The sequence below is a fragment of the Eptatretus burgeri genome, chromosome 1 (assembly GCF_056783735.1).
Source record: "Eptatretus burgeri isolate ZD-2024b chromosome 1, Ebu_testis_v1, whole genome shotgun sequence".
NCBI classification, from domain to species: domain Eukaryota; kingdom Metazoa; phylum Chordata; class Myxini; order Myxiniformes; family Myxinidae; genus Eptatretus; species Eptatretus burgeri.
The window spans coordinates 15,190,536-15,334,714 of NC_140961.1; the positions used below are offsets into that span (position 1 = coordinate 15,190,536).

General features: G+C 44.3%; 1 protein-coding gene across 10 annotated transcripts; it reads left to right on the top strand.

Annotated features, from left to right (window-relative positions):
• The first annotated feature begins 39,241 nt into the window (after window positions 1-39,241).
• LOC147033919 (monocarboxylate transporter 12-like) lies at window positions 39,242-103,930 on the top strand. 10 transcript variants are annotated; one of them, XM_085873035.1, is made up of 8 exons: window positions 66,816-67,108; window positions 67,785-67,958; window positions 70,965-71,028; window positions 71,187-71,290; window positions 86,620-86,763; window positions 95,764-96,316; window positions 96,494-96,756; window positions 103,439-103,930. In XM_085873035.1, exons 3-8 carry the CDS (start codon window positions 70,994-70,996, stop codon window positions 103,603-103,605), a joined length of 1,266 nt encoding a protein of 421 aa, XP_085729161.1. In that variant the 5' UTR covers window positions 66,816-67,108; window positions 67,785-67,958; window positions 70,965-70,993; the 3' UTR covers window positions 103,606-103,930. The 10 variants fall into 10 exon arrangements, with proteins under 10 accessions (XP_085729125.1, XP_085729151.1, XP_085729161.1 ...); XM_085873072.1 differs by lacking the exon at window positions 70,965-71,028 and adding an exon at window positions 82,206-82,250 and having other exon boundaries at window positions 71,174-71,290; XM_085873063.1 differs by lacking the exon at window positions 70,965-71,028 and adding an exon at window positions 82,206-82,250.
• The last annotated feature ends 40,249 nt before the right edge of the window (window positions 103,931-144,179 follow it).

Here is a 144,179-nt window from a genome sequence, read left to right on the forward strand (position 1 = left end):
GATGATGATGATGATGATGATGATGAAGATGAGGTATGCCAGGTGTAATAAGTCTTGAAAATTGATATTACCCCCTGGTCGAGCAGCTGGATGAGCGAGGTGGTATTCGGTGGCAGGAACGAGACCTCAACGTTGGGGTGAGCGCCATTCAGGTCCGTAGGGAGGCCATGAGCATTGTCAAGCAGCAAGAGTACCTTGAAAGAATGGTTCTTTCCTGCCAGGTAACTCTCGACCTGAAGAGTGAAACAGTTATGGATCCAGTCCATAAAAACTTCAGACGTCACCCACACCTTCCTGTTCGCCCACCAGTACACGGTCAGCAGCTGCTTGGTTTTGTTCTTCAGTGCACGAGGGTTCAGGGAATGTTAGAGCATCATGTACTTTCCCATGAAGTCCCCTTCAGTGTTTGCACAGAGGAGAAGGGATACCAGGTCCTTTGTGACCTTGAAGCCGGCTGCTGTGTTCTCGCACTGTGAGATTAACATTCTGTTTGGCATCTTTTTCCAAAACAAGCCGGTCTCATCAACATTAAAGACCTGCTCTGGTAGTTACCCCTTTTCCTCAATGAGGCTTGCGAGTTCTGCAGGGAATTCCTTGGCCGCATCGTGGTCTGCGGAGGCACACTCCCCTATGAGCTTAACGTTGTGCAAATTATATCGTGCCTTGAAGTGATGGAACCACCCCCTGCTTGCTGAAAAGGGGCTGGAGGTGCCACTTGTACCCTCCGTGCTCGACCTACTCCGGCAGTTACCCCTTTTCCTCAATGAGGCTTGCGAGTTCTGCAGGGAATTCCTTGGCCGCGTCGTGGTCCGCAGAGGCACGCTCCCCTATGAGCTTAACGTTGTGCAAATTATATCGTGCCTTGAAGTGATGAAACCACCCCCTGCTTGCTGTAAAGGGGCTGGAGGTGCCACTTGTACCTTCTGCGCTCGTACTTGCAGTAACTTCGCCTTCTCCCGTATCAGTGGTCTGCTTCAAAGCATACTCTTCTGAGTGTTATCCTCAATCCTTGGTAGCCCTTTTCGCAGAGTGAAAGACAATACACAGGTCAGAACAATGGGATGAGAATGATGGTGATCCAGGACGTGTTGAGTAGTCTGCACATTGTGTGTAGGGGATTTTACGGGTGATGCTGTATTCAGCAGCTGATAATGGATGTGGTGAGTGATGTCATTGTGTAATTAGTCCGTATGTACTGCAGCCTGCCGCTAATTACACTTATAAATATGCTGAACGTTTCCATTCTTTAACTCATAGGACATGACATCTTTCCTATGTACAGTTAGTTTATGTTGAGCGTTTTTAAAATGTAACAGCTCAGATGGTGCTGTTTCTCGCAAGATGGTGATTCACACTAAGATGCGCTGAATGTTTCCATTGTGTAATGTCCATATGTAGCGACCTGGTAATTCCTGAATACATCAAGAGATGCTGTTAGTGTTTTCATTCTGCAAGTAACTCACGAGGGATGGCGTCGTGGGGAATGATGTATTACACTGGTGAGACATCCCGCGAAACGACACTACATGGCCAAAAGTATGGGACACCCCTTCTAATTAATGGATTCATCAATTTCAGCCACACCCATTGCTGACAGGTAAATAAAATTGTGCACACAGCCATGCAATCTCCATTGGCAAACATTACCAGTAGAATGGGCCATACTGAAGAGCTCAATAACTTTCAACATGGCACCGTCATCGGATGCCACCTTTCCACCAAGTCAGTTCGTCAAATTTCTGCACTGCTTGAGCTGCCCTGGTCAACTCTAAGGGCTGTTATTGTGAAGTGGAAATGTCTAGAAGCAACAACAGCTCAGCAGCAAAGTGGAAGGTCACACCAGCCCACCGAATGGGACCACCGAGTGCTGAAGCGTGTAGCACAGAAAAATCGTCTGTCGTTGGTTACAACACTCACTATGGAGTTCCAAACTGACTCTGGAAGCAACGTCAATACAAGCACTGTTCGTCGAGAGCTTCGCGAAATGGGTTTCCACGGACAAGCAGCCGCACACAAGCCTAATATCACCATGCGCAATGCCAAGCATCGACTGGAGTGGTGTAAAGCTCACCACCATTGGACTCTGAAGCAGTGGAAATGCATTCACTGGAGTGATGAATTATGCTTCACCATCTGGCAGTCCAACAGACGAATCTGGGTTTGGCGGATGCCAGCAGAATGCGACCTGCCCGAATCCATAGTGCCAACTGTAAAGTTTGGTGGAGGCGGAATAATGGTCTGGGGCTGTTTTTCATGGTTCAGGCTTGGTCCTTTAATTCCAGTGAAGGAATATCTTAACGCTACATTATACAATGACATTCTAGATGATTCTGTGCTTCCAACTTTGTGGCAACAGTTTGGGGAAGGCCCTTTCCTGTTTTAGCATGACAATGCCGCAGTGCACAGTGATGTCCATACAGAAATGGTTTTTCGAGATCGGTATGGAAGAACTTGACTGGCCTGCACAAAGCCCTGACCTCAACCCCATCGAACACCTTTGGGATGAATTGGAACGCCGACTGTGAGCTTGACCTAATCGCCAAATATCAGTTCCAACCTCAGTAATGCTCTTGTGGCTGAATGGAAGCAAATATCCGCAGCAATGTTCCAACATCTAGTGGAAAGCCTTCCCAGAATAGTGGAGGCTGTTATAGTTGCAAAGGGTGGACCAACTCCATATTCATGCCCATCATTTTGGAATGAGATGTTGGACAAGCAGGTGTCCACATACTTTTGGCCATGTAGTGTATGCTTATGCCGCGAAGCTAAAATACAGTACATACACTACCGTATGTTTAAAGTGCACATGGTAAGATGTCTGGTGAAACTACGCTTACCCATGAAGCTACAATACATGCACAGGAAGCAGGTTATGTTCGTGGCTTGTGGAAGATATGTTTTTTTGCATGCTTTTTGCATGGCTCGTGGAAGATTTGTTTTCGAACCATGTTGTGCTCGTGGCTCGTAGGAAAAAAATCGCTGCGAAAACCGCGAATACGCGGAGCAATTTCCTGCGAATGTAGGAGCATGTCACAAATTATCAAGCGCGAATACGCGGAACCCACGAATGTTGGAACTGTGAATGTTGGGGTTCGGGTGTGTGTGTGTGTGTGTGTGTGTGTGTGTGTGTGTGTGTGTGTGTGTGTGTGTGTGTGTGTGTGTGTGTGTGTGTGTGTGTGTGTGTGTGTGTGTGTGTGTGTGTGTGTGTGTGTATATATATATATATATATATATATATATATATATATATATATATATATATATATATATATATATATATATATATATATATATATATATATATATATATTGTTACGGATTTCAGAATCCGGTGATGAATGCATCCACACATCCAGGTCCTCAGACAGTTATTTCCTTATTTCCTTAAATGCATGTTCAGATTAGCCCCATCCCCATGTCTAATGGGATCTTAAATGTGATGCGTTGAGAAGGGTAAAGGACAGATCCCCTCTCTTATGGGAAGCTTTTTTCTTTACGACAGACACGTTTACACACATTTCTTTCATGAGCTCTGAAGGCCGTCCCCATTCTTCCTCAGTAACAATCTTTCGAGAGCTCTAATGCCCGCCTTTTTGATAGTGCATGGGTCGTCAAGGTAACCATGCACAAGTAGGGTGGGGTGAGCTTGGGGCGGACTGCACCGGCGGAGACAGCCCGGAGATTTAAAACGAATGGGAGGTACGTTCTGTCAGGAAAAAAAAGCGAAAGAGGAGAAAAGCGGAACAGGAGAAAAAGTGAAATAGGAAAAAAGTGGGAGAGGAGAAAAAGCGAGAGGAGAAAAGCGGGAGAGGAGAAAAAGCGAAAGAAAAAAAAGCGAAAGGGAAAAAAAAGAAAAAGCGAAACTAGAGAGGAAAAAGCAAAGGGCGAGAAAGGCGAGAAGAAAGCGGGGTGAAAGAAAGCCAGGGAGGGAGAAGAGAACGATAAGTGCTTGGGCAAGCGAGCATGTGGTGCGCGTGTGGGTGCCTGACCAGCGCCACCAACGAGACAATTTGTCCTTCCCAGTGCTTGGGCAAGCGAGCGTGTGGTACGCGTGTGGGTGTGAGCAGCACCGTCAACAAGTGAGGCACGGGTTGGTCACCAACAACACCAGGGTCTAAACCCACGACAGACGATCCCGGTGCCCTCCAGACTTCAACTGGCATTCAAGACTGTTCGCGGGACGGTGCATGGCAAAGCTGGGTGCTGGCGACGGACGTGACACGCACGCACGCATTTCAGGACGTTTTCGCTTCACGGATGGCTTTCTGGTGAGCGAGATGATTCTCTCCCTCCCCCTGAAAGATCTGTTGGGTACCCATGTCTGTGTTTTGCTGTAAGTAAGTCAACCCCGGATAAGCATCTGCTCTTTGTCTCTTTCCTGGCATTTTGATTGATTTTGCTTTGAAATTTATTCTTTATTTACCTGAGCAAATAAAAAGTTCTTTCCATTTATTAATTTTTTTATTATTAAATCATTTGTCGATTTCCAACCTGTCTGTGTTTGTCCTTTCCTTCCATTGGTCTAGCATTGTCCGAACCGAGATGGACTGGGAGGTAATTACAACAGATTTGACCAAAAAATCGTCGGCACGCACCAGCGGTTAAAACGCTCGGCCGCCCTAATTAAAATCTAATCGAAATAACATTGGTGCTTTGCGGAGGGCGCGCTCCCCGCTCAGATAACCACGTGACCTCTAGTTAAATGGAATAATTAGACGGTGGACACTGGAACTCATGGTTGACTGGGTGGCGTTCGTGGTTTTAAAACAATCCACCGTACTATCACGTTAATTGTGAGCGGTGGCCCCAGGTCCGGCTCTACCGAGGACAACCGGGGATTAATCCCCCTGAGTGACAAGCTGGTGTCTCGGTACCTGTGGCCGCAACAATATATATATATATATATATATATATATATATATATATATATATATATATATATATATATATATATGTATTTCCCATGTTTTGTATTGCATCATTGGAACAATATTTCCTTTAAGAATAGAGTTTCAACAAGTACATTTGCCACCAATTTTAATATTGCTCTCACTGAAATGCACCAAAAAGTTCCCTCGTTCATGCAGTCTCAAAGCAATATATTGGAGTACATAAACACGTAAAAGTGTTAACTATATCAACATCTTTACTGAAGTCTCACATTTACTTGACTGATTTCAGCAGGATAATATTCATATTTGCCCATATGTATTTCCTGTTTCTGGATTATTTTTGTTGATGCTTCTTCTTGAAAGCTATTGTTGGCCCATCTTATAAATCTGTGCTTGTTTCTGCACCTGCTCTGGATTTGCCAATTGAGTATTACATATTCTGCATAATTTGAGTCTTCCTATATTTTGTTGCATACATTTTCATGCAATTAAATTTTCCCACCATAATAAATTATTCAGGAAAGTTATGGTTAAAACAATTCGCAAAAGGATGGCTAAACAGTCAGCCAAAATCGGGGCTCTGAGATTTCGCCTTAAAAAAGGTCACACATGCTCCAAAGGGTCACCAGTTTCTATGGCAATAGCAAGGAAAGCTTGGAGGCAGTGTGAGGAAAACAGCAGGGGTTTGGTTATGGTTTCAGCTGAAGCTGAGGACTGCTCAACCAAAACTTTGTTTATAACTTTAAAATGAATGGATCTGTAAATGTGAATTTGACTGTGAAGGAAGCACAAGTTTTCACTTAATTTTTTTCAATGCCATGTATTATTTTGTGGTCATCCAATATGATTGCCTATAAATGTTTAATGATGAACTTCACGTTAGAAAAGAGTTATTTTCTAATTTTTACTTGCAGGAATTGTTATATTGTCATATTGATTTAATGTTTCCATGTGAAACAGAATATTACAATTTTTATCAGTCAATCAATTACATTAAATAAATAGCACTCATCGTTTCAAACAAAATACTAAAGTGATTTACAAAATAGCTAAGGGTGAGAAAAATAGAGGATATATATATATATATATATATATATATATATATATATATATATATATATATATATATATACAATAATAATAATAATACGAGTTCCTTTATAAGGAATCTTAATGCAGGAGGAGGCTATTCAGCCCTTTGGTCGATTGTAATTTGTTTGAAAACAAACAACAATAAATGTCTAATCATGGACGTGGAGGAGAGGAGACGTTAAAATATCGAATTTTAAGAGAGATAAAACCGTAATCAATAAGGTTGTGCAAATTTTAAAAAGTAGCAAGTTCCGCCCGTAAAAAGGCACCAGAAGATTCCAGGTGTTTCATCGCAGATTTTATGCAGGAAGATGTGGACAATTTTGTTGGCGATGTAGGTAGGAGTCAATTGCCAATTCAAAAGTTATTGATATTTTAAAATCTAAATGTTTGCATATAAAAGACAACCATTGAAGTGTCTTGGGGATTGCATTAATGTGATTAAATTTTCGAGGTTTTAAAATGAGTCTGGCTGTTATATTCTGAATGAGTTACAAGGTTTGAAGAATAAGATAAGCTTGTTACCAATGACGAGAGGTAATTTAACTTTGACGTTATGCCAAAATTTATCCATGTTTGAATTGCAGAGAGACAAGAATTGAGTCACTTAAAGGAGCACATCAGGTGCAACGAGCAAGTAGTTCTGAGTATCAGTATAATAATGAAAGCTCATATTAAAATACGTAAAGTTGCATGCACCAAGTGTATGCGGATAAAAAGAAAACGAGGGGTTAACAATACCGATCCCAGGAGGAAATTGACAAACGTGTGAAATGGGTCTCAGAAATAATCTGCATGAAGTTAATCAAAGTGTCATCTGTACATAGATACTTCCAGAAGCAATATTTGTTTAAAGGTCTCATTAATCCACCAATACATTTTGCGAATTAATTGGACACTGTTTCAGAAACAAATTTTGAAAAATAGGAGCAATACCCCTGGGCGCTCACCTGGTAGAATAATGACACTGATGAGGAAGACAATATGGGACAGAATCAGCAAAGTGTATTGATGAACCAATGTTTGGGACGGATTTGTATTTTTTTTTTTTTTTAATAGTATTTATTTTTATTTTGTCATGAACAAACTTTGGTACATCACGGATGATGAAAGTTGTGGTCAAGTTTCATCAAAATTGTCTGCCGTTTGGAGAAGAAAACAAATACATATTTTGGGGGACAACCACCAAAGCCCCCCCCCCCCCGGAGACTCCCTGAGACCCTGATATTTTAAATGCTGCAAGCAAACTTTTGTTAGATACTGGGTGATGAAGGTTGTGGTCAAGTTTCATCGAAATTGTGTGTGTAGTTTCAGAGAAGAAGTTGCAAGTGTTTGTGGACAGATGGATGAATGGACGGACGGATTGGCGGATGGACTACACCCCCACCCCATAAGCTCCCCAGAACCTACGTTCCAGGTGAGCTAAGAATGAAATTTTCATCTGGTGCCTGCTTTTGATAGAAGACCTCCGTTTCTGAAGGAAAAAGACAGCATTTCTGAAATGTTCCTCAATCAAATCTCCAAATATGGCATTTGCGAATATCACATTGTGATGTTGCAAATAAAATGACTTTTTGGTTCGAAATGAATATGATTTAATTGAGCAATTTTGATGTCAGTATGTATGCCTGCTATTGGCTTAATGGTTAGGGTGGTGGGCTTGGGATCCTAGGGTCCTGAGTTAAAATCCTGAGGTGGGATTGACTGAACCTGCCATCCTTCTGAGGAGGGCAAAGTGAGTACCAGCTTGCTGGGATAATTGAGCCATTTGAGTATCCTGTATGGGAGTGATGACCAGTCCAGGATTGTGCCCAATAATCCAGGAGACTGCTTTGGCAGCACCAATGCTCTGTTACAGAGGATGGTTCTGATGGATGGATTTTGATGTCAATAAATTTAGCAGCAGCATTTTCTCAGTGCAAATTGAAGATGATGATTTGGAAAGCAAATCTGACAGCACAAGTGACATTTGTGATGAATGGGTAATCCAACAATACCACTTAAAACCAGATGCCAGTGAGGATGGGGAAGGATACAGTGATTCTTTTAGTGATTGAGAACTCTCATAGCAACAATCTGGATGATTCTTACATGCTAATGAATATGATCAATGGTAAATAGGCCACACATTTTCATATAAGCAAATCACAGAACAGTACATTTTTTGCTTTCCACATGCTCAACATGTGGGTTCTGTGCTTGTGCTGTGTGGACATTCCACTTCGCCTTTGTCAGCATTCTGCGTTGCCGAGTTAAAACAATAGCATTGGAAATAGTGGTCTAATCCTCAATTAAAAAACCTTTTTTTTCTCATGTGCTGCTGGTGTAAACACAAAAATAAAAGAAAGATGTGGTGTATAGCATGATTTATTTATTTATTTATTTATTATTATTTTTTTTTTTTATATGATACTTGCAGAATCCAAATAAACAATAATTGCCATGGAAACATTAATTTGGTAATTTTGAAAGTTTTACATGATGGAATGTTTTCCTTTTTGTCACTATATTCCTGGACTCTTGTTTTTTACACAAGATTTGCTGCTATTTCTTCACTGTTTTTCAATACAGTTTTTTTTTCACACCAAAGTGGTTGCCCCTATTTGTTTTGGTCAAAACTGTCTATTTAAAATATATTTTTCTCCGATTTATTTCCTTTTTTATTTCGTTCGAAACGAGCTATTTAAAATATATTTTTCACCTATTTTTATATTTATTTTTGTTCCAAAACTGGCTATTTAAAAAATATATTTTCTCCAATTTTTTCCCCTTTTTTTTGTTCCAAAACTTGGTATTTAAAATTTTTTCTCCTATTTTTTTTCCTTTTTTTCTTACAAAACTCACGATTTAAAAATATATTTTTTCATATGGAAAAAAGGGAAAGAAAAGAATATTTTTGTATATTTTTTTTCCTATTTTTTTTTTTTGACTAGGGAAGTGCTGTTAAGGCCTCAGTCACATTTGCTCTACGGCGAGGATAAGGCGGCCGTACGCCCTCTGAATTGACAGAAACGTGCGGCGGCCGCAGAGAAACTGAGGTGGCCTCAAGGAGGCCCTACGTGTTTGGCTATATTTTACAGGCCATAGGGTCGCGGTGGAATGAAATCGCGGAGTTGTAACTTCTTTTCATTTCTACGCTCGCCGTAGCAATTAGACAAGCCAAGATATGACGTAGATGTGTTCCACGACGACCGTACATAGGGCGTGCGGTGGGCTTGCGTTTTCCTTGCGCTGCCGTAAGCTCTTCTCAATGAAAAATGAATTTTCCCAACACCCGAAAAATTACGGCGGCCCCACTATTTACACGGTGGCCTTGCGGCCTGTGTGACTACCTGTGGGCAACGCAAGGTCGACGCATGGTTCCCCTACGCCCGCCATGCACCTACGTACGGCCTCCGTGGCAGTCTGCGTCGACCATGCGTCCACCGTGCGCTACCGCTAGAGATCGGAGTATAGTTGTTTGCCGATACATAGTGGTGCCCCCAGAATCCGAATTTAATTCGTTCCAGGAGGCTGTTCGGATTCAAAAAATATTTTCCCAATAAGAAATAATGGAAAGTGAATTAATCCGTTCGTGGACCCAAAGAAAACCCACTTTCAAGACACTTTAAACTGAAATTCCCCATGTTTAAGTTAAAATAAGATGAGTAAATGACCTTCGGTGGCGGTGTATTGTATGTAAACTGGTACAATCACCAATCCAAAGGTTCACACAGGCTCGTGTTCCAGCCTGGGTTCCGATCACTCGCGCACTCTGCGAGAGCGCTGCCCCCAGGGCACCTCATCAAACATGATGCCCCCAGAACCACAATCACTTTCATCAGACGCATTGGGCTAACGTAATCATGGATATTAAAAATTACAACCGGTTTTGCTGTGAAATTCAATCCTTGCCCGACAGTCCGTCACACCACGTGATCGGATTGCTTTTTTTGTTAATAATTAAAACACAAGATGATTAAAAAAAAAATGAAGGCGAAAACACGAGGTAAGTCCGAAGTCACATTTGGCTCGGCGCCCGGAGGGTTTACAAAATGTACGGACACTCGCAATTATAAAGCGGCCGCAGTATTTCCACGGTCACACAATGTAGCAGTCACACATGTTTTTATTTTTCGGGTAGCCACACGGCGTGTTTATAAATTGTGGAGACCAAAAACGTGGGGGTGCCGTAATTTTTTGGGGGTTGGGAAAATTCATTTTTCATTAAGAAGAGCTTACGGCAGCCGCACGGAAAACGCAAGCCCACCGTACGCCCTACGTACGGTCGACGTGGAACACATGTACGTCATAGCTTGGCTTTGTCGAATTGCTAAGGCGAGCGTAGAAATGAAAAAAAGTTATAACTCCGCAGTTATAATTCCACGGCGCCCCTACGGCCTGTAAAATATAGCCAAATGGCGTAGGGCCTCCCTAAGGCCACCTCAGTTTCTCTGCGGCCGCCGCACGTTTCTGTCAATTCAGAGGGCGTACGGCCGCCTTATCCTCGCCGTAGAGAAAATGTGACTGAGTACTTCCACCGACGAACTGAATGAACAAAGCGCGAAGATGCGGGTCGAACAGGTGGGGGAGACGCGTGAACAAACATGAACGCTACATTTTGTTCGGTTTTTTTAAATGTATTGGGATTTTAGGGCCAAACTTTCTCAAAAAAATTGTTCTGATTCAAATTTGTTCAAACAGCTTGGCCGTTCGGATTCTGGGGGACCACGGTATATTGTAGTTTTAGTATATTCAGTTATATATACTGGTATATTTTTATTTCAGTAAAAAAAAGGACTGGTATATATACCCACTCGTTACCGTCCGTCTGGCCGCACGTTCGCCTTTGGCCCCCTTGAGGTCTCCTTGCGTCTGCCTTGAAAATTCTATGGCCGCCGAAGGAACGCCCTAAGGTCACCATGCGACATCAAATCAAAGACCGTACGGCACCCCCACGTTTTCCGTCTCCACAATTTATAAATACGCCATGCGGCTCCCCGAAAAATAAAAACATATGTGACTACTACATTGTGTGACCATGGAAATACTGTGGCCGCCGTAGAATTGCTAGTGGCCGCAGATTTTGGAGACCCCACGGCCGCCATTGAAAATGTGACCGAGGCCTAAGCAAAACAAGATGTGAATCACCATTAAAACATCATTCCAACAGCTGCTGCACTGACATAACTATTAGCATGGCAAAACATGAAAAGAAAAGTTTGATCGCTATGAAAACGAATGTCGTCAGTAACCATTACATAACTCTCCAAAATTAATCTAATTTTCCCGAACAAAGAGGTGTGAACCAGCTCAGCTAATCAAGCATTTTCTAACAAAATAACTAACTTCTGAATTGGTCAATCCAGATATGGGACTGCCTACCCTTCGCGTCGAAACGAGAAGTGCCTACTGCAAGCGTGGCTTTATGGGCATAGCCGTCTTCATCTCGGGATGCCTCTTGGACACAAGCGAGTTGCCACCAATTATGCAGGACATCTTTATCCTTGAGTAAGACCAACTCATCAACTTGAAAATTTCTTCTTGGGAGATTCCATTTCTGCATTGGTTGCAGTGATTGCAAGTACTCTCGTCGCCAGCATGACCAAAACGTATTTTACAACTGCTGCACCCTGTACCATCTTTTATGGGATACAAATCTGCTCGTTGAAAGGCAGAATTATTGGGGATTTCATGGTCAACAAGTGATTTGGTGTCAACGGCTCCAGTGACATGGGATCATTCAAGTTGTCTGTGGTCAATAGGTGACTGTTCACTGTTGCAGCTGCTTCTGTCATCAATGTACGCAGACATTCATCATCAAACTGGTGTCCCACTTGGTCTAAAAGCACTCATCAAAACATGACAAATGATCCTTATTTGGTGCTCCTACACACCTCCCATATAACTTGCTTTCAGGACATTTCTGCGAAATTCAAAGGAGTCACACGATTCCTTCAACAATAACTCTCCAACTTGAGATTGATGTATCTCTTTGAATGCTTCCTTGAGGTCTTTCTCAGATCCTACGAAGTTTGTTCCACAATCAGACTGTAACTAACAAATTTGACCTTGCAAACCGATGAAGTGGTGAAGGGCATCGATAAACGATGCATTGTCCAACGAGTTCACTATTTTCATGTGAATTGCCCTCAACACCATACAGGAGAATGATGTACCATAGTGTTTCATTTCCTTTCATCCTTCTTTCATGTAGAATGACCAAAACAGGTCTACCCCACAGTGCATAAATGGAGATGCTGGCTCCACTCTGTCCTTTGATAAATCAGCCATCTTTTGCTCTTGACAACTTACGTTTCTGACAACTTACCCATTTGGAGATCATTTTTGCTACGACAAAGCTACAGCCAACAATCCAAAACACTCCTGCTCGAATTACATTGATTGTCATGCCTCGACCTTGATGCTCAATTTCTCATGGAAGTACCATTTCACCTTTGTGCTGACATGATGATGTCTCGGTAAAATTGCAGGACGTTTGGCGTTGCGTGGTAGGCTGGACCTTTTCAGGCAACACCAACCTTGAGGATCGAATCGCAATCGAGAAAGGGTTCCAACTTGTATAATGGGCTGGTTTGCTTCAGGGCAGACCTTCTCGCATAAGCTGTTTCGTTGCTCAATGTGGTCTCACTAATATGTATTCAATTTAACACTTTCATCTCTGATTTGAAGGACTGATTCTGGACAAATATTAGGATCTCCATTTCAGCTTGCTCAAGATCCTCTACATTGGTATGTCCATGGAGAGGGTTACCATGCTCAATCCCTCATCCTCATTTTTGTTCAATACTCATTCTTGCAGAAGAGCCTTTAATTTCAAGCAGTCAGCAATGGTTCTTTTCATACTAACCCAATCAGAGAAGTATTCCAGTCTCTGTGGCTCAAATATCTCAGGCACTGGCCTATCATGGGTAGCTTTCACCTTGACTTTTCTAACCTCTGCGTCTTCAGGGTTCAGAGGATATAGCTCATTAACAGACTATTTCAGGGCTCCATAGAAATTAAGGTCCATTTATCCAAATTCACTCTTGCAAGTTTTCAACATCATTCCCTCTCGATCCGTGCTTCTCAACCGGTGGGCCGCGAGGTCGGCAAAAAGAAAAGAAAAGAAGAAGTATATAAAAAAAGGGTCTGATCTTACAGTGTAAGACTTGCACGACACAGCTGGAATTCAGCTAGGTCTGTTTTTACTTCCGTCTTTCCGAAACCGTCTAGCGAGTGCGCGCGCGAGAGAGATAGATTGAGTAATTTTGTGCTGATGTACGTCATATTTATGCAGTGGTGGTTTCCGCACGTTCGATCTACATGTAACTGTGATGTGAACGTACTATATCCGTGTGTACGTGTGTATTGTGCACGTGCACATATATGCGATGTGTGTATGCATGTACGTGCCTTGTACTTAGTTCATGCGTTCACGAACTTGAAATTTTTGTAAACTTTTCAACTTTCGCGAATAATTTCTTGAACCGAAAATGCATCGATTTTTGAAACAAAAGTGTGATGGAGAAGACAAATCTGCTACGGAAAAATCTCGAAAGGTTGTGGTGAGGAAATATGACCCCGATTACATTAAATATGTATTCACGATGGCAGGCAGTGATGTTGAGCCAAAAGCACAGTGTGTTGAATGTGCTGAAATCCTGTCAAACGAGGCGCTTAAACCGTCAAAGCTTCAGAGACCTTAAACACAAGACACCTGAATAGTGCAGGTAAGCCAAATGAATATTTTGAGAGGAAAGGGGCTGGACTTCAGGCATGGCAGAAAGTGATTACAACATTTACAACTCAGTCAAAATCAGCATTGAAAGCCAGCCACATGGTTGCTGCTCGTGTTGCTCGTAGCAATAAAAGCTTTCACAATCGCGGAGGAGCTTATTTTACCCAGTGCTGTTGATGTGTCGAGAAATTATTGGAGAGGCAGCTGCAACGAAACTTCAATCCGTATCACTCTCTAATGATACTGTGATGAGAAGTATTGTTGAAATGAGTGATGACATTGAATGCCAACTGGTGGAAAAAATAAAGGCCAGTCTGTATTTTTCCATTCAGTTGGATGAATCTACTGACATTAGCAATAATGCTTTATTGCTAGTTTTCGTGAGGTACGGCGGGGACAGTGATGTTCATGAGGATCTACTGTTTTGCAAAGACCTTCCCACAAAAACAGCTGCAGATGATGTAATGCTCTGCCTTTACAAATACTTCACTGACAAGAGTATTGATTGCAAGAACTGCGTAGGTGTGTGCACAGATGGTGCTGCATCAATGACACGAGTCCATCGTGGTGTTGTAAAACAGATCCAACAGAGGGCGCCAGATGCCAAGAAGACCCACTGCTTCTTACATAGAGAAAATCTGGCAACAAAGCAGATGTCACCAGAACTGAATGGTCATTAATGTAGCTGTTAAAACTGTGAACTTCATCAAGAAGAGTGCACTCAACTCAAGGTGTTTTGCTGCACTGTGTCAAAGACTTGATTCTCATCACTTGCAGCTTCTGTACCACAGTGAGGTGGGTGGCTTTCAAGAGGACGTATGCTTAATCGCCTCTTTGAACTGAGACATGAAGTCCACATGTTCCTTGAAGAGAAACACTCACCACTTGCTGATCATTACAGTAATGATAACGTTTGTGCCAAATTGGCTTACCTGTCAGATGTGTTTGACCAGTTAAATCAGCTCAACATATCAATGCAAGGTAGGAACAGTTCAGTGTTCTTGGTTGCTGACAAAATTGAAGGCTTCAAGAAAAAGCTTGTTCTTTGGAACAGAAAAGTGAAGGATGGACGACTTGAGATGTTTCCACTTCTGAGTGAAACTTTGGAATCCACTCCTCATACAGACATATCTGGGCTCAGAATCCAGCATTTGACCGAGTTATCACAAAAGTTTGCAGACTACTTTCCAGAGGACCCAAGGCAAGGAAACCTTTGGATTTTGAACCCTTTCTCAGTGGATCCTGCTTCAGAAGATGTGGCCTTGTCCGTTGTACTTGAAAATGACCTGATGGAACTTTCTGCAGACAGAAGTCTGAAGCTTCAGCATGCACAAGTAGACCTTCCTTCATTCTGGATATTGGCAAGCAGTGAATACACTTCTATGTCAAAGCGTGCCATCAGATTTCTTTTACCATTCACCACAAGCTATCTCTGTGAATTGTGCTTCTCGACTGTAACTGTGACAAAATCAAAAGCACGAAATAGTCTAAAAACAGACACTCTGAATGCCACTTTGCGTGTGAACCTGTCCCCCATCAAACCATGACTTGACCATCTTATTTCCAAGAAGCCAGCTCAAGTGTCTCATTAAAGGTAAGCATAATGATTTGTTTTGGCATTAAGTTTTATTGCCATTTTTCTCATTACGATTCTATATGATAGGCCTCGAAAATTTCCTCAGAGCCAGAGTGGGCCTCGAGTTGAAAAAGGTTGAGAAGCACTGCTCGAGATGACACATCAGCTGGGTTATCTTTAGGAGAAACATACCTCCACTGAGATGATTCAGTTTAATCCTTGATTCGCTGGACTCTTTTAGCTATGAACACCTGGAACTGACTATCCTCATTGGTGACGTAGCCAAAGACCACTTTACACTCTCTCCAGAATACATGGCTTACACTCTTCAGTCTGAGCTCATGTTTCAAGAACTCACTTACCTGGACAGAAACAACTGCAGTGGTCAGCTTGAGACGTAGTATGGTTATTGGTCGGAGCAGAGTCACTCTGGACTTTCCCATGACAAGGGCACAATGTACCTCTCCTTTGCTGTTTACTTGCTGTCGGTCAGAGCTTTGACCATAGCCAGCCATGCTAGCATCCGAAAAGTGATGCAGTTCTTGAGTTATTAAATTTCCAAACTCCGCAGGTTTAAGACATTGTTGGATCTTAATATCCTGAAACAAAAACAGACTCTTTTGCCATTGCTCCTAAGCAGCTCATCGTTCCTCAGGCAAAGGACTGTCCCAGTCAGTGTTGTCTTTGCACATCTGCTGTAAAAGCTGTTTACCAGTCAATATCACTGGCACAAGGAATCCAAGGGAGTAAAATATAGAGCTTATCCTTGACGATATCCCACATCAAGTGAATGGCTGATTTTTGAGAGTGATGTGAAACTGAAATGTGTCTGAAGAGATGCACCAATTAATTCTGAGTGCTCTCTGCAAGCAGAGTGTCAAATGTGAGGTCAAGGTTGTTCAGTCCTTTGGCTTGATCCCCATCTGGCATGGTCAATATCACTTCTTTTGAATTGGAAATAAATTTGTGTATCCTCAAGCCACCATTGCCCCATATTTTCTTACTTTGCTCAATCAGTGTGGTGGCATATTTAACTGAGGGGACAGACTTTAAACCATCGTCCACACAGAAATATTGACGCACAAAGTCCACTGCTTCCTTTTCACACTTGCCTGCATTGTCTTTAGCAGTTTGCTTCAGACCGGAGTTTGCGCATCCAGGTCAAGAAGCTGCTCCAAACAGGTGCACTACCATGCGATTGTGGACTGGTCTCGATCTCAATTCGGCTACCACAAAAATCTCAAGAAGTCCCTGTGCTGCTCTGGATTCGCTTTAAATTGGTAAAATGTTTGTTCAATATTGCACAAAAGGTGATTTATTCCAGGTGGAATCTACAAAGAACTCCAACAAGAGCATTCGTCAAGTTGCAAGAGAGCGTCGTTCAAGGTTCTTCCGCCGTACTTCACACTACAGTCAAATACCATCTGGATTTCACCACTATTTTTTGGAGTGGTCGATACCATGATGTGGTATGTACATGATCTTTCCCTCTTTCTTGTGTAGGCTGGTTTCAGGTACCCCTTCAGCATAGCCGGAGTTTATTACGCTGTTCATAAAATCAACATAATCATTATGATATTGTGGATTTTTCACCAGCCTTCCCTTGAGCTGCTTCAAATGATGAGTTGCTACTGTCTCATTGTTTGGTAGTCAGGATAAACTTCTAAAAGGGAGTGGCATCTCATAATGTCCATCTTCCAAAAGGTGAATGCCCTCTGTGACCTTAGTTAAGAACAAATGGTCTTCTTGAGAAAGTGTTCCATCACATGACTGCTGTTCATAAAAATCCAACTCCATCATTCTGACGACAGTCGCTGGATTAATCATTTCCTTTTCTGTTGTCTTGACGGAGAAAATGCTCTGTCCGATGCAGCCGGAGGTTTTTTCTGCAGCCAAGATTCGATGGCTTGTGCCGATTGGGTCATCAACATTTTTTGTTTCATTTGGGTCGATGATTCCTACTATTCCCCAACCAAGGCCTGTTCATTGTCCGTAAGGTTCATGACTGCATGGTGGTATTGCACCGTGTGGTGCGAGTGCTTGGGGACAGTTGTGTCCTATTAACAGGCTTACTTCTACTTTTAGCAATGGGGTAAGTTGATGGGATATCCATTCCCGATGCAGCCACAGTCGAGCCATGTTGGGGGTTGGTATGTGTGAACTGTTGGCAGGCATGATTCACCTAGCATATGCACCCAATAGAGGAATTTTCAGGTCACTTTTGTAGCCACACTCACCAAGACCATTGATGCGACAACTTTCAACAACTTGATCTTTGGACAGCATTGTAGAGAGGGATAACTTTACAGGTTGCCCACTCAGATAAAGCTTATCACAAATTTATTGGAGGATGAATGTTGTGTCCCGTTGAGGGTCCAAATGGCGAAGACAAGTCTCTCATTGTTGGGCATTTCCTGGTGTGGCATCCAGACGGGAACGATCATTGAACATTTACTGCTGTTCTCTGTTATGTTTTTAGGTCAGCTTGCTGACCTAATATAACCGTTCGATGTCCTCAGATCCGTCCGTCCGTCTGTCCGTCCGTCCATCTGTCAACTATTTTTATTTTTCTATCTCCTCCGAGACGTCTCGGCCGATTGAGTTCGAACTTGACACGATGATAATACTAGTTGCTCCCTATAGATCGTCTGAGCCCTTTTTCGTATTTTCATCTCGGGGTCAAGGCTACAGGGTCATCAAGTGCAAAATGACCGATTGGTCGAATGGCCTATAAGGAACCATCGGACGGCTATAATGTATAATGGGTTTCATAGGGATTATTAAGAAGATTTAATTCGACTAACTAGTTTCTCGTTACCTGTGTCGTCTGGCCCTGTTTATCGGGCAACACGAGGTTTCAGTCTGCTGATTTCAACACGGATTCACACGGAAATTTTAAGTTCAATTTAAATTCTGTTTTCACTTTTCAGAGTCCCTAAGGTTGAGTAACACTCGGTTGCATCAAGTTTTGTGAAAATTGAATGTTTATATCCTCGGTCTGTGTGGAATGCATCACAACGAGGGGAAGCTTCCATGGCCTTCCATCCGTTTCCATGCCATATAACGAGGCTGTCTTAAGTTCTAGTTGATTTATGTTTTCACTTTGGGACCTTCTGGTGAAGCTACAGGTTTAATGAAGATAATTTTCGTGCAAATCCACTTAGAAACACACTTTTCATGAGGAAAATATATTCAATTCAAATAACCGTGACACTCTGGAAGGGACACCACATGCTTTGTGTTCACTGCTTCACCTCGTAACCTGTCCTCCTGAGGGACTGCTTATTCATAGCATCTGTGAGAGTAATGTTTATATTTTAGATGTGGGGATGTGCTCTACAAGTACCTGAAAGAATTCCGGTGAAAAACGGACGTTTTAAGATTTTGTTAGGGCATTTCATCGGACGGTGCGCTGGCAGGTCACGTGACGGATAAAAGGATGGGATAAAAAGAGAGAGGGCTTGGGGTCGGGTAGTTTACAGAGATAATATGTTATGCTTTGTGAACAACAACAACAACACACACACACACACACACACACACACACACACACACACACACACACACACACACACACACACACACACACACACTAGTGCTTTGCCGATATAGGCAACTTTTTGGGAATCGGCAGGTTGGAGTCAGTGTGATTACCAACTACAGTACATACTGTCTACAACCCCAAAAAACCTTGAGTATTTTTCACCTAAAAACAACGTTGCATTTATATAGAAGTTTCAGGGAAACATTCACAAACATAGGTCTTTATAAACAGCTGTAGGTGATGAGTGGAAAAAAAATTTTAGCTCGCTAATTTAGAAAACATGTTGATACGGTGTTATTTCTGGTGTTATTTCACAACTCGTTCAGGATTACGGTGCACGAACCACTTGCTCAGAATAACGGAGCATGGACCATTTTCTCAGGATGACAGAGCACAAACCACTCACTCAAGATGACGGAACACAAACCACTCACTGAGGATGATGGAGCATGAACCACTCATTCTGAATGACATGGCGTGGTTAAAAGCATCCTCAGTGAGTGAACAATTAGCTCGGAATGACATAGTGCAGTGCCGCTATAGACTATAAAGCGCCTGGCAAGTGCTTAAGCACTCAAGCAAGCACTCCAATGAAATGATTGATCAGGAACGGCGAGCCAGGCTGTGGCTACATTCCTTATAGGATCTCTTTAACTTTAAATATAATCGCATAATGCATGAAATTGTTCCAAGTGCACGTAGCAGTTAATGAAACAAATTGAATTCGTTCAAATAATGACTTCATCTACAAAAGAGTTGCTGCTGAATGCAGGACAACCTTGGAGACATTGTAAAGTTCCATTGCCCATGAAATATATATTGCAGATAACCCACAATGTTGTCTGCTCATCTCTGCATGCATCACGTGGTACATCGTTCGTGGTCCGCACAAACGTTATAACTTTATTTTAAAACGGCCGTTTTTCACCAGATTTGCTTTGATTCCCTGCAAAGCACCTCGTGAAACCTCTGAAAATATCGACACAGTCTGGCAGATGCTATGGATAAGCAGTCCCTCTGGGGGACAGGGCGTGAGGTCAAGCAGTGAATGCATTGTCATACAGCTCAATGAAGCTGGTTAATTTTGGCACATTCTTAAATCTTTTGTTCACTCAATATGATTCTTCAAACAGTGGAAAAAATTAAGTATAATGCTTTGAAAATTTCACATTTTCGTGTGTATGTATGGAGAAGGAGGGAAAATAGCCTTGCTTGCTGAAAGTACATAGGTATATCGGCTTAGTTATGTGACTTGTTATTGCTTTAAATTATCAGATTAAACTCCAGCTTTCCACACCTATTTAGTCTGGATGAAATCTGATCCTCAAAACTGAAATAATGTTTCGATGATATACTTTAATTAGTCCATGAGAGTCGATCATGGAAAATTGTATTATATGATGCATGAAATCGCTCCAAGCTCCTAATTAGAAAGTTATCACACTTACAGGAGCGATGTACACCGATTCATGGCTGTGATGAACAGGCATTCAATAATATGAGTGAGGAAAGTGGAAAAAAAAAACTTTATTGCAAAGAAACCATTGCAGGCTGTTCCAACTCAAGGCATTGTTGAGCAGGCCAAAAAAACATGGTGGCTTCAAACCCTGGCGAGGTTACTTAGGATATGCCTTAAGACCCCATCGAGAGCGGTGACTGAGGATGCGCCTGATAAGGGATATAATTAAATAAGGCCGATAATTATCTTCAAAAGGTGTGTTTTAATGAACCCAAACAAGCGATTTTCACTAATGCACTTCCTTGGAGTTTTCTTAGTATGCATGAAAAGTTTCAAGCTGCTGGGTTTTATGGTTTTGGAGTTATGGACGACACACACACACACACACACACACACACACACACACACACACACACACACACACACACACACACACACACACACACACACACACACACACACACACACACACACACTTATTGGTATAGACGATTATTTTCTCTGTTATCGAGTAAAGTTTTAGCAGCTTCCACAAATGACACCGAAATACGCTGTCAAACGCTTTCTCAAAAACGATGAAATAAAAAACGGTTTATGAAAATATTAACTTTGTTCCTTTAATGTTCTCAAAACAAAAATGCGGTAACTGCAAGATCGTTCGTTCCTTAATCCAGCTTCTTCACATCTCAGTCTCTTATCCAAATCTTCTTTAAATAATTCTTGTTGCGATGCATCTTGTAAAAAAAATTTGAAACAATTGATAGGAAAGTTATACCCCTCAAACTTTTACACTCTCCAAAATTTCCTTTCTTCACAAGATTTATCAAAACTAGCATAACCCGCGCTCTGCGTGACATGTTGGGGTGGGTGTGTTTGAGAAAGGAACTGATGCAGAGTATCAGTAGTAATTTTACTTTAATGCAGTAAGTGGAATATGATTTCACCGTTTCAGAACCATTTTATTTACTTTATTTTGTACCATGCACCTCATATGATCTTTGAGATAATGTAAGCCGAATATCACGTTACTCGAGCGCAGAAAAGTCGAAGATAGTGCGACACGAAACCACAAACTCGGAAATCATATATAAGATGATGGAAATACTTCTTTATCCCATATCTTTTTGAACAACTTCTCCCACGCTTCTACCATCTCTTCTGGCAATGTCTTCAGCATCTCTCCACAACTATTTCATCCTCTCCCGCTGCCAATTGTTTTTCAGGCTCATTATGGCTTGTTTTATCATCTTTGTTAAATATTGTTGCGAATTTGCGCCCGCCGGCGTGCGAGCGGCCACGTAACTCGAATCGCGGCACGTCGCCCACCAGACGGACAATTCCGTCGTGACACTCTCGGACTAACGCCGGGAACTAGTCACGGGTGGGCCTTTCGGCCTCACCACGATCGTGCCAATCGGCCCCCCGCGTGGGATAGGGTTGTTCGCCAAATTCGACCTACCTAAGTACCCACACGGAGGGTAGGCCGGGCGATCGCACCTCGCCGCAGGTCGACTTCGGACACGGGCCACTTTAAGCGACCCGTTCCGTACTATCGGGATAACCGAGCAGTGTTATCGTCAACCTCGACGGTTCCGATTAATTATCGGGCGTATTTAGCCCACTACCAACCCTTTACGTGAAGTAAGATGGAGATTCAATCAAAGAAAAGACGAAGCGAAACGGGAAAAACAGTTCAACATGATGCACATTTATTCCGCGGCAAACGGAAAACACACATATACAATTACAACAATTATGCACCAAAAGCAAATGTAAAAGAAACACAACAATTATGCACCAAAAGCAATTGCAACAAAAGAAACACAATGCAGATCTACTACCGACTACGTGAGCACACGGCAACACTTACACAGTTTTACTTTACAGACGGCGCCGACAACACATATACTCCAAAGCAAAAGAAAAGGGGCCACCCTCTACGACAAGGGGGCAGACGAGCCTGGGGCCGAAACCGCGTGGAGCCTACCCGTCTTGTGATGAGCCGCAAAATGGCGGCGGTGCCACGACTCCACGCTCCTCCGCGGGTTTCGTTGGCACTGCTAGGAATGGGGTGGGAACGGGGCCCCCTTTTCACACTATCTCAGCGCGGGGGGGGGGAAACAGGGGGGGTTGTTGATGCTCTGGGAAAAGAGGATAGCTGGCTTGCTTGGGTCCCGCGACGAGCGACTCCACTGCACCCTCGACCGCGTTCCCGGCTTCCCCTCTCTGCAGCTCCCCAACAGACTCCGAACCCCGACAGACCGACTCTGCTCCAGACCCGTCTTGACTGCTGCTGCCACACTTCGCCGCCGCCACACCTCTCCAACTCGCCCGAGCCCGAAACAGAAAACTCACTGAATTCGCCCCGAGCTTGGCGCTTTATAGTACGGCAGGAGAAACCATATGCAAATTTCCGGATCAGGATGAGCTCGGGGGCGGAGCCACGCTCGCCCATTGGACGGAGGAAAAGTGGGCGTGAACCTCCCCTGATCCTCGAATTTGCATATATCGATTCTACTCCGACGCGCCTGGAGGCGGGGCCAAATCGCCCCGCGCTTAATGATTGGAGGGATCGGAAGTGGGCGTGTATCATTCCTGATCCGACCTCTCCTCGGAAAGGCCGCTTTTTGCACCCGAGGCTCGGCGCGCGTCCCGCACGAGGCCAGGATAGCCTGAAGCTCGGCGTTCACAAGTGGTGCAGGAATGGCCGCAGAAGGAGAGGCGAAGGTGGTGGAGGGTCTAAAGTGGCGGTCCCTGGCCACGGTGACGCTTGGAATGGCGGTGATGCGATGGTTGCGAGAGCGAGTTGTCAAGGTGAAGGTCGTGGCTGTTGGCGTTGTTGTTGTTGTGAAGCGGCGTTGCGGTTGGTGGTTGTTGTGTGATGGAGGTTGAGACGTGGTTGGTTCAAAATAAAGATAGAACAGAAAAACGGCTATCTTAAAGGGTCGCAGCCTGAATGAATCACATTTATTCCCTCTAAACAATGGGTTTGGGCTAACTACACATATACTTACAGAGATATCTCACCTACGGGACCTGAATGGTGGTTTGCGAATTTCCTCAACCACAACAATATCATGTGATTATCGGGAGTACTAATGTGTTCTCATCTATATCTGGTGTATTGTATGGCTCTTCTCTTCTCCAAATCTCAACAAAATATGCTGTCCATCACTGCAATTGATCCTCTTTGAACTTTGCTTTGAAAAATATTTCCATCTTTGCTCTTTACTAAAATTACTGCGTTTTGAAAATCTCTCCTGGCAGTACTTTGGTAATCTGATACAAGATTCGACTATTGTTGTTCCTCACTGCTTCCTCTGCTTCTTTCACTCTTTTTTATTAAAAAAATTGCTCTTATCTTTTGTTGTACATCGCTCTTTTTTCTTCTTCTTTTTTTACTTCGGACACGTTTTTTTTTTGTTTTTGTTTTTATTGTCCTTTCTATACGTTGTGTTCTTTTCCCGAAATTATTTTGTTTTCAAGCTATTTTCTTTCCTTAATCACCCTCCATGATTTCTCATAGATTTATTCTTCTTTATTGTGTCTCCTAAGATTTCTTTGCTCGATTCCACTGTTGCATTTTTCAATCCTTACCAGTACTCTTCAATGTCCATATCTCCTCATTCTTTTTCTTTGTCCATCAATGCTTAAAATCTATTATCGACTCCCACATTATATTCTTCTATATTGCCTTTCAGTTTCTTTAAGTCTGTCCTCTTTGTATCTACTCTCGTATATTTTTCAAGCTTTGTTTTCCCTTATTAGGAAGTACTAGTTGGTCACCACTACCTGCGTCAACTACAGTACTCTCCTTGATCTGACATCAATCAAAGACCTTTTCAATTTCCTATTTACAGCTGCATAGTCGATCCGATTTTTTTTGCACCAGCAATTAAATAAACTCACCAATTTCAACCTCAGATATCGATATTCTACCCATTCAAAAATAAACATTGAACAATATACAAAAACTATAACAATTTCCATGAGGGGATAAGAAAGTGTCTGAAGTTAGTTTTAATGAAAGAAGCAGCGTCCATGTTTTTGCTTTACAAGAAAATGGAAGAGTAATTAAATATAGTTTCGAGCAATTATGGGCTGGCAGGGTAGCTGATAGGGATGTGTATTAGTCTCTGAGTTAGAATCTTGACCCAGCCATAAACTGCCACACTGATATTTTGCAGGCAGGGCAGGGGTGATACATCAATGTTTGGCCAGTCTCTCAATTGGATGTTTAACTCGATGTCCCATCTGCTATCATAAGTCAAGGTGGATGCGAAAGATCTCATGGACTCTTTCATGAAGAGTGGGTGAATTATTATCAGGACCCTGGCTAAATTCCAAATTATTGACCTGATGCCTTGATTTGGGCATCACATCCCTGCCCAAAGAGTTTTCCTCTGAGCTGATCATGTCCAAGGCATTGCGAGAGTGGGGACTCGAAGGAGACACACTCCCATTGAACGAACGGGACAGCCTCAGATAGAGCAACATGACTGTGCAAACGCCGCTTCCCGTGGAAAATGAGCAGGATGACCTTGGGCAGAGCAACATGGCCACATGAATTCCGCTCCCTTCGGCGAATGAGTGGGACAGCCTTGAGCAGAGCAATATTGCTGTTCAAACTCTGCTCCCTGTGATGCATGAGCGGGACGGAAACCACCACGTTGCTGATATGATGACTATGTCCAAGCAAGTGTGTGGTGGTGGAGCAAGCTGCTGGAACTCAGCCCCTTCTGTGGCCAATGATCAGTCACAGTTTGCCAATTACCGGATCTTCAAGATGATCAGGGAGGGTAACTTTGACAAAACAAAGCTCGCCAGACACACTGTGACCAAAGGGAAGGTTGCTCTTAAAATAATTGACAAAATATGGTTGAATCCTTCAAATTTGTAAAAGGTGTGCTGAAACAAGGTTGTCCTGTGGAAGCACTGTAGCCCAATTGTCATACGAAAGTGCACAGCAGCTGCAATGCTATGTGGTGCAGAGCCCAACACAAAATTTAGTGGAGTCCGGTGTTCAGCAGTCACTGTTAGTGGGGCCAGCGTCGGTAAAAACAACCCACATTCGGCGGCTACTGGCAGTGCTGCTGATGTCAGTGTCGACAATGATAAGTGGTCGACAGTCACTAGCGGTGTGGCTTGCGATGATGACGATAATTGGCCGCTCCAGCAGTTCTCTTGGAGCATTCTGTCTTCTGTCAATTTATTTCCAACCGGATCGGCTGTGGGCGCTGACGGGCTTAGACTGGGCCACCTTCAGGCTGTTCTGGGCAAGGAATCTGCCGAAGCCAGTGATGGCCGACTTACTTCTCTCACCCTGTTCATTAACATGGTCTGGCAGGGGGAGGTTTGGGAAGCTGTGCGTCTGATTTTTTTGTTTTTTGGTGCGAACCTATTTGCATTAACCAAGAAGGATGGTGGTGTTTGTCCGAATGCGGTGGGCAACATGTACTGCCGAATCATGAACAAAGCCGGAGGTTGATCATTTACCAACGAACTTGGGGCTGAACTATGCCCTGTCGTGTTGTGCTATTCGACCAAAGGTGTGTGTGTGTGTGTGTGTGTGTGTGTGTGTGTGTGTGTGTGTGTGTGTGTGTGTGTGTGTGTGTGTGTGTGTGTGTGTGTGTGTGAAGCAACCTGCTCATGCTGCCTGACACTATTTGTCAAATCCACCTCCAAACCGCATCTTTCTTAGGATCGACATGTGAAACGCGTTCAACTGCTTGAGGCATGATTTTTTTTTTGTCTACCCCCAGCCTCTATCCATTAATCTGGCAGGGATACGCTAAGCCTTCAGTCCTATTCTATGGTGAGGAGGCCATTCGTTCAGCAACGGGCATCCAACAGGGGGACCCTTTTGGGCCCAGCCTTTTTTGGGCATTGACCCAACAGTTAGGTGGGTTCAGTCGGAGCTTAATATATGGTACCTCGATGATGCTTAATTTGGTGACAAGCCCATGAAAGTTCTGGCCAGCCTGCAGACTATCATTGCTCAACTGACCAGCATTGGACTTGAGATCAACGTGCAAGCTAACTATTCAAAGCCATACATTAACAGATGATTGTCAACTTATCGATGCCATATTCAAGGTAATCCTCCCCAATATCAAGATTTCTCCGACCAATGACTGCACCCTTCTAGGTGCTCCGATCTTTGAGGCCATCTCCCAAAGCCATTACTGAGAAGTATGACAATTTGATTTGAATGGCAGGCCACCTTGAGCTAATTGATATTCACGAAGCATTTTTTTGCTCAAAAATTGCTTCTCCCTGCCCAAGTTCCTGTATATCTTGTGTTTTCCCCCCTCCTACTTGAATAACATGAAGCTAGGAGCTTATGACTGCACCATCCACAAAACTGTTAGCAAAATCTCCAATGTCGCTTTTGATTACATTGCTTGGACGCAAGCTGTGCTTCCAGTTAAGCAGGGTGGTCTGGGTTTCCGGAAGGCTACCGCCATTGCCCTCCTTGACTTCATCTCCTCATTGCTTGCTGTTTGCCCCTTAATTGATGCCATTCTGTCCCACATAAGCAGTTTGGCACAAATGGGGGAGTTGGCAGTGGCTGCATCGACATGGAGCTTGGTTTATGCATTTTTTAGGCCTATGAACCTAAAGGTCTGTCTTGGCTCAGCCCAAAAGCTTGGGAGATCGAGGTGGCAAGAGTGTCATTTGCCATTCTGATGAATGGGGTGGATCAGGCCACCAGAGCCCGTTTTTTGCCCACAGCAATGAATGAGAGCAGGATGTGGCTCTATACAGTCCCTGCTCCCTCTTTGGAAACTCAGCTTGACCCCGAGTCCCTGAGAGTTGCATTCGCCCTGTGAGTTAGAGCGATGGTCTCTCAGCATCATAAGTGTCGATGCAGTAGAATGATGGATATGCTCGGCCATCATGGTCTATCATTCCGTTTTAGTGCAATTCGTTCACAAAGACACTGCCCTGAACGATACGGTCAAACATGCCCTTCACGGGTCAGGGGTACCATCTGTTTTGGAACTCCTTGGTTTCGACCATGGTGAAAGTATACGCCCTGATGGCTTGAGTGTTGTCCCCTACAAGAACAGGAGAAGTATAACTTGGGTCTGCATCTGTGTTGACGCATTTTCCGAATCCCACGTCAATAACACAGCTATTATGGCCGGAGAGGTGGCTACTGATATGGAAAACATGAAGTGCCAAAATACGCCGACCTGAGTCAGTCCTACATGTTTGAGCCTATCACTATCGAAACAACAGGGGTCTGCAGCCAATTAACGTCCCACATCATCAATGACATTGGTGGAAGGCTCGCAGCAACTGCTGGTGATAGTAGACAACTGGCATGGCTCAAACAATGGCTGTGCGTTGCTGTCAAGCATGGAAATGCCATTAGCATTTTGGCTTCAGCAGGGGAAAAACAAGTCCTGGATATTTATCTTTTGACTTTTTTTATTTTACTTTTTACAATCAAATACTTTCAAAAACTTCACGAAATGTAAAACTTTTTTTTATCTTTCTTATTAATGGACATAAAAGAACAAAAAATAGTCCTTCATTAGAAAAATTAATACATTGACACGTGTAAATCAGTTAGATTTTGATTTTTAATAAAATGTGAAATTCTTAGTGCCGTTTTCAATTTATATGAGTCAGTTTGGAATGCAGCAAAGCCACATCCAAAAACATCTGACCATCATTTGGTTGATTCAGCTGTTCTTAGCTTTGGGCAAAACACCAGTGAGAAGCCAGCAGCCGGCCTGATGATGTCTTGGTCCCATCTGGAAACTCATCCAGCTTTGAAAGCAATTCCAACAATAATCCAAGGCACAGAATAATTCATTTTGCCAAAACAAGATTTTCCTCATCATGTCAGTTTAAGCTTTCATTAATTGCCCCACGCCACACAAATAACCAAATTGCTCTATTGCTTTTGAAGAATTTGCCCACTGTAATAAAAAAATATACCTATTTACTCTGCTCTTACAAAATAATGTTGAACCACATTAATAAAGACAATATGTCAATAATTTCACATGGTCAGATTCAGAAAAATATCTTGGCTAACCAGAAAAAGAGGCCAACGTCCACATTCAGACATTGAACCTCATTGTTACTTGTTGTTTTATGTACATATTTGTATCTGGGGTTATATAGTCGGTTTGTCAGATCATTTGTTATCGTTGTATAGGAAGGTAGGTTTCTTATGTCTACCAGAAATTGGCATTTACATGATATCTGCATCCATATCAGATGAACACGGAGCAAAGTGACTGTTAGGATAGCCAAGAAGTATACACACTCGTCTCTGAGCTGTCGAGCCTGGGTTTGAATTTTGACTCGGCTTTAAGCTGCCATCCTGGTGTTTTGCATGTAGAGCGAGGCATCAATGTGTGTGCTGTCCTTCAGATGGATGTTAAACTGGGTGTCCCATCTGACAGCATTAGTTGGTGGATGTATGAAGACCACACGGTATCCTTTGTGAAGAGTAGGGGAGTTGTTGCTAGCAGTGTGGCCAAATGCCTGCTCTAACTGACAGAGGGCATTGCATCACTGGCAGAGCCGTGTCCCCACCCTCTTCCCCAATATGATGCTACTCGCAGCCATATGCTGCATACGAAAGAACAGTGTTTGGCTGAATATTTGATGATGCATTGATTCGGTCTTTTTGGTGGGTGGGGGTTGTATACATGATAGAGGCTCATCGAAGAGAATAATATTGAAAGGGCAAACACCAACAGCAGAGTAGAAGTGAGAGTGAGATCAAGAGGAAGGGGATAAGTACACTGAGGGGTGAAGAAGCTGCACAAAGCACACAAAGCAAGAAGGGGAAGGGGGCAGACAGGGATTAAAACAGAAAAAGAACAAACCAACTAACAACCAAAAATAGGTGAGAGAGGGGGAAAGAAATCACAATAATCTGGAAAAAAGGAGTGCTCGAGAATGTGGTAATTTGGGGTAGAATAGATCGAGTGTATGGATGGGGGATGGCTTGAGGTAGTGGTGAATAACTGATTTGAAGCCGAGAAGAGAAGAATGGAACTGAACAGATTGGGTAAGTTAGGTCTACAGGTGAGAGAAAAGAGGAACACATGAGTAGAGGTGAGCAATGAGCCTGGATTTTTGGAGTTTAACAAGAAGAGGGTTACTGACAGACTGTGTGTGTGCCCTGCAAAAAGCTGAGAGGGACAGAGCAAAAAGAGCAGATGCACCATGAGCCAGACCCAGTAATTTTTGGCCACCGGTACCATCCAAGAGGAATAATGCTCATCATAATTTTTGGCAGGGTATACATCTCTACAGTCAGGACCAATGTGATAGCATTGCATTTGTGGTAGCCTTTTGTGTGTTATTGGCCGTTTCGTAACCCATCCCAAAATAAACTTTTCTGAAACCGGCGTAAGACAGAAGAAGACATTCTATTTAAAACTTATGGTTCTCTCTTATTGTAGGCTATATCTTCTTGAAAATTGTTTGGCACGTAGCTCATGTTATTTGCTTTTCAAAACAGTTGTTAAAACTAGCCTAGCATTTAGTGTTTGCAATTACAGGCACTGATAGTCCAGTGCTGATACATTGCAGAACATATGATTTTGTTTTCATAAAAAGTGGTACGGAAGTTTTTTGCCCATACCCTAATTCATGGATACCATGTTTAAATACAGGGGAAGGTTCTACATGCAACTGTGAATGACAATGTTACAGAATCACATCTCAGGACAGTGAGGAGGTGCCAGCTCTTCAGTGCCAACAGGAAGAAGCAGATGGGTGCCTACTTCTCCATGCTGCTCATGCAGCAAGAGAGGGCTATCAGGCTGGAGTGATCTTCTCAGAGCACACAGATGTCTTCATAATGTCCTTGGCATTTCATGACAACATTGCAGTCCCACTGTTCCAGAAATGTGAAACTAGAACCCAGACGAGGCTCGTTGACATCATGAAGGTTGCTCTGTAGGTGTCTGTAGGGCTCTCATTGGGATGCATGCATATACAGGATGTGACACTGTCAGTGCGTTTGCAGGCAAAAGGAAGACAATGACCTTAAAACTCTTGACCAGCAAAAGGGAAACCCTGGACACATTCCTAGTTAGGTCATATATGGGACCTCTCCCGAGAATTGAAGGACAAACTAGAGGCATTTACTTGCTTCCTCTATGCACCAAAGGCATCATCCACTAAGGTCAATGATCTCAGGTATGACCTATTTTGTGCTAAGAAAGGTGAGATAGAGAGCCACCAGCTTCTACCATGCAGGGACTGCTTAGTGAAACACGCACAAAGAGCCAACTACCAGGCTGCAATATGGAGACAATGTCTTGAACAGGACCCGAAAGTACCAAGTCCTGTTGGCCGAAGATGGAAGATGGAGAAGGAAGCAGTTGAACAGTTGGTGGTGCACTGGATGGATGGTCAGCCAGAACCTGAGGCGGTCCTTGATTTATTGACCTGCAATTGTAAAAGGAAGTGTTCACTACCAAAATGTGTGTGTTTGTCAAACAGACTGAAATGCACTGATATGTGCAGATTGCCAAACTGTGAGAACCAGGCATCCATCTTTGAGTCAGACGATGGGGAAAGTTTTGATGAGAATATTGAAGAACTGGATAATGATTATGATTTTTAAGTTCATCTTGAACTTTTATATCACTTAGAATCGGTGCATATAATCAGAGATGTCTTGGAAACTATAAAGGACCCGTCTTTGGTTCATTTGGCCTTGTTAGTGTGAAACACCACATTTGTGTTTCTATTCTGTAATTTTATGCCCGTCAACAGAAGATTGTGTTTCATTTTCGCCTTTGACTCGTTCATCAGATTGCACATGATTAACCATCTTGCTACTGTCTTATTGGTTTATATTTTGTAATACAGGTGTTTGATACCTTCATATGTGCATTATTGAGTATCTAAATCCCTGAAATTCTGTATTTTTTGAGAAATTACAGGGAAAAACATTAATCTTGTTCATGAAAATGCTATCATTTACCTTTGTTTGATTCTTGGAAAGTATTCTTCAATAACAACAGGGAAAATATCATGGCTTGGACCAAACTACATAAATTCGTCCAAATTAGGTATTTTTTCATTTGGGGGTGGGGTAACATTGTCTGCTATACTGATCTTAATATACAACATACAAAAAAGAAATCTAGATTTTTGGATTTCTTAATAAATTTGCTAAACACCCATGAAATTATATTGTTCCAGAACTTTTATTTACTTTCCACAGTAAATGATAGGCAAATACTTTTCTAAAGCCGCTGTCACACCTTGATGATTTAGCCAGTGTATGCCGATTTATGAAAAATTTGTCTAAAACGCTGGCACACGTCGAATACGTTATGGGTATGTTTTGTATACGTTAAGAGCATGCTGAAGCACGCTGCCATACGTCGTAGTACGCTGGCTTTAAACGTTGTACTTTTGGGTTGTCCTCAATTTTTTGCATGCTTGAAATTTTACGACGTATGCCGGCGTATGACTCACACGTTCCGCTACTCTGGCCATAAGTTGTAGGCATGTTATGCGATCGTTGACACACGTCGACACACGTTACTTGTAAGTTACTCATAAGTCGAAACACGTCGAGGTAATGTTGAGCGTACCCGAAACTTATTTCTAACCTTTGAGTATCGTTTTGTAAGCACGCAACACGATCGTTGTTCACACTTCGCAACATGTTACTTGAAAGTTCCTCATACGTCGAAACACGTCAAAGTAATGTTTAGGGTACCCGTGACTTATTTATAACCTATGAGTAATGTGCTTGGGAATTATTTGTAAAGCATGTCCTACGCACAAATACGTATGTATATGTATTTGACGTCTTCTGGACGACCACAGAACTTACTGAACGCGTTTCTAACTTACAGATACCGTATAATGGCGTATTGGCAGCGATTAGGGGAATTGGTATATAAAAAGGGGCTTCGCAGGAGGAACCCGTCTTTTTTTAGACTTCGTGGTGAGTACTAAGTCACCATGTCATTCCGAGAGATGGAGGATACGGTAAGGCTGAGACGACAAGACCTCATCGAGTTGACACTGCACAAATTGAGTGCCAATAGAGCCGGGAGAAGAAGACGTGAACGGAGGAGAAGGAACTGGGTCAGACCATGGATCAGGAGGCGACGCCATTACGGCATATATGGCCAGCTCATGGTGGAACTCCGGAACGAGGACCATGCATCCTTCATCAACTTCCTGCGAATGTCCCCAGTGATGTTCGACGAGCTGCTGGCCAGAGTGGGTCCAAGGATAACCAAGCAGTACACCTTCTACAGGGATCCGCTTGAGCCTGGCATGAGGCTGGCACTGAGCCTGCTGCTGTTGGTGCCGTGACTGCAGTGCTGTGGAAGCGATTTAACTCATTCAATGAAAACGATTTCAATTGCCGAGCACCAGCGTCCAAAAACAATAGGCGAGTGACAGCCATTTATTTAAATCGTTCAGTGTAAATCATTTCAATAGTCGAGTGGAAGCGATTTAACTCGTTCAATGGAAACGATTTCAATTGCCGAGCACCAGCGTCCAAAAACAATAGGCGAGTGACAGGCATTTCTTAAAAGTGAAGTTGCAGCCTATTAATAGAAAACCTCACGTAATCGTCGACGATGCGCTGCCACACTATGCATACGTTAGACTATCGTTGGGCATAGGTTGTGGACGCCTAAAACACGCTAATCAATCGTTGGTATAACTTATCTATAAGTTATCGAAGCATTCTGTGTTCATTACTAGTACATTATGCATTTGTCCAAGTCGTTTTGAATACTTTAAAAACTGAAACAAAAAAATAGTTCATCGTGGGAATGAGAAAAAAAAAATTAGCCGAAAAAAACATCGAACAATGGTGCAAAGTAGTCTCCTATTCGTGGACGCAACGAGGATCCATCATCACCCACACCCTCCCCATCACGCTCACCTACTACTACTGACATGGACTTACTACTACTACCAATACTACTACTACTACTGACATGCTCACCTAATACTACTACTACTGATACTACTGACATTGACATCTACTCAACATGGAGTCTGGAACACTGACGGGTTCCTCTTGTGAAGCCCATTTGTACATACCAATTCCCCTAAACGCTGCCAATACGCCATTATACGGTAGATGTAAGTTAGAAATACGTTCAGTAAGTTCTGTGGTCGTCCGGAAGACGTCAATCAAATTCGTCTACATACGACAATGTGCGTTTGAGATACATTACACAAAGGTTCAAAGCACGCTACTCATAGGTTCAAAGCACGCTACTCATAGGTTCAAAGCATGTTACTCATAGGTTAAATATTAAGTTTCGGGTATGCTAAACATTACCTCGACGTGTTTCAACTTATGAGTAACTTACAAGTAACGGTTGTCCGACGTGTGTCAACAATCGCGGAGCATGCCGAGAACTTATGCCAGCGTATGCGGAACTTGTGAGCCATATGTCGAGTACGTCGTAAAATTTTCAGCATGCTTGAAATTTCACGACGTACTAGACGTACCACGGAATATGACAGCGTACTTCATTGTTTTTCAGCGTGCTCCTAACGTATACACAACTTAGCCATACCGTATTCAGCTGTTCCTGAATTTTAGGATCATTATCAGCTGTTCCTGAATGTTCCTGTTCCTGAACGTTTTAGCCATTGCTGGCTAAAACGTCAAGGTGTGACAGCGCCATAAAGGCGGTATGATTTATCACACAGGAAATAGACACTGATATATAAGTGTCACCAATGACGTACCTTTCCACCTCGGCATGTTTCGCACTTTTTGTTGAGAAGCAAATGATCTTAGCAAAAGGTGAGATAACTTTCAATGTTAATGTTTGACTGATAAAAAAAAAGATGTTGGTAAGTTGAAGTAGGATGTCACCTTGTACTGGCCATTTTGCACAAAAGCTTATTTAAGGGTAGGCATATAAACAGGGTGATAACACACAAAAAGCTACCACCGATGCAATGCTATCACATATTTTCTAACTCTTGGCTTACATACCTTGCCAAAAATCACTATGAGAATTATTCCCCCCAGATGGTGCCGAACAACCCAACTGGCTCATGGACTAAGAGGGTGCAAGACCAAAAGGAGGTGGTAGAATACAGAGAAGCCAACGACCTGCCTGAAATGTCAGAGTAACAGGCCGAGACAATGAGCTCGTCACGGGGGTTCCTATCGATTTTGAGGGGCTTGCTTTCCACGGCATCAAGAGGGCTATTTGAATCCTTGGCTTGGCCTGTTTAGTATTCTCCTGTGAACTGATGGCTCATGATGCTTGCGAATCTCCGTTCAAATCCCATATGCAAGTATCCATCATCTTATAATATCCTTGTAATTGATCTTAAAGTATACTGAGGTCAACGAACATTTCTGTCCTGCATGCAATTCATGTTCAAACTGTTTCCATGAGCCTTCAATCAATATAAACAAAATTCAATTTTATTACAACTCTGGAAGAACAATTTCACGACAAATATCCAACCATTTTGCACTTTACTCTGAAAGTAATGTTCATTTTATGGTTTTAATGTAACTAAATACTCTGTATATTAAAACTTATTTGAGGTAAAGAAGTACAAAAATTGTTGAGCTCATTAAATGCATATTAAATCAAACTGATTGAAGATATCACCAAGTGAGGATACCGGCAATAGAAGTTTCGACATTCATGCATACATGAACAGAGTCCCTCCAAGTGCTGCAAAATGCTAACAAGTTCACTGAGATAACAAAAGAAAAGAGGAAAGATAGAGGGTTACGTGAGAGACACAACTGACATTGGATTTGAAGACAATTGGAAGTCATGATCAAGAAAACACTGTGTGGCTCTGTGCTCTCATTAATAGTGAGATAATGCACATACTATAAGCTATTCACCGCCACCTCATCAATATTTAACATGCTTTTCATTACTGACCGAGCAATAGATTAAATCAATTAGCCCACAGGGAAAAGGAAAAAATAAAAAAAAAACACATGAATGATGCCCAAAAATGCGCTGACTGCTGCGAATCAAAAATTTATTTTTGTTCACTATTTTATTATTGTGTTGCCACTTGCAGACCCTACCGAAGGCAAGGTCAGGTCAGGAGTAGGAGCATGCGTCAGAGCAGCGCGTCGCTGCATCCACTTTCCACCAGTACTCCAGGGGACTCCATCTGGCCATCCCCCAGGCAGATGCCTGGCCCATCCCCATCACCTTGAGATGCTGATTAAGCTGCTGCAACCACGAGGAACATGGTCTACGTATTAGCATCCTCCACTCACGAGGCTCCGTCACTGTGAGAATCTGGTGAGCAGGGTCAGCATCAGGAAAATGAGCCACATGTCCATACAGCTGCAGCTGACGCTCACGGACGATGCAGGTTACAAATCTCATTTGAGTCTCTCTCAGCAACTGCTCGTAGGACACAAAGTCCGACCAGCAATAGGCAAGGATTCTCTGAAGAGACCTGGGACCAAAGGAATTAAGTTTCTGTTTCAAATCCCTGGTCAGAGTCCAGGTCTCACATCCATAGAGCAAGACTGGAAGCAGCAAAGACCTGAAGACTCGGACTTTCGTCCTCCCTCACAGGTCCTGGCAGCGCCACACCCCATGATCTAGTGAATCCATGACTCCCCAGGACTGACCAAGACGTCTGTTGACCTCTGTCTCACAGCCAGCAGAGAAATGAATATCACTGCCAAGGTAAGTGAATCTCTCCGTGATCTCAACATCCTCGCCACAAACAGGTACAGATAGGACAGCAGCATCCAAGATGTTATTGAAAGCCTGGATCTTAGTTTTAACCCAGAAAATCCGTAATCCCAGCGGCTCCGACTCCTCATTCAGCACCTCGGTGGCTCCCAAAAGGAGATCTAGAATCTCCGCAAAGATGAACGCATCATCTGTGAAATCAAGGTCAGAGATCTTGACATTCCCAAACGATGCACCACAGTTTTATCTCTCCGACATCCTCCCTGAATCCAGTCCATACAAGTGCTGAAAAGGGATGGGGGCCAGAACACACCCCTGCCGAACTCCAGTAACAACTGGAAATAAGTCAGAGATGGTATCACCACATCTCACAGCACTGTCACTACCAGAGTATAGTTCATACATCAGATCGATCAGTTTTGGTGGCGCCCCACGAAGACAAGGAGTCCTACAGAGGGCATCCCGATTCACTGAATCAAATGCTTTGCAGAGATCAACATAGGCAACAAGCATCCCCTGCCAAAAGTCTTGTCTGCATTCAGTGAGGACCCGAAGAGCAAGGATACGGTCAATCATTGACCTCTTTGATGTAAAGCCTGACTGCTCTGTCTGCTGGTGCTCAAGCAGATGGTAACAAACTTTGTCAAGAATTATCCAAGCAAAGACCTTGCCTGACACTGAAAGCAGCGTTACCTCTCGGTACTTGTTGCAGTCTTGGTGATCACCCTTCCCTTTCCAGAGAGGGACAACAAGGCCCCTCTTCCAGTCAGTTGGGATGATGCCTGTGTTCCTGGCAGCCAGAGAACTGCATGCAATGACATGAGTACAGCATTTCCACCAGCCTTGAGAAGTTCAGTATGGATGCCACAGATCCCACGAGCTATACCCCATTTCAACTGGTTCACTGCAGCCTGTGCTTCCACAAACAAAGGTGGACCACAGTTGATTGGAGGGTTAGCAAGAAGGATTGTAACACCCCTGACATCCAACTCGACAGCTGTTGGATCAGCCTGGTACAGCCGATCAAAGGAACTGGCCCAGCGGGCCTAAACTTCGGACTCCTCTGTCAAGAGCCAACCACCCTCTGCTCTAAGTGTTCCTACTTCAACTTCAACTTCAACAACCCAGCAAGTCCACCACGACCCAGCAGGTCCGACACCACTCAGCATGTCCGACACCACTCAGCATGTCCGACACGACCCAGCATGTCCGACACGAGCCAGCATGTCCGACACGACCCAGCATGTCCGACACCACCCAGCATGTGCAACACCATCCAGCATGTGCAACACCACACAGCATGACCAACACCACACAGCATGACCAACACCACCCAGTATGTCCAACAGCACCCAGCTTGCACAACACCACCCAGCAAGTTCGACACGCCCCAGGAAGTCAAACACCACACAGCATTTGCAACACCACCCAGCATTTGCAACACCACCCAGCATGTCCAGCACCACACAGCAAGTCCAGCACAACTCAGGAAGTCCAACACCACCCAGCATGTGCAACATCACCCAGCACGTCCAGGACAACTCAGGAAGTCCAACACCACCCAGCATGTGCAACATCACACAGCAAGTCCAGCACAACTCAGGAAGTCCAACACCACCCAGCATGTGCAACATCACCCAGCACGTGCAACACAACCCAGCATGTGCAACACTACCCAGCACGTCCAGCACAACTCAGGAAGTCCAACACCACCCAGCATGTGCAACATCACCCAGCACGTCTAGCACAACTCAGGAAGTCCAACACCACCCAGCATGTGCAACATCACCGAGCACGTGCAACACAACCCAGCATGTCCGACACCACCTCGCATGTGCAACACCACCCAGCATGTCCGACACCACCTAGCATGATCAACACCACCCAGCATGTCCAACACCACCCAGCATGTCCGACACCACCCATCATGTCCGACACCACCCAGCATGTCCGGCACCACCCACCATGTCCGGCACCACCCAGCATGGCCAACTCCACCCAGGATGTCCAACACCACCCAGCATGTCCGACACCACCCAGCATGTCCGACACCACCCAGCATGTCCGACACCACCCAGCATGTCCGACACAACCCAGCATGGCCAACTCCACCTCGCATGGCCGACACCACCTCGCATGAACGTCAGTTGTGCACGTACTTCTATTAATTACATGCTATTGGAACATACAGTACCTTTTAAAGCTTTTGAATCTTTGTACTGCTGAGACTCCTTACATTCTTTTGAATAATTATTTTATAATATTGCAGAATTTGTGCAATGTGTTCTTTTTAAACCATCCATCAAACAGGACTGACAGTTTATGCTGCACTCACGATGAATGACTGAATTTACACGCAAAACTGGAATTACTTTAAAATAGTGCCGAGTTTGTGGAGAGGTTAAAAGATGATAAAACCCAGACTGTGAGTTATTGGTCTTGCCTGGTTTCAAATCCAGACCCAGTTATAAACTGTAATCGTGGTGTTTCACAGGCAGCATGATTCATCAATGTGTGTCGACCTAGAATGGACGTTGAATGGACGTCCCGTCTCCTGGCATTAGTTGATGGACGTTAAAGATCCCATGGCACCCTGAACATGTTACAAATTCGTGCCTTAACCAGCAGAGGGCACGACATCAGCAGCACAGCCACCTTCAGCCTTCAGCCAATGATGCTACCCTGCAGCCTTGTGGTGCATATGAATGAAGAATCATCACAAATTATCGTTCAGAACATTCCAATGATTGTGAAAAGGCTTGCCCGAACAACGAATTCACACCTTGGTAAATAATGTCAACAAACGACTAGAATGTGTCTGGAGAGCACCACCTTTATGTATCACACTGTTGCAACCAGCTTGCTAGCTCAGTCGACCTGCATGCACTACCCTGAGAACCCAAGAAAGTGGGGAAGGTGCACCTAAGCAGGAAAAGTTTGTATGTAACATGAGATCACACCAATTTTAAACCAACGATGATGAGGGCCTGGCATTGTCCTGAAACTTTTCAAAATTCTGTGCATTGGCACATGGATGGAAATGAGTGACGAATTTGATATAAAATGGGCCGTACCACCTGCTGGAACTGGAATGTTGGCTTGAGTTTGTTGATCATGTATGATACAGCACGTTCACAGTTGTGGATAGGTCTGCTCTTTCCGATTTGGTTCAAAATTGTTTGTTGTTCTTTCACATGGAGCCCAAGGCTACATGGTAGCATCATTGGCTGAGGGCGTAGCTGTGCCCTTTGTAAAATATTGCAGGAATTTGTAAAGCAGGTATACTGCCGACGACTGCTCGCAAACGAGTACTCTTCCATGTAATGGTATCTTTAACGTTCACCAACTAATGCCAGCAGACAGGATGCCCAATTTAACATCCATCAAAGAGACAGCACTCATATTGATGAATTACTCAACCTGTGTGTGAAGCAGTGGGATGACAGTTTATACTGGGATGACACTCGGCCTGTGAAGCCATCTTATCGGACCATCGTTTGATTTGTGGTGAGTGCTATTTTTCTTTTCTTTTTTGCACCTTTTTCTTGAACAGTGGAACATACCAACTGTCTAAACCGAATTTCGTGTGCGCCATCCATCATGGCAAGTCTTTCTTTGGTAAATCCTTCCTCAAAAATTTAAGGCCTTTGTCTGTAGCTTCATGGAGTAATGCGCTTGCTTATGAGCAGGTACCCCTCCTACAAACCTATCTCTTCGCTATGCTGTTGAAGCTAAAGCTCTCAAAATCATTGGCATCTTTCACAATTAAACGGAAGCACATGGTCCACAGCTATCTCATCAATGACAGGTCAGTGGCCTCTGTTTTCCACCATCTCGCTTCTGGTTTTAATCCGTTTGCTCCTTCCAATCAAGGGAAACTTCTGCCCTGAGACAGCCCCTCCAGGATGCATGCTTTCTTCCAATAACCCCCTCTTTGTTCATCCTCCAAAATCTAGGATTATTATCTTCACTTCCTTTCGTTTTCTTGTGGAACTCAAGTTATGAGTTACATTAATCCAATTATCCCCTCCAGGGCTTTAAGTCATCAATACACCACCATGTCATGTCATGTCATCATCCATCCTTGTTCAAAATCTTTCCTACCCCCATTACCCCACCCCACTTATTTGTAGGTTTCTTTATTTCTTTCCCTCTTTTCTCTCCTCTCACGATGATTATTATTTTTTACCATCCCTTGTTTGTTGTGTCTACCTGTTATCCCATTGTCAGTTTATTTATTTCACCTAGTGTCACCACTCTCTTCCAAGAACCTAGATTTTGTATACGAGTGCACCCACTCCATACAGGAGCAGCAGGGAGCGTCATGATATTATCCTTTCTGGGGTATGTAATAGATTAGGCCAAGTAAAAATATATATACCAGTTGATCGTCCGGATCTGTTTTTTAAAGGAAGGAGGTGGCGCTTTTTATTTGTTAAGAGCAAATACCACCCATCGCTTCACTGACAGGAACACTGAGATGGGAGGGGGGAGAGGGGGGAGAGAGAGAGAGGAGTGAGGGGAGAGCGAGGAGATAGAGGGGGAAAGAGAGAGCAGGGAGGAGGAAAGAGAGGAGGGAGTGGGAAAGAGAGAGGAAGGAGGGGGAAAGAGAGACGAGGGAGGGGGAAAAAGAGAGGATGGAGGGGGGAAGAGAGACGAGGGAGGGGGAAAAAGAGAGGAGGGAGGGGGAGTGAGGAGGGGGAGGGAGGAGGGGTGGGGAGAGAGAGGAAAGGGGAGGGTGGGGGGAAGGGAAGACAGCGAGAAGTGAGAGGATGGGAAGGCAGACGTGTGGTGGAGCATCAATTACAATTCATACCGTCTCATCAAAATGACTGCATCGAGTAACAGTGAAGAAGGAAACAAAATAATGTCAGAAATCTATTTTCTACCACTCACACTATAAATACCACCCAGAGACAAACACCGCCCAGACATATACGGAGATAAACACAGTCCAGAAACAAACACTGCCTGGACGCATCCGGAGCCAAGCTGTCCAGACACAGACACCGCTCGGACACGTCCAGAGAAAACTCCTATCCAGACATAAACAACACCCAGACACAAACTTCTGTCTGGACATAAACACTGCCCAGACATGTCTGGAGACAAACCCCATCTGGACATAACCAAGGTTCAGACACATATGGAAATATGTGTCTGAAGACAAACTTCCGTCCAGACATAAACACCGCCTGGACATAAACACTGCCCAGACACGTCCGAAGACAAACTCCCATCAGGACATAAACGTCGCCCGGACATGTCCGTAGACAAACTCCTGTCTGGACATAAACACCTCCCAGACACAAACTCCCATCCGGCCATTAACACCACCTGCACACAAACTCCCGTCCAGATATAAACACCACCCGGAAATGTCCGGAGACAAACTCCAATTCAGACACATCCGTAGACAAACTTCCATCTGGACATGACCGGGGATTACCATGCAGACACGTCTGGAGACAAACCCCACCTGCACATGAGCACCGTCCAGACACATGTGGAGATAACCACCATCCAGACATAACGACCTTCCAGAAACAGAGAGAGATAGAGAGAGAGAGAGAGAGAGAGAGAGAGAGAGAGAGAGAGAGAGAGAGAGAGAGAGAGAGAGAGAGAGAGAGAGAGAGAGAGAGAGAGAGAGAGAGAGAGAGAGAGAGAGAGAGAGACTTTTGATACAAAAAAAGTATAAAGGGTAAGAATTCAATACAACAAAGCAAAGGATTATATACAAGAGTGGAAAAAAAGAAGAGAAGAAACCAATTCAATTTTCAAGTAATCGATAAAGCATTGATCACAATTTATACACAAGGAACACCCCCAAAAAAATACATTAGAGAGAGGAGAAGAAGATGATAAGAAGAGAGAAAGCAACACAGGCTCCACACTTACCGCCAGAGACTGAGCAACAGCCCTTTGCGTTTGCACGTGCGTGCCGAGAGAGAGAGAGAGAGAGAGAGAGAGAGAGAGAGAGAGAGAGAGAGAGAGAGAGAGAGAGAGAGAGAGAGAGAGAGAGAGAGAGAGAGAGAGAGAGAGAGAGAGAGAGAGAGAGAGAGAGAGAGAGAGAGAGAGAGAGAGAGAGAGAGAGAGAGAGAGAGAGAGAGAGAGAGAGAGAGAGAGAGAGAGAGAGAGAGAGAGAGAGAGAGAGAGAGAGAGAGAGAGAGAGAGAGAGAGAGAGAGAGAGAGAGAGAGAGAGAGAGAGAGAGAGAGAGAGAGAGAGAGAGAGAGAGAGAGAGAGAGAGAGAGAGAGAGAGAGAGAGAGAGAGAGAGAGAGAGAGAGAGAGAGAGAGAGAGAGAGAGAGAGAGAGAGAGAGAGAGAGAGAGAGAGAGAGAGTGAGAGGCTTTTGATACAAAAAAGTATAAAGGGTAAAAATTCAATACAACAAAGCAAAGGATTATATACAAGAGTGGAAAAAAAGAAGAGAAGACACCAATTAAATTTTCAAGTAATCGATAAAGCATTGATCACAATTTATACACAAGGAACACCCCCAAAAAAATACATTAGAGAGAGGAGAAGAAGATGATAAGAAGAGAGAAAGCAACACAGGCTCCACACTTACCGCCAGAGACTGAGCAACAGCCCTTTGCGGTTGCAGGTGCGTGCCAAGCGAGAGAGAGAGAGAGAGAGAGAGAGAGAGAGAGAGAGAGAGAGAGAGAGAGAGAGAGAGAGAGAGAGAGAGAGAGAGAGAGAGAGAGAGAGAGAGAGAGAGAGAGAGAGAGAGAGAGAGAGAGAGAGAGAGAGAGAGAGAGAGAGAGAGAGAGAGAGAGAGAGAGAGAGAGAGAGAGAGAGAGAGAGAGAGAGAGAGAGAGAGAGAGAGAGAGAGAGAGAGAGAGAGAGAGAGAGAGAGAGAGAGAGAGAGAGAGAGAGAGAGAGAGAGAGAGAGAGAGAGAGAGAGAGAGAGAGAGAGAGAGAGAGAGAGAGAGAGAGAGAGAGAGAGAGAGAGAGAGAGAGAGAGAGAGAGAGAGAGAGAGAGAGAGAGAGAGAGAGAGAGAGAGAGAGAGAGAGAGAGAGAGAGAGAGAGAGAGAGAGAGAGAGAGAGAGAGAGAGAGAGAGAGAGAGAGAGAGAGAGAGAGAGAGAGAGAGAGAGAGAGAGAGAGAGAGAGAGAGAGAGAGAGAGAGAGAGAGAGAGAGAGAGAGAGAGAGAGAGAGAGAGAGAGAGAGAGAGAGAGAGAGAGAGAGAGAGAGAGAGAGAGAGAGAGAGAGAGAGAGAGAGAGAGAGAGAGAGAGAGAGAGAGAGAGAGAGAGAGAGAGAGAGAGAGAGAGAGAGAGAGAGAGAGAGAGAGAGAGAGAGAGAGAGAGAGAGAGAGAGAGAGAGAGAGAGAGAGAGAGAACTGAGACTGAGACTGAGACTGAGACTGAGACTGAGACTGAGACTGAGACTGAGACTGAGACTTGACTCCTTTTATTATAAAAAATACAAAAAACCAAAGGAGTAAACCAAAAACAGGTTTCAAAGATAAATCAACAAAGTCGTAGAAACACCAAAAAAGGCAATTCGAATCAAGAAAATTTCAGACACAAGGAAAAAAAAACCACGTACATTTCTAATACATTTTAATTTATGTTGCACATCTTGCCAACACACCAAGTTTCAACAAAAGTACTAATATTTGTATTATTTCTGTAATAATTAAATTCTAGTTTCAAACGAGTTGAAACCAGGGATCGGAAATGCAAAATCACATTACATTGCCCAAAGGGTTTGCCTTTCATTTTGGCTTTTCTCGACAAGTCGATCGCTAATTTTGCCTCTGATAGGAAATAGTTCAAAAACATTAACAATTTTTCATTACCTGAATTGACTCTGAGGCCAAAAAGAAAAAACCCGAGTGAAAAGGGGGACATTTACCCGATGAAATATATTGTTCAATAAAATAAAAAGGGGGCACAATCGTACACAATCAATATATCCATGGAACAAATCTTCAGTGATGTTACAAAAAGGACAGAGTGCTGATACAGCAACATCATTTCGGTTGACAAAAGTGTTTGTTGGTAGTGACCAGTGAGCAAGTCTCCATTGCAAGTCACCTGACCTTTTTGTTATTGGTGTGCAATACATCGATTCCCATGCAGGTTCAGAAGGGGTGGCATACGGCAAAAGCGTTTTCCATCTCAGTACTCCTACTGCGGAGGTATTTATATTAATAACAGAAAGACAGAAACGATAAATATATTTACTGTCAAGATTACTAAATAAACAAGAGCCAATACTGACTGGAGATGGAGTAAAACTAGTGAATTGGACAAGTAAGCTCGGAAGTGAAGGCTTATGGGGTGTCCATTTGACCTCAGTACTCCACTGCAACCCAAGTTTAAAGGATGTACAGATGACATCGACAAGTACTTTACCTACAGCTCTTAATAACCTGGTGCCAGTGATTTCAGCAATTTATTTAACAGATTTCCAGCAACAATTGGATGTGTCACGAAGATGCCAAACATTTTTGATACCAGTTACTTTGAGCGGTTGTACCAGGCTGATCCCCCAACTGTCGAGTTGGACGTCAAGGGTGTTACAATCCCTGTTGCTGACACTCGAATCAACTGTGGTCCACCTACGCTTGTGGAAACACGGGCTGCGGTGAACCAGTTGAAACGGGGCAAAGCTCCAGGGATCTGTGGCATCCATGCCGAACTTCTCAAGGCTGGTGGTAATGCTGCACTCGTGTCATTGCATGCAGTTTTGTACTCTGCCTGGAACACAGGCATCATCCCAACTGACTGGAAGAGGGGCCTTGTTGTCCCTCTCTGGAAAGGGAAGGGTGATCGCCAAGACTGCAACAACTACCGAGGGGTGACGCTGCTCTCAGTGCCGGGCAAGGTCTTTGCTCGGATAATTCTCGATAGGGTTCGCTACCATCTGCTTGAGCACCAGCGTCCAGAGCAGTCAGGCTTTACACCAAAGAGGTCAACGATTGACCGTATCCTTGCACTTCGTGTCCTCACCGAACGCAGGCGAGAGTTTCGGCAGGGGATGCTTGCAGCCTATGTTGATCTCTGTAAAGCGTTCGATTCAGTGAATCGGGATGTCCTCTGGAGGATTCTTGGTCTTCGTGGGGTGCCTCCAAAACTGATCGATCTGATGCCTGAACTCTACTCTGGTACTGAGAGTGCTGTGAAGTGTGGTGGTACCATCTCTGACTTATTTCCAGTTGTTACTGGAGTTCGTCAGGGATGTGTACTTGCCCCCACACTTTTCAGCACTTGTATGGACTGGATTCTAGGGAGGATGTCGGAGAGATCAAGTTGCGGTGCGTCATTTGGGAATGTCAAGATCTCGGACCTTGACTTTGCAGATGATGCAGTCATCTTTGCGGAGACTTTAGACATCCTCTTGGGGGCCCTCGAGGTGCTGAATGAGGAGTCAGAGCCGTTGGGATTACGGGTTTCTTGGGTCAAAACTAAGATCCAGGCTTTCGGTGACATTTTGGATGCTGCTGTCCTGTCTGTGTCTGTTTGTGGTGAGGATGTTGAGGTCGTGGAGAGATTCACTTACCTTGGCAGTGATATTCATGTCTCTGCTGGCTGCGAGTCAGAGGTCAATAGACGTCTGGGTCGGGCCTGGGGAGTCATGGATTCACTGGATCATGGGGTGTGGCGCTGCCGGTACCTGTGCTGGAGGACGAAAGTCCGAGTCTTCAGGTCCTTGGTACTTCCAGTCTTGCTCTATGGGTGCGAGACTTGGACTCTGACCAAGGATCTGAGACGGAGACTTAATTCCTTTGGTACCAGGTCTCTTCGGAGAATCCTTGGCTATCGCTGGTCGGATTTTGTGTCCAACGAGCGGTTTCTGAGAGAGACTCGGATGAGATTTGTTACCTGCATAGTCCGTGAGCGTCAGTTGCGGCTGTATGGACATGTGGCTCGTTTTCCTGACTCTGATCCTGCTCACCAGATTCTCTCAGCGAGGGAGTCTCATGAGTGGAGGAGGCCAGTGGGCCGACCACGTGCCTCATGGTTGCAACAGGTTGACCATCATCTCGAGGAGATGGGGATGGGCCTGGCATCTGCCTGGGGGATGGCCAGACGGAGGCCCCTGGAGTACCGGCGGAAAGTGGAAGCAGCGACGTGCTGTTCTGGCACATGCTCCCATACCTGACTTACCTGACCTGACCTGAAATGAGGTTTTGTGAAAAACAATGGCTTTTGGGAACATTGGGAAAGAGTGGGTTGAGGAATAGAGGTTCTCCCACAAACATTTTGATGTCATACAAATCACTCTGGCGGGTCACCACTCCTGCTTGCCAAGAATTCAACAGACTCTGGTAAAACAGAGGAAGGTGAGACGTGCCAATCTTTTTTGATTCAATTAGGAACAACTCAAGGCCGTAGCCGAGCAATCCAGCTTGTCTCAATATTCGTTGTGCTACGGAGCGCCAGAGCAGTTTTTCCACATTGATCACTCGTATCGACTTCAGCCGAAAGGTCATCAGATGACACTTTACGTCAATGAGTGCTTGGCCACCATCAGACAAGGGGCAACAGCAACAAATGATGACCATTCCAAAAAAGGTTTACCAGTATCTGTTGAATCTCTTTAAGCAAGACATCTGGTGGCTGTAAACAGATGAATTTATGCCACAAGACAGAGGAAACCATGGTATTAATAATTACTATACTACCTCTGGAAAACATTTGCGGAAGGAACCTTTTCCATTTGTTAAAACGTTTGGTTACATGATCTACCACTCCTTCCCAGTTAATGAGGGAGTACTGATAAGGGCCAAGATAAACACCTAAGTATTTCACCCCCTCTCTCGTCCACCTTAGATCTTTCGGAAGAGACTGAGGTGGTGCGAAGGGAAGCCCACTGGATGTACATTTTGCTGAGGACACCCACAGAGCTTGACTCTTTTGCCAATTACACTGCAAATGTGAAGCAAGACAAGAAAACCTACGTAAAGATCCGAGAAGAGTAGTTAGATCCTGATCATTTTTAATTACTACACTGACATCATCAGCATATGCAGACACCACGATAGGGTGTTCTTCTGGAGACGGTACAAAGCCAGAAAGAGAGTTCCGAAGATTAATTAGTAATGGTTCAAGAGAAAGGCGAAACAGTAAACCTGACAATGGACAGCCTTGCCGAACACCCCTCTGAACCTGAATGGGAGAACAGAGACCATCGTTTACCTTACACAAACTAGATATATTGTTGTATAACAACAACAAAACCGATGAACCTTTCACCAAGACAAACTTTTGCAACACTTGAAACATATAAGTGTGATTAATACTATCGAAGGCCTTTTTGACATCAAGGAAGATCAAACCAACCCCTTCTTCCTCTTTAAGGCCACAAACAATCAAATCTCGAATTAAAAGTATGTTATCAGAGATTGATCTCCCTGGAACACAGTAGCTCTGGTTCAGGTGAACAAGAGTCCCGATGACAACTTTTAGCCGATTGGCCAACAATTTGGAAAAGAGTTTGTAGTCAGAACACAGTAATGAAATTGGGTGCCAGTTCTTGATTTGGCAGAGATCGTCGCTTTTTTTAGAAAAGACAAACCACCGCTCTTCGACAGCTGAGAGGCAGTATGTCAGAATGTAAACTTTCTTGCAGAACCAACAGTACTTCTGGACCGAAGATGTCGCAAAAAGCTATAAAAAAATTCCTTGGAAGTCCGTCGATTCCAAGGGCTTTTCCACGTTCAAGGCTATTCAGAGCCATGCTGAGTTCCTCCAGGGTAAGCATCTTTTCAAGAGCTTGATGCTGACCACAACTCAAAGAAGGAACATGATTTGTCATCTCATCAACACAATCTTTACACACAGATTCCTTCGCAAATAAATCAGAAAAATAATTTTTCACAAGTCTTTTAGCATCACTTTCATTTTGTGTAATATTCCCTTTAGCATCTAACAAGAAGAAAATCTGCCTTTGGGATTTCTTAACCCCTTCTTACTGGAAAAAAAAACGTTTATTTGTGATGTCAAAAAACTTCACATTTTGGATTCTGAGTCTAACTGACATCCCCATTACTTTTTCATGAATCAATTCTCTTAGATAAGCTTTTTTTCCCAATAATAACCGAAGTTCCCTGTCATTTTGAGCTTTAGCCAAGTCTTCCTCCAACTGCAAAATTTCAGTTTCCAAGAGTGAAACAGCAATTTTATTCTTACTCATGGAAGAGGACTTATAACATTGACAGAAAACACGAATTAGAGCTTTCTCGTTGTCCCACCATCACTGGATAGAAGAATAAGGTTTACTTTGGATAAGTTTTTCCCAAAAACTACGAAAAGCATCAGTAAAAAAACAATCCTCGAACAGGCTGGTATTGAAGGTCCAATACGCACTTTTATGAGTTAACTGAGAAGAGGATAAACCAAGCACTACCAGGTGATGATCAGAGAAAGTAGAAGGAAAGAGATTACAAGACACGAGTACGTTTCTAAAAGTGGAGCTAATATACCATCTATCCAGCCTTGCAAGTGTTATCAACCTGTTAGCACGCCGGCACCATGTATACTGAGATGCTGTACGGTGCTGCATGCGCCAAGCATTGAGTAGACCAAGTGATGAAAAACAACAAGATATGTCGTTATGAGATTCAGGATGTGGTTCTGGCGTATTTCTATCCAAATTAGGTTCAAACATGAAATTGAAATCTCCTCCGATACAAATACAATGATCAAAGGCTAAAGTATGAAGGCAATTAGCCAGATGTGTGAAAAAAAATCTTTACGAGCCCCGCTCTCACTCGGAGCATAGACATTAAGTAAGGTGAGGTGAAATCCTTGTTACACCAACTGTAATGATGCTAAGTGAACTTTAACTATTTCAGGAAAACTATACGAGTCAGGAACAAAACGTGGACGAAGCAAAAAAGCAACACCCGCCGAGACAGAAGTCAGATTGCTGAAGAAATAGAGCCCCTTGTTAGGGCGGAGCCAGTCAGACTGTGAAGTCTCTGTTATGTGTGTTTCTTGCAAGAAACAGACATCGACATGTTTCTGAAGCAACAAGTTTTCAACTTGGGTCCGACACAAATGTTTAATGTGCCAAAAAGCACTTCCTTCCTTTTCATCCCGTATCAGGGGGTTGGGCAGCTGTTGAGATCATTCTAACCCTGCTTTTGTAATAAATTTCCTCAGTCTGTGAATTTGTGATTTTGTTATTTCAAAATCTTTCGAATTTCTAATGATACACTTTGCAGTCTGCATGAAGGAAAGCAAGTCAGGAAAATGTTTACGAATGATAACATCCCGCTGCCTCAACGTCTCATTCAGAAAGGATACAATAACCTGGGGAGATATCTGTAAATGATCAGATGATGACTGTGACAGATCAGTCACCTCCATGTCATCATCATCTGAAGCAGACAGCCCAGATAACCTTCCACTAGGTTCGTAAATATCATACCGGACATTTACTAACTCGTTTTCAGACAAGCGAAAGAGGCGTACCGAGTGATGCACGGTAGTTCATTGCGAGCCCTGTTTTACACTTTCATCAACATGAGATGGGGCCTTGAGTCCACCATCTTGTACAACTACATCGGACACCTCTACCGGGGCCTCACAAACTGGATGTTGATCATTTGTTTGGGCGGGAACATCGAATGGAGCCGCAAAACGATTTTGGTCTATCTCAGGAAAAATAACGATCAGAGAGAAGTTGTCTGTTATCAGAGAGAAGATGTTATGCTTTATGAACAACATACACACACAAACACATGCTTTGTCGATATCAGCAAATTTTTGAGAATCAGCAGGTTGGAGTCATTGCGATTACCGACCACTGGACGTACTGTATACAACCCAGAAACCTTGAGTAGCTTTCACCTAAAAACAACGCTACATTTATAAAGACGTTTCAGGGAGATGTTCGCAAATATTATTCTTTATAAACAGCTGTGTGTGATGGGTGGAAAAAAAAATTAGCTCGGCAATTTAGAAAATGCGTTCATATGGCAAACAGCACAGAAATCGGGAGCTATCAAATATATTTTGCTTTGAAACTCACAAAGAGAAACATATAATCTTTGAAAAGCAAATCCGACAAACAAATGCTTTAGAAACAGTCATGAGGACAAAGGAAAACCTGCAAGAACCTCCATAAGATACGGGATGAAACTTTGCAGCTGCAGCACCCGTAACAGGCACGGCATGTCCACACACCCACGGAGAGTCCATACAGATCCAAGTCTACTGATATGTACCACGTCCGTGTATCCTGTATTCGTACATCTAACTTTAAGTAACTGTCGACTGTACATCCCGATCAGGACAAGAACTGGACTGTATAGGTTGGTAAGTGTCTTAAGCACTCAAACAAGCACTTCAACGGAACGCCTGGCTTGGCAAGCGATTACCAGTTGCCGTCGATACAACGATGCACCGGGAAGCACCCGTGCAATGTACGAATTGGACAAATCAACACTTTTTTGAGGAGTCGGAACTGCCGATACTTTCAAATCTGGAGCTTACATTTTGTAATTCTGGTTAGTTTAAGAGATTCTCTCCGTTATTCATATGAGCAAATGAAATTAAGCCATGAATGCTGACATCTCCAGGTGATTATAAGCATTGCAATATACCAGCGATTCATGTAGGCCGTGGGCTGAACCTGGCTATTGTGTCAACTAGCTGGAGTCAAACGACTGAAGGAGGTTTCTATGTATTATTATTTTTTTAATTTTACACTCGTTCAAATAGATCAAACTTCAACTAAAAATAATGGTTTGCTAGTCAGTAAAATAGTTTTGTTTCACACCTCACTCCAGGCAATTTATCAGCCAATCAGAACGCTCTGTTCATTTGGCTCCGGGATAAAATCAAGATGGTGGCGCCCAGTCTGTCGTGCGCTTGTCATCTGAAACGAGATGAAAATGGACTCGTTATACCGTTTAAAGATGCTTCGTGGACAAAATTTGTTGAATGTGTGGATATATGGATCAATCTTGACGGTTTCGAGATGGAAATCGCTGAGAAATTCCGTGATATAAACCGTGAAACGTCTGGATATCATCTTCGGTGCCACCAATGTTTTACTGACAAGAGGAGGATTGGTAAGTAAGGTAGCCTATGCACTACTAGATTAGTAGGTAGTAGGCCTAGACGTACAATAACTACCTATCATATGTAATTTTGATGTACATTACCTTCACATGGCTGTTTCAGGCTGGGGAATATATATATATATATATATATATATATATATATATATATATATATATATATATATATATATATATATATATATATATATATATATATATATATAATTTTGAGCCAAATCTCGTTTATGAATTGATTGGGGAAAAGCAGTTTGTGATTTGTTTAGATTGAGTCAGTGATACACTATCTCACACTGGAGGGAATGGTTAGTGCATTATCTTGCATGATTCTGTCTCACACTAGAGGGGAATGGTTAGTGCATGATGTCGCATGATTCTATCATTATGGTATTGACTTGGACTGGATTAGGCGATCAAAAATTCACATTTTTCCAATTGAATTGAAGCAAATCAACCATGGGCTGGTTTCATGAAGCTTCCCAAGCTGGCTGTATCAACTTGCTGGATGGCTAAGTGGATAAATCATCCGCTTGATAATTCAGAGGTCCTGGGTTTGAATCCCACCACCGGATGGGATTTTGTCAGAGTGTACTCTCAGCCTCAGTCAACTCAGCTATGAATGAGTACCTGGCAATATTGGACAGTGAACATATCTTGATGTAATGAATGATCAGTTCCATGTGCTGAAATCATCATCAGGGCTGTGCACCATGGAGGAGTTTGATGGTGCTGTAGTGAACAGGTATGGCCAGGGATTAAAATCAGCATTGTAAAGCGCTTTGAGTGGAGTGAATTATCTGGCTTTCGTGGAGAAAGACCCATATTATTATTATTATATTATGATTTTTTTCATTTTTATAGGGCAAAGTATTACAAGAAAAGAGAAAGGAAAACGCCACCCACCCAATTTAGATGAACTTAGCAGCTGTGCATCAAATAAGGTCCACAATGATGAAGAACCAACAAAACATATATTACGTTCTGCATTTGTTGATTCGAGTATTCCCAGCAGAACACCTCGACGATCAGCTCATGTACTTCCATACGAGTGCATCATTGGCCAGTAAACTAAAACGATTATTGGCTTTGATCGGAAACGGAACATTGAGAAACTGGTTACATGTGAGACAGATGCAGGAAAACTACTCCAAGCTTCTGAACTCAAAAATTATCAGCGGATACTAATTCAAATTGGACATATTGATCCTGTATGTATTGAGCTATGGCATTGTTACGGTTCTTGGAACTGCACGCATACAACATACAGTTGTCCTGACTCAGTTATTCCATTAATATACATGTAGTTAGGCCCCTTCCTTTCGTGTAGTGGGAAGACAAGGGACAGCGTTGCGATGGGCTATTACTTAGGTTATCAAATCATTTTTCCCCTCCATTCCACTTCCCACTCTTCTTCTTTTCACTGCTGAGGAAAACTTTCCTCGCTTGCTACCCTCGTCTCGCTTACCACAGCGTGACGATCCACGGTGCCATCATCTCGCTTGCTACCCTCGTTTCGCTGGCCACAGCATACCACCGTCTACCCAGCGACTCGTTTTCAGAGGCAAAATCCCGACGTTCGGCTGGACAAACGCGAAAGCTGCACCACCATCCACCTGCCAAATGCCGGACATGTGTGGCGTGGGTGGACCATACCGGAGTCTGGCTGAAACGCAGCCCAGAAAGGTGGACCACGTGAAAGGCCGGTCCAATCGGCATGCTCGGCTCAGACAATGACATCAGGTTTCGGCAAGGATCCTCCCCGACCACCGGGTTCTAAAAAGCGCGGACCTCCATGTAGTTGGTTGATGGGGAAGAGAATTGCAAGTGGGTTGGGAAGAGAATTGCATGTTGGTTGGGAAGAGAATTGCAAGTGTGTTGGGAAGAGAATTGCAGGTTGGTTGGGAAGAGAATTGCAAGTGGGTTGGGAAGAGAATTGCAAGTTGATTGGAAGGAGAAGTGAGAGAGGTTTTTGAGTATTGAAGAAGGAGTAAGGAGAATTGAAGGAGAGAAGGAGTCATTGAAAGTGAGTGTTCCTGCCACTTGTCTCCGCCGACACGACGTCGAACCGCCCCTTGCTTCTCGATCAAGCCTCCTGTCTGGCCCCACTTTCTGTTCCTTATCTCCGACCTCACGACCTCGACGAACGGCCTCTTGCCCAGTCCTGCCTGCTGCTCATCTCTCCACCCCCCTCCCCCCTTTGGACTCCACTCTTCTCCACTCGAGCCACTCCTGCAGACACGGTCTCCACATATACGGTTGTGGCCGAACAACTCAACCATTGTCGGGTGCCGCACCACGGAGCATCCCTCCCCAGAAACACTCAGGTATCGAGAAACTGTAACCTCAACTCCCTCCCTCCCTGGCTGCAAAAGTCCCTTTCACAATTGGGTTTAGTTTGTCTGAGTGTGTGTCTGAGAGTGTTGGCGCCTGTCCGTTAAGTAAGCCTGTATAAGATCTTTTATCGTAGTGATTGTTGCTTTATTAATCTCGTGTCAAGTCTGCACTGTGTCTGCTTTGTAAGTTGCTTGTAAAATTTCCACACCCCACAACTCTCTCATCTTTCCCTGCATTGCACCCCCAATAAACCTTTTGTTGTGCCACATGCTTTTCCTCACTTATTGTAAATAAATAATTGTTGTTGAAATGTTCCCAGCTCGCCTTTGTTTTTTCTCTCATTGGTCCAGCATGGTTCAGATCTAATTTTAGCCGGGTCTTTATTCCCGACAATCCGTTTCTTTTAGCCGGTACATCCTTGGCAGTGCCGCTCGGCTGCATCCGATCCAGAAAGGAGATATGATCCGGTAGAGTGATCCGGTTCGGACAAGGCGTATCGAGGGCGTGGTTCCCCGGTGGTTAAACTGCGTGGTTAATTAGGAAACCCGATTCACCCATAGGTTCACCCACAATTCCGGGGAGTCTGGTGGAAATCGACGTAGCTTTCCCCACCTAGTGGTCTTCTCACCCGACCCCGCCGGCCCGCAACAATATCATGCCTCATGTTATAAACTCTATGTCAACTGCCTCAGTGTGAAGGAGAAATCTCTTAGGGTGCTGACAGATTCCTTTGACCGATTCCATGTGGAGATTATTGAGCATCGGATTATTGATGGTGGTGAAGGCATGACAATGAAAACATTGACCAAACTATTCATCAAATGGGCCGCTAACACTGAAGAGGTTGACATCAGTGACTATCATTGCTATCAACTTAAGGCAAGGCTGGTGAAAAAGTTCCCAAACTTACAGTTCACTTCTATGAAATCTTGTGCAAATGAACTTGTTCTGCTGCCTTCTGTTGCACATAAAGCAACTGTCAGCACAGTTACGGCTTACTCCGACTCTGAGTCCATGAGTTCACAATCGGAGGCTGAAGGAGAGTGCACTTGTAACATAACCAAGCACGAGGAGTATGCACAGCTGTACCATTCTGCAATGTGCCGACAGAACACTGTCTGCTCTGTTGAGGGACTCGTCGATTGGCCGCCAACTGCCGATTGTCTGACTTCTGCCATATGTTCAGACATTATTCCACCGGAGCTGTTGAACTTTCTTGCCTGGTGTACTGGTTTAACAATCGATTTCACAGAAGACAGTCACAATTAAAAGTGATGAGAGCATGAGAAAGCTCCCGGCTATTACTCAAGACATCATCGCACTGTCCTCTAGTGGCCGGAAGCTTATGCCGAAGCAAGTCGCACTTGGTATGACAGTTCTTCATTTGAGTGGTTCTGCAAAGATCCAGCAGTTGTTGAACAACTTCGGCCATTGTGTCTCGCATTCAACAACACGCAGGCATGGCACAGCCCTCGCCACACAGCAGCTCCAACTAGCGAATGATATATCTCCAGGATTCAAGAAAAAAGTTATTCGCAGCATTGGTGTGGGATAATAACGACTTCGGCGTGGAAACACTCACAGGTATTTTCATAAGTTTTCAACATTTTCCCTGGTCTATGGGTAGTCATGAATTCTCTTTCCAAGAAAAGAGGTTTAAAACATGGAGTTGCTTTATTGTCCATCATGGTGGAATTTTTGTCCATATATACAGGTAAAGGAACCACACATAACACGGATGGGATAACAATTCAGACAAGAAACCGCCATACCGAAACCTCTGTTACTCGGTCGACATCACTGAAATCAGTCGGAATCTTGGCCCGATCGTGTTGGAGGATATTGTCGGCTTTCACTCATTCACAGGCTGCGACACTGTAAGCTCCTTCAAGGGGAAAGGCAAGGTGTGCCCTCTGAAGATGATGCTGGCTTCTCCGATGTACGTCAAAGCTTTTCGTGAACTTGGGCTGGCATGTACAGTGACAGACAACCTGTTAAACGTGCTGGAGTCATTTGTCTGTAAATTGTATGGGTGGAAAGATTGTAATGATGTAAGCATTGGTCGTTACAATGCTTTCCGTTGTGCCATGATGGAAACGTCGCTGCCACCCAACCGAGACAGCTTGAAACTCCACGTCATGCGAAGGAATTACTAGACAGGAATTCACAAGTCGTGTTTCAAGCAGAACATTTGCCCACCATCACCAGAGCAACATGGCTGGATAAAGACCGACAACCAACTCGCTGTCAAGTGGTCCACCATGCCCATTGCCCCTGCATCAGTTTTAGAAGTTGTACACTGTAGCTGCAAGAAAGGACAGTGCAACTCCAAATGATGCTCCTGCACAAAGGCAACCGTGTATTGTATGGACTTGTGTAACTGCTGCGACTGCACAAATCGCCCTGTGACCACGGTCGACAGCGAAAGCGAGGATGAGGCCTGCAATGATTTATGCAAAAGTGATGATGAGGATGACTATCAGGAATAGAACCAGGTATGTTGAACATATTTTTTTGGATTTTCGTTTTTCAGTATTCACCTGAATCTGGGTCAAAATCAATATCTAGATATGTGCAATTATATATTTCAGAATATTGGTTGTTACAACTCTCCGCTGTGCCCCAATTGGACGGTTTGCCACCAATTGACCGCTTCAAGCATCGATGAGCTGCGTTTCATGCGGAGACTCGGCAGCGATTTGGTCCAATTATCTACCGCAGTTTACCCTAATTTGCGTCACGTGATCATCATGACGTATTCAGCTTAATTTCTGGAGCTCATCCTGATGCCACGTACCAAGTTTCGTGGCATTCGGACGTACATTTGTGGATAAAATCGACTGTTGCATATACCAATTAGCTCTCAATTTGCACCCTTGGTCCATATACCCCAGTTTACCCTAATTTGTGTCACGTGATCATCATGACGTTTTCAGCTTTATGTCTGGACTTCTTCCTGATGCTATGTACCAAGTTTGTTGGCATTCAGACGTATACTTGTGGAGAAAATCGACTGTTGCATACTAATTATCTCGTATGAATAATTAATTAGTTGAAGTAGTCAATATTAATTAGTGAACCAATATTTTTAGTAGAAGTTTTTTTTTTTTAAATCACCACATCTATAGCTACGATTTAATGTAAACTTCTCCCCTTCACCCCTTTGACTGCAGCACTTTTCTATTTTGGCGTGTCCTTCAGGCTTTGGCCCACGGCCTAAAAAGATTCAATCGGTGTAGTTCATGGATGAAGAAATTCTGTAACATTTTCTTTTTTCAAAAAAGGAACGACCAGCAATGTGTGACTTTTTGAGAGCGCACCAGACATTAACCTTTGAGCAGTCCCTTTCATGTTACCAAACTTCCATATTTCATGGTGATGCATCCTGCTGCTTAGAACAAGTCAATTTATGAGCAATGAAGCTAATTAACAATGAACAGAATAACAGATAAATTAATATCACAATGATTGAATGCAATTAAGAAATAAAAAACCCCTCTGCACACATGGTCTTTATACACAGTATATTATATATATATATATATATATATATATATATATATATATATATATATATATATATATATATATATATATATATATATATTAGCAAATACAACCTGTTGCTTTGCTGATGGAGATATTATGGGGGAGTTGAAGAGGGGTGGGAGAGAGAGAGGAGGAGAGGGTATGTGGTTCCAGCAGATATGACATCCAGTTTAACAGCAGACACATTGATGAATCACCCTGCCTGTGAAACACCAGGGCGACAGTTTATTGCTAGGTCAGGATTTGAACTCAGGATAGAATGCTTAAAGCAAGTGATTGTACCTCTCAGCTATTCTGCCATGATGACAATGAAAGGTTCCATTTTTTAAATTTGTATTAAACATGGGGCCATCGCAGGGGAGTGGCTCCTGAACATTGTTCAAGTCGATCGATATACAGAATTCAGTGACAGTGCGAATATTTTAAAACGCTCGCCAGGTGGCTTAAGCACTCCAAGAAAAAGGTTGAAAAGGAACGGCTTGCTTGGCAAGTGATTTTAATTTTAATTTTAATTTTTGTCTTTTTGTGAATGAACCGTCATATTAAACACACACCTCCCTGCGACGCCAAAAATATCAAATATGCCCAAATTGAACAATTGAATACTTTTTTTTAACAGTTGGAACTGCTGCTAAGTTCAGATCTGGAGCTGAAATTTTTGAATTCGGCTTAGTTGAAGAGATTGTTGAGGTTTTGGCATGTGCGGAAATGAAATCAAGCAACGAACGCTGGCGTCTCTGGGCGATTATAAGCGTTGCAATGTACCCAGTGATTCGTAGTCATGATGAACAGGCATTTGATAAATATGAGTGTGGAAAGTGAAACAAACAAACAAAAAAACTTTTTTTGTTTAATCGTTGTAGCCTGTTCCAAGTCGAGGCATGGTTGAGCTGGCCCAAAAAAATGCGGCTTCAGACCCCAGTTAGGTAACCCAGGATACGCCTTAACACCCCAAAGAGCAAGGTGGCTGATGATCGTTTGATAGAGGATATAATTAAATAGGGACGTTAATTATCTTCAAAAGGGGTGTTTTAATAAACCCAAACAAGCAATTTTCAACCAAAAACAACAAAATAGTATGGCTCGGAAATCGGGTGTTATTTCACAACGACTCGCGCAGAATGATGTGACATGGCAAACGCGTGACGTGATTCACGTTGAATGACGTAGTGCGGTACCGCTATCGACTGAAGGGCGCTCGGCAAGTGGTTTAAGCACTCCAATTAAATGGTTGATAAGGAGCGGCTGGCCAGGCTGTGGCTGCATACTATATAGGATCTCTTTCACTTTAAAGCTGGTCTTCACCACACACACAGCAGTTAAATAAATTAAATGAATTCATTTGAATAATTAATTTTATCGTTTATCCACAAAAGACTTGCTCGTCAATGTAGAACAACCATGGAGACATCGTAAAATGCAATCACCCATGAAATAAACATTGCAGATAATCCGCCACATTGCCTACTCGTCTGTGCACACGTCATGTGGTACATCATTCGCTGTCCACGCAGATGTTATAACTTTATTTTAAAACGTGCGTTTTTGACCAGATTTGCTTTGATTCCCTGCAGAGCACTTCACAAAACCTCCAAAAATATAGAGACAGATCTGGCAGACACAATGGATAAGCAGTCCATCTGGGGGACAGGAGGCAAGGTCCAGCTGTGAATGCATTGTCATGTAGCTCAATGAAGCTGGTTAATTTTAGCACATTCTTCAATCTGTTGCTCACTCCGATATAATTCTCCAAATAGAAGAAAAAGATAAGTTTACTGCTCTGGAAATTTAACATTTTCTTTTGTACATATAGAGCAGGAGGCAACGTAGCCTTGCTTGCTTAAAGTAAATAGGTATATTGGCTTAGTTATAAGACTCGTTATTTTTTAAATTATCAGATTTCACTCCAGATTTTGACACTTATTTAATCCGGACAATATCTGATCCTCAAAACTGAAATAATATATTGATGATATACTTTAGTACTTGAGAGTAGATCATGGAAAATCACATCATATGATGCATTAAATCACTCCAAGCTCCTAATTTGAAAACGACAGCACTTCAAAAAGTGATGTACACAGCAATTCGTAGCAATGATGAACAGGCATTCGATAATATGAGTGAGGAAAGTGGAAGAAAAAAAACTTTATCATAAAGAAATTGTTGCGACCTCTTCCAAGTCAAGGCATGGTTGAGCAGGCCAAAAAACATGGTGGCTTCAGACCCCAGTGAGGTTACCCAGGAGATACCTTCAACCCCAAAGAGCGAGGTGGCTGAGGATCGCCTGAGAAAGGATATAATTAAATAAGGCCATTAATTATTATCTTCGAAAGGGGTGTTTTAATTAACCCAAACACCCAATTTTCACTCATGCTCTTCCTTGGAGATCCCTTAGTATGCATGCAAAGTTTCAGGCTGCTAGGTTTTATGGTTTTGGAGTTGTGTTGGAGACACACACAACTATTTATTTGTGTGTATATGTGTGTGTGTGTGTGTGAGTGTGTGTGTGTGTGTGTGTACTGTATACTGTATATATAAAAATATATATCTGCAATGATGTTGTATCCGTGCTGTTACGAAAATGCGTTATCAGAACACAACAACAACAACCTCACTATGTTATTCTGAGCAAATAGTTCACTCACCACATGTTTTTTTCTGTGCTATGTCATTCTCAGTAAGTTGTTCTTGTTCTGTCATTCATTCCAATTTGTGATTGGAATGATGCTGCTTGGAAGGAAAATACAGAGAGATTGAGTTTGAAGGAGAATCAGGAAATGATGAGGGTTTGCACCAGTGGATTCAGCATTTGCAGATTCATGATTGACATCATTAAAATATTACCCACCTTTTGTTGGGGTCAGTTGCAGTGAGTTTGTTTTCCCAAGTGAGTCATGAACCGGCTGTTCATGCCTGATGTTCAACTGAAGGTGTCACAGGAATGTGGAAATTATTGGTTCATTGGTTTTCGGCATTCGCTATTTCCGCATTGTCTTCTTTCTTTCAGGATCCCTCCCGTGCATAGCATGGGTACCTTGCTTTGTGTGTGTGTGTGTGTGTGTGCGTGTATGTATGTATGTATGTATGTATGTATGTATGTATGTATGTATGTATGTATATAGATATATAGAGACATACACACATATTGCTTAAAGATGGTGATTTGTTCCATCAAAGTTTTCAACAGCTCACTTGATACTTCCAGATATTTTGTCACCTGCAAGTCAACCAACATTGACAAGCAAGGTCCACACAGATGTCTCGGCTATTCTTCTTTCGTAATAATCATTAACTTCCTTCCAATTCACAGACACAGCTATCCATTCATCCATTACCTGTTTTTGCAATTAGCTTCAGGACAGCCCTGAAGTTATGGCCACATCTTACCTGAGATGGTAAGATAAGGTGAAGAAAAACCTTTTGCGAACAAATATCTGTCTCTAAGGCTTTCACAAAGGGCATCTCGAAGCTTTAAGCTGCCTCAAATTGTTTTGTGAATATGGCCCTAAACAAGACACTAATGGCAGTAGTTCCCACAATATTCCTGTATCACAACTTTTTCTCAAGGTCAGACAGAGTGTGAAATTGGTTTCTTTTGCCAAATAGATGTGAGCAGACGATGCATCCTGAGAAACTCGATATTCATATAATAAGGTGGAATCAATCTTTGTCAACGTCTATTTCTGCTCAGTCAAAGAAAGGATTAATTTTAAAGCTTGTTTATGTCGAATGTCGAATTTATCACACAATGTCGAATAGGATAGACTCGTCGAGTGGTCGTGAACTTACATTTACATCTGCTTTGAGCTGCCATGAGTGTGTATTTGATGGGCAAGATTCACCTGCTCATATACCTGGGGTGAAGTTGGAGGTTTAGCGAGCTGTGGAAGGACTTTATAGAAGCCTTGTCATCATCATCATCATCATCTGGTGTGATCTCCATCACATTTACAGTGGTTCGTATATTAGCTCTTTCTTCAATCAAAAAAAATAATTGTTTCGTTCAAGTAAACATGAAAAAATATGTGTGTGGGGTGAGGATGGATGCAGAAAGGGGGGGGGGACATGAAGCTTTGAGGGTGTGGGGTTGGTGTGGATGCTCATTCTGATTCAAATTCCCAACTTTGACAAACGGAGCCAAATGATCATGGGAAGGGAGGGAAATGTCGAACCAGGAGAACAGAAAGAATGAAATTCAAGTTGAAATGAGATCGATTGTTGAGAGCGTGATGTAAAAGATGAAGTTTTTTATTTTATTTTATTTTATTTTTTTGAAGTTAGGAGGGGAAATATGATGATGTAGAGGAGAGAGAAGCAAGATAACTGGGAAGAAAAAAGCAAAACGTGGAACATGGAGATAAAGAACATTCTATCCAAGGATAGGCCATGTCAGGCTTTGAACTTGAATATAAAATTAATCAGAGCAAAAACAACGAACAAATTTACATGAAATATTGCACACGTTGCAATCAAATCAAATCAGGTCAGGTATGGGAGCATGTGCCAGAGTAGCGCGTCGCTGTGTCCACTTTCCGCCGGTACTCCAGAGGCCTCCGTCTGGCCATCCCCTAGACAGATGCCTGGCCCATCCCCATCCCCTTGAGATGCCGATCAACCATGAGGCAGGTGGTCGGCCCATTGGCTCCCTCCGCTCACGAGGCTCCCTCGCTAAGAGAATCTGGTGAGCAGGATCAGTGTCAGGAAAACGAGGCACAAGTCCATACAGCCACAGCTGAAGCTCACAGACTGTCAGGTAACACATCTCTTGAGACTCTCAGCAACTGCTGGTTGGACACAAAGCTTGACCAGCAATAGCCAAGTATTCTGCAAAGAGACCTGGTACCAAAGGAATTAAGTCTCCATCTCAGATCCCTGGTCAGAGTCCAAGTCTCACATCCAGAGAGCAAGAATAGAAGCACCAAGGACTTGAAGACTTGGACTTTCGTCATCCTACACAGGTACCAATGATCCAGCCATGTGCCACACCCCATGATTCAGTGAATCCACGACTCTCCAGGCTGACCCAGATGTCTGTTGACCTCTGGCTCACAGCCTGCAAAGCCATGAATATCATTGCCAAGTTAAGTAAATCTCTCCATGACCTCAACATCCTCACCACAAACAGGTACAGACAAGATAACAGCATCCAAGATGTCATTGGAAGCCTGGATCTTAGTTTTGACCCAGGAAACCCGTAGTCCCAGCGACTCCTATTCCTCATTCAGCCCCTCAAGGGCCACGACAAGGATATCTAGAGTCTCTGTCAAGATGACTGCATCATCTGCGAAAACAAGGTCAGAGATCTTGACATTCTCAAACGATGCACCCCAACTTGATATCTCCAACAACTTCCCCAGAATCCAGTCCAAACAAGTGCTGAAAAGGGTAGGAGGTGGGGGGGGGGCAGTACACACCCTGGACGGACTCCAGTAACAACTGGAAATAAGTCAGAGATGGTATCACCAGAGTTTAGTTCAGACATCAGATTGATCAGTTTTGGTGGCACCCCAAGAAGAACAGCCTTGGCTGGGATGGTTCCATTCTCCCGGATTTAATCTGCAACTTCAGAGTTGTTACCACAAGTCTGTGGTCGATATTGAGGAACTGAGCACTCCGGTCGACCCTGCAGTTCTGGCTCATCCTCCAGGGACCATCAACGAGCACATGATCAATCTCCTTTGCCAGACCACCAGCGTTGGAATACCAAGTCCAGCAACGAGCCTGTGGGAACTGAAACTATGAACCAGCCACCCTAAGTCCATGAGTTCTTGCAAAGTCAAGTAACTTAGCACTATTCTGGTTCACAGTTCCAGACCCACGGGGACCAACACACGTCTCATAACCATCCCTATCAGGTCCAGTCAATGCATTGAAATCCCCCAATACTCAAAGAGTATCTCACCTGGGGCACTGATCAACCACAGACTCGAGCGTGGCATACAATGCGTCCTTCACGCTGAGATCACTCACCTCAGTTGGAGCATAAACAGAGACCAGAGAAATGACAGCCAAGGAGTGATGAATCCTTAGTTTCACCATACGCTTGTTGACCGGTGTTACCTCAATTATCATTGAAGCCAGCTTATTGGACTCAGCTCCAGCAACTCCTTGGGTATGGTAACCATCAGAGCAACCAGACCAGTAGGAGGTGTAACTACCCGCCATGATCTCACCACCATCCGGTTTCCGAACCTCAGAGAGTGCTGCAATACCGATGTCCAAACGCTTGAGTTGAAATGATAACAGAGACAGGTGATCATCCTCTCTTCGGGATAAGACATTCCAGGCACCCACCCGAAGGGACCGCGGAGGGCAGCTGCATAGGAGGTAATCCCACGAAGTAGGTTTTCAATTTTCTTTGTGTTTTGCGGAGTGAAGGGTTTTCCAGTGGCTGGATTACAAATCTTGCCACCAACCTCTGAAATAAAATGCAACACAACTGCAGGAGGACGTCTGCAGACACAGTTGGGCACTATATATATATATATATATATATATATATATATATATATATATATATATATATATATATATATATATATATATATATACATATATATGGATGGCTATTGGCTCACAAGGAGCTCCTCCACCCTTTGACAGGTTTTCTTTTTAATCTTGCTTGGTGTCCATGTCATACACCCTCCTCACCAGGAAACTATGTTGGGGAGACGGTTTAGTCGCCGACAACCCGACCCTGGAACAGGTTAGTACAGTTTACATGATACCTGTAGCAAGTCACAGATCTAATCTGGCCTGATCTGACAACAGCAGTGAAATAACTGGCCAAATACAGCACTGGATTATCAGGAGAAACAAACAGACAAAGATGGAGTAATCAGGAGGAACATGGATACGATTCCGGTTTCAGCTGCTATCCCTCTACCATCATACCCATCCAGGTGCAGCCAAGTGAACCCAACAAAAACTATTTACAAGATTCACCCCCCCATCGTCAAAGGAAAAGAATGAGCGAGATGGGGGACAAAAAAACACACACACACACACACACACACACACACACACACACACACACACACACACACACACACACACACACACACACACCAATACACAGGCCCTCTATTATAATGGAGATCTATTTCTGGAAAACACTCATGACACACTTCTGGTTTAATTAATTAATTTAAAATTGCTCATTATTTCTTATTAATTCACACAACTTCCAATGCTACAGGAACCTGTTTCTACGAAAACCAACCAAACTTAAGAAATTACAATGACATCTAAAACCCTTCTCACATGACCTTATCAAAGTCTCAGCACAATGACCCCTCTCTCACATCTTGGAATACATTTTAGCACGAACCACCAAATCATCCTTTAACAGAACAAATTCCAGCAAATCTAATAAGCTGAGATGAAATCTAACAGCAACACTTAGGAGCATGGCACAACATAAAAAAACCCCCAAATCCTGTTCGGAAAACTCAGCTTCAGTGAGGTGGAAACCAGCAGTTCAGGCTTTACCTTACACATGCGAAAAACCCCGAACCAGACCTTTGACCTTTTGACCTCCAAAACAATAGACTTCGAGCTTGTCACTAACTCCATCGAGTGGTTAAGTTTCGTGAAGATCATTCGATTTCGCAAGAAACAGACAGATGGGTGAAAACATAACCTCCGTCCACCTTTGGTGGTGGAGGTAATAACCCCCCGAGAATTTGGGAATTTTAGTATGACTTGGAGATGGGATACCATCTACCACCAGCAGCAGCACGATACTATAAATATTTACAAAGAGCGAATTGGGGTCCTTCCCCTACGCTGAACCCCCAGGACCATCCTTTGGTGGTGGAGGTAATAACCCCCCGAGAATCTGGGCATTTTAGTATGACTTGTAGATGGGATACCATCTACCACCAGCAGCAGCACGATACTATAAATATTTACAAAGAGCGAATTGGGGTCCTTCCCCTACCCTGAACCCCCAGGACCATCCTTTGGTGGTGGAGGTAATAACCCCCCGAGAATCTGGGTATTTTAGTATGACTTGTAGATGGGATACCATCTACCACCAGCAGCAGCACGATACTATAAATATTTACAAAGAGCGAATTGGGGTCCTTCCCCTACCCTGAACCCCCAGTGCCATCCTTTGGTGGTGGAGGTAATAACCCCCCGAGAATCTGGGTATTTTAGTATGACTTGTAGATGGGATACCATCTACCACTAGCAGCAGCACAATACTATAAATATTTACAAAGAGCGAATTGGGGTCCTTCCCCTACCCTGAACCCCCAGTGCCATCCTTTGGTGGTGGAGGTAATAACCCCCCGAGAATTTGGGCATTTTAGTATGACTTGTAGATGGGATACCATCTACCACCAGCAGCAGCACGATACTATAAATATTTACAAAGAGCGAATTGGGGTCCTTCCCCTACCCTGAAACCCCAGAACCATCCTTTGGTGGTGGAGGTAATAACCCCCCGAGAATCTGGGCATTTTAGTATGACTTGTAGATGGGATACCATCTACCACCAGCAGCAGCACGATACTATAAATATTTACAAAGAGCGAATTGGGGTCCTTCCCCTACCCTGAACCCCCAGGACCATCCTTTGGTGGTGGAGGTAATAACCCCCCGAGAATCTGGGCATTTTAGTATGACTTGTAGATGGGATACCATCTACCACCAGCAGCAGCACAATACTATAAATATTTACAAAAGAGCGAATTGGGGTCCTTCCCCTACCCTGAACCCCCAGGACCATCCTTTGGTGGTGGAGGTAATAACCCCCCGAGAATCTGGGCATTTTAGTATGACTTGTAGATGGGATACCATCTACCACCAGCAGCAGCACGATACTATAAATATTTACAAAGAGCGAATTGGGGTCCTTCCCCTACCCTGAACCCCCAGGACCATCCTTTGGTGGTGGAGGTAATAACCCCCCGAGAATCTGGGCATTTTAGTATGACTTGTAGATGGGATACCATCTACCACCAGCAGCAGCACGATACTATAAATATTTACAAAGAGCGAATTGGGGTCCTTCCCCTACCCTGAACCCCAAGGACCATCCTTTGGTGGTGGAGGTAATAACCCCCCGAGAATCTGGGCATTTTAGTATGACTTGTAGATGGGATACCATCTACCACCAGCAGCAGCACAATACTATAAATATTTACAAAGAGCGAATTGGGGTCCTTCCCCTACCCTGAACCCCAAGGACCATCCTTTGGTGGTGGAGGTAATAACCCCCCGAGAATCTGGGTATTTTAGTATGACTTGTAGATGGGATACCATCTACCACCAGCAGCACACGATACTATAAATATTTACAAAGAGCAAATTGGGGTCCTTCCCCTACCCTGAACCCCCAGGACCATCCTTTGGTGGTGGAGGTAATAACCCCCCGAGAATCTGGGTATTTTAGTATGACTTGTAGATGGGATACCATCTACCACTAGCAGCAGCACAATACTATAAATATTTACAAAGAGCGAATTGGGGTCCTTCCCCTACCCTGAACCCCCAGTGCCATCCTTTGGTGGTGGAGGTAATAACCCCCCGAGAATCTGGGCATTTTAGTATGACTTGTAGATGGGATACCATCTACCACCAGCAGCAGCACGATACTATAAATATTTACAAAGAGCGAATTGGGGTCCTTCCCCGACCATGAACCCCCAGGACCATCTAACTTCCATCACTATGAGTTTCTCCCCCTCATCTCTAGTTTATTATGATTATTTTTTAAAACACCTCAAACCTTCCTGAGGACAACCACCAGTTTTCAACTCATTCTGTCCAGCACTTCAGCAGTGTATAGTAACCTAATAGAACTCAATGTGCAATGGTTGTAAAATACATTTATCTTTGCTGGCCTTTGTTTTACTTTCACCCCAGTTTGTTGTGATACTTATCCTGTTTATACTGTGTTTTGGGCTCTGCCATGGATCATTGGTCCATCGTGAGTGACGGGGTGCAGAGCCCCAACCTGCGGGTTGGACTTGGGAGGGATAGTTTGTGGCCAGCATTTGATCGGCGTGCCGGAGACAGTCGCGTTCTCTTTGCACCATGGGATCTTTAACAGCATCCAGAAAATCGATGCGAGAAAATGGATCCTTGGCTTAGCATCCCATCCGACATGTGGTGACTCATTGATGCGTCCTCCCAATTGCGAAACACCAATCCGACAGGTTATAGTCGGAACGGCAATCAAAACAATTTGAGGCAGCTCAAAGGTAAGTGCAAGCCTGCTATCTGTGAGTTAGTAATCCAAAGTGTCTTTCACCTTTAACAACTGAAAGCTCTGATTCCAAGATATCATCTTAGAGTGCCGTAAAATGTCCTTTTATGATTTAAAGAATTATTTAAGGTTTTTTTTTTTTTTGCTGGACATTTGAGTCATCAGGATCCCATGCACAAGACTCAAATCGATTGTTTTGTCTTGCCGGTGCATTTGTCTTCAAACCGCTGCCACAGAGTCGTGTTATTTTAACCAAAAAAATAAACAAAAAAGATTTCTAAAAATAATAATTTCTGTTTTATTGATAAACACCAAACAAGAAGTCCAAAAACTAAAAAAAAAAATTGCTTTACAAAGGATGAAAAAAACCTATAAGTTTCAGTAATCCCATTTGTTACATCCCATGACAATTGCTCACCACCCTATTTGGAAAGCAGTCCATGGTACTGCCATATATGCAGATTGTCCATCAAATTGGATGGTCCTTAATTTTTCATTAATTGTACATTTGTTTAATTGCATGCACTGCATGTTGGAGTAATGAAATATTTCTTGACTTTGAAGCAATCTCCATGTGCATTTGTTTCTGCTCGCTGTTTTTGGAGCGATGCAAGGTCAGAATTTACCTTTACGTACACCTTTCCATGTTTATGTTGTTTCCACTCTCTTAGTGTGAATTACTGGTGAATCAGCTATTTAACCAACTACCATCTCACAATGCAGCTGGAGACAGATACATTGGCATACTCATCAAAAAAGGATGACATGTCGAAAGATGATAGCTGGGGATGGGTAATCTTGGCTGCATCTTTTATCATTTCGATGTGCACTCGTGCCATGACCAGGTAAGTGTGCGAAATGTGAAAGTATAATTGTATGACTGACAACTGTCTTTATTTGATGATTAATACATGAAGTTGATGGAACATGGGCAAAATGGTAAATTTCTACATTCATTCATTCTTTGCTCGTTACCTCCGCCACTGAAGGCGGACGGACAGAGATTATGTTTTCACCCCTGTTTGTCTGTTAGCAGCATATCTCAAAAAGTTATGGATAGATTCGGATGTAACTTGATTCGATTTTGGTGAAGATCCTCATCTGTTGTGTTTTTTTTGTTTTTTGTAAATATTGTCAAGGCTTGCATAATAGCTAACACACAAAACGTATAATAAAGAGAGCAGGAGACAAGAGGGGCAGGAGAGGGACACACAAAACGGTCGGGAACACAGACATTAGTAGATCTGTGAAAGGAAGAAGGATGGGGGCATGGAGCTTGGGGGTAAACAAAATGAAAACTACAGGGTCTTTTAGGAAGGAAAGCAGGGAATTTGAAGGAGGTTGGTTTGGGGTGGATTAACGGGGGTCATGCGCACAGAAGAAGGTAAGGGTAGGCATCAAAGAACCCGACATGAAAAGTCCGATGATTACTCACCAATTGACATAAGTTTTAAAACAAAACCGAATTGCAAACACACAGTAAACATGGAGGCAACAAAATACAAGTAAAAAACGACCGGGAAAACTTATCTTTGAGAAAGTCGGCAGAGACCATGAAGGGCACCATGGTAGCTGAGGAAGCACAACCGTATATATGCTGGAATTTTTCAGTGATTTTTCTCCATTGAGAGATGTGGTCAAAACGATATGTAGCACAACGATATCTCAAAAGGTTGTAGATGGATTTGGACAAAAAAATTTTTTGGGGGGGGGGGCAGGTTGGGTGTTTTATATGGAGGAATTGATTACATTTTGGTGAAGATCTGGATCCAGATACGAGAATTTTTTTAAATTTGAAAGTGATTCTTCGTCATTGAGACATGACCAAAAACGATTGTGTAACGTTATATTTCAAAACCTTTTGTTTGGATTCTGATGAAACTTGGTGAACAGGTTGGGTGTGTGATAAGCACGAATTTATTAGATTTTGATTTGGATCTGGATACAGATCAGGATACTGCAATTTCTAAAGTGATTCTTCACAATTGAGAGATGGGACAAAATATGTAGCATGACATTTCAAAAAGGTTGTGGACGGATTATGACAAAACTTGGTGGATGAGTTGGGCAGGTGACACGAACAAGCCAATTAGATTTTGGTTTAGGTTTGGATGCAGATCTGGCTTATCAGTGGGTACAGAACTTAAACTGTTCAGTCTGGTGGAGGTATGCACTCTACCAAGTGCCGTGTCCAATGAGCTCCACCACTGAAGGTGGATGGAGGTTGTTTTCACCCCTGTCTGTCTGTCTTTTAGTTTGTCTGTGAACAGCATATCTCAAAAAGTTGTGGGTGGACAGATTAGGACGAAATTTGGTGGAGAGATCAGGTATTTGATAAGGACTAAATGATTCGATTTTGGTGAAGAACCAGATCTGGATCCGGATAGTCGTTGATACTGCACTAGTTATTTGAGCCTATCCATTAAATTCTTTCAATATATTAACCTTCACACTCTTAGTGAGAATTGCAGAAAGGTAAAGGTTTGTATCAACCTTCATCCTCTTTAAACGCAGATGTCTTCAGCCTGTCTTTCGTTTTCCTTTGTCTCAATAACATATCCTCGTAAAAAAAATGTTTTTTGCATGTTTTTTTATTGCATGCTAAGTTGAGGCATGACAACAAAAAGGTTTTTTTGGCACAGCACTTGCATTCTGGAGAGACATGGGATGATCTGAGAGGTGAAAGGAGTCCTTTTTTATCTACCATGGTGATTTCAGTAGTTTCCAGCCATTTCTGTGTTCTTCTGATTGCTTTTCCACAGAGGAGGACAAGCTTCTGGGTGGCCATTTTATGTCTGCTGTGAAGTAATCAGCGAGGCTTTACTTTGTGGCATTGTTGACCATCGTGGTCTCAATAGAGAGGATCGGTGGTGGTTTCACTAAGTTAAGGCATCAGAATTTTTGAGACGTTTGAAAGATGTTTGCAAAATCCTCCTGCCTACATGTCGATGGTCTCTTCATAATTGGAAAATGAATCTTGAGCAGACATTCCCAACCCAACGATAGAAGTCATCGGTGCCGTGATAACATTTGGATGATCAAAAGCCAAAGTCAAACGATGTATCAAAGTTGGCCTCCAAAGCCAGCTGCTGACTTGTCATTTTCTGTCATACCAAATCCTTAACTGATGGTGAGGCCCTGAAGCTTGAGAGATGGAACTTCTTACAGTGGGTAATTAAGGAAATGGGTGAGTTTTAACATTTTTGAATGATCCTTCTGAGCTGTTAAGCCCTCATTCTAGCAAGGCTGAGAGACATTGTGAAATTTGCTTGCATCAAAAGACATGTCAGTGCTGAAGCAGTTTATAAATCCTTTCCAGGTCAACAGAGAGGGAATAAATGCATTGGTGCTGGCCTGCTGTTGACATGTGATGTGATCTGTCAAGATGAAACGAAGGCTTGGAGAACATTTAGAGGTCGATTATGGTTTAGGAGAAAAGAGACTGGGCCAAAGACCCTTCCTTGCACTATTCCAGTCTACTGGCAGAGGAGAAGAGATCATTTGATTGAGAGCTATGTGCTGACAGCATGAGTGGAGGAAGTCAGCAAGCCACCTGAGAAAGCAGGTGGCTTTGTGTTACACAGTTATAAAGATTGGCAATCGGTGCAGGGTGCTAGTGTGTGTCAAATGGCCAAAATATAACACCGGCCATACCCTCTTGTCTGAGACTCAGAGCTTCTGGATGAAGTTAATTCATTACATGGTGAGAGAGAGGAGTCCAGATTTGAGTTTCCAGGATGACATTCTAACTGATGATAAGTGATTACGTTACTGGAGATGAGAGAAGACTTGATTTTTGCAGCATTTATAGATTCTCAAAGGTTGGTTACAATTTTATATGGTCTGTCCAGGCTTACAATCCGAAAGACGTGAGAAGGATATGGTGACCCCTGACTGGATCAAGATATTGGAACAGTTGAGTCATGCTTTTGAAGATAACTTAAAGTAAACTTTGTGGCACAACATGAGGGGAGTGTTGATATCTTTTGAGATTGTAAAATGGATGATGAATGTTACGGGCTTTGGCTTGCTGGAAATGAACATTAATGAGTTCTCTAAGCTTTTACCTTCAGGACTTTGTCCATCTTTCTCGTGGAATTCACCAATCATTTTGATCAAGATTTGGCATCCATATCTTGGATAATCTCCATCAATGACTGCCTCACCATGGCCTGTGGTATGTTTTTGTACACACCTCATTTTGGCACTGCCAGTAAGTCTTAACATGTGAAAACAAATACCTTTGATTGTCAGTGCTCTCAGTTGCTCTTGGTTACAAATGCATCGTATAATACCTGATTTGTTATGGTACACTGGTATGCATATCGGTACAAGAGGCAGCTGAGATCATGTGCCTTAGAGCTGTTTATAACCTAATTACACCACACACACAGCGTAAAGTGGTGTGAAGCAATTGGTTACTCAATCATAGACCCTGTCTGGCTGACAAACATCAGTCTGTGATCGAGGAACGACTTAATTCAAATTGAAGCTTATACTTTGAACACTAGAACATGAATTGGAGCATGAACCTGCAGTTTAGCAGTATTTTGGCTCTGAATTTGGTAAATTGTATGGCATCTTGTCTCATCGCACATGCGGACAGATGAGTAGGGTAATTGTTTTACTCCGTCTGTGTGTCTGGAAGTCAAACAAGATTCAAAAATCATTCCAAACAGGAAACTTATTGTTTTTAGGGATGTTTCAAAGGACACAAGCAACAGGCATGAATAAACGAATTTAATGTGCTGAGTAAGGTAATGTAAAAATCGGTGCATTAATGCCAATAAACTTCTGAAAATGTTTTGAGGGATGTTTCAAAGGACACAAACAACAGGCATGAATAAACGAATTTAATGTGCTGAGTAAGGTAGTGTAAAAATCGGTGCATTAATGCCAATAAACTTCTGAAAATGTTTTTAGGAATGTTTCAAAGGACACAAACAACAGGCATGAATAAACGAATTTAATGTGCTGAGTAAGGTAGTGTAAAAATCGGTGCATTAATGCCAATAAACTTCTGAAAATGTTTTTAGGGATGTTTCAAAGGACACAAACAACAGGCATGAATAAACGAATTTAATGTGTCGAGTAAGGTAGTGTAAAAATCGGTGCATTAATGCCAATAAACTTCCGAAAATGTTTTTAGGGATGTTTCAAAGGACACAAACAACAGGAATGAATAAACGAATTTAATGTGCTGAGTAAGGTAGTGTAAAAATCGGTGCATTAATGCCAATAAACTTCTGAAAATGTTTTTAGGGATGTTTCAAAGGACACAAACAACAGGCATGAATAAACGAATTTAATGTGTTGAGTAAGGTAGTGTAAAAATCGGTGCATTAATGCCAATAAACTACCGAAAATGTTTTTATGGATGTTTCAAAGGACACAAACAACAGGCATGAATAAACGACTTTAATGTGCTGAGTAAGGTAGTGTAAAAATCGGTGCATTAATGCCAATAAACTTCTGAAAATGTTTTTAGGGATGTTTCAAAGGACACAAACAACAGGCATGAATAAACGAATTTAATGTGCTGAGTAAGGTAGTGTAAAAATCGGTGCATTAATGCCAATAAACTTCCGAAAATAAAAGATAATTCTCTACAGCCTATAAAACACTTTTATCTCAATTGAATTAAATGCTTGAACGCTTTAGAGTGACGGCTCGTGCTCGGAAACACAAAGCAAGAGTTAAAAAAACCCTTCTGTAGGTTGTTATCTCAAGCCTGGTGTTGGCTTAGTGGTTTGGGTGGCGGCTTGGGATTTGAGGGTCCTGAGTTCAAGCTCCGTTGGCCCCTGAATTAAAATACACCAGGAGGTTGACTCAGCCTGTTATCCTTCCGAGGTCGGCAAAATGAGCACCAGTGTACTGGTAAGGGGGACACTGCATCAGCAGCATGGCCGCGTCCCAACCAATGACGCAACCAGCAGCCGCAGTCTGCACTCGATAGAGAGGTTGTTATCTCCATTTGTGGGTTTCAGGAGGTTGGATAGAGTTCTCACAGAACTCAAAATCTCCACGTCTATTTTTTTGGTAAAGGATCGCGATTTATATGTGATTCATACGTGCTTCCCATACGTGCTTTTTCTCAAGTCTGCGCAGGGTCAGGTGTTCAATGAACTCAAGTTTCTCATTGTTAGTACGATTATCTGGTAATCTCATTACTTTTGTTTACGACGAGTTGAAGGTTTCGGTCACACAGACTCCTTATTTTTTCATTCATAGCAGCGTCTTGTGAGAAGTGTTTTTTTCCACTTGAATTTATTGTTTACCAGTCTGGGACAAACTTGAGGCAACACCATTTTACCAGCCCACACATCACATGTTCCCTCATTTGTTTGATTTTGTATTTAAACATCGTAAGCAATAGATATTGCACTGTTTCCATGTTTACGCGCATTCTTCACTTCTTGTAACGATTGATCATCCAACTATTTATTCATCTCCTTGTGTTTGTGTGCATCATTTCAGTTGATTCTTGCATCTGTTAATGTTTCACCGAATCCCCTACTAAGTTATTTAAAACAGGCTGCCCATGTTTACAGTTCGAAAGACTGCAGGTTAAGGTGACACCTGACTCGATTGAGTCATTGATATTGGAGGAACGATTCGGATTCTGATTCCAATGTGCCGCACTCTGTTACCGAAGCAGTTTCTTGGTGAAGGTTGTACTCGATGGTTTGCCATTGCCTTCCCAACATTGGTTAGGGCAGGAATTTGTAATTCGTTCAGCATGTTAGGGTTAGGGTTAGGGTCGCCGACTCTTTGTGAACGACATCATGGGATATTTAATGTCCAGCAACTGATTCCGGGAGATGGGACGTCCAGTTTAACGTCCATCCAGGGGATGGCACACACATTGATTCACCCTGACTGCGAAACACCGGGATGGCAGTTTGCAGCTGGTCTGAGCTTCAAGGTCAGGCTAGACAGCTTCGAAGCAAGTCTGCCATTAGGTCACCCGACCAACCTAATAGCATAAACCTTTGTACAATAAAATAGCTTTTAATGCACAAACTCTTGTGGAATGAACTTGCTTAATTCTCAGCGAGATAGCGCTTAGGGCCACTCTAAATGACCATGGTTTTGTACATCATCCAGCATAAGGAATTTTCTTTCCTCATAAATTTAAAATAAATCAAAGAAGCCTCTTCTGTCTGCTCATGTCTGCCAAAACGAAACGGACATTATGGCCAAGGCGGAATTCTGCAGTGCGCCACCACTAAGAAATCATTGTTCATTAACCGCATTCATGTGATGATCTACAGGGCGTATGATAAGTCGATATCCAATTTTAAAATGATTGGAGCAGTTTTATTTATGAACTGATTTCAATGAAATGAACCGAAAATGAAAGTGTGACAAGTGAGCTTTTATGCACAGCTCTTGAAACCTCCACATATGCTCCAGTACTGTCAACACATTTCCAAAATTTGCCAACAACATTCTCGACTGCTGATTGAGCCTGGTGTTGGCGCAGTGGTTAGGGCAGCAGCTTGGGACCCAAGAGGTCCTGAGTTCAAGCCCCGTTGGGCCACTGAATTAATACACCAGGGGGTTGACTCAGCCTGTCATCCTTCTGAAGTCGGCGAAATGAGTACCAGTGTACTGGGCCGGTGTATACACCGGTTAAAATAGGTGTACCATATCCCGTGTCGTAAGAGGCGACCAGAGTTGCGTCAGGAAGGTCATCCGGCGTAAAACATGTGCCAAATCACTATGCGGATCATACGGATTATCCGCTGTGGCGACCCCTAAAGGGAGCAGCCGAAAGAAAAAGAAGAAGAAGATTCTCGACTGCTGATTGAAATATGTTTTCAGGAATGTTGGTGAGAACACTGGTTATTCTCTCCTCCAGTTAATCAGGGTTTTTGGCTTCATGCTATTTGACACTCTTGTCATTTACATTTTGTTTCATTAAAATCGGTTCATAAATAAAGCTGCTACAACAAATTTACAATCGGGTAATGGCTTATCATACACCGTGTACAGGATATTATAAATAATGTTTCCCAGCTGCAAAAAAATTAAATAATACCCCTCGCTACAAATTGTTTTGTTGGGTGTGTGACATACAGTCGTGGCCAAAAATATTGGCACCCTTGCACTTTTTTTCAAATAACTCACAATTTTCTCTCAAAATAAGTTGAAATTGACAAAAGTATTTGTTCTCCACAATTCTCTATCTCGCAGTTAATGGATAAAAGAGCTTGGTCTCGGCGTCAATCCGTCAGTCCGTCAGTCCGTCAGTCCGTCAGTCCGTCAGTCCATCAGTCCATCAGTCCATCCGTCTGGCCGTGTGACTATATGCCTATTATCTACGTACTATTGGAATGTACCTTTCGACCCTTTAAACTGCTGAGATCCCTTAGACATTTGAAGACCCTTCAAGACCCCAAAGACCCCCAAATAACCCAAGAACCCCCATAACCCTGATGACCCAAAAGACTCTCAAGACCCCCAAGACCCTAAAGACCCCCATGACCCCAAAGACTCTGAAGATCCCCATAGAACCCAAAGACCCCCAAGACTCCCAAGACCACCAAAACTCCCAAGACCACCATGATCCTGATGACCCCAAAGACCTCCCAGACCTCCTGACCTCCAAGACCACCATGATCCCGATGACCCCCAAGACCACCATGACTTTGATGAACCCTAAGACCCTGAAGACCCCCATAGACTGCAAAGATCCTGAAGACCCCCCCAAGACCCCAGAGATGCTGAGGATCCACATACCCCCAAAGACCCCCAAATAACCCAAGACTTTGAAGACCCCCAACGACCCCCAAGAGCCTGAAGACCTAAAAGACCCTGAAGACCCAAAAGACTCCAAAGACCCTGAGGACCCAAAAGTCCAAAAAGACCTCAAAGATAAAAAAACAACCCAAAGACCCTTTAGACCCCTTCGACCTTAACGCCATTTCAACCCCTTACACACTTCAGACAGATTAGGCAGCTTAGACCATCGACCACTTAGACCACTTGGACTTTATATCACAAATTAAATTTCAAATAAATAGAATATCTGCAACATTGCAAATAAATTTGTAAAACAGAAATGTTAGTGTTATGATTGGTGTAAATCATGCCAACACGGTGACGTCAATCTTTGCAACGATGTGTGGAGAGGTGAGCGTCGTGAGCCGATCCATGCTAGTATTGCAGAACCTTTGTTTTTGATTCAGAACTTAGTATGTCCTTTAAAATCATAAAAATAAAAATAAATGGCATTGACAAAATTATTGACATCCCAGATTTAATATTTGGTTATTATTTCAGCACACACTTTCATCAGCACACACAGCCTTTGGACAAAATCACTGCAGTCAAGTGCTTCCTATAGCCATGAATGAGCTTTCTACACCTCTCTACTGGCAGTTTGTCCCACTCTTCTTGTGCAAACTGCTCCAGTTCTCCCAGATTTGAAGGGTGCCTTCTCCCAACTAGTGTTTTCAGATCTCCCCACAGGTGTTCAATGGAATTTCGATCTGGACTCATTGCTGGCAACTTCAGAACAATCCAGCGTTTTGTCTTGAACCATTCCTGTGTGCTTTTTGAAGTCTGTTTGGGGTCATTGTCCTGCTGCGAGATCTATGACCATCGACAGAGACCCAGCTTTCTGACACTGGGTTCAACATTGTGTTCCAAAATATCTTGGTAATCTCCTGGTTTAATGATGCCATGCACACATTCAAGGCATCCAGTGCTCGAGGCAGCATAGCAACTCCAAAACCTCACTGAACCTCCTCCATGTTTGACTGTAGGGAAGGTGTTCTTCTCTTTGAAGGGTTGATTTTGTTTCCTGTAAACATAGAGATGATGTGCTTTACCAAAAAGCTCTAATTTTGTCTCATCTGTCCACAGGATCTTCTCCCAGAAGGATTTTGGATTGTTCAGGTGTGTTTTGGTGAACTCCAGTCAGGCTTTCTTATGTCTCTCTTTCTCAGCAGTGGGGTCCTCCTGGGTCTCCTACCATAGAAACTCTTTCATTGACGACGGAGGGTGCGAGTTGAAACTGTCGTACCTTGTGTATGAACGTCAGCTTGAATCTGTTTGGCAGTTCATCAAGGTGCTTTCTCCACCATTCGAACAATCCTTCGCTGTAATCTTCGATAAAATTTTCTCTTGCGGCCAAGTCCAGGGAGGTTGGCTGTAGTGCCATGGGCCTTAAACTTCCTGATAACATTGCATACGGTGGACACAGGAACATTCAAGGTCTCTGGAGATGGATTTGTAGCCTTGAGATTGTCCATGGTTGGCTACAATCTTGTGTCTGACCTCCTCAGACAATTGCATGGTTTTCTTTATTTTCTCCATTCTCATTGCGAGACATACAGTGAGACAAAACAGCAGAATTACTCCTTTTCTCTATTCAAACTGGTTGAATGACTGATTTTTATATTGCAGGCACCTGCAACTCACCACAGGTGAGTTCAATTCCAAGGTAAAGGAGAATCACTTACTTGAAATCCACATTTTTCTAATAACTTCGAAAAGGTGCCAATAACATTGTCCGGCCCGTTTTAGCATTTTTATGTGGAATAAGCTAAGATTTCCTAATTATTTCATCTTTTTATGCTTTGTTCCACTGCAAACCAAAGAAATACATATGTGGATACGAAAAGATTTTTTAAATTTCAATAATTTTCTGGAAGAAATGGTGCACTATTTATTTTTTTTAAGTGCAAGGGTGCCAATATTTTTGGCCACGATTGTGCATCACCTGTTGGTTCAAAACACAGCAGCCATGTGATGTGGCAATTTAGTTTGAACCGTCAGAGCAGTGAGGCTAGGGTCGGGTGCCTCGTGAAAACGTTGGTAAATCTGAAACGGTTTCTCCCGTATCACCAATCTACTCAAAGGCATGTTTGTTTTTTTGGTTGGTCTTCGATCCAAACAATAAGCACTTTTTCCATCTTTTCAATATGAGGATTACGGGATTGGAATGAGCCTTTTGCACTTTGCCTGCAGGAACACTTGAACGGATATTTGACTCTTGTTTACACACAGTTCATTCATTGATCCCATAATGGTGGCCCACAGATGCCGCACTTTCACTTCTTGCCGATGTATCGAACAACTTGATTTCTTTGCACAATGTCATAACCTATCTCTGCCTTTTGGCACGATTAATTTTGTCCATTGTTTCACATTTGGGCAACATTATTAATTAAATGTTGTGTGTTGATCTTGTAGATCAAGTAGTACGAGATCTCCACATGTCATTTAATGTTCGATGACGATTCATTATTAAATTTAGCTTCGTTCCCATATGCTGGTCTGATCACGACAATTAAGGGTGCATGAGAAACAAGAAAAGGCTCGTAATGAGAGCTAACCATACACGCAGTTTCAAACAATGACTATTCTTCGCTCAAAAACCGTGATTGGCCAAAATTAAATACCCCGATAAGGAAATCGAAATGCAACAGGTTGCCCGTGATTGGTAGAAACCCGCGATATTGTAACCCGCGTTATTTGAGGCTTCACTGTATCTCGTTCATATAACTTGTTCAACATCATGTGTAGTCCAATAGTACTAGTTACACTGAACAACAAATTTCAAAAATTTTTCTTTACTGGAGATGTGTAAAGTGATTAAGACTAATTTGGGTACGCTGATTTCAAAAATCATAACCGTTTTGCTGTATCACGTCAGGATTTTCAGGAACAGAAATATTCCCATTGCCTAGAAGTCAGGATTTCAATGAAATTTACATATGTCTTTAACATGTCTATTTCATACAATTGTTGTTAACTTGTGTTATATTTCTTTCTTTCAGATAAAGATGAGTAGGCGTTCCTGTACCAATCATCCTGACAACTTCTGTTATGTCTGTGGTCGGTATACCAAAAAAGATCAACAGCGAAGTATATCTACAGCAGTGAAAATGAAGGCCGCCTACTTTCACTACTTCGGGTGTAAGGTGGGGGACCAAGAACAGAGCTGGGCACCACACATCTGCTGCACAAGCTGTCACACAACCTTGACTCAGTGGTTGGTGGGCAAGCGCGCGAGCATACCATTTGCGGTGCCCATGATATGGCGTGAGCCGCAGAATCATCATGATGATTGTTATTTCTGCTGCACAAGCATCGCCGGCTTCAACAAGAAGAATAAAGGTCACATCAAGTACGCTGACTGCGTCTCTGCTCGTAAACCTGTGCCTCATGATGACGAGAACCCCGTTCCAACACCTCCAACTGATCAGAACATAGCTGTAAGCAGTGGTGAAGAGGATGGTGATGATGAACCTTTTGAACCCGACACTCAAGAATCACACCTTCTGAACCAGGGAGACTTAAATGATCTTGTAAGAGATTTCTCGCTGTCAAAGGCGAAGGCAGAGCTGCTTGGATCAAGGCTGCAGCAGTGGAATCTACTTGAACCTAACACCAAGATATCCTTGTTCAGAGCACGTCACAGAGACATGGCTGAGTTCTTTGAGATGGAAGACACGATGACATTCTGCAGTGACATCAACGGTCTGTTGAAAGAACTTGGGTGTGATCACGATCCTGCAGACTGGCGCCTCTTCATCGACTCGGGGAAGAACAGCTTGAAGGCTGTTTTGCTCCACAATGGCAACGAGAAACCATCAGTCCCACTGGCTCACACGTTCGGCATGACAGAGACCTATGAAACTATGCGGCAGCTGCTTGATTCCATCAAGTACAATGACTTCAACTGGCACATCTGCGGAGACTTGAAAGTGGTGGCGCTGTTGTTAGGGCTGCAGTCAGGCTACACAAAATACATGTGCTTCCTTTGTCTCTGGGATAGCAGAGACGACAAGAATCACTGGACGAAGAAAGATTGGGAAGAGCGAAAAGAGCATGTACCTGGTCGACACAACGTGAAGCATGTCGCCCTTGTCGACCCAGCCAAGGTTTTCCTTCCACCACTCCACATAAAGCTCGGCTTGATGAAAAGTTTTGTACGGGCAATGGATCTGAATGGGCGTGGGTTTTTATACCTCAAGGAAAAGTTTGGCAACACCTTGTCGGAGGCCAAGATCAAGGCTGGTGTCTTTGTTGGACCGCAAATCCGACAGATTATGAAGGACGAAACTTTTCCGACAACTCTAAACCCCAAAGAGCTGGCAGTGTGGAGGAGCTTCAAAGCTGTGACGGACACTTCTTGGGGAACGAGCGCGCGGACAACTATGAAGAAATAGTGCAGCAGCTGCTGGAGTCCTTCAGGAAACTTGGCTCCAGGATGTCCCTGAAAATCCATTTCCTCCACCAGTACCTGAACTTCTTCCCTGACAACTTGGGAGCAGTCTCGGACGAGCACGGCGAGCGATTCCACCAAGAGATTTCACTCATGGAGACGCGTTACCAAGGGAGGCACAACCCGAACATGATGGGCGATTTCTGCTGGTTCCTGCATCGTGAAACTGACACAGAGCAGCACAAACGCAAAGCCAAATGCCTAAAGCATTTTTAATTACATTCTAGTGGAGTTTTTCTGTAATTTCTATAATTTTGAAGCATTCATGATGAAATAAATGAATAAATGAATTTTTGTAAATTTCATTGAAATCCTGACTTCTAGGCAATGGGAATATTTCTGTTACTGAAAATCCTGACGTGATACAGCAAAACGGTTATGATTTTTGAAATCAGCGTACCCAAATTAGTCTAAATCACTTTACACATCTCCAGTAAAAAAATTTTGTTGTTCAGTGTTATCAAACATATTATCCATAATATGTTTGGCTGTTTCTCTGCCATGTCCAAACCCGGTTGCCAATTAAATTAGCTAAAAACTTTTCCACCTTGAGATTAATTTGAATGATGCTTAAAGGGGAACAGCTAACAGAGCTATTTGGTCATCAATCTGGAATCATTTTTAAACGAGAGAGTTTATAGAACACCTGACCCTGCACAGTCTTGAGAAATAAGGACATGGGTGGGGGTCTGCGAGCAGCAAATTTGATTTTTTTTTTTTTTGTATACCTTGGTTGAGGCTCGTATGAGAGCTAACACACAACTCACAGCAAGGAGGCATGAGACAAGAGGGGCGGGAGTGGAAGGAACAAAACAGTGGGGAACAGACACATTAGGTGAACTGTGGAAGGGAGAGGGATGGGGATGGGACAGGGAACATGGCGAAGAGAAGATGGACATTTCAGGGACTTTCAGGAAGGAAAGCAGGAGAAATGAAGGAAGTGGGCTTGGGTGGATTATTGGGGGTAGAAAAGATCGAGGATTTGGATGGGGAAAGATAAGAGGTGGTGGTGAACAGCTGTTTTGAAAGCCTGCAGGGAAGAATGGGAAAGAATAGAGTGAGGAAGTTTATTCCAAAGGCGGGAAAAAAGAGGAATGAAAGAGTGAAGATGAGCAGTGATTCGTGATTTTGGTAGTTTTACCAGAAGGGGGTTGTTGGCGGACCTTGAGCGCCCTGTGGAAATGTGGTGGGGACAAATCGCAGAGAGAGCAGGGGGGGGGCAAGGCTGGAGAGGAGTCAGTAGAAGACAGAAAGACCACCGACCAATCTGCGGTGATTGAGTGAGAGGCCCAAAGACTCAGCTTCATTGCGGGAGATGCCGATGATCTTAAATGCCCTGGTTTCGACAGCGTGAAGCCGAGAAAGGTGGGAGGCAGGAGCACCAGCCCAGAGGGGAGAGCAGTACTCCATCAGGCTACAGACAAAAGCTTTGTAAGTGGTCAGGAGCTTAGTCAGGAAAAATTGGTCAGGAAAAATCAGGAAAAATCAGGAAAATTGGTCTTGATGACGTAAAATGCTGTAATATTTTGTCCAAGTACTGCTAAATGGAAGGTTTTTGAAAGTCCTAATAAGTTGATTTGTGTTCTGCAGTGTTCAAGTATATAAATAAATTTAAAAATATATATAAAGATTGTAAATGTTGTCGAATTTTTTTGTTTTTTACATCCGTTGTTGTAGCATCTTCAACACGATCTTATTTAACACGTTACATGAGTTTTTCGTACCTGTTGTTTGTGTCCTTTATGACGTCCTTAAAACAGCAAGTTTCCTGTTTGGAATGACTTTCAATTTTGTTTGATTGACAGACAAGTAGATGGAGTAAAAAAAATTGTCACTCCTCTCTGCGCAGGTGCGATGGGGTTGAATTCACAGACAAAGTACTGTTAAACTGCAGGTTTGTTTTCCGATTCGTGCTCAAAATATAACATTCAATTGATATAAGTTGTACCACGATCATAAACTTATGTTTTACAGACAGACGGTGGACGGACATGAAACAAATGGTTAACCCCGCTTTTCGCTTAGCGTGTGTGGGATAAAAATCCAGTGATTGATGAAATAGTGACAGACAGTTCTTAGTCTACCAATTATTGGCTTCAATGTGCCCGAATGTTCTATGTTCTATGCTGGGTAGTTCTTGAATGGGAGACCCCAATGGAGGGCTGGGTATCATCAACTGAGCGGGATTGCCCAGTTTGGAGCATGATTGCCTCCATGCTTTCTGACCATTGCTTTGTTCCCATGTTGAGTCAAATCCGACAAAAAAAAAATACAAACCGACTGGCATGGCACAGTCACAAAGTTAACTGCATCTTGGAACACCATTTATCGAATGGACCCATAAAGGCAGTATGCCTTTTATATCTACATTCATGTTGTGGACTTCAAAGATTTTTTTTGTCATTCAATACAAGTGTTGGCATTCAAGTTAAGTTTCTTTTTTAGAATGATTTTCTATTTCGTTTCATTACCAAACAGGCAGACAGAGTGAAAAAGGCATCTCCCTCCTCTTGACGCATGTGCGATCGGGATGAATTCAGAGCCAAAGTATGACTAAACTACAGGTTCATTTTCCAATTCAGATTCAAACGAGAAGGGGACCCAGGAGAGAGTATATAGCTCCGACATGTAATGCCTGATCCACGAGAACATATTGGGCCCAATACATTTTTGAGATATCGTGCTATATATCATTTTTGGCCCCATCTCTCAATGGTGACGAAACAGTTAAAAAAATTAAATAACTATCATATTCAGATCTGGATTCGGATCTTCACCAAAATCGAATCAATTCGTCGTTTCCATACAACCAACCTGGCCACCAAGTTTCGTCCGAATTGGTCCACAACTTTTTGAGATATCATGCTCTATATCGGTTTTGCACTATCTCTCAATGGTGAAGAGGTGTCGTCCACCAGACGGTGGTCTCCTTCGGTTAACCTGAGGTGGTCCCTTCGGGTGGGTGCCTGGAATGTCCCATCCCTAAGAGAGGATGATCACCTGTCTGTTATCATCTGGGCTCAAGCATTTGGACATTGGTATTGCAGCACTCTCTGAGGTTCGGAGACCGGATTGCGGCGAGATCATTGCGGGTGGATACACGTACTATTGGTCTGGTCGCTCTGATGGTTACCATGCCCAATGAGTTGCTTTAGCTGTGTCCAATAAGCTAGCTCCAATGATAATTGAGGTAACACCAGTCAACGGGCATATTATGAGACTCTGGATTGGTTACTCCTTGGGCGTCATTTCCCTGTTCTCTGTATATGCTCCGACTGAGGTGAGTGATCTCACCATGAAGGACGCATTCTATGCCGCACTTGAGTCTGTGGTTGATCAGTGCCCCAGGCGAGATACTCTTCTCGTCTTGGGGGATTTCAATGCATCAACGGGAACTGATAGGGATTGACTGGAACTTTGGGTCCTCACCGAACGCAGACGAGAGTTTTGGCAGGGGCTGCTTACAGCCTATGTTAATCTTTGTAAAGCATTTGATTCAGTGAATTGGGATGCCCTTTGGAGGATTCTTGGTCTTCGTGGGGTGCCTCCAAAACTGATTGATCTGATCTCTGAACTCTACTCTGGGACTGAGAATACTGTGAGATGTGGTGATACTATCTCTGACTTATTTCCAGTTGTTACTGGAGTTCGTCAAGGGTGTGTCACTCAATTCAACCAACTGCGCTGCCGGTAGCTGTGCAGGAGGATGAAAGTCTGAGTCTTCAGGTCCTTGGTGCTTCCAGTCTTGCTCTATCAATGTGAGACTTGGGCTCTGACCAGGGATCTGAGATGGAGACTTAATTCCTTTGCTACCAGGTCTCTTCAGAGAATCTGGTCGGACTTTATGTCCAACGAGCAGTTGCTGAGAGAGACTCAAATGAGATTTGTTACCTGCAAAGTCCGTGAGCATCAGCTGCGGCTGTATGGACATGTGTCTCGTTTTCCTGATGCTGATCCTGCTCACCAGATTCTCTCAGTGAGGGAGTCTCATGAGTGGAGGAGGCCAATGGGCCAACCACTTGCCTTATGGTTGCAGCAGCTTGATCAAAATCTCAAGGGGGTGGGGATTGGCCAGGCATCTGCCTGGGGGATGGCCAGACGGAGGCCCCTGGAGTACTGGGCGAAAGTGGACGCGGCGACGTGCTGCTCGGGCCCATGCTCCCATACCTGACCCGACCTGATAGACAAACAAACAAACAAACAAGAAAATGTCCTGCAGAGCATGACACTTGCAAAATACATAAAACAAATTTGACCTCAAAAATAATTGGTGATTGAATTCAATGACCAATTATGCAACTCCTCTTCAAATTTTAAGTCAATCGGATGAAAATTGAGAATTTTATAAATTCGACCTCTGTTGTCCTTTTGACCAATGTTGACCTCAAAACATAATTAGTGGTTGAATTCATTGACATTATTAGCAAATTCTCTTCAAATTTAAAGTGAATCGGATGAAAATTGACAATTTTAGAAATACCACCTTAGTTGTTGACCTTGGTTTATGTTGACCTTTTGGTCCCTGTTGACCTCAAAATTAATTGGTTGGTTGAATTGAATGAACTGAAATATATATACTCCTCGATTTCCAAGTCAATTGGATGAAAATTGTGGATTTTAGAAATCTCACCAAAGTTGTTGATTTTTGGCTTCTGTTGACCTTTTGGTCAATGTTGGCCTAAAAAATAATTGGCTAGTTCAATTCAGTGACCTGAAATATAAATCTTCCTCAAATTTCAAGTCGATCGGATGAAAATTGAGGATTTTAGAAATACCACCTTAGTTGTTGACCTTGGCCTTTGTGACCTTTTGTTTCATGTTGACCTCAAAATGAATTATATGGTTGAATGGAGTGACCTGAAATATAAATTCTCTTCAAATTTGAAGTCAATCTGATGAAAATTGAGAAATTTAGAAAGACCACCTTAGTTGTCGACCTTGGGCCTATGTTGACCTTTTGGTCTATTCTGACCTCAAAAATAATTGGCTCGTTGAATTCATTGACCTGACATATAAATACTCTTCAAATTTCAAGTCAATCGAATGAAAATTGAGGATTTTAGAAATCTCACCAAAGTTGTTGACCTTTGGCCGATGTTGACCTTTTGACCTCGAAAGCAATTGGTTTCTTCCTTATGACAAACTCTACCATGTGGTGAACTTTCGTAAAGATCGGTTGAAAATTGTGACCTGAAGGCGATAAACAGATAAACAGACCGACAGAACAAGAAGAAGACGTCATGCAGAGCACGATACTTGCAAAATCCATAAAACAAATTTGACCACACATTGTATTGGTAGTTCAATTCAGTGACCTGATATGCAAATCCTCTTCAAATTTCTCATCAATCAGATGAAAAGTGGGGATTTTAGAAATACTACCTTAGTTGTTGACCTTGGGCCTATGTTGACCTTTTGTTCTAAGTTGACCTTAAAAATAATTGACTGGTTGAATTCAGTGACATGAAATATAAATCCTCTTCCAATTTCAAGTCAATGGGATGAAAATTGAGGATTTAAAAAAAATACCTCCTTCGTTGTTGACCTTGGTCCTGTTGACCTTTTGGTCCATGTTGACCTCAAAAATAATTGGCTGGTTGAATGAATTTACCTGAAATGTAGCGTCTTTTCAAATTTCAAGTCATTCGGATGAAAATTGAGGATTTTAGAAATTCTTTGTTGGCATTGGGCCTATGTTGAATTTTTGGTCTTTATTAACCTTAAAAATAATTTGTTGGTTGACTTCAGTGACCTGAAACATAAATCCTCTTCAAATTTCAAGTCAATCGGGTGAAAATTGAGGAATTTAGAAATCTCACCAAAGTTGTTGAACTTTGGCTAATGTTGACCTTTTGACCTCAAACGCAATGGACTTCTTCCTTCTGACAAACTCTACAGTGTGGTGAAGTTTTGTGAAGATCTGTTTAAAAATGTGACCTGTATGTGACAAACAGACAAACAGACAGACAGAATAACAAAATCGACTGACCAATGTGCTTGAAAAATCTTCCATTTTGCAAGTAACAAACAAACAGAGAGGCGTGAAAACATAACCTCCTTCACCTTCGTTGGCGGAGGTAAATATAATATTCAATTCAAATTATGTTGTTCCTCAATCATAAACTGACGTTTGTGGACAGACATCCAGACAGGGAAAGTGAACCAATTGCTTCACCCCACTTTTTGTCTTCACGTGTGTTCAGGGTAATAATTTGAATTGCTATAACATTGAACTCCTGGCTGTTTGCTGTTTGATTTTTCAGCTCCTCTGGGCACATTCCTTGTTTCACGCTTCAGCTACAAGGCCGTTGTCATGCTTGGAGGAATTCTTTGTACCAGTGGATATGTTCTCGGTTCATTCTGCACGAGTATTGTACACTTGTACATTTGTCTGGGTGTTCTTGCTGGTATGTCTTGAGTCGTCGGCAGCATTGTCGGATTATCTGCAGATTCAATTCAAAGCACTTAAATTTGTTTTATTTTGTCTGTCAAATTACAACAAATCTTGGTGAAATTATATTTTACTTCTTATTTGTAAATGGCCTTTAAATGCAATAAATCTCAAAGGAGGCAAAATGTATTTGGTGTGTGTGTGTGTGTGTGTGTGTGTGTGTGTGTGTGTGTGTGTGTGTGTGTGTGTGTGTGTGTGTATGTATATAAAAATATATATGTATTTTTTTAAATTTAGTATTTGGTTGTATTTATTAATTTATTATTTTATAATTGTATGTTTGCAATTCCGCTTCTACGATTGAACCTGAAAAGCATATTTTTAACCCAAAGTGAAAATGTCTTACACAAATATAATGTCTGCCACAATGTATTGGGGGCAAGAGCACAAATAAAATAAAATAAAGGGATTGTATATTTCGCTAGTGTACGTAGTTTATTATCATTATCAGTCCGTCCCCCACACAGTGCAAGACGGGGTTTTGCAATCACTTCGGTGTGTGTGTGTGTGTGTGTGTGTGTGTGTGTGTGTGTGTGTGTGTGTGTGTGTGTGTGTGTGTGTGTGTGTGTGTGTGTGTGTGTGTGTGTGTGTGTGTGTGTGTGTGTGTGTGTGTGTCTAGGCCGCAATTTTTTTTTTCACCATTTGAGCTTTGTCGTCATATATTCAACATAGCTTTATTATGAGAATACGGAGAAGACAAATTAATAATTTGGTGAAAAGGCCCAATGGTCAGCATCACTTAAAATCATCAATTTTCATCCAATTGACCTCAAATTTTACGAATTATCATATTGGGTGTTTGAATTGGTTCACCAAACAAAATCGAGAAGCTAATTGTTTTTTTATTTTATTTTTTTTAGATCAAAAGGTCAAAAGTCAAGGTTGCCTAAAATCGGAAATTTTAAGGTTAGGAGTGACCCCCATGGAGAATATTTTAATGATTATGTTGACATCATTGGTCATGTGGTATGGCAGCCATCTTGTATTAAACACAAATAATTCAAAAATTATATCTCTGAAACCACTGATTGGAAAATTTTGCAACTTGACACATCTCATTTTCCTCTCAATGGGGAATAAAGGATTGTAAGGATGACGTCATTGGTGAAGTGGTAGACCAGCCATAAATGTTCTAATCTAAATCCTTGTTTACCATTGAGATTCAGTGTGTATGTCCAGGCTGTAACATTTTTACCAATTGAGCTTTTGTCATCAAATCTTCAACAAACCTTTATTATGAGATTGTGAAGAACACAAATTAATAAAATGAACATTTTTAATGTGCTTCTTAATACAATAATTCTTCTTAATAATAAAGATATTTAATGTGCAAATTAATAAAATGAACATATGAAAATGAACATAAAGTTAATAAAATGAACAACCGTCATTTTCGTCAAGTTTAGTTTGAGTACAAAGCGGACACGGATGGCTTTGCATTTTTAGATGCTTTCTTGTTATTATTATTAATGGGCACACCCGCCCTCCAGGTGGGAGTATCATTCTCAGTTTATCGGAGTTGGGCCCGAGTATATGCACCAGAGTAAGGCTAAAGTACGTGCTTTTTGTTGGCCATGGTTGGGGTTGGAACCAGAGGTTTGGAACCTCTACATACTGTCGGCCAAAGAACTATTAAATGTAAATTTTGGAGTTTCAGTGACATTCACATTTGCTCCATTATAGTAAGATTATACGAATAATTATTTTCATCATAATTCTAAACAAGATTCAGGGTCATGGAAAATTTAATGCAAGTTTACTGAAAGTGATGGGAAGATATGTATTAAAGATAGTTATGGAAAGTGATTGAAAATGGTGATGCAGCATCACTGCTCATGATGGAAGATATCTGCTATTAAAATATAGTGAAGGATGAATGATCATTGATAGTGAGGGAAGAGCGACGTGATGGTGGGTAAAAAGAGGAATCTAAATGCAATTTAGCTGGTAATGACAGAAGTTAGATAATGGAGTGATGAAAGATCACTTATGGTGATCGATGATAGATATTGAAGATGGTGGTTGAAGATAATGATGGAATATCTTACAGTTTGGGGTTTGTCCACATGTAGGTCGGTTTCACAGCTGCTCCTTCCACCTGAGTCAAAGTTAAAGGCCCGGTCACACCTTGACGTTTTAGCCAGCGATGGCAACGTATTAAAATGTATGTAAAACGCTGGCTTACGTTGAACTTTTGATGTTTTTTTTTTAAAGATTTGGACGTATTCATAGCGACTTGGTCTTATGTATAACGCATTGGTAACGGACACAGAACGTTTCGTTGTGTTATAGATAACTTATACCAACGAATGCTGAACCTGTTGTCGGCCTACACAACCGATGCCCAACGATAGTCTAACTTAGGCATAGCACGTTGCACGCATCGCCGACGATGTCGTGACGTAGCCTATTAAAAGGCTGACGCACAACGATTCGAATCATAACTGCCGTAGAAATGGAAGTGTCAACATCGCGGTCACACCTTGGCGATCTTGCCAGCGTATGCCGACCTAAGAAAAATGTGTCTAAACGTTGGGGCACGTCAAATACGGTATGAGTAAGTTTGGTATACGTGAGTAGAACGCTAAAGTACGCTATCATACATCGTAGTAAGTAGAGTACGTCAAGAAATTTTAAACATGTTCAAAATTTTACAACGTACTCGGCGTATGACACACGTTCCGCATGCGATGGGGATAAGTTTTACACACGATATGTGGACGCTTACACATGTCCACAAAGGCTACTTATAAGCTACTCATAAGTCGAAACACGTCGCGGTAATGTCTTTTTTACGCGAAACTTATTTCTAACTTATGTTTGACATGCTTTGAACCAATTCTTTACGTAGTCCCAACACACATCGACGTATGTAGACGTAGTCCAATGACGTCTTCCGGTCGACAAAAAAAAAAAAATTAACGTGTTTCTAGCTTACAACTGCCATATAAAGACGTGTTCCCAGCGGTTTTGGGAATTGGTATATAAAAATGCTGCTCATAAAATGGGAACCCAACAGTGTTTTCGAGTCCTTTTTGAGTCGATGTCCATGTCAGCAGTAACTAACAGTATCAGTATCAGTATTAGTATTAGTATTAGTATTAGTATTAGTATTAGTATTAGTAGTAGTTTGTTCATGTTGGCAGTAGTAGGTGAGTGTGAGGGGGAGGGTGTGGGTTATGATGGATCCTCCTTGCGTTTAACGATTTAACGATTTAAATGATAAACTCAACGATTTAAATGGCTACATCTCCACTATTGAAAGTAGAGGCTTGCCTCAACAATTGGATTTTTTTTTACACTCAACGACTTTTAAACGGTACCACTCAGCTATTTTCATTGTTTACAATAAACGATTTAAATTGCTGTCACTCGCCTTTGTTTTTTGACGCTGGGGTTTGGAAATTTGAAGCGTTTCTTCTGAACGTGTTAAAACACTCAAACTCGACTATTTTAAATAGACGCTGCCGATGGACAATTGGAATCATAGCCAAGCTCGACATCGAAGTGTGAACATCCTCGTCATGCCGAAGAAAAGTTTGAAAAATGCTGCAAATAAGTGTCCTGGCTGTGGCCGTGGACGCTGACGCAAGGACGATCCATTATACCGACGTCTTTCAGCCTATGAGTAACTTAAAAGTAACGTCTGTCGATGTGTGGCAACGATCGCGTAACGTGCCAACAACACGTTAATCATATGTTAGAAATAAGTTTCGGGTATGCTAAACTTTACCTCGGCGTGTCTCAACTTATGGTTAACTTACAAGTAGCATGTGTTGACGTCTGTCAACGATCGCAGACCGTGCATACAACCTGTGGCCAGCGTAGCGGAACGTGTGAGTGATACGCCGGCATACGTCATGAAATTTCAAGCATGAAAAAATTTGAGGACAACCAAAAAGTACAACGTTTAAAGCCAACGTACAACAACGTATGGCAGTGTTTTTCAGCGTGCTCTCAATGTTATCAAAACTTACCCATAACGTATTCAACGTGTGCCAGCGTTTTAGAAAAAAAATTCAAAAATCGGCATACGTTGGCTAAAGCGTCAAGGTGTGACCGGGCCTTAAGTTTTCCGAATCAGATCCCTAATGTGTTTCTGTTATGTTTTTGTCTCTGTCTACTGTTTATATTTTTCATGGAAAAGTTTCCATGATAAATCGTACCTTGTTGATATTTGGTGAATTCGGGTTTTTTTGTAAAGCTTTGGCCTTCTCAGATAGCTGGAGCTTAATCGTCTTGGTTTTGAGGTTGTTTTGTCATCCTACTGCCTTATTTTGTTTTTCGAAAAAAATTGGTCCTTTCTGCCTTTTCAACACTATCCTACCCCACCCCCCTCCCAAATTAAAAAAAAAACTTTCACTCAAACACTTCATTTTCTTCCCTCGCTAACCCCCGTTACCCCACCTCAAACCCTCCTCATTCCAAATTTCCAGTTTTTAACTCCTGGCAGTTTCCTTCTGTATCCATCTTGTCCACCCCCATGCATCATTTCCTGTCCCCTATTCCTCCAAACACAAATTATTTGTCAAAATCTGCCTCTGTCTTGTCCTTCAACTCTGCTGTTGGTGTCCCCCCCCCCTTCCCTCTCGACTTTTCCTTTTGTCCTGTTACATCCTGATCCATTCAGTATACTAGCTCTTCCACAAGCTTTGACTGTTTCACACAAAAATACAAACGGTCACTGATGGTGATGGAAGAATGAGGTGACGGAGGGTAAACAGGAGAACCTAAATGCATTTTTGCTTATTGTGATAGAAGTTAGATATTGAAGATTGTAATGGTGATGAAAGATCAATGATGGTGATATAACGAAACGGAAGACAAATAAGGAACCCAAATAAGTAAAGAGGAAAGATGGAGTCTTCAGGATGAACCTGGAAAGGATTTGGGGTTCAGTTGCTACTCCCCAACTCTCAAACCCATCCATGCACAGCCAAGTGAGCCTCACAGAAAAAATTGTGCAAGAATTCACTTCTCCTGAGAGACAGATAACAAAAGAGAGGAATAGAGAGTTAAAGATGAAGGAGAAGTAAAAGCACAAATTAGAATGAATAAAGAGAAATGTGAAAAATAAATTGTGAAAATAAATTACATATTGAAGACTGCAATAGTGATGAAAGATCGCTGATTGTGTTATGAATTAGATATTGAAGATTGTAATAGTGATGAAAGATCGCTGATTGTGTTATAAATTAGATATTGAAGATTGTAATAGTGATGAAAGATCGCTGATTGTGTTATAAATTAGATATTGAAGATTGTAATAGTGATGAAAGATCGCTGATTGTGTTATAAATTAGATATTGAAGATTGTAATAGTGATGAAAGATCGCTGATTGTGTTATAAATTAGATATTGAAGATTGTAATAGTGATGAAAGATCGCTGATTGTGTTATAAATTAGATATTGAAGATTGTAATAGTGATGAAAGAGTGCTGATTGTGTTATAAATTAGATATTGAATATTGTACTAGTGATGAAAGAGTGCTGATTGTGTTATAAATTAGATATTGAAGATTGTAATAGTGATGAAAGAGTGCTGATTGTGTTATAAATTAGATATTGAAGATTGTAATAGTGATGAAAGATTGCTGATTGTGTTATAAGTTAGATATTGAATATTGTAATAGCGATGAAAGATCGCTGATTGTGTTATAAATTAGATATTGAAGATTGTATTTGCAATGAAAGATCGCTGATTGTGTTATAAGTTAGATATTGAAGATTGTAATAGCGATGAAAGATCGCTGATTGTTTTATAAGTTAGATATTGGAGATTGTAACAGTTATGAAAGATCGCTGATTGTTTTATAAGTTAGATATTGAATATTGTAATAGTGATGAAAGATCGCTGATTGTGTTATAAGTTGGATATTGAATATTGTAATAGTAATGAAAGATTGCTGATTGTGTTATAAGTTAGATATTGAAGATTGTAATAGTGATGAAAGATCCCTGATGATGTTATAAGTTCGATACTGAAGATTGTTATGGCGATGAAAGATCGCTGATTGTGTTATAAGTTAGATATTGAAGATTGTAATAGTGATGAAAGATCGCTGATTGTGTTATAATTTGGATATTGAATATTGTAATAGTGATGAAAGATCGCTGATTGTGTTATAAGTTGGATATTCAATATTGTAATAGTGATGAAAGATCGCTGATTGTGTTATAAGTTAGATATTGAAGATTGTAATGGTGATGAAAGATCGCTGATTGTGTTATAAGTTAGATATTGAAGATTGTAATCGTGATGAAAGATTGCTGATTGTGTTATAAGTTAGATATTGAATATTGTAATAGTGATGAAAGATCGCTGATTGTGTTATAAGTTAGATATTGAATATTGTAATAGTGATGAAAGATCGCTGATTGTGTTATAAGTTAGATATTGAATATTGTAATAGTGATGAAAGATCGCTGATTGTGTTATAAGTTGGATATTGAATATTGTAATAGTGATGAAAGATCGCTGATTGTGTTATAAGTTAGATATTGAATATTCTAATGGTGATGAAAGATCGCTGATTGTGTTATAAGTTAGATATTGAAGATTGTAATCGTGATGAAAGATCGCTGATTGTGTTATAAGTTAGATATTGAAGATTGTAATAGTGATGAAAGATCGCTGATTGTGTTATAAGTTAGATATTGAATATTGTAATAGTGATGAAAGATCGCTGATTGTGTTATAAGTTGGATATTGAATATTGTAATAGTGATGAAAGATCGCTGATTGTGTTATAAGTTAGATATTGAAGATTGTAATAGTGATGAAAGATCGCTGATTGTGTTATAAGTTAGATATTGAAGATTGAAATAGTGATGAAAGATCGCTGATTGTGTTATAAGTTAGATATTGAAGATTGTAATCGTGATGAAAGATCGCTGATTGTGTTATAAGTTAGTTATTGAAGATTGTAATCGTGATGAAAGATCGCTGATTGTGTTATAAGTTAGATATTGAATATTGTAATCGTGATGAAAGATCGCTGATTGTGTTATAAGTTAGATATTGAAGATTGTAATAGCGATGAAAGATCGCTGATTGTGTTATAAGTTAGATATTGAAGATTGAAATAGCAATGAAAGATTGCTGATTGTGTTATAAGTTAGATATTGAATATTGTAATCGTGATGAAAGATCGCTGAGTCTGTTATAAGTTAAATATTAAAGATAATGATGGAAGGTCACTGATAGTGATGGAGGATATAAATTGAAGACAATGATTGGAGAGTGCAGTGATGAAGGATAAAAAGGTATCTTGAAATAATTTTATTGATTGCGATTTCATTGTTTAATGAAAAGTGATGTCATGACTGATCATGGGGAAAGTATCAGAAAATGTGCCCATTTATAGGGTTAGATTAGGATTAACATTTGTGTTCGTTTATTTATTTTTTCAGTGAAATATAATTTATTTGTTTATTAATGTAAAGTTTTGCAGTACCATTGGAGCCAAATATGTCACTTTAAGTGGTAAAAGAATGTCAAGATAACTATTAACGAATCTGGTTAAACTTACACTGCCAAGAATATAACATCATAATATTATAATTTGAGTTGTGATTAATTGTTTAACACTTTGTTTGAGCTCTGTAAACACATTTTGCACGCAATCTTTCTTCATCACTCAACCAAGATCTGCTATGCTTTCACTATTCACCAGATATCCCATACAGTACCTCACTTTTCCAAACTCATGTCTTTTCCATCAGATCTTCGTGTGTGTGTGTGTGTGTGTGTGTGTGTGTGTGTGTGTGTGTGTGTGTGTGTGTGTGTGTGTGTGTGTGTGTGTGTGTGTGTGTGTGTGTGTGTGTGTGAGTGAGATGGAATTGTTCGGGACAGAAAATGAAAAAACGAGATGTGTGTGTGGTAAGTGGTGTGGAGATATCCACTTTAATTTGGAATGTTCATTCTCGATCAGGTCGAACGCAATTTACATACCTTGAGGACATTCTGCAGTTGAAAGCTCTATCTAAATTCTCTCTTGGTATCATTAATGAAATTGCAACAAAGTTGTTTAAACCAGAAGCGAAGAATGCGTGGTTCTGTTCATTCAAGTTCTCCGGGAGGAGGGGGGGAGCAAGGGGGAGACACGGGATTCAATTTGCTCTCGCCGAAAGCTTGCTGGCGGAGGGGGGATGAAGTGTCCCCCACTTTTAGTCACCTCGTGGTCTCCAATGTTCAGCCCGCATGCCAGCCAGGTGGCCTTCAGTGATGCTGACGTTGTTGGATGCCATGTGACAGAAGTTTATGTACAAGGACAGATCACAGTGGGGAATGTTACAGAAACTGAAAACGTACATGAAACAAGGGTGTGGATGAGGGTGAGACACAAACATTGGGGGAAGGGAGATAAAAACTTCAAAACACTTCATTCTACACTGCCTCGTTAACACATTAATAATTCCATACACTTATGCTAAATATGTACTTTGAAATAACTAGTACTGTGTAGTCGATTTGCAAATTATGCCTGGTGTTGGCTTAATGGTTAGTGTGGTGGGCTTGTGATCCGAGGACCTGGTGTTGGCTTAATGGTTAGGGTGATAGGCTTGTGATTTGAGGATCTTGAGTTCAAATCACTCTTGGCTGTTGAATTCCTACCAGGTGGGGTTGACTCTGCCTGTCATTCTTCTGAGGTTGTCAAAATGAGTGCCAACTTGCTGGTATCCTGTGTTGGAGTGGTGACCTGTCCAGGATTGTACCCAATAGCCAAAGAGACTGCTTTGGCAGCACCAATGCTCTGCACAGAGTATTGTCCCAATGGATGGATGGATTCCCAAATTATCCCTGAAGCCAGATCCATAGCAATACAAATAATATTATTGGTGTAAAGAATCCCTTTATTCTTTCTCTTATTTTTGCTTTCATAAAATTTAATTAGAATATTTGATGTCGTCTTTGAACATATACGTATATGTGTGTCTTTTTGAATGCTACAGGGATGGGTTCTGCATTTTGTTTTCCAACCTGCGTGGCTCTCGTTGGCTGCTACTTTCCACATCGCCGCTCATTTGCAACGGGCCTGGCCACCCTTGGAATAGGCGTGGGAACTTTTGTACTTGGGTCTCTTGCACAGTTCCTCATTGAGGCCTGCGGTTGGCGTGGAGCCCTGCTCATCCTCGGAGGCTTGGTCATGCACACCTTGGTGTGTGCTTTCCTCTTCCGCCCACCACCTACAGTGGCAACAAAACAGAAAGACAAAAATCTACTTGAACCAAAAGACCATTTGAAAGAAAAAGTGCTGCAATATAATAGTTGCAAGCCATTGCTACAGCAGAGGAACCTTGGAACACCACTCTTCAATATGGAGTTTGTCATCTTTGCACTTGCACTTTTCTTCCTCATATATGGAAGCACTCCAGCCATAGCCTACATGTTTATCTATGCTTATGATAGGGGTGTATCAAAAAGGCAAGCAGCTTTCCTGGTTTCCATCTATGGAATTGTCACCATTATTGGAAATGTCTTCTACAGCTGGATAATGGATAAAAAGTAAGTCTTGTTTCATTAATTGTTCAAATTACATTGAATAGTTCATGCTGATGTTGACTTCTCTTCCTCTGTTCACTGCACACCTTTTGGCATATTATTCAAGAATGTATCATCATTCGTAAGGTATCATTCTTACGCTCTGCTTTAAATCTTTCTTGTTCTTTCATCCCTTTCTAGCAGGTTTCTACGGCTTTACCAGATTCACACCTTCATGCCCGTAATGGTCATGTATGGAATATCTATACTTCTCATACCTGCTGCTTCCACATACACATTGCTAATGGTTTGCTCTGGGCTTCTGGGTCATTGTGAAGGCATATTGCAGCCTGGCCCACCTGTCATCGCTTCCAAACTTGTTGGGCCGACGCTCGCTCCAAAAGCTATTGGCATTGTGTATTTCAGTTATTCTTTGCCATATCTCATCAGCTTACCAATTTCTGGTAGGTGAACTTTTGAAAGTATCTTAAAAGGTTTATGTTGTGGGCTCTAGGAACTAAACAGGTAGATTTGGGACAGGTTAAACCTGCCGTTGTGTTGTGTAAGGGGTTTCAGAGGGAGAGGGGGAGCAAATGTTGGGGTAAGGGTCATAGGATCTTCCCTTGAAAAATGAAAAAAATGTAGATCTGAAACAGATATCGATTATCATTAGAATTATTATAGTATATTCTAAGAAATGGAGGGTGGGTATCATTTACCTCCACCCATCCCACCATCACCACCTTTCCCCCTCCTCCCATAATCATCTGGTTTTGGCATTTTAGATTTTCACGGATCTCATCTGACCAGAGGTCATTTACAGCCTCTTTGTAACATGTATTGTACTTTTGATGCCTATATTGTGCAAGACCACTTCTTCGTAGTTTGTTTTTTTATATGTACTGCACTTGGTCTAGTCTCGTGGAAGAGCTCTGGCACAGAACAGATCAGGACACACCATAACAAAGGGAAGAGCAAGAGAAAGGGGAAATAGCAACAGGTCGGAGGGAGAAAGGAGACAGAGACGGACAAACAAGAGATGCAGGTAACGATGAGGGGTTGGGGAGAATGCAAGGGGTGGATAAGATGGATATATAATATAAGCCAACTTTTGGGAGGGGTTGGGATGGTTTAACGGGTGTCGAAAAGATCATGGTTTTGGATGGGGGATGACTTGAGATGGTGGTGAACAGCTGTCTTGAAGACTCGGAGGGAAGAATGAGATTGAAGAGAGGGTGGAAGGTGGTTCCACAGGTGGGAAAAAGAGGAATAAGTGAGTGGAGGTGGTTTGAGCATTTGGATTCCCCTTTGTTCCTTTAAGAGTTCTTTCTTGCATCTTAACTCTCCTCATTGATTGGCAGGTTCTTCTCTTTCCTTCCCTCTTCTCTCCTCCTCATGTTCATTCATCCCAGTGTTACCTCCATCTGTTGGCCCACTCTCAATGCATTGCCTTATACTCTCAGTCATCTCAATTTTCCATGAGCCTGGACTTTGAAAACAAAAATGCAAGAGGCCATGGACTAACTCATCAATGTTTATTGCATATTTAGTCAATCTTGTACCTTAGGTATTTATTTAACCATCCTTCACCTGTTCAAAATACACATGCTTTTGCTTCAGAGGTTTAAGTGTCACTGAGTATGAACAGTGAGACATTTCTTCCTTCACTTTAAGACTCATTCCACAGGAAAATAAGTGGTTTGTTACCTCCACCACTGAAGGTGGATGGAGGTTGTTTTCACCTCTATTTGTTTGTCTGTGAGCAGGATATTTCAAAAAGTTATGGATGGATTCGGACGAAACTTGGAGGACAGTTTAGGTGTGGACGAGAACAAGCCGATTAGATTTTAGTTAAGGTCTGAATCTCGACCGACCGATCAGTGGGATACAAAACGTAAACTGTTCAGCCTGGCAGAGTTATCCACAATACCAAGTGCCATTCTAGTTTAACTCTGAAAATGCCCCTTTTTGAGACTGCAATAATCAGAAGTGGTATTAACCATGTTTTAACAAATAAGCAGAAAGTGTAAGCACGGTGATGAGACTGAACAAAATCATCTCACAACTATGACTTTCACAATTAATTATTTAATTACATTAGATTTTGAGTTTTGCTGAGCTAGTGTTTTGGTAGATGTTCTGCAACCGTTTATGGTTTGTTTGACGTCGATGAATATCTCACATGCTTTCTGAAACAACAAAGATGAGATGGAGAAAACTTGATGAGTAATGCTGTAGAATAAGAGGCAATCAATTATAAACTATCCTGGGTCCTGGCACACAATGGCCAGTGTTTGGAGTAATACGTTATTTATAAACATTAATTGTATTCTAAACATTGGACCTTTTTATAAACATTAACCGTATTGTCATGATTCTTGTGAAGACAGCAGCCATGTGTAACCTTATGGTCTGTCACTGCTGCACTGGCAGTCCCATGAGGTTTTGAGTGTCCAATACGAGATTAAAAAATATATATAAAAAAACTTTACTTCCTCGAAGAACTCGTCTTGCTGCACCAGACAATGAGTGTGTTGTGAGCAAATTAGCAATGAGGGCAGAGAAGGATGTACATATGCAACCATACAGGGATAAGCCAGTATCTGGCTTAGCATACAGTATGTTTGAGTTGCGTTTAAATCCCCTGAACTCGATCTGTTCATTCACGAATGCTTCCCTTTTCAATTCACTGAGCATATATGAATCATTGCCTTCATCACACCTCACATTCGTACCCCCTTTATAATTAACTTAGATATTATATTTGATGAGCCAGACTCAGTGTAATGATTTGAGTGTCTGCTCTGAGTCTGAGAGTTCAGTGGTTTGAACCCCATCTGAGTCATACCAAAGTCTTTAAAACTAGTGTGTTCTGCTTCCTTTCTTGATATGCAACATTTAAAGAATATATCATGGACAAACAATGCTGGGAAGGCAAAGGCAAACCCCCCAGTATATCCCTTGCCAAGAAACTGCTTCAGCAGCACCAACGCTCCGTAAAAGTGTATGGTACATCTTCTTCTCCCCTCTTCCTTTTACAATGGGTGAAGTACAATCAGGGCCGTGTTTAGGTATGTAGAGGCCCTGGAGCTTGTGAGTGTGTTGAGCCCCCCTGTAATATTGCATGTAAGATACATTGTTTACTGTATGAATTTACATAACAATAACTCCTGTTAGATTTTTTTATGGAATCAAAAGCATTTAAAAAAAAAAAAATCAATTATTCTTTATTCATCAAAATTCAAAAATAACTTTTAACATCATCAAAATTTCGAAAGTAGGTTCCACAACTACTTTTGGAAATAATGTAATATACATCAGGAAGAACTATAACTAAAATCATCAGATACACAAGATCATGTTGCTGCTGTGGGGGAAGCTCACTTTGACATATTGACTCGACGTGCCATCCGACTGGCAAAGTCATCCACAATTTCATCAAAGGACAGCTGGCACAGAAGGTCAATCTCAATGCTCATGAGTGTTAGAGAGTTCAGTCTTTCCCATCCCATCGCTGTTCTCAGTCGAACTGAGGATAACCACTCTCTACAGCTCTGATAGAGTCCGTGTGACGCGACCAACGTGTGTCACTGAAGCACTTGGGCACCAGCTTGACAGCGTTTGTTAGCGTCAGAAGGCCGAAACAAGCGATAATGAGCATGTACCGTGCTGGGGTGTCCAGAACACAAACAGCTGATTTACGATGTCAAAGTAGGCCACAGCAGAAGCGCAACACTCAGCCACAGACTTTCCTACTACATTCAGTGAGTGACCGCACGGAGCAAAGACAGTGAGCGGTTGTGTTTTCAGTTTCGACACCTTCTTCATTTTCATAAAATTCTTATCCCTGTGGCTGAGAACTTGAAGTGGAAGATCCCTTTTACCACTAATTAATTATTGGCATCTTCGTAATGACAGCAGCTAGTCGATCTGCCTTTTTCTTCCTTTTTGTGACACCACTCATGAACAAGGTGATGTTAACGCTGACGGGTAAGCTGCTGAATCATTACGTTACGTACTGAAATGAAACAAAAGACAGCTATGTAGAAACAAAAGGTAGATATAGAAAGGAACCACTTCTATATAATCAAATCATTTCTAAAACCTAAAAAAATGACATATGTTGAATAAATCTGTATGCTTACATTTACCTACTATCCAGATAAAAGTTTGACAAAATTCCTGACTTCGTTAAAACCACTCCCGTTTTTATAATTGGATGGAAATTGTTGGTATTTATTTAAAAAAAAAACTTTATTTTCACAAAAATGTGGAGGGCGTGTAGGCCCCCATTTTGTGGAGGCCCTGGACCACGTGCTCCACTGGCTCTGCCCGAGGTGCAATGGTATCAATCGTCGCTCGCATTGATCACAATACTCCTCCACTTCCCTCTGTTCTCAGTCAAGTCTCTCCACTCTCCAACCACCCCACCCCACCTTATTGATAAGCCTCTTCACACAATTTTTCCATATCAACCACAGTCTACCTCGTTTCCTCCTACCTTGCTCCCTCAACCTATCTGCTCTCGTTGCCATTTTCTCTTCCCCCATATACACTAGGTGACCAGCCCACTTCAGCCCACATATCTATATGAGATTTGTCCCTGTTAAGCTTATTTGCACACTAATCTCCTCTTTCAGTTCATCCATCCTCCTTCTATCCATTCTCTTCACTCCTACAATCCTCCTAACATCGTTGTTCTCACAGACCTGCAAACTCTATTGTTGTCTCTGTCAGGCCACCGTCTCCAGACCACAAAGGTAGGCTGGCATTACACACATCAGAACTTTCCCTTTCAATCACCTTGATAATTTTCTGTCTGCCATCAATCCATCCACCTTTGTCCATGCACTCGCACCCACCCGAATCCTCCTCCGTATCTCTGCCTCCGATCTACCATTTCCAGTCACTGTTCACCCCAGATACTGAAACCTAATTCCCTGTCTGATGTCCTTGCACTCTGACCTGATATTTGTTTATTTTCTCTGCTGCCTGACTCCACATCACCACCATCTTCTTCATCCTCATCTTCAAACCATGTTTCCCGAATGCTTCCTTCCACTCTCCACGTACCTTCTGTATCTCCCACTTACTTTCCACCATAACAGCCAGATCATCCATCTATCACTTCCTCCCCAGAATACCTTTGGTTTTACTCTCCTGCTTACCATCTCCAACACCATGATAAACCTGAGTGGGCTGAGAGTGCTTCCACGCCTCAGTGATGTTCACACTGAACTACTATGACCAACCAAATCTTCCCCTAATTCCCTTGTGCACCCATTCAACTAACCTATTGTCTGCTTCCGGCACTCCTATCCTGGAATGTTACGGTCTGTGACCTTCTTCCTCTTCTCCCCACCCGAGTTAGACCAAATGGTTCAGCCCACAGGTATAAAGCCTGTGTTTGACTGTGGGGTAAGGAGAGGGAACTAGGAAGTTGATGTGGAGGAGGAAAGGGTGGCTATTTTGGAGTTTCCATCTGCAGTATAGGTATTGGAAGGTTGTGTTTGGTCGAACCCTTCCTACTGTTGGGGCCTTCCTAAGGGAGAGGGATGGGGGTGGGGAAAACGGGGTTTCCAAGATGGACATTACAGGGACTTTCAGGAAGGAAAGCAGGGAATTTGAAGGAGGTGGGTTTGGGGTGGATTAACGGGGGTAGAAAAGATCGAGGATTTGGATGGGTGATGATAAGAGGTGGTGGTGAACAGCTGTTTTGAAGGCCTGGAGGGAAGAATGGGATTGAACAGAGTGAGAGAGTTTATTCCAAATGTGGGGAAAAAGAGGAACATTTCCCGCAATGAGGCTGAGTCTTTGGGCCTCTCACTCAATCACCACAGGTTGGTTGGTGGTCTTTCTGTCTTCCACCGTCTCCTCTCCAGCCTCGCCCCGCCCCCCTGCTCTCTCTCTGTCTGCGATTTGTCCCCACCACATTTCCGCAGGGCGCTCAAGGTCCGCCAATAACCCCCTTCTGGTAAAACTACCAAAATCACGAATCGCTGCTCACCTTCACTCTTTCATTCCTCTTTTTTCCCGCCTTTGGAATAAACTCCCTCACTCTGTTCAATCCCATTCTTCCCTCCAGGCCTTCAAAACAGCTGTTCACCACCACCTCTTATCATCCCCCATCCAAATCCTCAATCTTTTCTACCCCTGATAATCCACCCAAGCCCACCTCCTTCAAATTCCCTGCTTTCCTTCCTGAAAGTCCCTGTAATGTCCATCTTCTATTCCCCATGTTCCCCGTCCCATCCCTCTCCCTTCCACAAATCTCCAAATGACTCTGTTCCCCACTATTTTGTCCTTCCCACTCCCTCCCCTGCTGTCTCATGCCCCCCTTGATATGCTTTGTGTGTTAGCTCTCATACGAGCCTCGCCAAGGTATACAAAACAAAAAAAAGAGGAATGAAAGAGTAATGAAACATTTGATGGCAAAGCCCAGGTAATTCCTGCAGTAATTCTCTGCATTCCTTTCCTGTAGTCGGACCTGTTACCAACTACAGTTTGAGTCAATTATAATATACTATAGTTGTAACTATCATTTTTCCCTGGGGCAGGTGAGTTGGAACACCATCCTCCTTGTGAGAGTTGACATCAGATCCAGGCACAGTGGTGTAATAGTGTCTGCTCTGATTGTGGGAGGTTGGTGGTTCGAAACCCAGATGAGTCACACCAAAGGATTTTAAAAATTGTACGGACTGTTCCCTTGCTTGTCGCTCAGCATATAAAAATGATTACATGGACAAAACTAGAAGGGCACTTGGTGGAGCGCATACCTCCCCCATGTAATGCCTAATCCACAAGAACATACCGAACCCATTACTCGAACCTTTAAAATCTTTGTTTTATTTCAATTTAACGTTATCAATCATACCATAGTGGACTCTACTTGAACACTGCAGAACACAAATCGCCTTTTTGGCACTTTTAAGAACCTTCCGTTTAGCAGTACTTGGACAAAATATTACAGCCTTTTTTTACATCATCTCAACCAATCAAATTTGCTGTTCACAGACCCTGCCCATGTCCTTATTTCTCAAGTCTGCGCAGGGTATGGTATTCCATGAACTCTGCAGTGTATTTAAAATGTTTTGTACAAACGAAATATTGCAAAACTGACATATCCTGCCTTGCATTCTGTTTCAGCTTGGATAATCAATGCCACGTCAGGATACACAGCAGCCTTCTTGTTGAGTGGATTCTTCGTCTTGTTTGGTGGAGTCATCTTTCAATGCTCACTCCTCTATGCCTCTTGTTGCAGGGGTCGATCATATGGACCAAAAATGGAAGAATTTCATCTCACCAAATGCTGAAGAAATGATGCTTGAGGTGTCGTTTCATGGCTTATTCGACTATTTGAATTAAATCTTGTACCAAACCGATGACACAGTACTTATTCATTGCCCTTATGTGAAAGGCATTTTCAACGATTGTTTTTTTTTTGTTTTTTTGTTTTTAACATAATGAGGTTTTCCCAAATAAGTAATCAATTTTATTTGGGTTTTTAAAAAAATCATTGTTTGCTGGTGCGAAATATTGAAAATAATTGGTGACCTTGATACCATAACAAGTTTGGGAATTTTGATAAATTTAACTTTTCCATTGTAATCCAATTAAATAAACAGAATCAAATCCTTATTCCTGAGGCTGTCTTTGTGAAATGCTGAACAACTTGAAATGCCAAATTGGTAACCAACGGTGTTGTGTATAATGCTCCCAGCTCTCTGTGCACAGATCTGTAGCAGGGTTGTACGGCCGAAAAGGTGGAAGCAGTCAGTCTATATTTCATTACCAAAGAAAAGGAATGCAAGAGAATATTCAAATAACTGAACCATTGCCTTGATTTCACTTGCTAGCAAGATATTACCAAAGATCATTCAACACACAACAGAAGACTTCATTAAAGCGAGAAATTCCCATTGAACAGGCAGCTTTCAGAAGATGAATAGGCACTGGAGATCAAATTAAAAATCTGAGGTGGATCATGGAAAAAGCAAGGGAATATCAAAGGATGGTGGATCTGTTTTATAGATTTATAGCAAAGCCTTTGATTGTATTGTTCATGAATTCCCATCTTGTCTTAAGTTATCGTATCTTTCCTCCTACCTATGGTACACTGAACAGCGCGGTCCGACCGAGAGCAGCATTGGATCACTCCACAAAGCCCGCAACACCTATGAGTCCACTCTCAGAGCCAGAAAACATCTGTCCAACCTCAAGAATGAACTTTCAAACTTTTCTCCCTCTAAAACCTGATGTGGCCTTGTTAAGTTTGTCTCTGGTGTGTGCTCCCCTTCCATCCTTTCTCTCACTTCAAATGACAGCATGGCCAACTCTGCTCGAGAGAAGGCTGAATGCCTCAATTCTGTATTTCCTTCCAAATCTTGTCACCAACCCCCTACTCTCAGTACCCATTCGCACACAACTGCTCCTGGAGTCTGTATTTTGCAGCTGTGAAAGTGAAGAAGTTTCTTGCATCCCTGGACTCTGATTCTGCAACTGGACTACACAGCATCAGCACACGTGTCAGAAAAACCTGCTCTGCTGCTCTTGCACATCCTCTTCCTGCTCTTTTCACCTTATCATTTCCACTTGGTTGTCTTCCATCTGCTTGGAAGTCAGCCAACATGACCACATCAGAGAAACAATGCACAAAAACTGATCTGCTTCACTATAGATCCAACAACTCACATCCAATCATCAGAAAAGTCTTAGAATTCATAATCACAGCTGACATCAAAGTCTTTCTTTTTCTCCAATGGACTGATTTCAGACAATCAGTTCAGATTCCGACCAGGTCACTCTACCTTGCCCCTTGGACATGCTCCTCCTACTCTCACAATGGATCGAGACCATCAGGGCCATCTCTCTGGATATATCTGAGCATTTAACACAGACTGGCATCCCACGTTGCTCTCCAAACTCCCTGCCCATGGCATACAAGGCCAACATACACAGATACGAGAGGAGAGGAAGTCAGAAAACCAATGTAAGGCTCTCAGTGGGATCCCTTCATCTCCTCTCCCTTTCAAGGCTGGAGTGCCTCAAGGCAGTGTTCTGGGCCCAGTCCTATTCCTAATCTTCATCAACAATCTCACTGATTATGCAGAATCCTCTTTATCTATTTAATGATTACTCTATCCTCTGATGTGGCATCATTCATCCTTCAAATAGACAGGCAGCATCCTCTTCCCTCTCTTCACACTTTGATAGAATCACAAGCTGATCGAACACTCAGAATATCTTTCAATCCTGAGAAATCTCACATTCTCTCTATCTGAAAAGACCATCTGTTGAACCCTCCCATCTACTTCCTTAATAATGTTCTTGAAGTTAAATCAATCAAACTTTTGGGCCTCACTCTCAACCATGATCTTTCTTGGGCAAACTGCATTATTCGGTTGGCCTCCAAAGACTATCGTGTTCTGGACATCCTCCCTCATGCTAAGTCTTATCTTTGCCAATCTGAACTTTTATTCACCTACAAGGCCTTTATCCACAGCTTGATGGATTACTGCCCTCCCCATTTGGGCCTGTTTTCTTTCTGGTCTTGCACCCTCTGCCCTTTCTATGCTCTGTCAGACAGGTGGGCATTCCCTCCCCTTACTTAGTCAATCTGTAGATTGAGTACATCATGAGGAAATCACACTTGGTTGACACAGAGGCTCGAGTCAGGATTGGAGGAAGATGTATCAACAACCCAAGGTATGCTGACGACATCACTCTGTTGGCAGAACGTAAAGAGGACTGAATGAAACTGCTGCATGCAGTGAAGTAGGAAAGTTAAAAAGCTGTTTTTTATTTAAACCTCAAAAAAAATTAAATCTTTTCAACTGAGATTGACGTGTTCAGATTGGGAGATAATCACGTGGAAATAGTGGAAAGTTTCATCTTCCTGGTTCTAAGATTGAAGTGAGTGGAGAATGTGAAGGAGAAATCCACCATCAATCCTCCCAGACTCATCCACCAGGTTTTGTCATCATCTTCCCACAACCTTTTTGAAATTATCGTTTTTGACCGTCTTTCAATGGTGAAGATTCACTTTAAAAAGTCAAAAAAAATTCTAGCATCTAGATCTTCACCAAAAATGTTATAATTTCGTCCTTGTCATAAACCCAACCTGTCCACCAAGTTTTGTCCGAATCCGTCTAACTTTTTGAGATATTCTGCTATTCTGCCACAGACAAACAAACAGACATGGATGAAAACATAACCTCCACCCATCTTTGGTGGTGGAGGCAACAAACAAATAAACGGTTTGAGGGGGAAGTGAGGTGAGGTGAGGTGGGGCGTGGGCAGGAAAACTGGTGCAAACACAGGGACATCACCAGGATGTTATTTTGTCTTTGCATATCCATATGAATTTTCTTTGTTAGGAAAGTTATGACCAAATGCTGACAGCACATTCACCTTTTGAGAAGCCTGGTGTTGGCTTAGTGGTTAGGGCGGTGGCTTGGGATCCTAGGGTCCTGAGTTTGAGCCCTGTCGGCTGCTGAATTAACACCAGCGGGTTGACTCAGCCTGTCATCCTTCCAAGGTCGACGAAATGAGCACGAGTGTACCAGCAATAGGGGCACTCCATCAGCGGCATAGCCGCGCTCCTAACTATTGATGCAACCAGCAGCCAGAAAGGCTGTACACGATCGGTACCTTTGAAGACCCTCAACACAGACATCACAATCATGGCAGGTAAACAATCAACGATCCATACATACTTCAGTTACCTCCCATTCCTGCCAATGTACCCTGTACCTCTTTATGACCAATAGATACCTATCAAACTCAAAAATGAACCGATCTACTGTTTCTGCTTCTATGACGTTTCTGGGAGACCATTCCATGCACTTGCTACTCTTTGAGTGAAGGACCCCCACATTGGTGCCGTCCTCTTCTTTGCTCTGAAACTGTGGCTTCTGGTCTTGTCAGTATCCATTTTGCTTTGAAACTTCTGCACTTATGTCTTCATTATCTTAAACATCTCTATCAGATTCCCTTGCAATCACTTCCTATCTCATGTAAAAAGTCCTGTCTTTCATCCATTCTTTACAGCTTAGTTCAACGAGGCCTGGAATCAATCCAATTGCTCCATGCTGAACCCTCTCCATGGCAGCTATCCTTCCTCAGATGTGGTGATTAAAAACAAGCATGACCATTGACCACTGACATGTTTCTTCTCTCACTATCCCTGTCCTCAATTGTTTCCTTTTCCTATTGGTTGTGTTTGCTCTGTCTCGCTCTTCTCCTCCTTGCTGCTCATAATTTGTTGCCACACCAACACAGATGGTCTAACCTCTGAGCTGTGGCTGGGCGGGACAGCAAGCACTTTTGCATTATTTGGGCCGCAACGGGTGGGGTTCGGGGCACACCTTCTGGCCCCAAAACCCCCCGATGTTTAAGAGTGCTCTCATGCATTTTCACTGTTTTTGGTATTATTTTACAACACTTTTTCAGTCGGTAATTGCTCCGAAATTTGACCATTTAGAGGAAGAAATTAATACAAATCATGTTGTAAGACTTTACATTTGCACTGAGAAATGTGACAATCTGGAGACAATCTGGATCTCATACCCACTCCTGACCTTCCCATACACTATACACACTGACACGTGAAACTTTGTTGGTTATCATTGTGTTGTTTATTCACATCATTGTCACTTGTTTAGTGTCATCATATAACTGAAATTAGTGTAAACAGCTCAAGTCACTCAAACCACCCGCAGACCAACCCCCTTAGACCCTGATTTATTTACTTTTTTTAAGGCATGAACAAACTTTGGTACATCACGAATGATGAAGTTTTCTGCAACTTCTGATGAAGTTCATTAAAATCTTGTGTGTAGTTTCGGAGAAGAGAGTAAGTACCTATTTTGAGGTCATCAACCCTCTCCACCCCTCTCCCATAGACTTTTTTTTTTAAATGAGGATTTTGATGCGGTCAATACACCTTCGTTAGGCATCAGATATGAAGGTTGTGGCTAAGTTTCATCAAAATCGTGTTTTGGTTCAAGCGATAATGAGTGAAGTGTTTTACAGACTCACTTACTCACTGACTTACTTATGGACACTGCTTGACCGCATCAGCTCACTGGACTAAAGTCCAGGTCAGCTAAAAATGCTGAGACACAATGAACGAGTAAGAGTGCAAATGCGATGAGATGTTATGTACTAATGCATTCGCCATTCGTATTCAGATCAGAAACTGGATTGACTTCAATTGTGGCTGTCTCAGTGGAGAACCACATCACTGGTTGTGATGTGCTCCTCAGGATATTTTTTTTTGTATACCGAGTCGTGGCTCATGTAAGACCTAATACACAGAAACATATAACAAGGAAGGAGAGAAGATGGGAGAGGGAAGCACAAAATAGTGGGGAACAAAGGGCAAAAGGATAGTATATGTGGAAGGGAGAGGGATGGGGCAAGGTTATACGGGGTAAACAAGGTGGTGCTTCAGGGACTTTCAGGAGGGAAAACAGGGAATTTGAAGGAGGTGGGTATAGGGTGGATTAATGGGGGTAGTAAAGATCAAGATTTTGGATGGGGGAAGATACGATATAAGATGGTGGTGAACAGCTGCTTTGAAGAGCTGGAGGAAGGAGTGGGATTGAAGAGAGTGTGGGAGTTTGTTCCAGAGGTGGGGGGAAAAAGGAGGAATGAAAGAGCGAAGGTGAGCAGTTATTCTTGATTTTAGCAGTTTCACAAGAAGGGTTTTTTTTGATGGACCTTGAGCACCCTGAGGAAATATAGGGGGGACAGATCACAGACAGAGCGGGGGGGGGGGGTGTGGCTGGCTGGAGAGGAAATGGGAGAAGACAGAAAGACCCCTCACTTGCTTCTGGTGAGAGAGTGACAGACCCAAAGACTCAGCTTCATCACGGGAGATACCAATGATCCGAAAAGCCATGGTTTCCACAGTGTGAAATCGAGCTAGGTGTGAGGCAGGAACATCACCCCAGAGAGGAAAGCAGTACTCCATCGGACTGTAGATGAGAGCTTTGGAAATGGATAAAAGCTCAGGCGTATCAAGGAAGGACTTTGCACGACGTAGGATGCCAAGTCGGCGACTTCCTTTGGAGGGCAGCTTGGAGATGTGGCTTTCCCAGGAAAGATTGTGGCGGATAGTGAGACCCAAAAGCTTGAATGAAATGATGTCTTCAAGGGGATTGTTGAGAAAGTAGTTGGGGGGGGGGGGTTCCAGATGGCCCTCTGGGAGAGACATGGTGAGGGTGTGAGATGTCAGGATTGAAAGACATATTCCAAGTGTCTGACCAGCTGGTGATTTTATCCAGGTCTGCAAAGAGTGAAGAAGCCGCTGTCTGATGGATGAGAGATGGTACATAAGAGGGTGGAATCATCAGCAATGAGATAAAGAGGATTTTCCAGGGAATCTGACAGATCATTAATGAAAACCAGAAAAAGCACAGGGCCAAGAACACTGCCTTGAGGAACTCCAGCCTGGATGGGAAGAGGAGATGAGAGAATTCCATGAAGAGCCATGCGTTAACTGCAACAGGAGAGGAAGTCTGTGAGCCATGAGTGGAGTTTGCCTTGAATACCATAAGAAGAGAGTTTGGTGAGCAGTGCAGTATGCCAGACCATATCAAAAGCTCGCGATATGTCTCGGGAGATGGATTTGATCTCGATTGGCATTTAGGACCTCCATCCATTGTTGGGAGAGCAGAAGTAGCATGCCCAGGGTTGACTGACTGTGTCTAAATCCAAATTGATGGTCGGAAATCAAGCCATTGGAGAAGAGGAAAGATTTGATGTCGGAAGTGATGATGGATTCCATGACCTTGCTGATGATTGGGAGAAGGCTGATTGGTCTGTAGTTGCAGGGATCTGTATTTGCACCTTTTTATGCAGGGCAGTGATGTTTGCTGATTTCCATGCAGATGGCAGATGACCTTGAGAAAATGAGAGGGTGAATAGAACAGAGAGAGGGTGAGCAAGAGCAGCAGAGCAGGCTTTGAGAACACGAGGGCTGATGCCATTTGGACCGGTTGCAGAATCTGAGTCGAGGTTTGACAGCAAACTCTCCACCTTGTCAGGAGAAAAGGACAGAGGATCCAGGAACAGCTGGGTGCGACTGGTTAAGGTGGGTAGAGAAAGCGATGGGTTTTGGACACAAGATTTCGAAGCAAACACAGAGTTTAGACATCTTATAAATTGGTCAAAATCAAATCCAGAAGGGATGGCTCAGATTTACGTCGGGAAGTTGACAGATTGAGTCAGTCCCAATGAGTCACAGAAGTCCTTTGCTGAAGTGCCATGGCAGGTGAGAGAGGTTCCCACACCGAGCCAACTGGACTGATGGCAATTGAAGTCACCACATGTGAGGAAGAAAGAGTTTGGATGAGTAGATAGAAGTTGGTCCATGTTTTTGGCGAGCGAGATGTAAATGGGGTCATCACTGTTTGTTGGATGGTACAACATGTGGATAAACAAGAGGTGGGAGTGGAGTGGAAGCCGTCGCCAGAGGTATTCCTGGGGGTGTGGAGGAGTGAGAGCAGTGCACGGAGAGTGAGGAGTAGAGTTTTTGATGAAGAGAGCAACTCGGCTGCCTGGACACGGGGCTCGGGTCTATCATACTGGACGAGGGAGTAACCAGGAGAGAAACTACGGAGTCAGAGACGTCTTGAAGGAGGAAAGTTTCTGTGAAGCAGATTATGTCTAGTTTTTCAGTGGTGGCCTAGATGGAGAAATCGGTTAGGTTGGAGTGAAGGATCAGTCAGGTTAAGGAAGAGGGAGGGGAGGAGGCTTTGAGTGCAGGGGAGGTGAGGGGAGACGGAGGTAGTATGAGTAGTTCACATTTGAGGACAGATTGTAGAAGAGCGAGGAGAGAAGGTTGGATGGGGAGGAGGACAAAGGACTTGATGGTGAAGGGATGAGTAGCAGTGTGGAGTAATAGGAGAGGGGGGGCAAAGGGAACGGGGAGATTGGAGGAGGTGGAGGAATGAGCTGAATTCGAGAGGTTGGAGGAAGGAGGCAGCTTTGTAGATGTGGAGGGGGCAGTTTTGAGAAGGGGGAGTGAGGGTGAGATTTGAAAGGGAGGGGTGAGGGTGGATTTGAAAGGGAGAGAGAGAGAGATAGAGAGAGAGAGAGAGAGATAGAGAGATAGAGATAGAGATAGAGATAGAGATAGAGATAGAGATAGAGATAGAGATAGAGATAGAGATAGAGAGAGAGAGAGAGAGAGAGAGAGAGAGAGAGAGAGAGAGAGAGAGAGAGAGAGAGAGAGAGAGAGAGAGAGAGAGAGAGAGAGAGAGAGAGAGAGAGGTTTTCTTTGAAGAGGAAGGTGGTGATTAATTTGTGTCGGATTGGTGAGAGGCTAACTTTTAGGGAGAGGGGAGACGATGAGAGCAGTCGTGGCAATGAGAGAAATGATGGAGATGGGAGCGGGTGGGGGGAGGAACAAAAAAAATTGAGGGGTGGGAAGAGAGCGAGGTGTGATGAGAATTGAGGGGGTGGAAAGAGGACGAGGTGTGATGAGAATTGAGGAGGTGAGAAGAGGAGAGAGGGGCAGCTTTGAGAAGTGGGATTGGGGAGGGGCAAGGGGGGAGGTTTGAAAGGGAGGTGTGAGGGGGACAATTGTGGGAGAAGGGTGAGGAGAGAGGTTTGACGGGGAGGGGTGAGGGGGACTATTGGAGGAGAAGGGTGAGGGGGAGAATTGAGGGAGAAAGGTGTCAGGGGAGCTTTTGGGAAGGGTGAAGGGAAGTTTTTGGGGGGGGGGAGAGTGAAGTTTGCTTTGAAAAGGGAGGAGGTGGTTTAATTGAGAAGGCGTGAGGAAAGCTTTGAGAGGGAGGTGAGATGATGAGAGCAGGCAGAGTCATCGAGGAGAGAGAATGGAGGGGTGGGGAGAGGAGGAGGATGAGACCTGGTAGTGGTGAGGTCGAGGTAGGAGCAGGCAAGGGGAGGAACAAGATCGACATATTGAGCAGTGTGCTGAATGAGAGAGTGAGATATTTGAAAACCACTTTGGGATATCAGGGGGGTAACTGTTCATGAGGCGGAGGACAGTGGAAAGATGCTTGGATGGGGGGCAAGATGGGAGGAATAAGGAGAGGGTATAACAGTGAAGATATTAGAAGGAGGTAGATTTAAGGAGGTGGGATGAATTTGCACTGAAGTTGGGGAAAAAAAACTGATTAATAAGGGAAGATGAACAAGTATTGCAAAATGGGGGGAAAAAAATGGAGGTCAAAGATTCGTTTACATACATTGGAAGATGGAAGGTGTGTAGGAGAATTGACAGAGTGGAGAAAGGAAATGTTGAAACAGATGGAATTTTTAGACATGGGATGAAAAAAAAGTAATCAAATTGAACACAAGGTTTTGAAGAACAAGAACAGGGTGAAGGGGAGAAGTTGAAGCACTAAAACCTGTTTTTTATTTTTGAAGATTAGGGAAGAGGGGGGGGAGAAGAGTAAAGGAAAAGTTTGAAGAAAAGGTCGTGAAGGTGTTTGGTGAAAAACCCTCATGATCAGAGTGGGATTGGTGGGGAAGAGGGGGAGAAGGAAGAAGTGTTGATGCAGGAAGTCACATGGTTATGTGGGCTATAAGGTTGAGCATATATATATATATATATATATATATATATATATATATATATTTATATATACATATATATATATATATATATATATATATATATATATATATATATATATATATATATGTTTTGTATTTTTTTGATGTTTGAAGACATGGAACAGAAGGAGGGTGGAGGGAAAAGTGGAGATAATAGAAACTGATGGTAATAAGGAGAAAATACAAACAAACATGATGGTGCACATTGATGGGAAGACGGGTAGGCCTCAGGGAAACCTGACATGACAAGACCGACGAAAACTCACCAAACAGCACAAATTTTGAAACAAAACTGAACGAGGAACACACAGAAAACACGGAGGCAACAAAATAAAGTCAGAAGGCAACAAACAATGAGTGTAAACTTGTCTTTGAGAAAGTCGTCAGAGACCCTTGGAGAGAATCAACCGTCACCTCCAACGGTTGGTTGAGAATTCTCAGATGAGACAACAATGGAAAATTGAATGGGAACGTCTTCATAATTGTCTTCACGAATTTAGCACTCTGCATAATATTTTAGAATTGAGTCTTCCTTCCAACCTCTGACTTAAACCTCTGTGTGAACTTCCCAAAATTCAGAATCATTGCTCACTTCAACTCATCGATTCTTCTCTTTTCCCAACTGTGGAACCAACTTCCACATTCTCTTCAACCTCTTTCTTCCCTCCAGGTCTTCAAGAGACAACTGTTCACTACCATCTCAGATTGTCTCCAATCCGAAAACACCATCTTTCTACCACCATTTACCTTCCCTAAACCCACCTCTTTACAACTTTGCAGTTTTTTCCTTCCTGAGAGTTTGCTTCTGTGTCCTTCTCTTGAAATATTCGTTTAATAGTCTTGTGTTGTGTCTCTTGTATTTGTCTGCATGTATGACATGTGTATATATTCGTCTCGACTGCGAACATCAGATCCTGCAAATATAACAAGTCGTTTTGTTTGAGGAAGTGATTGCCAGTTACATATGCACATATTTGTGCTGCGAACTCCGTGTGTTACTCAGGAGTGATTTATGAGATCAGAAAAAAAAAATTCGATGTTTCACTGCAGCTCAACTTTTCATGGGCTGGTCCGGGCTGGTGCTGGATAAAATCACAAGCTGGTCCAGCACATGGAACATGTCCTTCAACCCTGACAAATCTCACACTCTGACTGTGTGTCTGGGGGGACCGTCTGGTGCCCCCCCCCACCCAATCTGCTTTCTCAGTGGTCCTCTTGAAGAAGTCCTTTCATTCAGGCTTCTGGGTCTCACTATCTGCCATGATCTTTCCTGGGAAAGCCACGTTTCCAGGTTGGCCTCCAAAGCCAGTCGCCGACTGGGCATCCTCACGTCATGCAAAGTCCTTCCTTGGCACACCTGAGCTCCTGATCACATACAAAACTTTCGTCTGCAGCCTAATGGAGAACTGCTCTCCCCTCTGGGCTGGTGCTTCCTCATCTCACCTTTCTCAGTCTCACGCTGTTGAAACCAAGGCATTTACAACCATTGGTATCACCTGCAATGTGGCTGAGTCTTTGGGTCTCTCACTTTCTCACCACAGGCAGGTCGGTGGTCTTTCTGTCTTCCACCATCTCCTCTCTGGCCTCATCCCCCTTGCTCTGTCTGAGATACGTCCCCCTCCCATATTTCCACAGGGTACTCAAGGTCCACCACAACCCCCTTCTGGTAAAACTACCAAAATCAAGAATCACTGCCTCTTTCATTCCTCTTTTTTCCTGCCTTTGGAACAAACTCCCACACTCTCTGCAATCCCATTCTTCCCTCCAGGTCTTCAAAACAGCTGTTCACCACCACCTCTTACCATCCTCAATCCAAATCCTCGATATTTTCTACCCACGCTAATCCTCCCCATACCCACCTCCTTCAAATTCCCTACTTTCCTTCCTGAAAGTCCCTGTAGTGCCCATCTTGTTTACATGGTGCACCTGGCCTCATCCCTCTCCATTCCACAGATCTCCTCATGTCTCTGTTCCACACTGTTTTTTCATTCCCTCCCCCCCCCACCTTGTGTCCTGCTCCCCTTGTTGTGTGTTCTATTTGTTTATTCTAATACGAGCCTCAACAGTGTGTACAAAAAAAAAACAAAAAAAACTTTTGTCCATTTCACATGTGAAAGCGGGACATTTTAGTGGTCAGTCAGGAAGTGGGACACGTCAAGTCAAATTGGGACTGTCCTGCCAAAATCAGGAAGATGGGACAGTATTATTAAGTTCTTCCCCGAGTCTCAATATCTCCATCAAATACCTGCGATGAGAATATTTGTAACCTCCACCACCAAAGGTGGATGGGGGTTATGTTTTCATCCTGTTTGTCCGTCTGCCTGTTTGTTTGTCTGTAAGCAGGATATCTCAAAAAGTTATGGACGGATTGGGACTGAACTAGGTGTTGTGGTTTGATTTGTGCCAAGGACGAATTGATTCAATTTTTGTGAAGATCCAGATCTGGATACTAGAATTTTTAAGTGATTCTTCACTATTGAGAGGTGGGGCCAAAAACGATATATTGTTGCGGGCCAGGGATCGGTTGCGAGCACAACCGCAAGGTGGAGAAGTAGGGTCGACTCTGCCGAACACCCGGAATTTATATGTCGTCACCCTGGATAACTCCGGAGCCGACGGGTCCTTTATTGGACCGAAGATCGCCAATAGGTCGACCGTGTGGGATAGGGTCGATTGCCAATTTAAATTTACCTAAATACCCACGTCATCCAAACTACCGGGGAAACATCCTCGGCGGAGCTCGAGCGGAACGAGCCAGTAGCGTGCTCGAACTGTGCGTAACCCGAGCGGATGGTTACCGAGATCCGTCGGTCCAAACGTACATCTACGGCAACAACGGCCTTTCTAATTCACACCGTGTTAAATCAATAAAAGAAACACAAAAACGAGCTGATACATTTAACAAATAGGGTATTTATTAACAGTAGGTGGGGAAGGAGGGAAGCATGTAAGGGAAGAGTTATCATGACTAATAAGAGATGCAAGGTAAATAATGTACAGCGAAGGCACTTAACAATTTACTACTTAAAGACGGGCCCACCGACAGACACACACACACAGATACCCAGAAGGACATGGACCTGTCCACCTCATGTGGCTTGGCTGACACGAGCGAACCAGGCCAGCGTCGAGATGCGGTCCGAAGAACCAGGCGCTAACGACGGGATGAGCAGAGCCTAGAACACATGCCCAAAAAGCGGTCCGAAGAACCAGGCATCAGCGAGAGCGATCAAAGTCCAGAGCTCCGCTCAGTGCTCGTCCCGACAGCCAAAACTACCCCCCGCCCCCCTCAGCGCTCGTCCTGACAACCAAAACACTCTTTTTACAGCAGATCCACAGCACTTATCCTCGGCTCTCCTTTCCTTTCTTTCTCTCCTGCCCAATCCGTTCAGGCATGGCCCTCTCTCATTGGCTGCCCAATGAGAATCTCGCTCGCACCCTCCAATTCGCTGAGAGGGGTGCCATGCCCATATTTTGAGCGAAATCCAAGATTCCAACACCTCAAAGAAACCCTGCCTGGCACATTGGACTCCGCCCACGTACGTGCCGACACGCACGTAGGCCATGACATCGGTCAGAACGAGGTGAAGGTGAGGGTGATGCTGGTGTTGTTGTAGTTGATATTGGTGGTGTGAACATAAAAGAAAACCCTGACTATCAAAATAACTCCGCAGTGCATGAACATTTAATTACCCATTGATCAAGGGAAAGGGAGTTATTTATCCACATTTACTCATCGAAACAACTGAGCTATAGGTGACGGCTGTCTGTCTGTGTGCACAAGGCTTCCAGATTCGTAACACTATAGCACCACATAATAATTATGGACAGGTTATTACAAAACTTGCTGGATGAGTTGGATCGGTGATAAGAACAAGCCGATTCGATTTTGGTTAAGGTCCGGAGGCAGATCCAGCATTATCAGTGGAGTACAATTCTTGGTGGATGAGTTAGATAGGTGACAAGAACAAGCTGATTATATTTTGGTTAGGTCCATAATCGAAATCTGGTCTATCAGTGGGTTACAAAACATAAACCGTTTAGCCTGGCAGAGGTGTGCCCTCTATACCATCAAGTGCCATCCTCGTTCAAATGATGTGAGTATGAAGAAAAAATAACCTGCCATAGAAATGCATTTATCGTGTTGCAAGCTTTATTCAAACATCACAATGTGAGGTGATAACAAAGCTTTCTTTTGAAATTAATCCAACAGTAGTTGGGTGCAGATATAATTGGGCGCAGCTAATGGAGTTACACCGTCGGGTGTAACTAGGAATTATCACCTGCCCTGCCCTGTCCTGCCATGTTGCTGCCGTTTCACGGTTTGGCCAAATAAAATGAAATACCAGTTGATTATCTGGAGTTTTTTGGAAAAAAAAAAAAAAAAGGAAGGAGGAGGCCCCTTTTTATTTGTTATTTGTTATTATTAATTTTTTTCAAAATGGCCGCCATCTTTTCGTACTCCACAAATCATGGACCCGACATGCCAATTTTTTTTTTTACATGAGTCATGCACCAAATATGACAGTTTTCCACCCCCAAACAGATATGACATGGGTCATATATCTGACACGTCACATACACACTCACTAAGTCTATTAAAAAATACAATCCACAGTTCTAAACAAATATAAAATAAATTTATGTCGAAATACAAAAAAACTACACACTTCGTGCCTTTTACAATTATTGGCTCTGCCATCTTTCAATATAGATCTGCAGTAAGCATTTAATGCACAGACTTACTTGTGTGGGATGTGGGCTCACGAGCACTCCCTGGTCCAACTCCCGACTTGCGAAATCGGACACAACACCACATAGCGAGCGTCGCTCATCAAGAACTGTTCTTGTAATATCACGGCTTAAGGTCTTTAATCCCCTTCCGAATTTGCAAACAGATGAAAACCATGTTCAAAAATTAATGCCAAATCATGAAAATGATTCGTCACGGTCACACAATTTGTCCACATTCTACAATCTGAAGTGTGCACTGGATTTTACTACAGCGGCTGCGATGGAACTTACTGATGCAGACATGTACACTCCATAATAAGAGAGCAATAAATCATGAACTTTGGGCAAACCGCTGTCTGGGAGAAGGCAGAACTGAAGAAAAGGACTCAGCGCTGAGAAAAATTAACATGTTGAATTGCATGGAGTTGTATGCTGCCCTCTCATCAGCCAAGCCACACTTGTGCAAATATGGCCTTTGTTTCTTTATTAACAAAATACCGGGGGATGGAATTGTTAAGTCAGTGCACTGCGAGAGAATGTGTGGGAAAAGTTCTCAACACATGGAGTTGGGAAACAATGTATGTGTGTGGGATTAGAACAGGTGCTGCTAATATGTATGTGCCATTCAGAGCTGACCCGCGGTTGTCCTCTTGGGTACGGGATGGTCATCGGAGAAAGGAGGGGGCAATGTTGTGGGGATGTGTTAATAGTTAAACAGAGTGAGGTCGTGTAGATATTTCATTATTAAATGCGTAGCTTATGAGTATGGAAAATGTGTATGAAGGTTATAACGTGTCGAAGCATCTTTAGACAAATCTTAGTTGGACTCCTCAATCTTCTATTAACTGGTCCTTCAAAGTTATATACGGTCTCGAGGCTGCTAAAGTTGGAAGTTAGCATCTTCGGAGGACATGGAGAAGCTGTTAAAGCACTTGAAAACCCCATGCCGAAGCAGTTATAGAGAGATGAAGAGATCAGAGATGGAGATGAAGTGCTCACTGTCGGCAGATGATAAAAAATTTGTTGTAAAGATGGAGATAAAGTGCTTATTCTGGACATATAAAAGCAATCGGCAGATAACAAGCAGCTGGAGAACGCTGTTCTCCATGGAGCAAATTCCTCCATGGAGTCCTCAGAGAGGAGTTCTGTGTTCACCTCGGTGCTTTGGGATGTGCTGAGCTTGCAGAGAGAACAACTGAGATGCACCTCGCTGAACGAGCTAGTTCCTGGCTCATTCCTGATCGACGTGCATATCGAGCAGTCACCTCCTGTTGGGACTGCAATTAAACTGCCTCCAGACCTTTTGCCATTCTCCATCTCTGGGTTTGTCGATTGTCTTTGTTGGTAAACTTCCCCAGTGTGTGTGTGTGTGTGTGTGTGTGTGTGTGTGTGTGTGTGTGTGTGTGTGTGTGTGTGTGTGTGTGTGTGTGTGTGTGTGTGTGTGTGTGTGTGTGTGTGTGTGTGTCATGATGTTTGTCGAGTGGATGGATGATAAGATACGCAGTCAAACCAAACAGATTGCGTGGGAATCTGGGAACAGAACAGGGAATGGTAAGTTTATCTGTATATGACAGTTATAGTACAGTATGTACATAGATTTTGACATGTAATCAATGATACTTGTTTTTCTCTCCTCTGTTCTCCCTTCACCCATTTATTAACTCTGATTTCTATAATTAACTTGTGTTGGTAGAGTAAAGTTCGAAGAAAAGATCAATTTGGCTATTCCGGCAGATGGCGTATCGTCTCTCTCATAAATGCAGTGCGAAATTGGTGATCGTGCAGGTGGAGGATTTTACGTTGAGTCCATCCCCGGTCAATCGTAACAATGGTTCATCAGGATTGGAATTGGAACATTGGTCCGAATCCAGCAGCCATAACAATACATACAGTATATATATATATATATATATATATATATATATATATATATATATATATATATATATATATATATATATATATATATATATATATATATATATATATATATATATATATATATATTGTTGTGGTTGACCAAATTCGCAAACCACCATTCAGGTCCCTAAGGTGAGATATCTCGGTAATTATATGTGTAGTTAGGCCCAAACCCGTTGTCTAGAGGGAATAAATGTCATTCATGCGGGCTGCGACTCTTCAGGATAGCCGTTTTTCTTTTACTATCTTTATTTTGGACCAGCCGCCATTATTACCACCACCAACCACGTCACAACGCCACTTCACAATAACAACCACCAACCACAACGCCGCTTCACAACAACAACCACCAACCACAACGCCGCTTCACCACAACCGCCACGACCTTTACCGTCACAACTCGCCACCATCTCATCCACACCATCTCGCGCCACTCGTGGGCGCCGATGCTGGACTCGTGCGGGGCGCGCACCGAGCAGCGTGTTCAAAAACATCACAGACTTTCCGCAGAAAACGGATCAAAAACGACTCACGCCCACTTTTGTTCCGTCCAATCGGTGAGCGAGGGGCGATTTGGCCCCGCCTCCAGGGCGTTGGAGGGCGGTCGCTATATGCAAATTCATGGATCAAAAAGCATTCACGCCCACTTTTCCTCGGGCCAATGGGGAGCCAGGTGAAGGGTCGGAGGCAAAGGGTCAAGGGTGAAAGAGCGAAGCCACGGGGCTTATATAAACGGCTGCGTTCGTCAGTCAAGTTAGTTAAGAGTTGGAAGTTGAGTTGAGTGTGCGGAGTTCAAGAGAGTCGTCGGTGGAGCTGGAAAGAAGTGGTACTAGTCAGAGTGAAGAGGACGGAGCTGTGGAGAGGTGACGGCGGCAAAGGCGGACGAGGGGGTGCTCGCGTCGGTGCCGGGAGCTGCACAGGGAGAGGCCAGCAACGCGACCGAGGTGGAGGAGGAGATGCTCGCCGCGGGACCCGAGTCAGGGTGATAGCCTCCTTCCCCCGAGCATCAGCACCCCCTCCTGTTCCCCCCCCCCCCGCGCTGAGATAGTGCGACAAAGGGGGCCCCCTTCCCACCCCCTACCAGACACTGTCCGCAAGGCCCGCGGAGTTGAGGCACCACCGCCGCTCCGCGTCTCATCATCGGACGGGTAGGCCCGACACGGTCTTGGCCCCAGGCCCGCCTACCCCCCTCATCCTTGAGGGTGGTTCTCTTTTCTTTTGCTTTGGGAATATGTGTTGTCGGCGCCGTCTGTGAAGTAAAATTGTATAAGTGTTGCCGTGTGCCCGGTAGTCGGATAGATCTGCATTGTTGCATTTGCCTTTTGTGTAATATTACATTGTCTTCTTCTTTTACATGTGCTTTTGGTGGAATTGTATATGTGTGCTTTCCGTTCATCGCGAAATAAATGTGCTTATTGTTGAACTGTTTTCCCGCTTCGCTTCGTCTTTTCTTTCATTGAATCTCCATCTTACTTCACGTAAAGGGTTGGTCGTGGGCTAAAACGCCCGATAATTAATCGAACCGTTGAGGCCGACGAATAACACCGCTCGGTTATCCCGATAGTACGGAACGGGTCGCTTAAAGTGGCCCGTGTCCGAAGTCGACCTGCGGCGAGGTGCGATCGCCCGGTCTACCCTCCGTGTGGGTACTTAGGTAGGTCGAATTTGGCGAGCAACCCTATCCCACACGGGGGCCGATTGGCACGATCGCGGTGAGACCGAAAGGTCCACCCGTGACTGGTTCCCGGCGTTAGTCCGAGAGGGTCACGACTGGATTGTCCGTCCGGTGGGCGACGTGCCGCGATTCGAGTTACGTGGCCGTCCGCACGCCGGCGGGCGCGAATCCGCAACACTGGTGTCAGGTCGTGCGATATAAACCCATCGCCCTCCTCGCGGCACTGGTATTGGAGAACGGGAAAACGGGCTCTCCTGTCTCCGGCTAAATTCACGGGAATCGGTCCAGGGGTGAGAGGAGCGACCCCCGATTCCCTCCAAATTATGAGCGAGCTAAATTAACCCTTTAAGAGAAGCAAGATGGCGTTTCAAGGCGAGCGGGAGCCGGGGGTATTAGAAATGGATGTAGAATGTGTCGAATCCATGGCTCAGGATGAAATCCCCGTGCAGGAAATGTTGGTTGTACAGGAAAACGAACTCGCCCAACTGAACCCAGAGCCCAAAATGGGTGCGGCAGCGGCCGCGGTGTATGACACCTCCCCTTCCCCTCTCCACCAAAACCCTTCCCCAACCCCTGCCGAAACGGCTCACTCAAGCGCACCCGACATGGCCCAGCTATGCGCCATGCTGGCGGAAATGACAGCGAAGATAAATGCGAACATGAACGAAAAGATGGATGCGAATACAAAGCAAATAAACAGAATGAACAAGCAAATGGACGAAGTGAAAACGACGATGGATGCGAATACACAGCAAATGAGGGAAGAAATGAAAGAGCTGCGGGGTGAGACGCAGAACATGGGCCGATGCCTGCAGGCGGGCATGAAGGCCGTGACCAGGGAGATAAAAATGGCGACTCCACGTGTGGGAGCGAACGAGCTGGAAGGGGGTGCAACGGCTGTCGGGCCCGCGGTGGAGACGGGTAAAAAAATAATTCGGGGGGCGTGTTGGGCGAGGGTCGTGACGATGACCGAAAGGGAAAAATTAAATGGGGAGACCAAAACGTGCGAGACGAGACACGAGGTGACGACAACGGAAATAATAGTTGAGACAAGGGAGATAAAGGGTGAAGAGGTGACTGAGTTGGCAGAGACACGGGAGATGGGAACGATAGAGGGAAGACTACACGATGAAGACAGGGTAAGTGACGCACACACACACACGGAGGTAGTGGAGTACAATGGGGGTGAGCTGGTGGACTGGGTGGAGGCCCGGTGCGAGCAGCTGGATGGCCTTGTGGTGGAGTCTGCGGGCCTATGGGGAAGGGCATGGTGATGTTGCATGGTGGGCGTGATGATGGGAGGTGGCCGTGGGGGTCGGCAAGGGATATGAGGTGTGCGCGCCGCCTGAGGCGTCGTAGTAATGCTGGAGTCGGCCGGCTCGTGAATGTACCGAGTACGGAATAAAGGGGAGCTGCGGGCACAGTACGCCCGCGCTCGCACTCGTGCAACACAGCCCGGCTCGACTGTTCCTCCGCTTCGTGTCTGCCTGCTAAGCATCTCCCATTTCAGTACAGTACAGGCCTCCTCCAGGAACGAGGGGAGGGAGTATGCCCCCTTGAGGCGAGTCACGACCAGGTGAGTTCGGTCGTGCTTTGCGAGGTCGAGGGGAGGAGTGCTGTGGACAGGTGCACGGAGAGCTTGGGGGGTATAGAGGCCCCGGAGACCCTTGTGGGGACACGAATCCCCAGTGTGGTTGTCCCGGTGTGTGTGATGCAAGGTGTGAGTGCGTCCCCGTGTGTGAAAGCGACCCCGTGTGTGAGTGGTGTGGTGGCGATGGTGCCAGAGTACGTGCTTCCCAGCACGCCGTGTGTGGATGAGGCACCGTGTGTGAGTGAGGCCGTGTGTGTGGATGAAACGGCCAGTGTGGATGGGGCACCGCGGGTGAGTGCCCCCGCGTGTGTGGGTGAGGCACCGTGTGTGAGTGAGGCCGTGTGGGTGGATGAAACGGCCAGTGTGGATGAGGCACCGCGGGTGAGTTCCCCCGCGTGTGTGAGTGAGGCACGGTGTGTGGATGAGGAACCGCGGGTGAGTGCCCCTGCGTGTGTGAGTGAGGGACGGTGTGTGGATGAAACACCGCGGTTGAGTGCCCCCGCGTGTGTGAGTGAGGCACGGTGTACGAGTGAGGCACGGTGTGTGGATGAGGAACCGCGAGTGAATGGAGCACCACGTGTGAGTGGTATGGTTTATGCAAGGGAGACCGTGTGTGTGAGAGCGGTATGTGAGGGAGATGTCGGTTGGCATGCGGGAGCACGCAGCCGCGTCTCCCGGTGTGAATGTAATGGTGTGGAGTGTGAGCGTCGTAACACGCGGGAGTGCGTGTGTCGAATGGCGACGACGACGGCGACAGAAGAAAGAAAGCCGAGTAGCGGCTGTAGTTGTTTCGGGGACCGTGCCGGGTTCACCCAGCAGTGAGCACGAGGTCCGTGCTGTGCAACGCACGAGGCCCCCACGTGCTCGCTTGCGAGAGTGAAGTCCCGGTCCGGAAACGCCAGCGGTGGATTTGCCGATCCTGCGGACGGACAAAGTTTAGGCAGGATTACGGATTTGGACCGGACCGGTTCTCCACGCGATCGTGTGTGTTAAGCTCCACCGGGCAAAGCACATGTGTTCGCGTGGGGAACCCCTCGAGACGTGGGGCTTGTGTTTTTTTTTATGCGCACGGTGACGCCATGGCTGCACGTGGGGTTGGAATCCGGCAGGAGGGGTATCCCTGCCGGATGGTACCGTCCAAGGAGGGACGAGGAACACGTGCAGCTGCATGACGTCACGGGCAGGTGCAAAGTGCGCGAGCTCTGAGTTGCCGCGCTGGTGATGCGCATGAAAAAAAAGGAAAACAGTAAGCCTCACTTTCGGGTGCACAGGATTCCTGGGCAAGGGGTGGAAGACCCCCTTACCCTAGGGCACAGGATGGAAACTAGTTAGGGGGAAGGGTTAGCTTAGTTAGACCGACTCCATGGGGCAGGGGTAAGTCCTCATGGAGTCCGTGGAATGGATTAGTTAGAGGGATTGTAGCCAGATTTAGGATGGGAAAATGGGATTATTCGGAGACAGTGACAGACAGTGAATGTGTAGAGGGGACGTAGTTTAGCTACGTAGGTTAAATGGAACGTGCTGTAGTTTAAGGGACGACGTGGGAGCACGAGTTAGTTAGGGGAGGTAGTTAGAAGGATGGCAGAGTTCAGCGGTGTGTGTGTTGAAGAGTTGTGAGGTGAGTACATGATGAGAGAGTGAGGCCAGCGGGTCTGTGTGTATGGAGCGAATGGGGAATGCATGGTGCGATGAGTGATTGGGGGGAGGAGTGACTCCCGCCCAAGGGACCCCCGGGTCAGAGTAAAGTGAGTTAGCTGGGTTAGTCAAATTGAAAAATGGAGGTCGTTTTGTTGTTGGTGGGAGTGTAGGCTCGAAACCCGTTTGGAGGGGTGCAGGAGCCCTGTTGACGGGCTGGGAGCGTGGCTGCGAAAGGTGAGTATCGCTGAGTGGGTACCCCGGGCACCAGGCTAGTCGGCCGTGGTAGGCCAAGGGCCCATGGGGGGCCGGGATAGCGTAGTGGGCACGGGTGCGCCTGCTTGGTGCGGGGGCCCGGGGCGCCATTAGCTGCGTGGGCAGTGTTGTGGGCACGGGTGACCCTCGGAAAGGGGCCTGGGAAGCCAGCCTGCCACGTGTGCGTTTCAGGGGAGGTGCCATGGGGGGCACTCCCCGGTGTTTAGGGAGCTGGTAGGCTCGGAGGCAGTGTAGTGCCCGGGGGTGCCATCGTCGGAGAATCGGCAGAGGGTCGTGCCTGCCAAAGGGAGCCACGTGTCCCAGCCATGAGACCGTGTGAGGGCACGGAGAGAAAATTGGGGGGCGAGGCCTGAAATTGTGAGGACACCAACACAGGCGACGGGAATCTGGGTTGTTAGAACCAATAGTTTAAGCGAGAGGCGCTTGTTGAAAGCCCCGGGGTAGTTTAACAGTTAATGGTTAGGGTAGATTAGGAAGTGTACCCCTCCGCACCATCCATCCCCTCGCTCTCGTTGTGGGCCGCTGGACCCACTTTGGGTTAGATCGCTGAACTCTGGGGAGGCCATTCTGGGGCTTCGTTGGGCCTCGACACAGGACGTTAGCTCTCCCTTACTCCCCTCCGGGAAGGGAACGTAGGGGTTGGGAGTAGGCTAGGTGACAGGATAGGTTAGCCGAACAAGGACGATAAAGGGGGTTAGGGGACGATTTATAGTGGGGAAGTAAAAAAAAAAAAAAAAAAAAAAAAGTTGGGGCTAAATTGGGGTTTGACAAATTAAGGGAGTGGGTATGTACAGTGACAGGCAAAGGCGATAGGTGGGAGGGAGACAGGTAGGTAGGTCCGAGCCCGCCTTCCAAGTGGCCAGCACCACCACACTCCCTCCACCAACCTCCACGGAACGGCAAAGGCTGGCCAACTTCATCTGCAGCTGCTGTGCTGCAAGGCCTGTGCCGACTGGATCGTCTGCAGCTGCTGTGCAGCAAGGCCTGTGCCGGCCACTTCATCTGCTGGCTGTTTTTCTTCAAGGCCTGTGCCGGCCAGTTCGTCTGCCGGCTGTGTTTGCCTGCAGCGGCCTTCTTCTGCGGGCTGTGTTTGCCTGCTGCCTTTGCCATGCCATGCCCACTGCCCCTGTTCACCAGCCCCGTTCAATTTTTGCTTTGCCCCCCCCCCCCCTGTTCATTGCCATGTGCGCCAGGATCAAGGCAACAGTTTGCAAGCTGCAAGAACTGCCCTGTTGGCAGCTACAACACGGGCCTGCAGTGGCGGCCCGTGCACCGTGTTTGTGTTCATCCATCCATTCGTTGTGTTCATTGCGTGTGCCACTTGAGCTGGCACGGAGACTGCTTTGTGCAGCCCATGCACCGTTGTGGTTCACTGCGTTCAGTTCAAGAGGGAAGGCCTTGGACTGCGTGTGAGCAGCCGGCCACGTTCCCCGTCACCTGCATTGTTTGAGCCAGAGACTGCATGTGAGCAGCTTGGCTCCCTGCTAACTGCTTTCTTTTTGCAGAGTTCAGTGATCCTTGGCCATGGTTTAGTGTAAAATTTGTAAGTTAAGGTTCAGATGTACTGTACATATGAGTGCGCCCCTGGCATGTCTGTCTTAGCGCCGGCAATTTTATTTAAGTCGTCCGTGTGAGTGAGTTTGTTTAGGTAGTTACTCAGCCCTTAGGTTATTTATTTTGGGGACACGAATACCATGAATGTCGCACTCAGGGATCCGTAGGTAAAATGTACTCGGGGAAAACTACACATGATGGCACACGAGAATTTGACGACTCGGGACGAGTCTGTAAAAAGGGGAGGGGGTAGTGTTGTGGTTGACCAAATTCGCAAACCACCATTCAGGTCCCTAAGGTGAGATATCTCTGTAAGTATATGTGTAGTTAGGCCCAAACCCATTGTCTAGAGGGAATAAATGTCATTCATGCGGGCTGCGACTCTTCAGGATAGCCGTTTTTCTTTTACTATCTTTATTTTGGACCAGCCGCCATTATTACCACCACCAACCACGTCACAACGCCGCTTCACAATAACAACCACCAACCACAATGCCGCTTCACAACAACAACCACCAACCACAACGCCGCTTCACCACAACCGCCACGACCTTTACCGTCACAACTCGCCACCATCTCATCCACACCATCTCGCGCCACTCGTGGGCGCCGATGCTGGACTCGTGCGGGGCGCGCACCGAGCAGCGTGTTCAAAAACATCACAGACTTTCCGCAGAAAACGGATCAAAAACGACTCACGCCCACTTTTGTTCCGTCCAATCGGTGAGCGAGGGGCGATTTGGCCCCGCCTCCAGGGCGTTGGAGGGCGGTCGCTATATGCAAATTCATGGATCAAAAAGCATTCACGCCCACTTTTCCTCGGGCCAATGGGGAGCCAGGTGAAGGGTCGGAGGCAAAGGGTCAAGGGTGAAAGAGCGAAGCCACGGGGCTTATATAAACGGCTGCGTTCGTCAGTCAAGTTAGTTAAGAGTTGGAAGTTGAGTTGAGTGTACGGAGTTCAAGAGAGTCGTCGGTAGAGCTGGAAAGAAGTGGTACTAGTCAGAGTGAAGAGGACGGAGCTGTGGAGAGGTGACGGCGGCGAAGGCGGACGAGGGGGTGCTCGCGTCGGTGCCGGGAGCTGCACAGGGAGAGGCCAGCAACGCGACCGAGGTGGAGGAGGAGATGCTCGCCGCGGGACCCGAGACAGGGTGATATCCTCCTTCCCCCGAGCATCAGCAACCCCCTCCTGTTTCCCCCCGCGCTGAGATAGTGCGACAAAGGGGGCCCCCTTCCCACCCCCTACCAGACACTGTCCGCGAGGCCCGCGGAGTCGAGGCACCACCGCCGCTCCGCGTCTCATCATCGGACGGGTAGGCCCGACACGGTCTCGGCCCCAGGCCCGCCTACCCCCCTCATCCTTGAGGGTGGTTCTCTTTTCTTTTGCTTTGGGAATATGTGTTGTCGGCGCCGTCTGTGAAGTAAAATTGTATAAGTGTTGCCGTGTGCCCGGTAGTCGGATAGATCTGCATTGTTGCATTTGCTTTTTGTGTAATATTGCATTGTCTTCTTCTTTTACATGTGCTTTTGGTGGAATTGTATATGTGTGCTTTCCGTTCATCGCGAAATAAATGTGCTTATTGTTGAACTGTTTTCCCGCTTCGCTTCGTCTTTTCTTTCATTGAATCTCCATCTTGCTTCACGTAAAGGGTTGGTCGTGGGCTAAAACGCCCGATAATTAATCGAACCGTCGAGGCCGACGAATAACACCACTCGGTTATCCCGATAGTACGGAACGGGTCGCTTAAAGTGGCCCGTGTCCGAAGTCGACCTGCGGCGAGGTGCGATCGCCCGGTCTACCCTCCGTGTGGGTACTTAGGTAGGTCGAATTTGGCGAGCAACCCTATCCCACACGGGGCCGATTGGCACGATCGTGGTGAGACCGAAAGGTCCACCCGTGACTGTTTCCCGGCGTTAGTCCGAGAGGGTCACGAATGGATTGTCCGTCCGGTGGGCGACGTGCCGCGATTCGAGTTACGTGGCCGTCTGCACGCCGGCGGGCGCGAATCCGCAACAATATATACATACATACACACATACACACACACACTACTGGTCGAAAGTTTTAGAACACCCCCATTTTTCCAGTTTTTACTGAAATTTAAGCAGTTCAAGTCCAGTGAATAACCTGAAATGGTACAAAGCTCAGCGGTAAACTTCCAGAGGTTAAAAAAAAGTTTAGGTTTCCAAAAAATGAAAAATAATGTAAATTTCAGAGTTGTTTAAAAAAGGCCCTTTTCAGGGAACAAGTAATGGGTTAGCAACTGTAGTGGAGCAGATAACAAGATCAATCGTTCAAATGATGATACAAGCATGAAACTTGGCAGGAATATTTATCTTATGTCACTTTATGAGAAAAAAGTGCTCGCCACTTGAAATTCCAACATGGCCGCCATTTTCCAAGATGGCTGCCAAACAACCACCCAAAATAAGAACAGATAACAATAACAATCGTTCAAAGAATGATACAAGCATGAAATTTGGCAGAAATATTTATTTTCGGTCACTCTATGAGATACAACTGCTACCCACTTAAAATTCAATATGGCGGCCATTTTCCAAGATGGCCGCCATGTTTTTCTGCTCTGTAATGTTCATTGTTCTGATTAGGTCTGACAAGAACTGTGGTGTAGTGGCCTGCGGGGGCAGGGCACAATGCGGGGAGCGTTGTGGAGGCGTGGAGGAGTGGTTTTGGAGTGGTCACGTGCCTGCGGGGGATATAGGTGTTCGCGCCGCCTGAGGTGTTGTGTAGTCTGTAGTAGTGTGCATCCGGACGGGCAATAAACAGTGTTCGACAATCCTCACGGCTATCCGAGTCCCGCTGCCCTCCGAACACTACAGTTGGCGACGAGTCCGTTTCGGATCGGCGTGTGCAAAGTGCCTGGGTTACGTCGGTATTGACTTGGAGTCTTTGGCCGGGGCGATTGGGTCGCTGCAGCGAGTAACTCAGCGCAACTCGCGCGGTTCAAGTTCAACACCGGGCGAGGGTCCCAGGGAAGCGCATCGCGAGTTTCACACGCACGGCTTTGGGCGGTTCGAGTCCTGCAGCCTGATGTCCCGCCGGCGCCTGCGAGTCACGTTGAGTGGACGACACCCGCACTTGGGGTTCGTTTTATTTCTGCTTTGCAAACCTCGGGAATGGTTTCTGTGAGGCCACGGCTAAAGGACGAGGACATGAAGTTCATTTTTTGGTAACCTAAACTTTTTTTAACCTCTGGAAGTTTACCGCTGAGCTTTGTACCATTTCAGGTTATTCACTGGACTTCAACTGCTTAAATTTCAGTAAAAACTGGAAAAATGTCCAGAGGTAGAAAATTGTAGTGTCCGGAGGGCAGCGGGACTCGGATAGCTGTGAGGATTGTCGAACACTGTTTATTGCCCGTCCGGATGCACATGACTACAGACTACACAACGCCTCAGGCGGCGCGAACACCTATATCCCCCGCAGGCACATGACCACTCCAAAACCACTCCTCCACGCCTCCACTCCGACAGCGTTTGCTGTCGCACAAGCTCTGAGGAATGTCCGGGGTCTCGATGGTCGGTGCGCAGCAGATGATCTGGGGGTCAGTGCGATGTTCCAGGTGCGCACAGCCGCCCGCATGGTCTTCGGCGCGGGTCGTGACCGAACGTTGCAATGCAGTCAGTCGGACGGCGGTCTGAGCACTCGGGGACGTCTACGGTGTGTGTGCCGAGAGTCAGTGCTCATCATGCCGGTCATGGATGGCGGTGTCCGAAGCGACCCCTTCGTCCCGGGTCGAGACCTACTGCCGGTACGGTGTTTTGTGCATGGCGTACACTTTTACGCCCCGGGTCGAGTCTTGCAGCCTGGGCCTAGCGATCCCGACGACCCGGAGCAGGAGATGCTGCCGATGTTGAACCTGTTTTCAATTTGTCCGAAGGTGACAAGACCAATTAGAGTGGAGATCGAGATGATCGGGGCACTGATGCTGCCAATGTTGAACCTGTTTTCAATTGGTCCGAAGGTGACAGGACCAATGCCAGTGGAGGTCGAGATGATCGGGGCACTGATGGTGTGTCGAGTTGAGTCCGCTCGTGCTTCCCTCGCATTGCACACATATGCCGGTGAAGCACTACCGGCGGTTGGCAGGGCACACGTCTTGGTTGCCCATCAGGGTCAGCGGGTTGCGCTCCCGCGGTTCGTGGTGCGAGGGGAGGGGCTCGCGGTTCCTGTTTCAGAATTCGTACCTCCAGGTGCACCTGTGCCTCCTTCGAGACCCGAGGGTGAGGTTCTGGCGGCAGCAGCCGCGACGATGCAACGTGGGCTGCTGTTCATTGCCTCCGGCGACGACGGTATGCGGGTCTGGAACAACGGGAGCCGTGCCAGCGATGACGGGCTCTCGCGCTCCCGCTACGCTCGTGGTACGGTGCGCACCCGTGATGTTCAGGCGATTTCAGCGGGGGATTGGAGCGAGTCAGTCGCGTTCAAGAAGTTCGCGGACCGCGACCATCGACGACAAGCAGGTCATCGCAACGTCACGACGACAACCAAGAGACGGACACGCGATGTGATTCATGGGTTGCTGATTGTTACGTATTTGATTTTCGTTGCGCGAGTGATGCAATTTAACCTTGTTAAAATAAATGCCAACAGTTCGCATGTGAGCATAATATGTTTGGCTGGGATCAATCGATGGGATGTCCGATATGATCGATGTGATGTGAAGGGCTTGGGGGCGATCATGGTGAATAAAGAGGTCTTGCCGATCTCCAGCTGTGAGGGCAGCCCATGGTTCGCTACCCTGTCATGTGTGGGGATTATGCTGGGAGGACGCACTGTACGTGAGGGGAAGGTTGTATTGGAGCAGACAATGTTTTTGTTGTTGTATGACACGGATATGTCTCCAGGCTGCGCTTACTGTCCATGTGGACGTGCATGGTTTTCTGGGTTGGGTTGGATGCGCGGTTTTGGCTCAGGGCCGGGGCTGGTTCGCTGTTTAGCGTTACCCCCACCCCTGTTTTCGCCAAGGTCAGACGTGCCTGGCGCCCTTGGGCGCAACTCTCTGTTCTCGCCAAAGCCGTTCGGACGTGCGTTGAGATCTCGGCTGATTGTGATGCGTGGGTTTGTTATGGGATTGATGGTGCGCCCAGCCGACGGCGCTGTTCAGCGTCACCGCCCAAGATCAGACGGGCTTGGCGCCGGGCGGCACAAACCTCTGTTCTCGCCAAGGTCGACTGCGCTGGCGCCACGGGGCTTCCAGACAACGGGGCTTCCAGGCTCGGAATGTTTATCTGATTCGGGTCTGTCTGGGGGAGATGTGCCGCCTTGTCGGCCGGGGGCGTTTGATGGTGCCGGGGGAGGTTCGCTCGAGAGGTCATCGCAACCTCCGCGGAGGGCGTGCAATCATGAGCCGCCTGGGGGCGCTTCTGCTGCGTAGTGATGCTGTGCTTCCCAACTTGCTTCTTGATATCTTTTAACGTAGTCAGGGTTTTGTGGGTTCGTCGTGCAACTTAGTTTCCGAGCACCTGTCATTGCTTTGAAATTCAACTCGCTCACGTCAACACATTATATGGTGTGATGGGGTGGAGGGCTGAGTTATGGGCCGGGTGGCACCAACGGCATTAGGGTTGTGGGTAGCAGATGAAGCACGGTTCCTTTTGTGCTGTCTCGTTTGGGTTTGGTGCACGGCCGCCTGATTGATGCCATTTTTGGCTCTGGTTGTTTTCTGTGAGGGGGGTGCCTATGCTTTTTGATTATTATCGTTTTTGTACCTTTTTGCTTTTATGTCATGGTATTCTATGTCGATTATGCTTATCATTATGGTGGTCATTTTGTAATCGTAGTTTTAGGAGGGAGGAGTGTGGTGTAGTGGCCTGTGGGGCAGAGCACAATGCGGGGAGCATTGTGGAGGCGTGGAGGAGTGGTTTTGGAGTGGTCATGTGCCTGCGGGGGATATAGGTGTTCGCGCCGCCTGAGGCGTTGTGTAGTCTGCAGTAGTGAGCATCCGGACGGGCAATAAACAGTGTTCGACAATCCTCATGGCTATCCGAATCCCGCTGCCCTCCGGACACTACAATTTTCTACCTCTGGACATTTTTCCAGTTTTTACTGAAATTTAAGCAGTTGAAGTCCAGTGAATAACCTGAAATGGTACAAAGCTCAGCGGTAAACTTCCAGAGGTTAAAAAAAGTTTAGGTTACCAAAAAATGAAAAATAATGTAAATTTCAGAGTTGTTTAAAAAAGGCCCTTTTCAGGGAACAAGTAATGGGTTAGCAACTGTTGTGGAGCAGATAACAAGATCAATCGTTCAAATGATGATACAAGCATGAAACTTAGCAGGAATATTTATTTTATGTCACTTTATGAGAAAAAAGTGATCGCCACTTGAAATTCCAACATGGCCGCCATTTTCCAAGATGGCTGCCAGACAACCACCCAAAATAAGAACAGATAACAATAACAATCGTTCAAAGAATGATACAAGCATGAAATTTGGCAGAAATATTTATTTTAGGTCACTCTATGAGATACAACTGCTACCCACTTAAAATTCAATATGGCGGCCATTTTCCAAGATGGCCGCCATGTTTTTCTGCTCTACAATGTTCATTGTTCTGATTAGGTCTGACAATTACAACTGCATAGTGGGGTACAACTTAGTCCGTAACGATAGCATTTGCACGTTCCACTACATTGTGTCTTGCATCCACATTTTGTTAACTCCTGGCAGCTTTTAGCTATGGGATCAAGGGCAGTCCAGAAGACCTTCCACGAGTCATCTTCTTTGAACCAACTCCACTCGGACGGACACTGAGCTTTTGGCTGGCGGACTATTGCCTGGCTCCAAATGTGTCCTGCTTGATATGCAGCTCATTCTTTGATGGAAAGATTCCTCAATCTTTGATGGGCACTGACTAAGTTTCGTGAAGATTACTGACGCTTCATCACATACATTCCATGTCTGCCATGCTGTCTTTTTCCCTTTGCCATTGAAAGCTGATACAACATCACAACCGGTGAAGGCATGGAAGAAGAGCATCCCACTCGTTTTCTCTGGTCCTATGGCAGACATAATTTCGTGGATAGGGATCCATCTCCTGTGCTCCCCTTTGCCAAATGCAACCCACATTTTTTCAAGACCTGTTGCGGCAAGAGAAGGCATAAGGGATATGGCAATAACTACAATGTCCGTGTCATTAGCTTCAATCATCAGAGACTTGTATCCCTCGGTGGCTGCATGCCGAACATGTAAGAATATTCACGTGTCTGCTTCTTCATGGGTACATGGGGCCACTTCCTGTAGGTTAACGCTGGTGTCGCTGGTGGTGGTTATGGCATTTTCTCCTTTAGTCATGATTACTGGATTGCCGGTTGTCATTTCAGACACTTCATCGGCAAGGAAATGGAATAGCTCTGTTTCGTTGGTGCTATCTCTAAGGAAGCTCTTCCAATTCGAGGGAGTTTTACTTGTCGCTGTTACTCTCCTTCTGACGGCCTTTCCTCGTTGAGATCTTGCCTCTGACTTCAGGCTGGACTGATGATACACCTCAAAGATGATGTCGGTTCTCTTGTGTTTCGTGCTGTAGTACTCGACTTTTGGAAGAATATTCTTTCTGGCATACTCTTCAAATATCTTTGGTGTTCATTTTGCTACGATATTTATCAGCGCAGCTCCATCCACAATGAGTACGTCAGATTCTGGCTTTTTCTCTGGAAGCGTCACTTTGGCTTGTTGTACATCCACTACATCCGATTTCGTACATGTGTGTAGTTTCCCCTTGTTACTGAGTGGGGCCGGAAAAGACTGGTTTTCGTGTTTGAAGAACTCTTGCAGGTCACACGGTCTGTTTTGGCAGGAGATGAAGAGGCAGGAAAACAAATGGCAGTCTTCTTTCAGTAACTTTGTCTCGGATTTGCTTGCAGACTTTTGCTCATTTTTGAAGAAGGTTATCCTGTTCTTTTTGATAGGCTGGTAGTAGGAGGAGTCATTCTCACATTGTAGATTAGCCATGAAGGAATCGAACTTTTCTTTCCCTCTCTCGTGATGCATTGCAATTATCTGAGCAGCGGAAGGATCCGCGATGTCCTTGGTGTCGAGCGTAAGATCTCCTGACTCCTCTTCAAAGGGATTACCCATTTCCTCCATTACCAATGTGAGCTGTTTGACTTTCTCAAAGAAGGTCCTCTGAACTGTCGCTGTTTGTTCGTGGTGACGATTGCTTTTCTTTGTATCTTTGGTTCCTGATACTGTTTCATAGTTGGCAACTAAACGACTGATTTCTGGTCCAGCTACCTTCCACCTTCTGAGAGCTGATGGGTCCTCCATCACACTTATAGCTCCTCCATCACCTTTGATGGTTACAATGTGTCAGGGTCCTATAGATCCTTGTGGCTGCATTTTGGTCGCAAGTGGTTTTATTTCAGAGTTTTCCATCTCCTAATGAGCTTCATCTGCCCAGAGCTGTCTGGTTTTCAGGTGCCAGAGATTCGCCTTTCTCACCACCACTATTTGTGGAAACACTATCACCATGAGAAGGCTGTAGTTGGAGCTTGACTGCTAGAGGCTTTGTTTCACTTGCCATTTAGGGCATTTTGTAGGCAAAGAGAGCTCATCCTTTTTGCCACCCTGGCATTAACAGTCCTATGGAGGGGCAACAACTATTTTGAGCAATTAAAATACAAGCTCTGTTCAAGATCTCCAACAATTCTAACCGTCCCCATCTATAACGCGATGAGAACCAATTTACTTGTATTCGAAGCCTGCACAATAGTTGTCATTTGACTTATTTTTTTGTTACGTAAGTCCTAAAATCGATTTATTGGTTCATGAAATCGATCAATACACTCAAGAATCAGCCCTAGCAAGGACTAAAACCTATAGATCGACATCAAGATGTAATAAATCCGACATCTCTGGCGATTTTTTATGGTTTAAAGTTGTTTTTTTCATACCCTGGCGGCCATCTTGGAAAAAAATGGCCGCCATGTTGATAATCCACGTGGCGAGCACATTTTTCTTGCAGAGTGACCCTGAAGGAACGTTCGTACCAAATTTCAGGCTTGCATCACCATTTGAAGGATTCTGCCAAAACAAATCACACTTATTTGTGCCACAACTGCAGCTGTTCTGCAGCAATGGAAGTAAATTAGGCCTTGAACGTTGATGCAAACAATTCCTACAGGTGTCCCAACTTTTGTTGATTAGTTACAAACCCTCTGTCTGTATAAAAGCAGTGTTGGAACAGACTGTGTTGCTGCACCCTCTGAAGCATTATTTGGACAATATTGCACTGCAGGAAGTAGTATTGTTCCGGATTTGGAAACCTTGTGCACACAGACAGCCAAAGTCCCTGGAGTTCAGTTATTTCGATAAGTTTGTGCTTATAGTTAGAATCCATCCGTCTGTCTAATGGGAATTTCGTGTGTGCGCTACGAGTTATTTTTTAGTTAGGTTTTTACAACAACTACAACGACAACAACAAGGCCACCGTCCCTCACTCCACCCAGTCGCCATTTCCCACGTGTTTTTGGCTGAGGACGTGGGCGGAGCCTCCGTCGCTTTGGATCGAGGCTCCGCCCCAAGGGAGGGCATGGACCATTTACTCCAGCCAATGAGCGGAGGGCGAGCATGACACGCACGCCCCAGCCAATCGGGAGGTGACCACGAGTCGTCCGACAACCACTCGTCCAATCAGGAGGCTAATGGCAAGGAGAAAAGACCCCTCCCACCTCAGAAGAGTCGAGTGGTTGTCACGACCAGGGCTCGGCAGAGAGATCGTGGCGATCGACGAGCGGTCTGTCGATGTGGCTGAGTGGTTGTCGACGAGGGCTCTGCAGACGGCCGTGGTCGTGGTTGGAGCGGTCTGCGGTCCTTTGGAGGGCAAGTCTGGTGACCAAGCAGCCAGGGTCGTGGGCAGTGGACTTCGGGTCATGGGTTCGAGTCCCACCGTGGTGGTTCGGGTTGGAGTGACCGCACGAGGCGGGACAGGTACCCCGGCACGGCTCTACCGATGAAAGACCCACGTGTGCGTGTGTGTGTGTGTGTGTGTGTGCGTGTGTGCGTGTGTGCGTGTGTGCGTGTGTGCGTGTGTGCGTGTGTGCGTGCGTGCGTGCGTGCGTGTGTGTGCGTGTGTGTGTGTCCCCGTCCGTGGGCCCCGTCTTTAAGTAGGATTGTTAAGTGCTTTTGCTCATTGTACATTGCCTGCCTTTTATTTATGATAACTCTGCTCTGTGTCCCCCTCCCCGATTATTGTTATAAATAAACCCCTGTTAAATGTACCAGCTCGTTTTCTGTGCTTTCCTCCATTGGCCGAGCAAGGTGCGTATTGAGAATTATTAAAGGCCCAGTCACACCTTGACGTTTTAGCCAGCGATGGCAACGTATTAAAATGTATGTAAAACGCTGGCTTACGTTGAACTTTTGATGTCTTTTTTAAAGATTCGGACTTATTCATAACGACTTGGTCTTATGTATAACGTATGAGTAACGGACACAGAACGTTTCGTTGTGTTATAGATAACGTATACCAACGAATGCTGAACCTGTTGTCGGCCTTCACAACCTATGCCCAACTATAGTCTAACTTATGCATAGCGCGCTGCACGCATCGCCGACGATCACGTGACGTAGCCTATTAAAAGGCTGCCGCTCAACGATTTAAATCATAACCGCACTAGAAATCGAAGTGTCGACATCACCGTCATACCTATAAAAAAACAAACAAAAAAAAAAAAAACAGGGAGTCTGGAACACTGACGCTAACCATTACCTTGACGTGTTTCGACTCGTGAATACCTTACAAGTAATGTGTGTCAACGATCGCATAACGTGGCTACAACTTATGGCCAGCGTAGCGGAACGTGTGGGTCATACGCTGGCATGTCTTAAAATTTCAAGCATGGAAAATTTGAGGACAACCGAAAAGTACAACGTTTAAAGCCAGCGTACTATGATGTATGGCAGTGTTTTTCAGCGTGCTCTCAATGTTATCAAAACTTACCCATAACGTATTCGACGTGTACCAGCGTTTTACACAAATTTCCAAAAATCAGCATAAGCTGGCTAAAACATCAAGGTGTGACTGGGCCTTAAGGTTGTTCATGCCGTAAATTGTTCATTTGGTCCGGCACGGCTTTGGTAACTTCCTGTCGGTGATAGCGACTCGATTCGGACAGTCAGTCGAGGGTGTGGTTTTCCCTGGTAGTTGGATGACGTGGGTATTTAGGTATGTTGAAATTAGGCAATTAACTCTACCCCACGCCGTCGAAATATTGGTGACCACGGTCTGCTAAGGCCAAAGTCACATTTGCTCTATGGCGAGGATACGGCGGCCGTACGCCCTCTGAATTGACAGAAATGTGCGGCGGCCGCAGAGTTTCTGAGGTGGCCTCAGGGTGGCCCTACGCCGTATGGCTATATTTTACAGGCCGTAAGGTCGCCGTGGAATTATAACGCGGAGTTATAACTTTTTTCATTTCTACCTTCGCCGTTGCAATTCGACAAGCTGAAAAAAAAACTGGTAAAAAATAAATAAATAAATTAACCCATTCGTTACCCTCCATCTGGCCGCACGTTTGCCTTAGGGCCCCCCTGCGGTCGCCTTGCGGGCACCTTGCGTCTGCCTTGAAAATTCTATGGTCGCCGCAGGAACGCCCTAAGGTCACCGTGCGACATCAAATCAAAGACCGTATGGCAACCCCACGTTTTCGGTCTCCACAATTTATAAATACACTGTGAAGCTCCCCGAAAAATAAAAATATATGTGACTGCAACATTGTGTGACCGTGGAAATACTGCGGCCGCCGTATAATTGCTAGTGGCCGTAGATTTTGGAGACCCCACGGCCTCCGTGGCAAATGTGATCTAGGCCTAAGGGACCCGTGAACTCTCGGACTTATCCGAGAGTCACGACCTAAATTCTGGGTGCTCGGTGGGAGACGACTCCACTGCTCCACATAGTGGTCGTTTATCGCCACCGAACCCCGGCCCACAACAGTATATTGCTATCATAATGGTGAGAAAAAGACAATTGACAAAGGAAGACAGACAGACCATTATAACCCTTAGTGTAGGTCTTTCCTTCAGAGAAATTGCAAACAGAGCCAAGGTGTCAGTGAGTACAGTTTCCGACACCATCAAAATGCACTTGGAAACTGGAGGAAACTCTGACAGGAAGAGGTCTGGCAGACCCAAAACCACAACACAATCAGAAGACAAGTTTCTGAGAGTCAACAGCTTGCGTGATAGACGGCTCACAGGACAGCAGCTTCAAGCACAGCTTAACACTGGTTGAAATAAGGAAGTCTCAGTTTCAACTGTGAAGAGAATACTTCGAGCTGCAGGTTTGACAGATTGAGTGGCAGTAAGAAAGCCATTGCTCTGATGGCAAAATAAGAAAAAGAGGTTTGCCTGGGCCATGAAGCACCGCCAGTGGATGACTGAAAACGGGAAGAAGGTCTTATGGACCAATGAATCAAAATTTGAAATCTTCGGTTCATCACACAGGGTTTTTGTACGCTGTCGAGTAGGCAAAAGGATGGTTCCTCAGTGTGTGACACCAACTGTCAAACATGGAGAAGGAAGCGTAATGAGCTGGGGCTCTTTTGCTGGATCCAGTCAGCGACTTGCACGGAGTGACTGGCATCCTGAACCAAAAGGGCGACCACAGCATTTTGCAGTGCCATGCAATACCCTCTGGTCTACGCCTTGTTGGTCAGGGGCTCATCCTACAGCAAGATAACAACCCAAAACATACCTTCAGGCTATGTTAGAACTACCTTAGAAGAAAATAACAAGATGGTAGGCTTCAAATCATGGAATGGCCAGCACAGTATCCAGACTTAAACCCCATCAAGATGGCTTTGGATGACTGGACAGAATGGTGAAAGCAAAGCAACGTACAAGTGCAACACATTTGTGGGAACTTCTGCATCAGTGTTGGGAAGAACTTTCCGAACAATATTTGATTTCCATTGTAGAAAGAATGTCACGAGTGTGTTCGGTTGTTTTATCTGCAAAAGGTGGCTAGTTTGATCAGTCAAAAATTTAGATTAAATTTTGTTCAACAAAACGATTCCATAATTTATTTTTTATCTGCAATTGTTTATAATCGACACGTCACTCTATCGCAAACAGAAAGTAACTGCATTCGACGTCCCACAAAGTTATTTTTTTTTAATGAAATATCACTCTTTTCTTCCCTCTGCATTATATGAGAATTAACATAGCTTCATTGGGCGGTGTGTATTCGAAATCTGCCACGATCGCTGCAGACAAAACATTCATTCCCTCATTTGAGTTGTATTCAAAATGTTACTTTTTTTCCTCAAAACGGTACCTTCATTTAATGACAGAAGATGCGTTGCTCAGTCTTCAAATGTCCATGAGGCCTTCAAAACAATCTGAGCTACGTGAAGAGAAAAATATGGTGGTGATTTCTGGATGGCTGGAGGACGTGGCCTGTAGAATGGGCAGCGCTTATGTCCCACAGACAGACAGACAGACAGACAGACCCACAGACACAAACTCAGCTTCATATATTATATCTATATATATATATATATATGTAGATATATATATATATATATATATATATATATATATATATATATATATATATATATATATATATATATATATATGTATGTATATATTGTTGCGGATTCGCGCCCGCCGGCGTGCGAACGGCCACGTAACTCGAATCGCGGCACGTCACCCACCGGACGGACAATCCAGTCGTGACCCTCTCGGACTAACGCCGGGAACCAGTCACGGGTGGACCTTTCGGTCTCACCGCGATCGTGCCAATCGGCCCCCGCGTGGGATAGGGTTGCTCGCCAAATTCGACCTACCTAAGTACCCACACGGAGGGTAGACCGGGCGATCGCACCTCGCCGCAGGTCGACTTCGGACACGGGCCGCTTAAGCGACCCGTTCCGTACTATCGGGATAACCGAGCGGTGTTATTCGTCGGCCTCGACGGTTCGATTAATTATCGGGCGTCTTAGCCCACGACCAACACTTTACGTGAAGCAAGATGGGGATTCAATGAAAGAAATGACGAAGCGAAGCGGGAAAACAGTTCAACAATAAGCACATTTATTTCGCGATGAACGGAAAGCACACATATACAATTCCACCAAAAGCACATGTAAAAGAAGAAGACAAAAAGCAAATGCAACAATGCAGATCTATCCGACTACCGGGCACTCGGCAACACTTATACAATTTTACTTCACAGACGGCGCCGACAACACATATTCCCAAAGCAAAAGAAAAGAGAACCACCCTCCAGGATGAGGGGGGTAGGCGGGCCTGGGGCCGAGACCGTGTCGGGCCTACCCGTCTGATGATGAGACGCGAAGTGGCGGTGGTGCCTCAACTCCGGGCCTTGCGGACAGTGTCTTGTAGGGGGTGGGAAGGGGGCCCCCTTTTGTCGCACGATCTCAGCGCGGGGGGAAACAGGAGGGGGTTGCTGATGCTCGGGGAAAGGAGGATTTCACAAAATCTCGGGTCCCGCGACGAGCGTCTCCACCACGACCTCGGTCGCGCCGCCGGCCTCTCCCTCCGCAGTTCCCCGAATCCGACGCGAGCACCCCCTCAACCGCCTTCGCCGCCGCCGCCTCTCCACAGCTTCGTCCGATCGCCCTCTCCATCTCCTCTCTTGACTCGTCCCAACTCTTCACTGGCTCCGCGAACTCCCAACTGCGAACTGCCCTCTTCTGACGAACGCAGTCGTTTTTATAAGCCCCGTGGCTTCGCTCTTTTATCTTTGACCCTCTGCCTCCGACCTTTCACCTCTCTTGCTGGCCCCCCATTGGCCCGAGGAAAAGTGGGCGTGAGTCGTTTTTGATCCGTTTTTCTGCGGAAAGTCCGTGATGTTTTTGAACACGCTGCTCGGTGCGCGCCCCGCACGAGTCCAGCATCGGTGCCCACGAGTGGCGCGAGATGACGGTGATGCGATGGTGGCGAGTTGTGACGGTCAAGGTCGTGGCGGTTGTGGTGAAGCGGCATTGTGGTTGGTGGTTGTTGTTGTGATGGCCGCGTTGTGGTTGGTGGTTGTTGTGTGATGGCTGTTGTGACGTGGTTGGTGGTGGTAATAATGGCGGCTGGTCCAAAATAAAGATAGTAAAAGAAAAACGGCTATCCTGAAGAGTCGCAGCCCTCACGAATGACATTTATTCCCTCTAGACAACGGGTTTGGGCCTAACTACACATATACTTACCGAGATATCTCACCTAAGGGACCTGAATGGTGGTTTGCGAATTTGGTCAACCACAACACTACCCCCTCCCCTTTTTTACAGACTCGTCCCGAGTCGTCAAATTTTCGTGTGCCATCATGTGTAGTTTTCCCCCAGTACATTTTACCTACGGAGCCCTGAGTGCGACATTCATGGTATTCGTGTCCCCAAAATAAATAACCTGAGGGCTGAGTAACTACCTAAACAAACTCACTCACACGGACGACTTAAATAAAATTGCCGGCGCTAAGACATACATGCCGGGGGCGCACTCATATTTACAGTACATCTTAACCTTAACTTACAAATTTTACACTAAACCATGGCCCAGGATCACTGAACTCTGCAAAAAGAAAGCAGTTGGCAGGCAGCCAGGCTGTCCACATGCAGTCTCTGGCTCAAACAATGCAGGTGACAGGGAACGTGGCCGGCTGCTCACACGCAGTCCAATGCCTTCCCTTTTGAACTGAACGCAGTGAACCACAGCGGTGCATGGGCTGCACAAATGCAGTCTCCGTGCCAGCTCAAGTGGCACACGCAATGAACACAACGAATGGATGGATGCATGGTTTGAACTGAACGCAGTGAACCACAACGGTGCATGGGCTGCAAAAATGCAGTCTCCGTGCCAGCTCAAGTGGCACACGCAATGAGCACAATGGATGGATGGACACAAACACGGTGCACGGGCCGCCACTGCAGGCCCGTGTTGTAGCTGCCAACAGGGCAGTTCTTGCAGCTTGCAAACTGTTGCTTTCTGATCCTGGCGCACATGGAAATGAACAGGGGGGCAAAGTAAAAATTGAACGGGGGCTGGTGAGCAGGGGCAGTGGGCATGGCAAAGGCAGCAGGCAAACACAGCCCGCAGAAGAAGGCCGCTGCAGGCAAACACAGCCGGCAGATGAACTGGCCGGCACAGGCCTTGAAGAAACACAGCCAGCCGGCAGATGAAGTGGGCCGGCACAGGCCTTGCAGCACAGCAGCTGCAGACGATCCAGCCGGCACAGGCCTTGCAGCAAAAAAACAGCTGCTGATGAAGTTGGCCGGCCTCCGCCTTGAAGCAAAACACGGCCAGCCGATGAAGTTGGCCAGCCTTTGCCGTTCAGTGGAGGTTGGTGGAGGGAGTGCGGTGGTGCTGGCCACTTGGAAGGCGGGCTCGGACCTACCTACCTGTCTCCCTCCCACCTATCGCCTTTGCCTGTCACTGTACATACCCACTCCCTTAATTTGTCAAACCCCAATTTAGCCCCAACTTATTTTTTTGTTGTTTTTATTTTTACTTCCCCACTATAAATCGTCCCCTAACCCCCTGTACTGTCCTTGTTCGGCTAACCTATCCTGTCACCTGGCCTACTCCCAACCCCTACGTTCCCTTCCCGGAGGGGAATAAGGGAGAGCTAGCGTCCTTTGTCGAGGCCCAACGAAGCCTCAGAATGGCCTCCCCAGAGTTCAGCGATCTATAACCAAAGTGGGTCCAGCGGCCCACAACGAGAGCGAGGGGATGGATGGTGCGGAGGGGTACACTTCCTAATCTACCCTATCCATTTAACTGTTAAACTACCCCGGGGCTTTCAACAAGCGCCTCTCGCTTAAACTATTGGTTCTAACAACCCAGATTCCCGTCGCCTGTGTTGGTGTCCTTACAATTTCGGGCCACGCCCCCCAATTTTCTCTCCGTGCCCTCACACGGTCTCATGGCTGGGACACGTGGCTCCCTTTGGCAGGCACGACCCTCTGCCGATTCTCCGACGATGGCACCCCCGGGCACTACACTGCCTCCGAGCCTACCAGCTCCCTAACACCGGGGAGTGCCCCCCATGGCACCTCCCCTGAAACGCACACGTGGCAGGCTGGCCTCCCGGGCCCCTTTCCGAGGGTCACCCGTGCCCACAACACTGCCCACGCGGCCAATGGCGCTCCGGGCCCCTGCACCAAGCAGGCGCACCCGTGCCCACTACACTATCCCGGCCCCCCATGGGCCCTTGGCCTACCACGGCCGACTAGCCTGGTGCCCGGGGTACCCACTCAGCGATACTCACTTTTCGCAGCCACGCTCCCAGCCCGTCACCAGGGCTCCTGCACCCCTCCAAACGAGTTTCGAGCCTACACTCCCACCAACAACAAAACGACCTCCATTTTTCAATTTGACTAACCCAGCTAACTCACTTTACTCTGACCCCGGGGTCCCTTGGGCGGGAGTCACTCCTCCTCCCAATCACTCATCGCACCATGCATTCCCCATTTGCTCCATACACACAGACCCGCTGGCCTCACTCACTCACCAAGCACATGCTTCCACTTCACTCACCAACAACTCTTCAACACAGTCACCGCTGAACTCTGCCATCCTTCTAACTACCTCCCCTAACTAACTCGTGCTCCCACGTCGTCCCTTAAACTACAGCACATTCCTTTTAACACTACGTCGCTAAACTACATCAACTCTACACATTCACAAGTCTGTCCATGTCCTCAAATAATCCCATTAATCAATTTCCCAGGGGGGGGATTTCCTCCCTTCCTACTAGGCTAGTGAACTCGTTGCAAGGCTCTGAGAGCCCTTCGCCTTGCGGGAGTGGCTGTTCCAGCACCGACTCCTCCGGCAAGACATATCCATGAGGGCGTAAGGTCGCCCTTGTAAGGCCTCAGGCGGTCCGCGTGGACGATCCGAGGGAGGGCTCGTCGTCCCATTTTAATTTTTAGGACCAC

Bases quoted from the DNA above. Each gene is read 5' to 3' on its own strand.
- LOC147033919 (XM_085872999.1), top strand. From the start codon at position 67,831: ATGCAGCTGGAGACAGATACATTGGCATACTCATCAAAAAAGGATGAC. The intron at 71,291-86,619 runs GTATGTTTTTGT...TTGATTTTTCAG, and splicing joins CTGCCTCACCATGGCCTGTG to CTCCTCTGGGCACATTCCTT. The intron at 86,764-95,763 runs GTATGTCTTGAG...TGAATGCTACAG, and splicing joins TTGTCTGGGTGTTCTTGCTG to GGATGGGTTCTGCATTTTGT.